This window comes from Bombina bombina, chromosome 2 (assembly GCF_027579735.1).
Source record: "Bombina bombina isolate aBomBom1 chromosome 2, aBomBom1.pri, whole genome shotgun sequence".
In the NCBI taxonomy this organism is placed as follows: domain Eukaryota; kingdom Metazoa; phylum Chordata; class Amphibia; order Anura; family Bombinatoridae; genus Bombina; species Bombina bombina.
This window is the reverse complement of record NC_069500.1, coordinates 529,650,152-529,766,803: the sequence shown is the minus strand read 5'-3', so window position 1 is coordinate 529,766,803 and position 116,652 is coordinate 529,650,152. Positions and strand designations below refer to the sequence as shown.

Below are 116,652 nucleotides of genomic sequence, written 5' to 3'. Positions count from 1 at the left end.
TAAATATAAATATTGCATACATGTGATTTTACATTTTCATCTACTTAACTGCAAAGGTCTCCAATGCACACATAATACATATACACACATGTATACACATATATAGACATTTGTATATACATACATACATATACACAGGGCTTCTTTGTGGGGGTACTCACAGGTACTGAGTACCCCCACCTCTGCCAACTCATAAGAGGTAATATTTGTAATCATCATGTAAATACTCTAGTTTTCACAAGAGGGGGCTGCAAAATACATCAAGCATTGTAAATAATCTTTTCCCTTTGCTTTTATCAAAGTTACTGAGCAGAATATATCAATCAAAAATCAATCACCTTTTTTTGGAGTACCGGCACCTTTTCTCTATGTCAAAGTTCTTGGCCTGCTTTTTTTTCTCTAACACCTGAGGCCTTATATCTTTGAGCCCTTATAACTTTTTTTATGCAATATTTTTTAAATATTTTTTTATTAGATGGTGTTATTATGAGTGTAACTGTACTTTGTAATGTATTTTTGTGTGTAACCAGGACGTCGTAACCAGACGAGAGTTAACTTGAATTTTACTCAAGCGATCGCGCTTACTTTCAATTTGTAATACCAGTTCCACTCGTAATCTGGCCCAATATGTGTGTGTAAAACAGGTTTTAAAGTAGAAACTACCCAAATTATCAAGGCAGACAGTGCCGATTTTGGCTACCCAAGTGAAGATCCATTTCCCACCCTCTTGCAATCCATATAGCATATGCTGTGTCTTGATAAAATGTAATAGAAGGTACCATTGCTAGCTATTTTACTTATGATGTAAAGAACATATTTCCTGTACAAACATTGGGACACTATAAGTGTGTGTGAGTGTGTATATAAAAACACAACCATAGCATGTTATAAAATGTACGAGAACAACTCAACAAGCAAGACCTTTAATTACCCATATTTTAAACTTAGCAGTATCATCATTAGCCACCTTAGTAAGCTCAAGAGTGTATGTTGCAAAAATCTGCCAACCTCTCTTCTCTAAAGGGGACTATTTTACTAAGCAACGTGGGAGCCTGGAAATTTAAAAAAAATGAAGAAAACATTTTTGTGCCCTGTTGCAGTGTAACTTTGCACTCTCCTTGCAGAGACATCCTAAGGTCGGTCTTATGGAACCACCAACCCAGAATGGAGGTACTAGCAATGAAATGGCACCTAGAAAAGATTTGGAAGCCAAAACATAACTGCCCCTAAAGAATCAGGACCGTGGGCAACTAACTAGGGGCTTGTTTCCATTAATCCGTCATTTGGTTTGCACAAGGTTGCAAACTGATAAATTTGCTGTCAGAAGCAATTTCGTGTAATTGACTGCTTTCCGATGGTGCGTTACACCACAATATCGGCAGCTGGGATCTAACTGCCAAAAATACTTTAGAAAGTATTAGGAGTCGTTAAGTGCTAAATTTACACCAAGTTTCCAAGAAAGCGCAAACCGTGAATACATTGTCTGACGCTGTCGATACACTGAACAAAATTACACCCAGCTCAACTAGGTGTAAAAGTGGAAAATTTGCCTTTTGAATTCTAGTTTCCATTGAAATTTTAAAACTTGCAAATAATGCAAGTGTTTCAATGTAGAAAAAAAGCAATATTTATTGTTGTCCCATGTTCTTATGGAAATATCTATATGTATTTACATATAAAAAAATATATGCAAGCACATATCTACAAAATGCAAACTTTAGCTATGCCTAGGGCAGCAATAACTACAAAATGCAAACTAGAGCTATGCCTAGGGCAGCAGTAAATATTACATTTTAATAAAGTAGAAAATGTATTTATAATAAAAATAATTTGCTTATAGTTAAATTTCTATTATAAATAAGTGTAATTTTGTTTTTGATTCTCTTTTGAGGTGATCACAGGTAATGAGCGCAGATGTTATACGTATATTTTAAATGTAAGGTTGGGTTACCAGAGACGGTAGCTTACGTCTCCATTTTGTACGGCTCAATGGAAATGGTCTTCTACATAACCAGTTCTAGCTTCTTAATTTCAAGAAACTTGCTTTTCCTAGCTGTACTGACGCATATACTTGCTACATTGTGTAATATAATAGTACTTTCAGTTATAAATTTCTTGTAGCTGTGATATTTTATCCACATATTTCCAGATATTAGAAACGAATGTTATTTGAATATCCAGATCTCGTTTCAGCAGTCCCTTCATTGCCAAACATTTAGCATAGGAGGGGGAAGCTAAAAATATACTTTATTTTATGTACAGGGGTGGAAAATAAACAAAATATTTTTACCAGTAAGGGTAAAATAGTTAATAATAACAGATATATACTAATCCCTTGGTTTAAACTCTGCGAATTGTTGCTAAATCAGGTTATTAAAAACTGATTCCTACCATGTCAAGGAACTCCCTCATCATACAAATATAATAATGACATGCAAAATAAAATGAAAGGCCTCAGCTTCTGCACATAGTGTAACACGACTGCCAAAGTCTCACAGCTCACTTTTTATCACTGAATTTTAGCACCCTGGTGGGATCACTTTTCTTACTTATATTATAATAATAATTCACTTTTAATCCAGATAGTTTTTATTTTTTTTTCTTCAATAGACAATTGCATTATTAGCATAAGTGTTAATGGGATATGCATCAGCACAATCTTGCTGGTATGTCATTTGTAATTCATATATTTAATTGGTACACAGACTGCCTGTCTTTTGTACTTTTGCTTGTATGCATTATTTGTTTCCCTTTGTGCCACGCTATGCAAAACGACATTAATGTCTGTACAGAGAATATGATAGGTTAAAAATATGACAAATATACTGTAGTACAGACACCATTATATACATGATACATAATAATTATATACAAATATATACAGTCTGTTTCTCACCTTTTGTTTGGCAGCTGGTGTCACAAATACAGTTGCCATGCTGTAAGATAACTCTATAAACAGGAGTCAGTCTGCGTCTCTCCCCTCTCTTTATGTGTCTGCGTTTATATGCTAAAGAGAAACTGAAAGTAAAGTAAAAGGGATTTTCCTAAATATGGAGGGAGGGGAGAGAGAGGAGGAGAGAGAAATCAAGTGGTGAATTAAAACTGCAGAATGAAAATGTTGTTTTGGAAAGATAAGAGGGTAACATTGATGAGGAAGTGTTTAACCCCTTAAGGACCGGGATTTTCAGACTAAAACTTCCCCAAAGACCAGAGCATTTTTGCCATCACTCAATTTAAACAGAAATAGAGCCTTGTTTGTTTTTTATTTACCTATCAAAACATAATATGTATATACATGTAAACATACAGACATAGATGTAAACATACAGACATTCATGTAAACATAGCGATACATATTTTTTTTTTTTCCTAACTACATGCAAACAAAAAAAAAAACTACATGCAAACAAAAAAAAAAAACACAGGCAAAATATAGTTACACACATTTACAAATGCACAAAATTACACACATTCCTATACATATAATAACACAGTCATACAAATTCATACAGTTATAGATACAAATTTACTCATATAGACAGACACATGTAAGTAAACACACATACCAATGAACACACACATTCTTACATGCATGCAAATAAAAAAAAACAACATTTATACACACAGCATTGACTTACTGCACGAACTGTATTGCTGCAGTCAGTTACTTCCTTTCTAAGAAGTTCCCGCCCATCATCACTGATCTCAAACAGATAAAAGGGGCTGGGCTCTGACTTTAGAGCTTGTTCTTTAAAGGGACATTTAACACTTTGATATGGTTATATAAAATGATAAATTGTATATATAAAATAACTCTGCAATATACATTAATTATTTATTTTGTCCACTTTTCCTGTAATTCCATTTTGAAACTGTGAACATTTCAGTTCCTGTTAGAAATGGAAGTGCAGAGCACTGCTATATTCCACACAGCCATTGGCTGCACACTATAGCACTGGTTTTCAAACCTGTCCTCAAGCCTCCCCAACAGGCCAGGTTTTCAGGATTACCTTGGATGAGAGCAGGTAAAATAACCAGGTTTATTAATCAGCTGATTATTATACCTGTATTTCAGTTCAGATATCCTCAAAATGAGGCCTGTTAGGGAGGTCTGAGGGCAGGTTTGAAAACCAGTGCTCTATAGTGATCTATTTATAACTGTCCCTAATTGGCCACATCAAAGAAGGTAACCTAGGTTACAACATGGCAGCTCCAATAGTTTTATAGACACTAAAACTTTACACTTATTTTGTTAATATTTAAACAGCTAATAAAACTTTCAAAAATACATCTACATGTTATTCTCAGACTAATCTTTTCTTTGACTGCATCATTTTATCTAGCGTTTATTTAGTGTTTAATGTCCCTTTAATAATTCAGGTGTCCTTTAGATAATTGTTTCTCAACCGAGGTCCTCAAGTACACCTAACAGGCCGGGTTTTCATTATAGCTGAACCAGTGCACAGGTGAAATAATCAGCTGATGGTTGAGAGCAGGTTAGTTACCATGGTTACTGATCAGCTGATTATTTCACCTGTGCTCTAGTTCAGCTATAATGAAAACCTGGTCTGTTGGGGATGGGCTTAGAAACAGGCAGAGAATTAGTTTTAGACGTTATAAAGTATATTAATAACAGTGTTGCTTGTGTAAAGCTGGGGAGTGGGTAGCAAAGGTGTTATTTCTCTTTTTCAATAATAAAAAAAATCAAGCAGACTAACCTTTTAATGGCAAGGGATTTTTCCCCTTACAGTCAAGCATAATAAGCAGCCACTCATAAGAATACACAACCTGTGCTTGATGTCTCAGTTTTTTAATGCTGATATTCCTCCTCTAGTCACAACTTAAAGGGATATGACACCCACATTTTTCTTTAATGATTCAGATAGCACATGCAATTTTAAGCAGCTTTCTAATTTACTCCTATTATCACATTTTGTCCGTTCTCTTGGTATCTTTATTTGAAAAGGCAGGAATGTAAGTTTAGGAGCCAGACCATTTTTGGTTCAGAACATTGGGTAGTGCTTGCTGAATGGTGGCTACTGTCCCTTTAAGCTTACATTTCAGCTTTTCAAATAAAGATGCCAAGAGTACGAACAAAAAATTATAATAGGAGTAAATTAGAAAGTTGCTTAAAATTGCATGCTCTATGATTTGAGTTTCATATCCCTTTATGCAGTGTCATTTATATTTCTAACAAGAACATTCTTTTCTCTGCCTCACAGCTGCTGCAATAAAGACAAGCAGTTACAGGCAGGGTTAGCAATGGAGCTTCAGCTGGAGTTCTAGGAAGCTTGCTAGGATTGGCTGTTAAAAGAATCTCTCCTATTGGCTGCCTAATTTTTTTTATTAAAGGGAAAGAAAGGTCAAAAGTGAAATGTACATTAAAGGGATAGTAAACACCAAAACTGTAATTGTTTAAAAAGATAGATAATCCCTTTATATACCATTCCCCAGTTTTGCATAGCCAACACTGTATATAAATATACTTTTTACCTCTGTAATTACCTTGTATCTAAGCTTCTGCTGACTGCCTCCTTATCTCAGATCTTTTGACAGACTTGCATTTTAGGCAATTACTGCTGACTCTTGTGCATGAGCACAATGTTATCTATATGAAACACATGAACTAACGCCCTCTAGTTGTGAAAAACTGTCAAATGCATTCAGATTAGAGGTGGCCTTCAAGGGCTTAGAAATTAGCATATGAGCCTACCTAGGTTAACCTAAAATTAGAAAGTTGTTTAAAATTACATGGCCTGGGGGACGGAGCCAGCAGCCATTGAAAAAAGACCTATCTTGCTGGAGCTCCGTACAAAAGTAACTAAAAATTGAGACTAACTTTAACCAAAGTCCTACATCCTGTTCACAATTTCTTACTATTAGAAGTCTACTGCGGATGGCTTAATTTGAGACGCTGGATACACAGAATTAAAGTATTTTAGAATTAGGAGATCGAGGCCTAGGAACCTTTCCGGCAACTGAAGGGTCAGGGCTCCGCTCCAGTGACCGACACCACAATTCCACCGCAATCGGAACTCTGATAAAGGAGAGGCCTCAGAATTGTTCACGACTGCCGGTGGGTCGGGGACCCGCTCCGGTGGCCAAACAAAAAGTTCAGCTGTCGCTGACAATACTACAGGTGGGAGGCCTTAGAATCAATTGTGACTACCGGAGGGTCGGTGCTCTAGTCCGGTGATCGCCAACACAATACAGCAGCAATCTAGGCGGCTCTTGCTTGCGGAGGCCCTCGAAGTCCTCGGACACCACAGCCACAACTTAAGGAGGTGCGATTGCAGATAAGAGGCACACAGTGCATTATACCACAAGCTGTGTAAGTAATCAAAACCCAGCACATTAACATACCGAGGGACAAGGTGGGAATCAGAGAGATCAATCCCAATTGCACAGCACAAATTTAACCTCAGCGAATTAGACGGGGAATAAGTAGCCAATACTCTCTTGAAACAAGGCGGGAAAAGGAGCCATTTTCAGCTGACAATACCGCAACTATGCAGTTAGGATTGACATCCCCAAACTGGACTACTCAGTCTTTAAGATTCAACATATAGACATTATCTCTAGAAACAACGTCTAATTTTCTGGCAATAAATGAGAAATTACAATCCTTCAAAGAAAGCATAATCCAAATACAGCACAAATAAAAATGCTCCTTCAAAAGCTCAACTAATTACATACACAAGTAATTTAACTCTACATAGTTCCTTACAGACTGTCACAAGTACCAACAATAAATCCCCTATCCTGGCAACATAGCTTACAGAGCAGTGGGTCAAGGACCTAATAGGGAGATCATTTGACAAGTCACTTAGTCTTTCGATGAAGGAACAACAGAATATTTACATCAAATAAAAACAGCAACCCACGTTGATTCCCCCCCCCCCCCCCTAACATGGCCTAAAAATACAAGATATGGCATTGTAGGGGTGGAGGATCTGGCAGGCTCAAATAACCTTTTGAACTGACCTGACAACTGAATATTAGAGAGAACATACAAACTCAATCCTATATTACACTCATCTTTACAACAAAAGCCCATAGAGTGCTGGTATTTATATTTATATGAACGTTTTTCACTAAGAATTCTTTATACCAGAGTAGGCTGACCATATTGTCGCTTTAAAGAAGGACACATATTAAAAATACATATGTCAGGGTTCTTATACAAAACATTTCTTTAAACAGCCCTGAAAACAGCCCTGACATATGTATTTTTCATATGTGTCCCTTTTTAATGTGGCAATATGGTCACCCTATACTAGAGGAACTATATAACTGTCAGGGGTACTGTCCCTTTAAGCCAAGAACTGTAACCTTCATTCAAGACTCACTATAAATTCTACCCACGCCCCTTCTCAGGTGCCTAGTAATTTACCGCTGAACGCTTTCAGAGCTTTTACGCTCTGCACCAGTTCCGAACTACAAGCTCAGCTTTCTAAGCTTTTCTCGCTTCCAGGATTGTTCCTGCTCAAGCTACTAATCCTTCCAGTGTGTTTCTATCAAGTTTCTGCAGCTTTCTGCTGTAGCTCATTGCTGCTCGTCTAACCTTCTGGAATACATCATCAGAACTCTGACTGACACTTCCGTGCATCTCCTCTTACTACCAAAATCTTACCTGACTGAATCTTCAGCTGCTAAGAATCCAGAAGCCTGTGTATCACCAGCAGCCGTTCACTTCATCTCTAATGCCACGGCAGTAATTCAGCTCCGGTATCCTAACTTAGTAAGCGAACGCCAGTGTTCCGGTGGCCACGCCCCCTGGCGTGATGTCATACCAAATCTCGGCACTCCTCTTGAAAACTAACTAGAAGTACCTAGAGAAAAATAACTTTGTCTCTAATTACTAAGTTGCTAAATTCTGGTCTGGCATACAAATACAACATTAATACAAGGCATATAAAAGCAACTATATAACTATTTCAGCAACCACAGATAATTAACCTACAGTTGAGATCCACACAAATTCCTATATTGATATTCATATTACATTCAAGCGGAATCATAACATATTACTAGGCCACTGAAAGGAGCGATTTAGCAGAACTTCCTCAAGTGGTTTATGCTCTCTAACAACGGGTGGATCAGCTCTCTCAGGGGGTAAGAGTGCTACAAGTACAAAATGAGAATCTATGTGGGATTATTAAAGACACTATGACAAAGAAAATAACCCCTTCGGATAACACCCCAGAACCACAAGTCTGTATGCCAGAAACATTTTTAGGAGACAGGACCTCTTTCAGACAGTTAAAAAATGCCTGCAATGTATTGTTTTCCCTAAAACCAAAGACCTATTGTACAGAACGAGTTAAGGTACTGACGGTCATATCGTATTTCAGAGGAGAGCCGAGAATTTGGGCTGACTCCTTTTTTGAGCATGATCACCCTATACTCGCTTCTGTAGATTATTTTTTAAGGAGATGGGACTTCTCTACGAAGACACCAATAAGCAGCTCACTGCTGAATCTAATATGAGGTCTCTGAAACAGGGTAAGAGACCTATTGAAAAATATCTTACAGAGTTTAAGCAATATTCAAGGGACACAGAAGTGTCATGGAGTGAAATCGCACTCAGGAACCAGTACCGTCTAGGTCTGTCAGACTCTGTCAAAGATGAACTTGCCCATACTGACCTACCGAAAACTTTAGAAGGACTAATGAATCTGAGTATACAGATTGACTGAAGATTGAGGGAAAGGAAAGGAGAAGCAAGGTTCAGACTCTCCAGGTAGGGGGACTTCATATTACCTCAGATCTACAGCTAATGTGTCTGCAGAACCTATGAACATAGATTTCACAAAAGGACTTCTACAACCAGACGAGAGGAATCATCGCAGAATGAAGAATCTCTGTATGTACTGCGCTTCCCCCAGTCAATCTTTCAAAGACTGCCCGATCCTTCAGAGACAAAAGAAGAGTACATCCTCCTTTAAGCATACTTGTTTAACCACAAAAATAAAGAATGTTGCTTATTGCACTATGTCTCTCTCTTTACAGTGGGACCACCACCAGCACCAAAGTGAAGCCATCATTGACTCAGGGGCATATGCTTGTTTCATCGATTCTGTACTTGTATATAAAAATAAAATTCCAGTTGTTTTGAAGCCTAACCCAGTCTCCATTAGGGTTATTGATGGTTCGTTAATTAACACAGGACCTTTTACCCATGAAACAGTCCACCTGAAGGTAACTACATTATCTGCTCATGTTGAGTATATTTCTTTTGATATTATCTCCTCTCCTCTGTTTCAAATAGTATTAGGTCTCCAGTGGCTACAAACACATCAACCGACGATTCTTTGGGATCAGTTGGAAGTAAAATTCCAATCGAATTACTCCAAAAAGACATGTTTTCCACATCCAAGTGTTTTCCACCTATCAGATTTCAGTTTACCTGCTGACAATAATGACTTCTTGGACGTCTTCAGTAAGACAGAGGCTGAATCCTTACCCCCACACCGAGTCTAGGATTGTCCTATAGAACTAATACCCGGATCACCCATACCATATGGACATATTTATCAGCTCTCCCAACCCGAATTGGATCACCTCAAAACTTATATAGCGCATAACTTACGTAAAGGATTCATAAGACCCTCTACTTTCCCAGCAGGGGCAGGGATCTTTATCGTTAAGAACACAGATAACTCCCTCAGACCTATCATAGACTATAGGGAACTCAACAAAAGAGCAATAAAAAATCGGTACCCACTTCCATTAATTCCAGAACTTATAGATTGTCTCCGTCAAGCTCGTATTTTCACCAAATTAGATTTGAGGGGAGTCTATAACTTAATACGAATCAGAGAGGGGGACAAATGGCTCACAGCTTTTAGGACTCGCTACGGGTTGTATGAGTATACTGTGATGCCATTCGGTCTCTGCAATGCTCCAGCCATATTTCAGTACCTCATTAATGACATCTTTAGACATCTGCATAGTAGTCTATCTCGATTATATTCTTATTTATTCAGATAACTTGGAAGACCACAAGAAACATGTCAGATGGGTTCTGACACGACTACAAAACCATCAATTATATGCGAATGTCTGTTTCATACCACAGAAACATCCTTCCTAGGATATCATATAAGTTCCAAAGGAATTGAGATGGAGAATGTTAAAGTTGAAGCTATCAAGAATTGGCCAGTGCCTACATCTAAAAAAGGAGTTACAAAGGTTCTTCGGTTCTCATCCATCTCAAAACCTCTCACATCTCTCACCAGAAATACCGTACCCTATCAATGGAATCCATTAGCCCAGAAAAGTTTTGACTTTCTGAAGAAAAGTTTAACTGAAGCACACATTTTACAATTCCCTGACCCAGACTCTCAATATTTTCTGGAGGTTGATGCCTCAGACTATGCCTTGGGCTCCATGCTTTTAAAACTCAAAACTCCAGAAGATCCTATACATCCTGTCGCCTACTTTTCCAGAGTAATGACTGCAGAAGAATTAAATTACCCGATTGGGGAAAAGGAACTGTTAGTTATCAAGGCTTTCCTGGAACACTGGCGACATTTACTAGAGGGAACAAAGATCCCTATCCTGATCTTCACTGACCATAAAAATTTAGAATATTTGCAAATAAACAAAACTCTGTCAGCTTGACAAGTCAGATGGAGCTTGTTCTTCTCCAGATTCTTTCATCATATTACCTTCTGACCCAGAAGTAAGAATAGCACAGCAGATGCCCTTTCCAGGAGAGATAAAAGACCTACAACTTTAACCCAACCTACGACCGTTATACCAATGGATCATTTTATAGGATTATCACCTAGTTTCTCTCAAGTCCTATGAGAAAGTCAAAAGGAGGACTCTGAAATCCCAGGCAATATCCTTAGCCTGGAACCTGATGGTCTTTACTACCACAACAAGAAACTTTATATACCTCGTACTCTTCGTCCTTCCATACTTAAGTCACATCACGATTCTCCTATGGCCGGACATTTAGGAATTAATAAAACCGTTGAATTGATCAAAAGGACATTTTGGTGGCCTTCTATTCACCGAACTGTAAAGGACTTAATCCTCTCCTGTCCCATCTGTACTTGTAATAGTCTGTATTTGTAGCAATTTAAACAAGCATTTAATTTTGTTTTATAAATAAGAACCAACAATTGCCTCAAAAGTAGGTTTGTAACATAAAAGAAGCTTGATGAATTCGTTGTCAGTGCTTCATATAATGTATTACTATTTGCCCAATAAGTGACAGTTTATTAACTTCATAAACTGTATTACTTTCAGGGCATTTGATAATGCAAACAGTTCAAATTAAGCAGTAACGTAAAATATAGTATTCCTTAATTAGGCAGGTAAAGTTCATCAAATTAAGTAAGGATAACGATTAATAATAAAATAATTAGGTCTGACCTGAGAACACAGGAATTGTTACTTGTCCGTTTGTTATGAACAGCAGCGTGGTACTCAGAGGGAGAGCGGTTGCGGCTGCAGCTGATGACGTCACCGCTACTTGCTGTGCTGTGTATGAAGCTGCTTGAATCCTGTTACCTTGTAAATGCTTCAGGGTTTGATGTCGAGTTAGTTTGATTTCCTTATAGTATGAAATATCTTCCAGTGTTGAATTGAGTAGAAGAGCTGCTAGATGTAGGAATGAAAAATAAGAGATGTTATCAGTAACTCTTCAAATAAGAATTTATGAGGCTGTTGGAGAGTGAGGAAAACTCTCAGTGTAACGCTTGTGCTGTGAATCCTTTCTCAATTAACCAGCAATGAATGCTGGGGGGAAGTGCTTGATATAGGAGGCTCTTAAAGGGACAGATCATTAGCAAGCAGTAACCCTGACAGAGCCCCCCACAAAAAGAACCACAGCGAGGTTCAAGGCCTAGGACGATCAGGGTTACGTCTATGGAAGAGGGAAATCAGACGTGGAGCAGATATGTTTGAGGCAGGCTCCCAGGAATCATCCTCATGGCCAAAACCTTTCCAATGAACCAAATAGAAAAGATTCCCATGACGTAGTCTAGAATCCAGAATGCTATGAACCTCATACTGGCAATCAAGATTAGCAGAAGGTATTGGGTCTTCTGATGTAATATTTGTTATGGGTAGGTTGCAAGGTTTGATAAGAGACACATGGAAAGTTGGATGTATCTTAAAAGTTGATGGTAGTTGGAGTGTAACTGTTGTTGGACCATTTACCCTGACGATAGGGTAAGGACCCAAAAAGAGTTTACCTAGTTTCCTACAAGGATAAGGTATCTTGAGGTTCTTAGTGGAGAGCCATACTTGTTGTCCTACGGAATATTGAGGACTAGGTCTGTGGCGAAGATCGTAGTACCTGCGTTGTGAAGCCTGTGCCTGAAGAATATGTTCACGAATTGAAGAAAAGTTAGCAGAAATGTCATTAACCAGATCATTCACCTGAGGACATGGGGTGTCAATCTTCGGAAGTAGTGTGAAATTTGGATGTAAACCATAATTTATAAAAATGGTGATGTGCCAGTTGTAGAACTCTTATTATTATTATAGGCAAATTCTGCTAGGGGCAAGTAGGTGGCCCAAGAATCTTGTTGGTGAGAGCAGAAACAACGTAGGTATTGCTCTAGCCACTGGTTCACCCTCTCCGTCTGCCCATTCGTCTGAGGATGGTAAGCAGTGGTGAGTTTTTGTTCTATATGCAGAGCAGCACACAAATTTCTCCAGAACTTAGATGTGAATTGGGTTCCACGGTCACTAAGGATGGTTTTAGGTATTCCATGCAGTCTTACAATGTTTTGAATGAACAATTCACTGGTGAACTTGGAAGTGGGTAGGGAGGTAACCGGTATGAAATGTGCCATCTTTGAGAATAGATCGGTGACAACCATTATAGTGGTATATTTGTTAGAGACAGGTAAGTCCACGATAAAGTCCAGGGATACCGCCTCCCAGGGTACTTGAGGTACAGGTAAAGGCTGTAAAAGACCCACAGGGAGTTGTTTAGAAGGTTTGGAGGTTGCACATATAACACATTTAGAAATATATTCTTTGAGATCGAGGTTAAGAGTAGGCCACCAAAAAGATCTCTTAAGTAAATCCAAAGTTTTATCCCTTCCCATGTGTCCAGCAAGGGGGGACTCATGAACTGTTTTCAAGATTGAAGATCTAAGATTTGGAGGTATGTATAGCTTCCCGTCCTTATAGAGTAAGCCATCAGAATTGTAAGTAAGATCTGTATGAGGTACTGATGGATCAATAGCAGTAGCATCTTTTATCACTGTAGTTAGACTTGTTATAACTCCAATGATAGAGTCCTTAGGAACAACAGTAGTAGGAATGCATGGTATTATAGGTTTAGGACCTTGTCTAGAGAGGGCGTCAGCCTTGCCATTTTTTGTACCAGGCCTGTAGGTAATGATGTAATGGAAACGAGAGAAGTAAAGACTCCAGCGTAATTGTCTGGAGGATAGAGTTCGATTAGACTGAAGATATTGCAGATTTTTGTGGTCAGTATATATGACAGTTGGTTGTGTTGCACCCTCAAGCAAGTGCCTCCAGTGATCGAAGGAACACTTTATTGCAAGTAATTCTTTCTCGCCAACTGGATAATTTAACTCTGCTGGTTGCATCAATCTAGAGAAGAATGCGACCGGATGTAAGGGTTCTTTGAATGATTTCCTTTGAGAGAGGATTGCCCCTATTGCGAACTCAGAAGCGTCAACTTCCAGGATGAATTGCTTTTCTAAATCCGGGTATTGGAGAATGGGTGCTGTAGTGAATTTATTTTTTAAAAGGTCAAATACCTGTTGAGTATGGCTTGTCCACCTGAAAGGATGATTCAATTTGGTGAGTTCAGTAAGAGGTTTGGTAATAGCAGCAAATCCAGGAATGAATTTCCTATAATAATTTGAGAAGCCAAGGAAACGTTGAACATCTTTCTTACATTGAGGAGTTGGCCAATTATGAATGGCCTGAACCTTGTCATCTTGCATCTTGATTCCTTCAGGAGAGATGTTATAACCCAGAAAAGAGATATTATTTGATTCAAATATACATTTTTCTAGTTTAGCGTATAGGTTATTTTTTCGTAACCTAGTGAGAACCTCTCTAACATGCATTCTATGTTGATCTAAATTTTGTGAGTAAACTAGAATATCGTCCAAATAGACAACAACATATACATCCAAAATATCTCTGAAAAGATCATTGATTAAGCATTGGAATGTTGCTGGGGCATTGCACAGACCGAATGGCATCACTGTATATTCGAATAGCCCATATCTAGTCCGAAAAGCAGTGAGCCATTCGTCGCCAGCTCTCATTCGTATAAGATTATAGGCACCTCGAAGATCCAATTTAGTGAAAATTGAGGCCCCCCTTAATCTTTCAATTAATTCAGGGATTAAAGGTAGGGGGTACCTGTTTTTTCTGGTACGCCTGTTCAATTCCCTGTAATCAATAATTGGTCTTAACGTGCCATCTTTATTGGTAACAAAAAATATGCCTGCACCTGCAGGAGAGGTACTAGGTCTTATAAAACCTTTTCGGAGGTTCTCATCGATATAATTTTTAAGGTGTTCTAGTTCTGGTTTAGAAAGGGGGTAGATATGTCCATAGGGAATTGAAACTCCTGGGAGTAAATCAATAGGACAATCGTAATCCCTATGAGGGGGCAAACATTCAGCTTCTTTTTTATTAAAAACATCTGAGAAGTCTGCATATTGTTTGGGTAAAATATTATCCTCAACCTGTAGCATAATTAAATCTGATGATGTCTCACTATTTTGAGTGAGATGAGGAAAAGATAAACTGAGGTCATTCCAGTTTATAGTTGGTTTGTGTTTACAAAACCAATTTATACCAAGGATTACATTAAACATTGGTGAAGATATGACATCGAAAGTGAGTGTTTCTGTGATGTGTGTGCAAGATATTACCTGTAATGGTGTAGTTTGGTGTGTGACAGGACCTGATTTTAAAAAAGAGCCATCAATGACCTTCACAGAGACTGGAGTTTTCTTAGAGACCAGAGGTATTTTATTCTGTTTCACAAAAGAAAAATCAACAAAATTTCTACATGAGCCGGTGTCCAGGATAGCTTCAGTTGTTATCCTGATTTGATCCCACTGTAAAATAATAGGGATAGTTAAATATGATGGTTTAATGGTTTTCATCAACAGGGATTCAGAGATGTTAGGCAACCTACCCTTCTTATTCCTAGCCAGAACTGGGCAGTCCTTTACTTCATGTGTAGGGCAGGCACAATACATGCACAAACTATGCAACTTCCTCCTAGTCTTTTCCTGAGAGGAGAGGGGACCCTTTATAAAGCCTATGTCCATAGGTTGTGGTGATTCCTTAGTTTGATAAACAGGTGTGGAGAGAAAGCTTTTTGTACCGCTAGCCTTTTCAGAGCGGCGTTCCCTAAGCCGTCTATCTATGTTAATAGTGAGAGAAAAGAAATCTTCCAATGAATCTGGAATACCTGTGCGTGAAAGTTCATCCTTTATATCCTCAGACAATCCTAAATGATATTGAGTTTTAAGGGAGACCTCATTCCATCCCGAATCACGGGCAGAAATTTTAAATTGTGTGATGTAAGACTCCACTGGGTTCTTTCTTTGTTTTAAAGATCTAAGTAAGTTTTCAGCTGTGACCTGTTTGAAAGGGTCATCATATAATGCTGACATTTGATCAAAGAATTCATCTAGAGATCCCAGTATTGCATCATCATTTTCAAAAAAAGAGTCAGCCCAAGCCCTAGGTTCCCCCCTCAAATATGATATCACAGTGAGCACTCTTGATCTTTCTGTGGGATAAGTACGTGGCTTTAATTGAAAAAGCAACAAGCAGGAGTTTTTAAACTCTCTGAATCTTGAACGGTCACCAGAGAATTTTTCTGGGGGGGAGACCATAGGTTCAGGGATAGAATCTGCACTTGCAGGTTTAGGTGCCAGAGTCTCTCTTAAGCAGGCCTTCAAAGCCTGATTTTCCACTTGTAATTCATGGAAAGAACCTGATAGAGCTTCTAATCTGTCTGACAGGACTTGAACTTTATCACTTAAAAGATCTTGTTCCATAATTGCTGTTGAAAGTATATGTTTAGTATAGGATAATTCTGTGTACACAAACACTAAATCCTTTCTTCCTTATGGCTGGTTAATTCTGTAATAGTCTGTATTTGTAGCAATTTAAACAAGCATTTAATTTTGTTTTATAAATAAGAACCAACAATTGCCTCAAAAGTAGGTTTGTAACATAAAAGAAGCTTGATGAATTCGTTGTCAGTGCTTCATATAATGTATTACTATTTGCCCAATAAGTGACAGTTTATTAACTTCATAAACTGTATTACTTTCAGGGCATTTGATAATGCAAACAGTTCAAATTAAGCAGTAACGTAAAATATAGTATTCCTTAATTAGGCAGGTAAAGTTCATCAAATTAAGTAAGGATAACGATTAATAATAAAATAATTAGGTCTGACCTGAGAACACAGGAATTGTTACTTGTCCGTTTGTTATGAACAGCAGCGTGGTACCCAGAGGGAGAGCGGTTGCGGCTGCAGCTGATGACGTCACCGCTACTTGCTGTGCTGTGTATGAAGCTGCTTGAATCCTGTTACCTTGTAAATGCTTCAGGGTTTGATGTCGAGTTAGTTTGATTTCCTTATAGTATGAAATATCTTCCAGTGTTGAATTGAGTAGAAGAGCTGCTAGATGTAGGAATGAAAAATAAGAGATGTTATCAGTAACTCTTCAAATAAGAATTTATGAGGCTGTTGGAGAGTGAGGAAAACTCTCAGTGTAACGCTTGTGCTGTGAATCCTTTCTCAATTAACCAGCAATGAATGCTGGGGGGAAGTGCTTGATATAGGAGGCTCTTAAAGGGACAGATCATTAGCAAGCAGTAACCCTGACAGTACTGTATCCAAGGCAGAAAAAAATCGTCCATATGTGTTCTTAGTGCCACTCCTTGTTCCAGATAGGCCTTGGCAAACAATAGGAATGGACTTCATTGTATATCTACCCTGCTTGAACAAACATATTACAATACTTGTAGTAGTGGACCTGTTAACAAAGATGGCACACTTCATACCTTACCATAAGCTACCAACTTCGGCAGAGACAGCTCAACTTTTCCTCACTAACATTGTTAGACTCCATGGATTACCTCAGACAATTATATCCGATAGAGGAACCCAGTTTACCTCCCGTTTCTGGAAACAATTATGTAACAATATGCAGGTTGAACACCGATACAGCACATCTTTCCATCCCCAGACCAATGGTCAAACAGAGAGGGTAAATCAATGGTTGGATCAGTATCTTAGATGCTATTGTTCACACCAGCAAGATCAGTGGATTTCCAGTTTGTCAATGGCAGAGTATGCATACAACAACTCAGAAAATTCCACCACACGTTTTTCTCCATTTTATGCAAATTATGGGTTCCATAACCCACATTCCAACTTATCCCTCAAACTGATACTACCTGTCCCCAAGTTGACAACACTACCAATTCTCTACTGGAACACTTCCAACATCTCAAACAAAACATCAAAGAAGCTCAGACCAACCAGAAGCGGAAATATGACACCAGAAGATGCCCGGCTCCTTCCTATGTTACTGGCGATAAAGTCTGGCCCTCCACGAAACACAACTCAAAACACCATGCAAAAAACTTAGTGGTTTGTTCATCGGACCATTCGAGATTTCTAAGGTCATGAACCAGAATGCCGTAACACTCAAACTCCCATTTTCCTACTTTATACATCCAACGTTCCATGTGTCTCTCTTCAAACCTTACCAACCTACTCATAACCTTTCTGACATTGATCCCCCTGATTTGTTAGATGACGATGACCAAGACTACAAAGTTGAGCGATTCTTGGATCGTCAACGGAGTTTTACAGTATTTAATTCGATGGAAGGGTTATACTCCTGAGGAAGATTCATGGGAACCATCTTCTAACCTTTGTGCCCCTTGGCTTATATTGCTTTTCCAGAGACGGCATCCTGATCGTCCTTGTTTCGCAGCTGTTGGACAGCTGCCTTGAGAGGGGGAGTCTGTCAGGGGTACTGTCCGTTTAAGCCAAGAACTGTAACCTTCATTCAAGACTCACTATAAATTCTACCCACGCCCCTTCTCAGGTGCCTAGTAAATGACTTGAAGCAAATTTTTGGTGGATTTAGAAAATCCGCCCAAAGAAAGAATACACTTATAGCACTCAAGAGCTATCAGTATATCTATAACATCACTTGGGTGAGGAAATAATTATCAGTACTTTACAACAAGTCTTTAATAGGTAATTGTCAGAGGTAGGTAGAAAGGAATGATAAAATATAACTTTTATTTACTTTATTATAATTAAAAGGGGGGAAAAAAACACACACAATTAAAAATACACGCAATCTAGACTCATGCGTAAAGTTACCCAGTATATCTAATATTGTTTGATGAACTAGGAGCCGATATAAGAATCAAAACAGACACTAGTACAGGGAAAAGTAGATATCCAGTTGGATGGATTCATTGGATGTAAGATTTATGGATATACGTACAAAGTTTGTGAATCTATTGATCAAAATTGATCAAAATTCGATATCTACACCATTAGTAAGTTTGGTTAATATCTAGTTGTATACGTATACTGTTAGTATTAATCCGGTACAACCTAACTGAGATCTGACCTATATTGGTTGATTGTATCTGCTACTAACCAATACAGTCTATATGTCAGTTGGTGATATTGAGGTAATACGACTAATATTTACATAATAAATTTGTGTTTTGTAATGTAAGTAGCAGTTTGATGTGATATATTGTTAATTATAGTTTCACCTTTATAGTAGCATACTGTATAGGTGGATTAGTACTGAAATATATTGGACTTGTATTACAAGCTTCAATAGTATCTATATATGTTACTTATTGGTATACACCTATAAGTGAATTTCACTATCAGTATTACTATTTGTGCTCCTTGTCAGCAGTGTTGCAACTATGTGTTTAATAGTTGTACTATTTATGCTCATTATCGGCAGTGTTGCAACTATGTGTTTAATAGTTGTTGTATATTTTATGGTATATATTAGCCACACATAGAAAGTTGAAATATTTTGATCTGTTTTAGTATTTTCCTCACAGTCTTTTGTGGGTTATTATTTTGGTATATAAAGATCTTTCAAAAGTGTTTTAGATCTCGCAATACTTTGCAAATGATTCTATTTGTATATGAAGATCTTACAAGAATATTTAAGATCTCACAACTTTTTAAATTATTGTGTAGGAAAAAAATTCAACTTTAGTGTTAGCTACATAGTTACATTGAAAAGATATACATAGTAACAATGTTATAAAAAATATTTAAGTATATATTCTTTCAACATATGTATTATCTGATGTTATAATTTGAGCTGCAGTTTAATCACCAACAGCAAACCCACACAGTCACAATGCTATGCTAATAGGTTTATCAGGCTATGTTACAGCACATTTCCGGTATTGTGTGGTGTTTACTGTTAATGAATAATTAGTGAGACTGCAGTTCTGACACTGCTAATGGAATATAGACTGCAGTATCTGACACTGCTAATGAAATATACACTACAGTTCCAACACTGCTGGTAACATACAAACTCCCAAGGTTGACGATTTTAGTAATTACTTCAAAGGGTCAATGAATCTTATAGTTACATAAATACTGGGAGATCTACTTCTCCTGTTAATTAGAGTATTGAGGTTCAAGCGCTTTCCTTAACAGTTCTGTCAAGCGTTCAAACACTGCTTTTAGTTAAATAATCACTTGTAAGTTTTGTAAAGCATTTTGAGCAGTTTTGGTAATATTAAGTTAAGTATATCCCTGGTTCAAACGCTGCTCTTATCAAAACTAACAAGCGTTCTGTACAGCTGTTAACTATGTTAAACTAGAGTCTGTTCTTAATATCCGGTTCCTTAGTAAGATATATTTAACATGAGTATAACTGAGTTTTTATAAGTAAACCACGTCACGATTGCGGCACATTTAAAAAAGAGTTCCCCTTAACTCCCCTTAACTCTTAGGTGCCGCAATCGTGACGTGGTTTACTTATAAAAACTCAGTTATACGCATGTTAAATATATCTTACTAAGGAACCGGATATTAAGAACAGACTCTAGTTTAACATAGTTAACAGCTGTACAGAACACTTGTTAGTTTTGATAAGAGCAGCGTTTGAACCAGGGATATACTTAACTTAATATTACCAAAACTGCTCAAAATGCTTTACAAAACTTACAAGTGATTATTTAACTAAAAGCAGTGTTTGAACGCTTGACAGAACTGTTAAGGAAAGCGCTTGAACCTCAATACTCTAATTAACAGGAGAAGTAGATCTCCCAGTATTTATGTAACTATAAGATTCATTGACCCTTTGAAGTAATTACTAAAATCGTCAACCTTGGGAGTTTGTATGTTACCAGCAGTGTTGGAACTGTAGTGTATATTTCATTAGCAGTGTCAGATACTGCAGTCTATATTCCATTAGCAGTGTCAGAACTGCAGTCTCACTAATTATTCATTAACAGTAAACACAACACAATACCGGAAATGTGCTGTAACATAGCCTGATAAACCTATTAGCATAGCATTGTGACTGTGTGGGTTTGCTGTTGGTGATTAAACTGCAGCTCAAATTATAACATCAGATAATACATATGTTGAAAGAATATATACTTAAATATTTTTTTATAACATTGTTACTATGTATATCTTTTCAATGTAACTATGTAGCTAACACTAAAGTTGAATTTTTTCCTACACAATAATTTAAAAAGTTGTGAGATCTTAAATATTCTTGTAAGATCTTCATATACAAATAGAATCATTTGCAAAGTATTGCGAGATCTAAAACACTTTTGAAAGATCTTTATATACCAAAATAATAACCCACAAAAGACTACGTGGAAAATACTAAAACAGATCAAAATATTTCAACTTTCTATGTGTGGCTAATACATACCAAAAAATATACAACAACTATTAAACACATAGTTGCAACACTGCCGATAATGAGCATAAATAGTACAACTATTAAACACATAGTTGCAACACTGCTGACAAGGAGCACAAATAGTAATACTGATAGTGAAATTCACTTATAGGTGTATACCAATAAGTAACATATATAGATACTATTGAAGCTTGTAATACAAGTCCAATATATTTCAGTACTAATCCACCTATACAGTATGCTACTATAAAGGTGAAACTATAATTAACAATATATCACATCAAACTGCTACTTACATTACAAAACACAAATTTATTATGTAAATATTAGTCGTATTACCTCAATATCACCAACTGACATATAGACTGTATTGGTTAGTAGCAGATACAATCAACCAATATAGGTCAGATCTCAGTTAGGTTGTACCGGATTAATACTAACAGTATACGTATACAACTAGATATCAACCAAACTTACTAATGGTGTAGATATCGAATTTTGATCAATTTTGATCAATAGATTCAGAAACTTTGTACGTATATCCATAAATCTTACATCCAATTAATCCATCCAACTGGATATCTACTTTTCCCTGTACTAGTGTCTGTTTTGATTCTTATATCGGCTCCTAGTTCATCAAACAATATTAGATATACTGGGTAACTTTACGCATGAGTCTAGATTGCTTGTATTTTTAATTGTGTGTGTGTTTTTTCCCCCCTTTTTAATATAATAAAGTAAATAAAAGTTATATTTTATCATTCCTTTCTACCTACCTCTGACAATTACCTATGAAAGACTTGTTGTAAAGTACTGATAATTATTTCATCACCCAAGTGATGTTATAGATATACTGATAGCTCTTGAGTGCTATAAGTGTATTCTTTCTTTGGGCGGATTTTCTAAATCCACCAACAATTTGCTTCAAGTTTAGACAAATACACAGCACCACTGACTCATTTACTCTGTATTAACAGAGTTTATAATAACATTATTAAATATTGAAGTTATGAAGAGCTCTTTCTACAAAGTTACATAAGAAGTAGTGCCATTGTTTTTTTGTAAATTGCCTAGTAAATTACCTCTGAACCCTTTTTAGAGCTTTTACGCTCTGCACCATTTCCGAACTACAGGCTCAACTTTCTAAGCTTTCCTCGCTTCCAGGATTGTTCTGCTTAAGCTACTAATCCTTCCAGTGTATTTCTATCAAGTTCCTGCAGCTTTCCACTGTAGCTCATTGCTGCTTGTCTAACCTTCTGGAATACATCATCAGAACTCTGACTGACGCTTCCGCTGCTAAGAATCCAGAAGCCTGTGTATCACCAGCAGCCGTTCACTTCATCTCTAATGCCACGGCAGTAATTCAGCTCCTGTATCCTAACTTAGTAACTGAACCCCAGTGTTGGGGTGGCCACGCACCCTGGTGTGACGTCATACAGAATCTCGGCACTCCTCTTGAAAACTAACTAGAAGTGCCTAGAGAAAAGTAACTTTCGCCTAGATTACGAGTTTTGTCGGTAAAAACTTACAGAGCTAACGCTCCTTTTTTTTCCAGCGCTCCCTTAAGCCAACACTGGTATTACGAGTTTTCTGAATGGCTGCGTTAGCCTCAGAAAAGTGAGCGTTGAGCCAAATTTAACTCCACTTCTACCCTCAATACTAGCGTTGCTTACGGTAGCGGTAAGCTGGAAAAACGTGCTCGTGCACGATTTCCCCATAGGATACAATGGGGCTGAGCTGGCTGAAAAAAAACCTAACACAGCCCCAAAATAATAAAATTCCCTACCCTATACTAAATTACAAAAGTAATCAGCTCTTTTACCAGCCCTTTAAAGGGCTTTTTGCGGGGCATTGCCCCAAAGTAATCAGCTCTTTTACCTGTAAAATAAAATACAAGACCCCCCCCAACATTACAACCCACCACCCACACACCCCTACTCTAAAACCTACCCGATCCACCCTTAAAAAAAACCTAACACTACCCCATTGAAGATCACCCTACCTTGAGCTGTGTTCACCCAGCCGGGCACCGATGGGCCAGAATAGGACATCTGGAGCGGCAGAAGTCTTCATCCGATCGGGGCAGAAGAGGTCCTCCATCCAGCAAAAGTTTTCATCCAAGTGGCATCTTCTATCTTCATCCATCCGGCGCGGAGCGGGTCCATCTTCAAGACATCCGACGTGGAGCATCCTATTCTTCCCGACGACTAACGACGAATGAAAGTTCCTTTAAATGACGTCATCCAAGATGGCGTCCCTCGAATTCCGATTGGATTCTATCAGCCAATCGGAATTAAGATAGGAAAAATCTGATTGTGTTATCAGCCAATCGGATTGAAGTTCAATCCGATTGGCTGATTGGATCAGCCAATAGAATTGACCTCACATTCTATTGGCTGATCCAATCAGCCAATCGGATTGAACTTCAATCCAATTGGCTGATTACATCAACCAATCAGATTTGTCCTACCTTAATTCCGATTGGCTGATAGGATTCTATCAGCCAATCAGAATTTGAGGGACACCACCTTGGATGACGTCATTTAAAGGAACCTTCATTCGTCGTTAGTCGTCGGGAAGAAGAGGATGCTCCGCATTAGATGTCTTGAAGATGGACCCGCTCCGTGCCGGATGGATGAAGATAGAAGATGCCGCTTGGATGAAAACTTCTGCTGGATGGAGGACCTCTTCTGCCCCGATCGGATGAAGACTTCTGCCTCTCTGGATGTCCTATTCTGGCCCATCGGTGCCCGGCTGGGTGAACACGGCTCAAGGTAGGGTGATCTTCAATGAGGTAGTGTTAGGTTTTTTTAAGGGGGGATCGGGTGGGTTTTAGAGTAGGGGTGTGTGGGTGGTGGGTTGTAATGTTGGGGGGTCTTGTATTTTATTTTACAGGTAAAAGAGCTGATTACTTTTGTAATTTAGTATTGGGTAGGGAATTTTATTATTTTGGGGGGCTTTTTTATTTTATTAGGGGGCTTAGATTAGGTGTAATAAGATTAAAATTCTTGTAATTTTTTTTATTTTTTGTAATTTAGTGTTTGTTTTTTTGGTAATATAGTTTAGTTTATTTAATTGTATTTTAGTTTAGATCATTGTAGATAATTTATTTAATTAATTTATTGATAGTGTAGTGTTAGGTATATTTGTAACTTAGGTTAGGATTTATTTTACAGGTAATTTTGTAATTATTTTAACTAGGTAGCTATTAAATAGTTATTAACTATTTAATAGCTATTGCACCTAGTTAAAATAAATACAAAGTTGCCTGTAAAATAAATATAAATCCTAAAATAGCTACAATGTAACTAATAGTTATATTGTAGCTATATTAGGGTTTATTTTATAGGTAAGTATTTATTTTTAAATAGGAATAATTTATTTAATTATAGTAAATTTATTTTTATTTATTATAGTTATATTTAACTTAGGGGGTGTTAGGGTTAGACTTAGGTTTAGGGGTTAATAACTTTATTATAGTAACAGCGACGTTGGGGGGCAGATTAGGGGTTAATAAAATGTATTATAGTGTTTGCGAGGCGGGATTGCGGCGGTTTAGGGGTTAATACATTTATTATAGTGGCGGCGATGTCCGGTCGGCAGATTAGGGGTTAATAAGTGTAGGTAGGTGGCGGCGACATTGGGGGTGGCAGATTAGAGGTTAATAAATATAATATAGGTGTCGGCGATGTTAGGGACAGCAGATTAGGGGTTCATAGCTATAATGTAGGTGGCGGCGGTGTCCGGTCGGCAGATTAGGGGTTAAATAATTTTATTATAGTGTTTGCGATGTGGGGGGCCTCGGTTTAGGGGTTCATAGGTAGTTTATTGGTGTTAGTTTACTTTGTAGCACTTTAGTTAAGAGCTTTATGTTCTGGCTTTAGCCCATACAACTCTTAACTACTGACTTTTAAATGCGGTAGGAGACTTGGAGGTAGAGGCTGTACCGCTCACTTCTTCCAAGACTTGTAATACCGGCGTTAGGCAAATCCCATTAAAAAGATGGGATACGCAATTGACGTAAGGGGATTTGCGGTAGCCAAAAGTCGCGGAAGAAAAGTGAGCGGTACACCTGTACCTGCCATACTCATAATACCAGCGGGCGTTAAAAAGCAGCGTTAGGACCCCTTAACGCTGCTTTTTAAGGCTAACGCAGAACTCAAAATCTAGGCGTTTGTCTCTAATTACTAAGTTGCTAAATTGTGGTCTGGCATACAAATAGAACATTAATACAAGGCATATAAAAGCAACTATAATAACTATTTCAGCAACCACAGATAATTAACCTGCAGTTGAGATCCACACAAATTCCTATATTTATATTCATATTACATTCAAGCGGAATCATAACAATAACACTGCAAGATGAAGAATAAGATGCAATCTGTCAAATATTGTCTGTACAAATCTCAAGCCAAACAAAAAACACAAGATAAGGGCTCACCATCCATCGCGGATAGTTTTTCAGCAAGCCCACCCTCCAACAACCCAGCAAAAGCACCATCCAACAACCCAGAGATACCTAACAAGGAACTGTTATCGCAGATTAAAGTACTTTTCCAAGAGGAATTGAAATCAGCCCTAGTCGAACTAAGACAAGACATCAAAGACATTGGTGGACGGACCACTGAAATCGAGGAAAAAATAGATAATGTTGTTAAGGAAATTCCTATTATACAATCTTCCATTCAGGGCCAATCTGACCAAATAACAAAACTTGAGGCACAAATTGAAGACCTGGAGAACAGATCTCGCAGATCCAATTTAATAATCAGAAATCTCCCTGAAACCTATAAAGATCTACAAGAAACTATCACTAACCTATTTAATCAACTACTACCGGACATTGATACTCCTTTACTGCTAATGGACAGAGTGCATAGAGCTCTGATGAAGCCACAAAAAACCTCTGCTAGAGACATTATCACCAAGCTGCATTATTTCCATATTAAGGAATCAATCCTGAAAGCGCAACAATGAAGGTAGTATGAAGGTCATCAGATACAAATCTTTACAGATTTAGCTCCAATAACCCTTAGAAAATGGAGGGATATGAAACCCATCACTTCAGCGCTTAATAGAGCACAAAACAGATATAGGTGGAACTTCCTTTTCAAGCAGATCTTTACCTACCAAAACAACTCCTTTAGCTGCTTAACATTGGAAGAAAGAAAAGCACTTCTGACAAGACTTCAAATTCAGTTTGAATCTGAACTAACGACTCCAGCCTCCAACCACCAAAAGAAAAATTTCCAAGGAGAATGGACCCTGGTTGGAAAAGATGGAAGAGCCAAAAGATCTAAACCATGGCACAGTACTTTATATATAGCACACTCACCAGATGATGACACGTCCATTACCTGAACTCAAGAGACAGTAAGATTGAGGTTGCCCATCTAGTTTTCCTAAGTAAGGAGGTTCTCAATACCCTTATCTAATGGTTGATGTTTCAATCAATATAATTGATGGTATAGAAGTTCTTTAAATGTTAGTTACCGAGTTCTATACATTATACAGTGATGCCATTCGGTCTTTGCAACGCTCCCGCCATGTTTTAGTGCCTCATTAATGACATCTTTAGAGATTTGCTTGACATCTGCATAGTAGTCTATCTTGATGATATTCTTATTTATTCAGATAACTTGGAGTACCACAAGAAACATGTCAGATGGGTTCTGACATGACTACGAAACCATCAATTATATGCAAATGTCTGTTTCATACCACAGAAACATCCTACCTAGGATATCATATAAGTTCCAAAGGAATTGAGATGGAGAATGTTAAAGTTGAAGCTATCAAGAATTGACCAGTGCCTACATCTATAAAGGAGTTACAAAGGTTCCTCGGTTCTCATCTATCTCAAAACCTCTCACATCTCTCACCAGAAATACCGTACCCTATCAATGGAATCCTGTAGCCCAGGAAAGTTCTGACTTTCTGAAGAAAAGTTTCACTGAAGCACACATTTTACAATTCCCTGACCCAGACTCCCAATATATTCTGGAGGTTGATGCCTCAGACTATGCCTTGGGCTCCGTGCTTTTACAACACAAAACTCCAGAAGATCCTATACATCCTATCACCTACTTTTTCAGAGTAATGACTGCAGCAGAATTAAATTACCCAATTGGGGAAAAGGAACTGTTAGTTATCAAGGCTTCCCTGGAACACTGGCGACATTTACTAGAGGGAACAAAGATCCATATCCTGATCTTCACTGACCATACAAATTTAGAATATTTGCAAACCAATAAAACTCTGTCAGCTCCACAAGTCAGATGGAGCTTGTTCTTCTCCACATTCTTTAATCATATTACCTTCTGACCCGGAAGTAAGAATGGCAAAGCAGATGCCCTTTCCAGGAGAGATAAAAGACCTACAACTTTAACCCAACCTACAACCATTATAGCAATGGAACATTTTATAGGATTATCACCTAGTTTCTCTCAAGTCCTACGAGAAAGTCAATAGGAGGACTCTGAAATCCCAGGCAATATCCTTAGCCTGGAACCTGATGGTCTTTACTACCACAACAAGAAACTTAATATACCTCGTACTCTTCGTCCTTCCATACTTAAGTCACATCACGATTCTCCTATGGCTGGCCGGACATTTAGGAATTAATAAAACCGTTGAATTGATCAAAAGGACATTTTGGTGGTCTTCTACAGTGGGGCAAAAAAGTATTTAGTCAGCCACTAATTGTGCAAGTTCTCCCACTTAAGAAGATGAGAGAGGCCTGTAATTTTCATCATAGGTATATCTCAACTATGAGAGACAAAATGTGGAAACAAATCTAGACAATCACATTGTCTGATTTGGAAAGAATTTATTTGCATATTATGGTGGAAAATAAGTATTTGGTCACCTACAAACAAGCAAGATTTATGGCTCTCACAGACCTGTATCTTCTTCTTTAAGAGGCTCCTCTGTCCTCCACTCATTACCTGTATTAATGGCACCTGTTTGAACTTGTTATCAGTATAAAAGACACCTGTCCACAACCTCAAACAGTCACACTCCAAACTCCACTATGGTGAAGTCCAAAGAGCTGTCGAAGGACACCAGAAAAAAAAATTGTAGATCTGTACCAGGCTGGTAAGACTGAATCTGCAATAGGCAAGCAGCTTGGTGTGAAGAAATCAACTGTGGGAACAATAATTAGAAAATGGAAGACATACAAGACCACTGATAATCTCCCTCAATCTGGGGCTCCACGCAAGATCTCACCCCGTGGGGTCAAAATGATCACAAGAACGGTGAGCAAACATCGCAGAACCACATGGGGGGACCTAGTGAATGACCTGCAGAGAGCTGGGACCAACATAACAAAGGCTACCATCAGTAACACACTACGCCGCCAGGGACTCAGATCCTGCAGTGCCAGACGTGTCCCACTGCTTAAGACAGTACATGTCCAGGCACGTCTGAAGTATGCTAGAGAGCATTTAGATGATACAGAAACGGATTGGGAAAATGTCATATGGTCAGATGAAATTAAAGTCAAACTGTTTGGTAGAAACACAACTCGTCGTGTTTGGAGGAGAGAGAATGCTGAGTTGCAACCAAAGAACACCTTACCTACTGTGAAACATGGGGCTGGCAAAATCATGCTTTGGGGCTGTTTCTCTGCAAAGGGAACAGGACGACTGATCCGTGTACATGAAAGAATGAATGGGGCCATGTATCATGAGATTTTGAGTTCAAACCTCCTTCCATCAGCAAGGGCATTGAAGATGAAACGTGGCTGGGTCTTTCAGTATGACAATGGTCCCAAACACACCGCCCAGGCAATGAAGGAGTGGCTTCGTATGAAGCATTTCAAGGTCCTGGAGTGGCCTAGCCATTCTCCAGATCTCAACCCCATAGAAAACCTTTGGAGGGAGTTGAAAGTCCATGTTGCCCAGTGACAGCCCCAAAACATCACTGCTCTAGAGGAGCTCTGCATGCAGGAATGGGCCAACATACCAGCAACAGTGTGTGACAACCTTGTGAAGTCTTACAGAAAACGTTTGACCTCTGTCATTGCCAACAAAGGATATATAACAAAGTATTGAGATGAACTTTTGATATTGACCAAATACTTATTTTCCACCATAATTTGCAAATAAATTCTTTCCAAATCAGACAATGTGATTGTCTGGATTTGTTTCCACATTTTGTCTCTCATAGTTGAGGTACACCTATGATGAAAATTACAGGCCTCTCTCATCTTCTATATATCATCTTCTATATATATCTTCTATATATAGCAGACTATATATATCTTCTATATATAGCAGACTCACCAGATGATGAGGACTCGTCCATTACCTGAACTCAAGAGACAGTAAGATTGAGGTTGACCATCTAGTTTTCCTAAGTAAGGAGGTTCTCAATACCCTTATCTAATGTTTGATGTTTCAATCAATATAATTGATGGTATAGAAGTTCTTTAAATGTTAGTTACCGAGTTCTATACATTATTTGTTATGTTTAAAGGAAAATATTGTACATTTCATAAGAGTTAATTATGCTCTCCTGGATTAACAACCCCTATCTCCCACCCTCTCTAACTTTACCTAATAACAATAGGTTTATATTAACTAAAATAAGTAATGACCTAGCATGTCGGGTTCCCCCCACATTAATGTTTTTTCCACAGTTTATGTTTTTAGCTATTTTAACATTAGTGAATTTGTTGTCTGCCATTAGTATCTATGTAACTAAGATTTCAGTATCTAGTGCATTTTGGTATCAATCTTGTCATTGTATTCTTGTGTTTACTAACATATTCTATATCTCTCTTAGAATAAAAGGTTCATTATCTGTAAGCGGGCTACAGTCTTTGTTGACAATATGCAAAGGTATGTACATTACACAGTCTTTGGGTCTCGGTTCCCCAACACGGTTCTCAAGCAGGAGCACTTTATGGGGAGAGTTTCTCACTGTACATATCTCTAGTAAGAGTCTATATTTCATAATATGTCCATCAAGATATTATCACATAACGTCAGAGGACTTAACTCTGACATTAAACGCAAGAAAGCCATATCTGAATATAAATCCCGGGGAGCACATATAGTCATGATTCAGGAAACACACTTCACTAAAACCTACACACCCAAGTACTGGGATACACTTTTCCCTATTCAATACCATGCCATTGACAATAAGAAAAAACATGGAGTGACAATACTTCTACATTCTGCCCTGAATTTTAAGGAAGAGGACGTAGTTAGAGACGGAGAATAGAGATTCATTATAGTCAAAGGTTTAATACAAAACAACCCCAGTATTATTAGTTAATGTTAATGCCCCAAATGAACAGGAAGCTCCATTCATTACCAAATTGATTAAACAATTGACTTTATGGAAAATATATAAAACTCTTATTGGAGGAGACTTCAATACGACATAAGACTTGATAGATCACCCCAAGGTATCATCTCAACAAAGACAAATAGACTACTCAAAGAATTTGCAGACGATCAAAACTTGATAGACTGTTGGAGGACAATTGACAGAGGGATGCAATATTATACATATTATTCCCCAATGCATGGTTCTTATTATAGAATTGACATTTTTTCAAGCCAAATGTTAGAACCTCTTATTCTTAATGCTAAAATACTTAGTTGTGCCTGGGCTGACCATTCTATTGTGGCAGTAACATTATCGGGAATGATTAATCCACATAGAATTAGTACATGGACTATTAACCCAGAACTACTTCAAAATTATATTTTTTTACAGAGATTGCAAACTCAAATTACTGACTTTCTCTCTACCAATGAGGGCAGTACCTTTAATCCCATAAGTGTCTGGGGTGCTTTGAAAACCTTTATGCAAGGTATCCTAATAGCAGAATCAAGCAAAATCAACAAACTAAATAAAAATAAAATAGAGCACTTAAAGGCAGAAGTAAACCAATTAAGGACACAGTCAATACTACACCCACGACGCACTATAACAACACAATTGAGAACTAAAAATTAAGAACTAAATCAAATTCTAACGAAAGAAGCGATACGTTCTATCAGACTTATAGACACACAATACTACATTTACGGAAACAAACCTGATAGAATGTTAGCAAATAAACTTAAAGCTATTGTTAGAAAATCCACAGTGCCCCAAATTGAACAAGCAGATGGTAAGACTACGAATGACCCCTCGATTATAGCAAATACTTTCTCAGATTTCTATAACAAACTATACAATCTCCCACATAATAATAATAATAATAAGAAGAAGAATCAGGATAAAATTGCTGAGCTAAATTAATTTCTAAATACCAGTACATTACCAACACTTAATAAGGAAGATATAGACACTTTAAATGCAGCAATTTCCTTAATAGAGGTTAAATTAGCCATCAAACACCTGAAGAGTTCTAAAGCACCCGGCCCGGATGGGTACTCTGGTATATTTTACAAGACCCTCCAAGATGTACAGTACTAGTCCCTCAATTAACAAACTTTTTTAATTTTATTCTACAAGGAAAAGAGATTCCCAAAGATATGCTACTAGCACGTATAGCTGTTATCCCGAAACCTGGGAAAAATACTCAATATTGCCAAAACTATAGGTCTATTTCCTTGATTAATCAGGACATAAATTTATTAACTAAAATTTTAGCAAATCGCTTAAACCCCCTATTAGTCAAGTTAATAATTCACCCTGATCAAGTGGGTTTCATCAAAAACAGAGAAGCTCCCGACAACACACGTAAAATAATAGATTTGATATATATAACACTGGTAAAAAGAATGCCTTCTCTGTTCCTATCGTTGGATGCAGAGAAGGCGTTTGATAGAATTAATTGTGAATACATGCATGCCATCCTTAAATAAAGTGGGAATTCAAGGGGCATTCCACACAGCCCTATACACCCTTTACTCCAACCCCACGGCCTACGCTAAATTATCGGGTCTAAATTATCGGGTTAGCAATCAAAACCTATAAATATACGAAACGGTACTCATCAGGGGTGCCCGCTTTCACCCCTTTTATTTGCGTTATGTATAGAGACTTTGACCATAAAAATTAGGGATAACCCAGATAAAACTGAAATTTTGATCGATGACACTGAATACAAGGTGTCGCTTTTTGCGGACGATGTTATATTATCTTTAACCAAACTCTTATTATCCCTCCCTCCATTGTATTCCTTGATACAAATATTCAGCCATTTATCTAATTTTGAGTGTGAGGCACTCAGCATTCATATACCGGAACATACAAAAAAAACATCTTGAAATAAACTTCTCCTTTGCATGGGTTAAGAGAACGCTCACTTATCACCCAATATACACACCTTATACCAGGTCAATTATGTCCCAATGTTTGCACACATTAGAACCTTAATCTCTAAATGGATGAAACGTAAAATTTCATTATACGGTAGGATCATTACAACTAAAATGACCCTTCTACCCAAAATACTGTACCCTTTTCGATCACTTCCCATTTCGGTCCCTACCTCAGAATTACATAAATTACAAAAAAGATATTCTTCAATTTATTTGGCAGGGTAAAAAGGCTAGAATCAACAAAAAAAAAACAATGTGCCAACTTCGAAATAAAGGAGGAGTAGGACTACCAAACTTAGTCCAATACTACTATTCAGCACAAATGACCCAATCTCTTCAATGGTATAGGAGAGACACTAACACCCAATGGATCCACATTGAATCATCCATGATGAATGTCGATCTGATTTACAGCCTTCTTTGGACATCTAAGTCTGAAGGCCACCCCCTTAGGAACACTTACATAGCGATCAAACACACTATTCGCATTTGGCATACCTTAAAAACCATGTACCCTATAATTCAGGAAAGATCTAGGGTAACACCACTGATAGCTCTAACTTCTTCTATAGACTCCCACATATAAATCAAATGAGCTAACAAGGGACACTATAGGATTGCTTATGTTCTAATAAATGATAAACCTATATATTTTGATAATTATAATGCTCTGAGGACTCCAGAAAATAATACTTGGTATCACTATTAGAGTTGACATCCAGAATAGGGGACATAATAGATACAGAGAATCTCACCCCAAACACTGTCTTCGAATCCCTTTGCTTGACGACAACCCATGTCAAAGGCCAAATTTCCATTTTGTATCCCATATTTAATTCAACAATTAAAGAGACTAAAACTCCAATTATGATAAAATGGGAACAAGAACTCGAAAATACATGGCCCATCACTACCTGGTCAAATAACTTATTACAAGGACTATCCTTATCCCCTAATGCTCTACTTAAAGAAAACTATATTAAAATTTACACCCAACGAGGTCTCTCAGAACTGAGACAGAGAACTCCCAACTATGCTATAGAAGATGTGGTGAAAGAGGAACCTATATGCATATGTGGTGGCATTGGGAAAAAAATTACAAATATATGGGAACAATCCTCTACTATGATTAGTTCTATTTTCCAAAAACAGATAACTCTGATACCAGAACAAGCGTTATTACACTTCCCAATACCATATTCCCAAAATCTATCATAAATTGATAATGACTATATGTACTGTAGTTAGAATATGCATAGCTCATATCTGGAAGGCAAGGGCCTCTAGTTATCAAGCTCCGGACGTACTTGCCTTCGCCGCCCCCAATACGCTCGCCTAAGCTCGCCTAAGCTCGCCTCACATCGCCGCCACAGACCTGAATACATTCCCCAAAGTTATCAAAAAAGCTGTCAAAAAGCCGCGCACCAAGTACGGGGCGATGAGCAGCGGACTGTGATAGTTATCACTCATCCGATCTCGCTGCTCTTCGGCTTTTTCCCAGCTTTATTGATAAGCTGTCACTAAGCACTCACACTATACTGTTCTACCCCCTATACCGGCGCCCCCGGAGTCCCCTCAACTAAATAAAGTTATTAACCCCTAAACCACCGCTCCTAGACCCCGCCGCAACTATAATAAATGTATTAACCCCTAAACCGCCGCTCCCGGACCCCGCCGCCACCTACATAATACTTATTAACCCCTATCCTGCCCCCCTATACCGCCGCCACCTATAATAAAGTTATTAACCCCTATCCTGTGGATCCCGGACCCCACCGCAACAAAATAAATTGTTTAACCCCTAAACAGCCACTCCCGGACCCCGCCGCCACCTATATTAAATTTATTAACCCCTATCCTGCCCCCCTACACCGCCGCAACCTATAATAAAATTATTTACCCCTAAACCTAAGTCTAACACTAACCCTAACACTCCCCCTAACTTAAATATTAATTAAATACATCTAAATAAATATTACTCTTATTAAATTAGTTATTCCTATTTAAAACTAAATATTTACCTATAAAATAAACCCTAATATAGCTACAATATTACTAATAATTATATTGTAGCTATTTTAGGATTTATTTTTATTTTACAGGCAAATTTAAATTTATTTTAACTAGGTATAATAGCTATTAAATAGTTAATAACTATTTAATAGCTACCTAGATAAAATAAAGTCAAATTTACCTGTAAAATAAAAAATAACCTATGTTACAATTACACCTAACACTACACTATCATTAAATAAATTATTCCTATTTAAAACTAAATACTTACCTGTAAAATAAACCCTAAGCTAGCTACAATGTAATTAATAATTACATTGTAGCTATCTTAGGATTTATATTTATTTTACAGGCAACTTTGTATTTATTTTAACTAGGTACAATAGTTATTAAATAGTTATTAACTATTTAATAACTACCTAGCTAAAATAAATACAAAATTACCTGTAAAATAAATCCTAACCTAAGTTACAATTAAACCTAACACTACACTATCATTAAATAAATTAAATTAATTAACTACAAGTAGCTACAATTAAATAAACTAACTAAAGTACAACAAAAACAAACACTAAATTACAGAAAATAAAAAAAGATTACAAGAATTTTAAACTAATTACACCTAATCTAAGCCCCCTAATAAAATTAAAAAAAAAGAAAATAATAAAAGTCCCTACCCTATACTACATTACAAAGTAACCAGCTCTTTTACCAGCCTTTAAAAGGGCTTTTTGCAGGGCATGCCCCAAAGTAATCAGCTCTTTTGCCTGTAAAAAAAAATACAACCCCCCAACATTAAAACGCACCACCCACATACCCCTACTCTAACCCACCCAAACCCCCCTTAAATAAACCTAACACTACCCCCCTGAAGATCTCCCTACCTAGAGTCGTGTTCACCCAGCCGGGCCGAAGTCATCATCCAAGGGGCGCTGAAGATGTCTTCCATCCGATAGAAGTCTTCATCCAAGGGGCGCTGAAGAGGTCTTCCATCCGATAGAAGTCTTCATCCAGGCGGAGTCTTCAATCTTCATCAATCCGGAGCGGAGCCATCTTCAAAGCAGCCGACGCGGAGCCATCCTCTTCCAACGACGCCTACTCGCCGAATGAATATTTCTTTAAGTGACGTCATCCAAGATGGCGTCCCTCGAATTCCGATTGGCTGATAGGATTCTATCAGCCAATCAGAATTAAGGTAGGAAAAATCTGATTGGCTGATTCAATAAGCCAATCAGATTGAAGTTCAATCCGATTGGCTGATCCAATCAGCCAATCAGATTGAGCTCGCATTCTATTGGCTGTTCAGATCAGCCAATAGAATGCAAGCTCAATCTGATTGGCTGATTGGATCAGCCAATCGGATTGAACTTCAGTCCCCTCCCTCACCCCTTTCACCCTTTCAGTCCCCTCCCTCACCCCTCCCTCACCCCTTTCCATAGTGTAGGGAACCCATCCCTCCCTCACTAAACATTTATTTTTCTGTAGTGTAGCGAATCCCAGTTCCTCTCCTTTCTCCCCCTCCCACTATGCACCGCCCTCCTCCCTCATTCCCTCCCACACCACCAATTGCAGCACTGCAAGCTAATGCAAACAGTGACACAGAGCGTCACTGTGTGCTCAGTGATTTACCTTCATATGGTAAAGGGAGCACAATCAGCGCTCTTACCATATGGAAGAAGATGCCTTCTGCCTCTGGCTGCAGTCTTAGCTGTCAAAGATGACAGCCGAGACCGCAGCATGAGGCAGAATGTTGGATGTAGCTACAACATCAACAGGGTACGCAGAGTAAAGTACCCCGTGATGTAGTAGCTACATCTAATAGGCTTAAGGGTTTAATATGCAGTCCTCAATTAATTATCTGTCCCACTAACCATTTAACGTTACTCCTATATCAGTTCCCAATTGCAACACACATAATTCCATCATCTTTCTAAATTGCATATAACTGACCACACCTGCTGAAAAAAAATCCAAGAGTGTGGCAGCACAACAGATTTTTATTTTAAACACACAAGGAAAAACAGCAGAGCAACATTTCGGGAGTGTGTCCCTTTGTCAAGCTGATTTTACACTAATAGTGAGAATTTATACACAGCCCCCACTAGAGGGCTCTAGTGAGTATACATAAAAATTAACTCTATAGTATCCAGATAACAAACAATCACTGTGATGGATCAATATACAAAATTTATCCTAAAACAACATTTACTTTATATATACAAAATTACCAAAAATACAATAGAGTATAATGATACATTTCCTACAAAAAATACAAAATAATAATAATACAAATTATACAATTCCTACACATATTGAAGGCCAGCAGAAATTAATATATTGCTTCAAAAATTACAACATCTTAATGAATTTAACCTCCTAACGAGTAAAATTTACCATTATAAATGTGAATGGTTAATTTATATAAAATATTTTATAAAAGGATTTTACAAAAAGATTTTATAAAATGATGTTATCACAAAAACACAGATAAATCTAACTCTCTATTGAGCCCAGAGGGTTCTAAAGTACCAAGTTTATAGATCCAGAATGCCTCACATTGTTTCAGTAAACATTCTCTGTCACTGCCACGACGTGGCTTCTGAACCCATTCAATAATCTGACACCTAAGTTGGTTTATAGCATGACCCATCTTAAGAAAATGGTGGGCGACAGGAGCAGTGACTTTCTTTGTACGTATGTTACTCTTGTGTTCAATAACTCTGTCACGGATGCAATGGGTGGTCTCACCCACGTAGCTCCGCCCACAAGGACATTTAATTAAAAAAACTGCAAAACTCGAGTGACATGTGTGGTATCCCTTAATATTATACTTATAGCCAGTGGTTGGATGATAAAATACTGAACCTTTTATAAGATTGCCACAACAAGAGCAGTTTAAACATGGAAAACAACCATTGTTTTTGTTAGTAATATAGCTTTGACTGTTCTTTAACTTTTTACTACCAATATCAGCTCTTACCAAATGTTGTTGCAAATTTGGGCTTCTCTTATAAGCCGGCAAAGGGGTGTGTTTAAACTACTACCTCAGGATTACATTTACCCAACATGTCCCAATGTTTCCTAATTATTTTTTGGATGATTTGACTTTGGGCATTATATTCAGATACAAAAAAACATTCTACCATCATTCTTTTTATCTTTAATATTCCCTTTCAATGTCCCAATTTTTGGACGTAACAAAGACTATCTCAGGACACCTGCTGAAAACCACTTAAAAATTTTATTTTATTTTCCTTTGCGCCCCGCCCCCAGGAATGTTTGTGCAGGGTATCTCTGTCTGTTGTTCTCCTCTCCAGAGGGCTCTATTATTGTTTTTATCTAGACGCCTAAATTATAAATGAAAATAGGAGCATATAGTTTTATTTATTATTTAGTGCTTTGTTTATTTGATCAGTTGTGTTCTGGGCCAGATTGGCCTACCAGGACACCGGAAGATTTCCAAGTGGTTTGGAGCAGCTGGAGCCAGCCAGTCACAATTTAAGGGGGCTGTGTGACTATACTCATGATAGGAACTGTGAACTGTGAACAAATCTGTCAAATATTTTATAAATAGGACTGTTTGCTGTAAATGGTGCACTATCCTTCCACGTATATATTAACATTTTAAAGTAAGTTGAAAATGTACAACCCCCCAATAACAGTCTCTGCCTACCTGCATATAGCAGACTGTAATGAGGGCCGACACTTCCAGAAACATTGACTAGGTGGCTGAAGCAGCAGCCAGTATGAGTGTAATATATATATATATATATAAATATACATATATATAAATATATATATATATATATATATATATATATAGAGAGAGAGAGAGAGAGAGAGAGAGAGAGAGAGAGAGAGAGAGAGAGAAAAATTATATTTTTGGCACTGTCTCCTCTGCCCCTCACCTCTCCTGCTCTCTGGGCCATGTGCTGTGTAGATAGACTGTGATAACACTAACCATGGCAGAGGAGGTGAGAGGAGGATCAGGGTATGTCTATTCTTTTACTTTTATTTAAGTTACTATCAGAATTTGCCCCCCAGACTCATTAATGGGTTCTTATGATATAGTCTCCTAACAAAAGCATGTGGGCAGAATGGGGTCACAAAGGGGCAGAGACAGAATGGCAGTAAATTCCTCTTCAGAGGCTGTCAAGAGAAGACAGGGGCGGTTGCCCCAGGCACATAATTCTTAGGGGCGCAAAATTAAAGAGCCATCTTCTTATCATGAGGTACGTTCTCCAGTCTCCACCACCGCTCTCACTGAGTGTCTCACATGCAGCGCCGGGAGGAAGTGATCCTCCTGGTGGCTTGTGCCTGCACTTTTCATTTCTACCTCTAGGTGTCACTGTTCCATTATAGCTCAATGTAAATACTGTAGTTACTGCGTTCCTCTCTAGACTTTTCTCCCCCTTCCTGAGCTCTAGTGCAGTGTGAGACCTAGCAGCAGACCTGATATAGGTGAGCTGTGCAGACTCCCATACTTTATATTGTGCAGACTCCCAAACTTTATATTGTGCAGACTTCCATACTTTATATTATGTAGACTCCCAAACTATATATTGTGCAGACTCCTAAACTCTATATTGTACTGACTCCCAAACTCTATATTGTGCAGACTCCCATACTCTATATTGTGCAGGCTCCCAAACTATATATTATGCAGACTCCAAAACTCTATATTGTGCAGACCCATAAACTCTATATTGTGCAGACTCCCAAACTCTATATTGTGCAGACTTCTAAACTCTATATTGTGAAGACTCCCAAACTCTATATTGTGCAGACAACTAAACTCTATATTGTGCAGACTCCTAAATGCTATATTGTACTGACTCCTAAACTCTATATTGTGCAGATTCCCAAACCTTATATTGTGCAGACTCCCAAACTCTATATTGTATGGACTCCCAAACTCTATATTGTGCAGACTCCCAAACTCTATATTGTGCAGACCCCTAAACTCTATATTGTGCAGACTCCTAAATGCTATATTGTACTGACTCCTAAACTCTATATTGTGCAGACCCCTAAACTCTATATTGTATAGACTCCCAAACTCTATATTGTATAGACTCCTAAAATCTATATTGTGCAGATTTCCAAACTTTATATTGTGCAGACTCCTAAACTCTATATTGTGCAGATTCTCAAACTCTATATTGTACAGACTCCCAAACTCTATATTGTACAAACTCCCAAACTCTATATTGTGCAGACTCCTATACTTTATAGACAATCCCTACTGTACACCACCCCTCTCACTGAGTATCTTACATGCAGAGCCAGGAGGAAGTGATCATCCTGGTGGTTTGTGCCTGCACTTTTCATTTCTACCTCTAGGTGTCACTGCAGTTACTGCATTTCTCTCTAGACTTTTCTCCCCCTTCCTGAGCTCTAGTGCAGTGTGAGGCCTAACAGCAGACCTGATATAGATGAGTTGTGCAGACTCCCATACTTTATATTGTGCAGACTCCCAAACTTTATATCGTGCAGACTTCCATACTTTATATTATGTAGACTCCCAAACTCTATATTGTGCAGACTCCTAAACTCTATATTGTACTGACTCCCAGACTCTATATTGTGCAGACTCCCATACTCTATATTGTGCAGACTCCCAAACTCTATATTGTACAGACTCCCAAACTATATATTATGCAGACTCCCAAACTCTATATTTTGCAGACCCCTAAACTCTATATTGTGCAGACTCCCAAACACTATATTGTGCAGACTCCCAAACTCTATATTTGTGCAGACTCCCAAACTCTATATTGTGCAGAGTCCCAAACTCTATATTGCGCAGAATCCCATAAACTATATATTGTGCAGACTCCCATACACTCTATATTGTGCAGACTCCCATACTTTATTTTGTGCAGACTCCCATACTCTATATTGTGCACTCCCAAACTTTATATTGTGCAGACTCCCAAACTCTATATTATACAGACTCCCAAACTCTATATTGTGCAGACTCCCATACTCTATATTGTGCAGATTCCCATACTCTATATTGTGCAGATTCCCATACTTTATAGCTATAAGATGGTAATATATATTTATACATGCAAGGTTCATCTTGTCTTTTTTTATTTATGTATGTATTTTTTTTCACATACTTTTTGTGATAACATTTTCAACTATTTCATAATCAGAGCACTGAGGAATTCTGAATTGGGGGGCTGGGGGTACAATAGGTGAGGTGGAACAGTGAGGTACTATAGTCAATCCCTACTGTACTGGTGGAAGAGACTCAGTCAGTACTAATGGGTTAGGGGAGACTCAGTCAGTACTAATGGGTTAGGGGAGCAATACTTGCCTTGCCCTGGGCGCTGACAACCCACGCTACGCCACTGCCCATGCAGCAAATTCTTTTTATTTGTGACACTGTGCTAGTGCTAGTGCAGTGTGAAACCTAACAGCAGACCTGATATAGATGAGTTGTGCAGACTCCCATACTTTATATTGTGCAGACTCCCAAACTTTATATTGTGCAGACTTCCATGCTTTATATTATGTAGACTCCCAAACTCTATATTGTGCAGACTCCTAAACTCTATATTGTACTGACTCCCAAACTCTATATTGTGCAGACTCCCATACTCTATATTGTGCAGACTCCCAAACTCTATATTGTACAGACTCCCAAACTATATATTATGCAGACTCCCAAACTCTATATTTTGCAGACCCCTAAACTCTATATTGTGCAGACTCCCAAACTCTATATTGTGCAGACTCCTAAACTCTATATTGTGCAGACTCTCAAACTCTATATTGTGCAGACTCCCAAACTCTATATTGTGCAGACTCCCAAACTCTATATTTGTGCAGACTCCCAAACTATATTGTGTAGAGTCCCAAACTCTATATTGTGCAGAATCTCATAAACTATATATTGTGCAGACTCCCAAACTTTATATTGTGCAGACTCCCAAACTCTATATTATACAGACTCCCAAACTCTATATTGTGCAGACTCCCATACTCTATATTGTGCAGATTCCCATACTCTATATTGTGCAGATTCCCATACTTTATAGTATGCAGACTCCCATACTTTATAGCTATAAGATGGTAATATATATTTATACATGCAAGGTTCATCTTGTCTTTTTTATTTATGTATGTATTTTTTTTCACATACTTTTTGTGATAACATTTTCAACTATTTCATAATCAGAGAACTGAGGAATTCTGAATTGGGGGGCTGGGGGGTACAATAGGTGAGGTGGAACAGTGAGGTACTATAGTCAATCCCTACTGTACTGGTGGAAGAGACTCAGTCAGTACTAATGGGTTAGGGGAGCAATACTTGCCTTGCCCTGGGCGCTGACAACCCACGCTACACCACTGCCCATGCGGCAAATTCTTTTTATTTGTGACACTGTGCTAGTAAGTACTGCTGCTGCAGAAAACCATTATGTAATGGCTTGTGTTATAGTGCACTAATGTCATAAACTGTTTGCTCATGATCCAAGGAAACAAGCTTATAGGTCATCTGGAAAATAATATAGGCAAAATGTTATGAAAATGTCTGTTGGAGATGTGCCGCTTGATCAGTAACTAAGTAGTTAAGTGTGGGTTTATGGGGGCCCTGGCCCCACAGTGGGGCCCTTGTGCCTGGATGTGGGGTTTGTTGCTCAGGGGCCCTAGAGTGTGTCCTGTTGTGGTCTGTCGCTTTGAGGTGGTCCTGGCCAGTAGCAGACCTACCCAACAGAGGGCCTCGGTGCAAGATTTTTTGGGGCCCTCCCAAAGGTAACTCATTAGAAAGCAAAATATTAATGCACATTCTGCACTGTATAATGATTTTGAGGATAACTAGATAGATGGACCTACAACCTGCACTAATAAAAGGCTTCCCTGCATTAGGATTGTACACATTCTGTTCTGCACATGCCTTTGTATAGACTGACTGTTATGGGCCCCCTCCAGCTCTTGGTCCCTGGTGCGACTGCACCTGCTGCACCGATAGTAGTTTCCTCTCCTGGTCCTGGCACTGGAGGTTGAGGGTCCTGGTGGGGGCAGAGCAGGAAGGCTACTGTGTTCATTTGCATACATTTGGGTCATTGTGAGCCAGTGAGGGCCCTTCCCGAATATTTGCCCGGGGGCCCTGATTGGCCTCAGTCCGGCCCTGCCTCACACAGATGCTGGTTGATGCATCTCTACACTGGGGCCACCATCTTGGAGCTTAAGTATTTCTGCACCCTGTGGCGGAAACAGTGACAGATTAGTGTGTTTTTTTTTTTAATTCATCTGTGAAATGCTGTTTGGATTAGTGTGCACATATACAGATATATAATAAATATTATAGAGCAGTGCAGCAGCTGCAGTATATACACCTCCTACTTATTATTATGCACACTAACCTGGTACACAAGATGCACCTAGGGATGCCACCTCAGCCATGTTTTCCAGGACACTTATGAATTACACATGCTGCAGGGTGTGCAGGGAGGAGCATGTATTGTGTTTCTGGACAGCACCATTCATATTCCTCCCTGCACACCCTGCAGCATGTGTAACTTATAAGTGTTCTGTATTTTAAGGGACAGGTGGCAACCCTCATGCACCTGTCAAAATGACAGCAATGTCACGGACCTGAGAATGCAAAACACTTCTGTGACAGGGTGCAAAAATACCCAAGTTTCAAGGTGGTGACACCTTGTATGAAGATGTGGAGCTTAACCAACCAGCCCCTGTAAGGGGTTAAAATGAAAGAATGAATAGAAGATAGATACAGACACAGGAGAAAAATATAGCATGGTGAGTAGTGAATATGCTATTGTTGTAATGTCCACCAGTATAATGCCCAACTGAATTCAGAAAAGTCCAAAAATCATGTAAAGAAGATGCTGGAAAAGTATTTTCTGATGGAATTGAATGAATATCATTGTCAAATTGTTCACCTGCAAAAGGTTATAGAGGGTTAGGTTATAAGGCCATGAATGCATTTAAAGTGCTTGTAATAAATGTATAGTCACTATTTTATTTTCAAATGGATTCAATTGTCTTTTAATGTAAATAAAAGCCATACAAAGCTTAGGAATTCTGAAAGATTGAGATCAGTGTATTTTATTTCTACTCATTTCTGCAAAGTGGCAAGAATAAATTGTATCTTTGGATGTCAGTATAGTGACTGACCAAGTATGCACATTTACCACTGCTGTATTCCCCATTGGACATCAAAGTGACACAGGACTTGTATAATACAGTGGGGCAAAAAAGTATTTAGTCAGCCAACAATTGTGCAAGTTCTCCCACTTAAGAAGATGAGAGAGGCCTGTAATTTTCATCATAGGTATACCTCAACTATGAGAGACAAAATGTGGAAACAAATCCAGATAATCACATTGTCTGATTTGGAAAGAATTTATTGCAAATTATGGTGGAAAATAAGTATTTGGTCACCTACAAACAAGCAAGATTTCTGTCTCTCACAGACCTGTATCTTCTTCTTTAAGAGGCTCCTCTGTCCTCCATTCATTACCTGTATTAATGGCCCCTGTTTGAACTTGTTATCAGTATAAAAGACACCTGTCCACAAACTCAAACAGTCACACTCCAAACTCCACTATGGTGAAGACCAAAGAGCTGTCGAAGGACACCAGAAACAAAATTGTAGACCTGCACCAGGCTGGGAAGACTGAATCTGCAATAGGCAAGCAGCTTGGTGTGAAGAAATCAACTGTGGGAGCAATAATTAAATGGAAGACATACAAGAACCCTAATAATCTCCCTCGATCTGGGCTCCATGCAAGATCTCACCCCGTGGGGTCAAAATGATCACAAGAATGGTGAGCAAACATCCCAGAACCACACGGGGGGACCTAGTGAATGACCTGCAGAGAGCTAGGACCAATGTAACAAAGGCTACCATCAGTAACACACTACGCCGCAAGGGACTCAGATCCTGCAGTGCCAGACGTGTCCCCCTGCTTAAGCCAGTACATGTCCGGGCCCGTCTGAAGTATGCTAGAGAGCATTTGGATGATCCAGAAGCGGATTGGGAAAATGTCATATGGTCAGATGAAACCAAAGTCAAACTGTTTGGTAGAAACACAACTCGTCGTGTTTGGAGGAGAGAGAATGCTGAGTTGCAACCAAAGAACACCATACCTACTGTGAAGCATGGGGCTGGCAAAATCATGCTTTGGGGCTGTTTCTCTGCAAAGGGAACAGGACGACTGATCCGTGTACATGAAAGAATGAATGGGGCCATGTATCGTGAGATTTTGAGTGCAAACCTCCTTCCATCAGCAAGGGCATTGAAGATGAAACATGGCTGGGTCTTTCAGCATGACAATGATCCCAAACACACCGCCTGGGCAACGAAGGAGTGGCTTGGTAAGAAGCATTTCAAGATCCTGGAGTGGCCTAGCCATTCTCCAGATCTCAACCCCATTGAAAACCTTTGGAGGGAGTTGAAAGTCTGTGTTGCCCAGCGACAGTCCCAAAACATCACTGCTCTAGAGGAGATCTGCATGCAGGAATGGGCCAACATACCAACAGTGTGTGACAACCTTGTGAAGACTTACAGAAAACGTTTGACCTCTGTCATTGCCAACAAAGGATATATAACAAAGTATTGAGATGAACTTTTGATATTGACCAAATACTTATTTCCCACCATAATTTGCAAATAAATTCTTTCCAAATCAGATGTGATTGTCTGGATTTGTTTCCACATTTTGTCTCTCATAGTTGAGGTATACCTATGTTGAAAATTACAGGCCTCTCTCATCTTCTTAAGTGGGAGAACTTGCACAATTGGTGGCTGACTAAATACTTTTTTGCCCCACTGTATATCATATAAAACTTTTATTAAAACAAGTTAAAAATAACTGGGAATTAAAAGCACAAAAAAAAGTCTTAAAGTGATGGTAAACTCTGTGTATATAGTTCTGTAATTGCCATTGTTTCCTTATTTTAATAATAACAACAACAACAACGTCTAAGCAAGTATATAAATAAATACATAGAATCTATACTTGATTTGTATATGATCCCCCTCCAGCCCCCTTCAGTCGCATATTTAGTCTGTTTTTACATTATCTAATCAGTAAGCGTTTCATTAGACAGGCTTACTTCGGCCACGTTCGGGCAGCGCTCAGGAGCTAGTGGAGGCCCTTCACTTCCAGCGATGATGTGGCACTAGGTGACATCACAAGCAAGGGAGCTTAGAAAAAACGTTCACATGCACAAAGAGATCTGCTGCACAATAATGGACTTTGCGCATGCAAACGTTTTTACTAAGCTCCCTTATAACATTGTTACACAACACCGTTGTTATGCCGAGAATGGTTTCCCCAGTGTCTCTGGTTTCCCCTGCCTCTCGGCAAACATTGGAACTCTGACCCACCTCCATTTAGCTGCTCTCAGCTCAGCCCCTGTAGCTTATCCTGCCTCATTCAGCTAATAATAAATAAAGATATAAGGGGTGCAGCTCCCATCACTCACATGGAGCAGGTTAAGCTACAGGGGCTGAGCTGAGAGCAACTTAATAGAGGTGGGTCAGAGTTCCGATGTTTGCAGAGAGGCAGGGGAAACCAGAGACACTGGGGAAACCATTCTCGGCGTAACAACGGTGCTCTAATAATTAAACCCAGAAGTTTAATTGCCAAAGGGGGTTATTGTGTCTGTTGTCAACATCTGCTTGTACATTACATTGCACAAAATGCATTAGAAAGGGCAGCGCTAATGTATAATTGTGATCAAAATGGCACATTTAATGTCGTCTGTTTTCTACACATAGTCACTAAGGAAACCATTCTCGGCATAACACCGGATAAGTCAGACAGCAGCATTTAGTACAGGGCAAAGTGGGGATAGGTTAAGTATTCTATCTCCAGGTTAAGTAGCCTATCTCCACTTTGCCCTGTACTAAATGCTGCTGTCAGGCTTATCCGCCTCACCTGTCCCTCCTTCGCTGCTTATAAAAACATGGCAGCCTCCACAACAACACGTGTGTAGAGGCTGCCATGTTGCCAAGCGCCTGAGCTTACTCTGAAAAGTCCCAGCTTTTCCAGCACGCTGGAAGCGCTGGGACTTACGTTAGCAGAGCGCTCAAAAAATGCCCAGCCTCTCGCTTACAAGTGTGCAGAAAACGCTCCAAGCAAGTCCCAGTTCGCTTGGGGCGCTGCCCGAACACGGTCTTCAATGTAAACGCTATACGCATGCAATATAGCGGTCTACTGTAAACACGCTCCTCCAACCATGAGAGTTTCCATTCTGTTCAGATATTGTGCGCACTTGTGTTTTTCATGCACTTTGACGTGTACAGCGGGTGGGACCGCAATACACGTCACATAGATTTTAGTATAGATGTTAGAGGGGCGGATCTAAGAGGCTTTAAAACGGAATTACAATATGATAAAAATATTCAAAAAAGTAAGTATAAAAATATTTAGTTTTTTATGTGGTTTGCTTACTGCAATATTGAAGGAACATAATATTATATTTAACCACAATGGAGTTTACCATCACTTTAATGGTCTGAAGACTCGCCAGAAACACGGGCCCACAAGCTCCGTACGGAGCTTGATAAATGGGCCCCTATGACTGCAAAGCAATAGGCAAGAATTCAATTAAATAAATTATCAGTATAAACTTCATCAGCACTGATGTTAACGGTTAACTGATATTGGCAATGTAATATAGAGGGTTAACAGTCAAATTTTCCTAACGCTCTCACGATTTAATGCTCTTTGTGCTAGTTCACAAAAATTCCATAATGTGGCCCAGTCTAATCATACTGCGCCAGTTAGTTTGTGATGAGGTGTGTGGCGGTTTAGGGGTTAATAGTGTAGTGGGGTAGTTTGCAATGGGGGTGTGGTGGTTTAGGGGTTCATAGTGTAGTGGGGTAGTTTGTCATTGGGGTGGCGGTTTAGGGGTTAATAGTATAGTGCAGACATCCTCAAACTTGGCCCTCCAGAGGTTTTGGAACTACATTTCCCATGATGCTCAGCCAGCATATCAGTTGGCTGAGCATAATCGGAAATGTAGTTCCAAAACCTCTGGAGGGCCAAGTTTGAGGATGTCTGGTATAGTGTATTGCAACCTTTTCCTCCGCCCAAACTCTACGCAAACTTTCAAGTTGAAGTTGAGTAAAAAGTTTGTGCGTAAAATGCAATTGCGTTTGAGCGATTGCATTTACTTTCAACCTGTAATATGAGCACACTTTTGCGCTCGATGGGGCCCATTGAAAGTATAGGGAACGTAAATTATCGCAAATTTGCACAAACAAACATGTTGTAATTAAAACAATGCTCCACTCGTAATATGTAGTCGAGTGCAAAAAACATTGCAATCTTGTGACCGCGTATGAGCGTATGAAACCACTGCTATATTTTCCTATGCAAAAATGTTGTATTGATTTAGTTTTGAGACATGGAGGATTTTAATCTCAGACTTTTATCTCCACCATAATTTTAATGAATTTTGATTTAACCCTAAAATTAGCTTTACCTAAGCAGCAGTTATAGCAGTGGTTTCTGTATTGCTGCAATAATCCTATTAAGGGATCACTGTGTTAAAACAGTATTTGAAGCAAAACATCTGAGATTTTGCATATCTAATTTGCATATCTTACCCTAAATACTCTTGTGCATTGGTAATAGTGTACATGGAGTTTTACTGGGGGAAAAGCAAGCAGGGAACTTGTCTAGATGTGCTAATTTCCTATGCAAAATGTTGTATTGATATATATATATATATATATATATATATATATATATATATATATATATCACTCATATAAAACGTACAAAATAATTTGCATGAGAAATTGTAAGCTAAAACTCTGTAAATTGAAAGAAACAGAGAGAGGATTTTTTTAAACATAAATCACTGTTTGACAATGATAATCACAACTGTGTTGGTGAACAGATACAAGAGCCACAAACTTAAACACAAAATATATTTTATTCAGTATTGCAACACCCTTTAAAAACAACAAAAAACAAAACTGTAATAATGCAAAATGTCCCTTTTCAGAAAAAAAGGAAAACAGTGATTTTAATGTCTCTTTAGTTGAAATAATTTTTATTATTATTATTACATCGTAAACAACAGGTACAGATCACATTGTTCATATAGTACAATCTATATCAACTCCACTGACCCCTTGACAAGAGCTCAAGTCCAGTATTCAATACTCCTTTGTGAATTTGATACCCTAAAAGACCGTTAACATACAAAAATGAACGTATATAACATCTATGGCATAATCCATCAGTCCTGTATTGTTGCATAACTAACTGTGATTTCAAAATTATGGGAGCATGGTATAGGGAATGTCAAAAGGTAACATATCAAACCGTTTATCACTGCTCCCTTCTCCCTGCTCGTCATGTTTACTTAGTGTGTATTCCCCCCCCCCCCCAAACAACTTAATAACAAAAATAAACCAACATAAGATTAAACTACGTTCAACTTGCCTGTCGCTTCACTCCTCTTGCAGCAGATCCAGGAAAGGGGCCCCCATCAATTATTGAATTCAATCCAAGTTGTTTTCAGGTCACTATAGCTTAATACCCGTTGTGAGTCGCCCCATAGACCCTGACAAAAGTCCTCTTCTCCCATTGCTAGAATGAGCACCCCCCCACCTCTAGTCTTACTAGTGTCCCGTCAGAAGCCAATAGTACCAAATTTTGGAGAATTGATCATAATTATTTTTAATATGGGCTGCCGTTTCTGACATTCTATATGTAACTTGGATCTTATCCATCACTTCCCCCCAAGAGGGTTTAATGTCTCTTTAAAGGGACATGAAACCCAGATTTGTTATGTCATGATTTAGATAGAAAGTACAATTGCATACCTCCCAACATTTCAAAATTCAAAAGAGGGACACCCCCCCCCCCCCCGCGGCAAAAATTTGAAATGTGGTGGGCAGAAGCGGGGGCGGGGCTTAAAAAAATCATAAGACCAAAGTAATATAAATAAAATTCTAAATAAAGTCACACACACTACATAGCATACACTTATACATACAGATACACACACTACATAGCATACACTTATACATACAGATACACACACTTACAGATACAGATACACACACACACTACATAGTATACACTAACACATGCAGATACACACACACTACATAGTATACACTTATACATGCAGACACACACACTACATAGCATACACTTATACATGCAGATATACACACACACACTTATACATACAGATATATTTACACACACTACACAGCTTACACTTATACATGCAGATACACACACACTTATACATACAGATACACACACACTACACAGCATACACTTATACATACAGATACACACACACTACACAGCTTACACTTATACATGCAGATACACACACACACACACACACTTATACATACAAATAGACACACACACTACATCATATATGGGTATCTGTAACTCATTGTATGGGGTCCTGGGGTTGGCAAGCACATTAGCTGGCAGTCTGAGGCTGCCACTGTTCGTTACCCTGGTGTTAGCACTGCTCATCGTATAAAACTAAAGGCATGCTAGTATTATCACCAGGGGTTAGACGTCATCACTACCAGGGGTTAGAGGTCACCATTACCTGAGGTCAGAGGGTATACAACATTCCTACTCCTGCTTAACCCACACACCATTACTTTTCCACAAGGAATCTAACAGGTATATAACCCTGGGAGAGAAAAGACAGCTGCTTCTGAGTATGGGACAATGCGGGACTGTCCCGCAAAAATCGGGACAGTTGGGGGGTATGCAATTGTAAACAATTTTCCAATGTATTTCTATTAAAAACATTTCCTTAACTCTCTTGTGATCCTTGAAGGAGTAGCAAGGCACTACTGGGAGCTAGCTGAACACATTGGGTAAGTCAATGACAAGAGGCATATATGTGCAGCCACCAATTAACAGCTACCTCCCAGTAGGGCATTTCTGCTCCTAAGCCTACCTTTCAACAAATGATACAAAGAAAACAAGCAAATTAGAAAACTAAAGTAAATTGGAAAGTTGTTTAAAGTGACAAGCTCTGTCTGGATCATGAAAGTTTAATTTTAACTTTACTGTCCCTTTTATAACATTTTACCACCAGGTACAATTAAACTAGTAAAGATTCCATCAACAGTGTCTAGGTCATCATAACTTAACAAGGACAGGAAAGATCCCTCTGTCCAAGAACGTTTTGACAGGCAGTGCAAAAGGCAGCTATACTCCACGAGAGTCATAGATCAAGGGACTAGAGGAAACCTATGCAGGATAGATGCGTTGATCTCATAATTAAACCGTGGACCTTTGTGTGACTACTTGGTAGAGTTTTATAAAATTACATCACATGTGGTGGTTTTTCCTTCACTCATCCAATAGCCAGCAGTCTCTACTTACCAGTTACTCATGTACTAATGAAGGGAGCTTTAGGGCACAGATATTTTTCCCTTGTGTGACCTAGTACAGGTGTGGTATATTGGTCTATTCACTAAAGTAAGGTCATGCCAGTAGTTTATGAGAGCTAGTGTATATTATTATTTTTATAAATGTAGGGACTTGTGAATACTAGTGCATAAGATAAGATTACATCAGCCAACCAGCTTTTATCTGCAGTCTGATAAGAACAAATTATTATTATGATTTCCTATTCCAAATAATAAGAGTATGTGGTGCAGAAACCATGCAGCAGGTGAATGTGTTTTTTTTAAGCCATTCCAATCCATCTGTGTAGCCCATGCCTAAATTAGTTAAAGGGCCATTACAGTGATAAAATGAAATGCTCTAATTTGTTAGTGCATGTCACTTTATCCCTAGCAACATGTATAATGTATATGTTTAACCCCCGCCAAGGGATTAAATACATAGTTAAAGTATCGCTCTGGATCCTCAGAACGTTGCGGATCCCTAGCGTAAATTGCTGCTGATCCAATCAGCAGCACAAGTTGAACAACCCAGCTGTGTAACTAGCATTGCTGATTGGATCAGCAGCAATTTCCGCTCAGGACCAGCAGTAATAGGCAGATCCCAATTGGTACTTTAACTGTGTGTCACACCCCTTTGCAGATGTTAAACACATAGCTTTGCTGTGACAATAGGGATAAAATTACATGATCTAACAAATTACAGTGTTTAATGTATCACTATAATGGCCTTTTAAGCTCTCAAGTTAAATTTGATTATATAAACTGGAAAATGTAGTTAAACACTTGACAAGCCCGAAGAAGCAGGCATTTGATATGGTTTCTTACGAAACGATCACAGTACACAATATATGCAGCTAACGTCAATATCAATAATAACTGCAGATGCAAGTTTAATCACTTAAACATTAAACTCATCAGGTGAGCAATTTACAATTTCATTTTGACTAAATTAGCAATTTTCAGTACCCATGCACTTAATTGCAAACAGTAATGAATATACATATACTTTAATTGTATATATTTTTTGGTGATTTGAGCTACATTATGTTTAAAACGTTTTTTGTTTTTTTTTGTTTAAGCCAGAAAATTATTGTTTATTAATATGTCAACCAATCATGTACAAAAGCTCAGTCTTCAATGGATATAAAAGTCCAAATTAAATATTCATGATTCAGAAAGCGCAAGTAATATTAACCCACTTTCCAATTTATTTCTATTAGAAATTGTACTTTATTCTCTTGATATCCTTTATTTAAATATATGTCTAAATAAGCTAAGGAGCGTTCATGTATGTACACTGAGCACTTTTTGACAATATTTTGTAAACATGTTATATAATTTTGAGCAGTAGAGGGCAGCAGTATTTGTAACTAAAAATACAATTTAGATAAACAAAGTGTAACAGGTTGACAAACACTGCTTCAAACACCTTTCTTTCATATTTAGTATTCTTTAAGTAATAAAGTGACCTTTTAGGTGCATGAGTTTGGGAATGTGGTGCTTTCTCCTCATATTATCATTGTACACATTGGTGCCATATATTGCTCAACACATGGGCACACTCCTATTTAGGTATGCTCTTCAGTAAAGGATACCAACAGATCAAACTACAATTGACAATAGTAATAAAATAGAGGTGTTTTTTTAATTACATATTGCATCTAAATCATGAGAATTTCCCCCCCTGTGCTGAGCTGTTTTGGAGTTTTAGATGTTGCTCACATTTAAGGCATACTATAGGCCATTGTCAGTGAGAAACCTACACATATTATATACTGTTTTTTCAGCAGATTCACACTATACCATTATTGTATGTATATATCATGACGTGAGAAAATGTGTGAAAATATATATATATATATATATATATATATATTACATTTTAATAATCAATGATGTAAACAATTGTGTATGTGTGTGTATAGTCAATAAAAGAAGGAGTTATCCTTATATAAGTTATGGCCTTTGAGTATAACTTTGATGCTCACATAGGTGCTATATTCAATTAAATGGACATTCATTCATGCCAGGTGATTACCTGGCTATTAAAACTTATATTGAGACTATTTTACTATTGTCTTTATAATATTTTGGATTATCTGGGCCTTTTTGATGGTGTCCCATTATATATATATATACTGTATATGTATAAAATCAATGTAAATATTTGCATAGGCAAAAATCCCCGCTCGCTCTTTCCCCAGAAATAACTCATATACAATGTTACCAATGCACAAAAGAATTCTGGGTAAGGTATGCAAATTCTCAGTTTTTTTGCTTCAAAAACACTGTTTTAACACAGCTATCCTTTTAACAGGATTATAGCAGCAAATCAGAAATCACTCCTAGACAGCCTGTTTCGTTCTATTTGGAACTCATCAGTAGGAGATAGATTTCTGGTTGCTGCATTGATAAAGCTATTTTCAAGGTTAAACCAAAATTCATTAAAATTATGGGGGGAGATAAAAAACTGAAATTAAAATCCTCCATGTCTCAAAATGAAATCAATGTAAATATTTGCATAGGAAATTAGCACACCTAGGCAAGAATCCCCACTCGCTTTTTCCCCAGAAATAACTCATATACAATGTTACCAATGCACAAGAGAATTCTGGGTAAGGTATGCAAATTCTCAGTTTTTTCTAATTTCCTATGCAAATATTTACATTGATTTAATTTTGAGACATGGAGGATTTTAATTTCAGTTTTTTATCTCCCCCCATAATTTTAATGAATTTTGATTTAACCTTGAAAATAGCTTTATCAAGCATACCTTACCCAGAATTCTCTTGTGCATTGGTAACATTGTATATGAGTTATTTCTGGGGAAAAAGCGAGCGGGATTCTTGCCTAGGTGTGCTAATTTCCTATGCAAATATTTACATTGATTTCATTTTGAGACATGGAGGATTTTAATTTCAGTTTTTTATCTCCCCCCATAATTTTAATGAATTTCTGTATATATATATATATATATATATATATATATATATATATATATATATATATATATATATATATATATATATAGGAACAACAAAGAAACAAGGACTAGCTGGATCGTTTGCAACCAAGTGGGTTTATTCAGGCATAAGTGATAGAACACTCAGTGGTGAACAAGGTAAGGTGTTATTGATCTGACGCGTTTCGCGCATGTGCAATGCGCTTCATCAGAGATGTGTGTGTGTGTGTGTGTAAAATTGTTATGCAATGTTTATTGTTTGGTTTAAATTGTGCTTGTGCTTATACTTCAAGCCCCAAAGAGCTTCCTTAAAGGGACAGTCTACACCAAAATTATTGTTGTTTAAAAAGATAGATAACACCTTTACTACCCATTCCCTAGATTTGCACAACCAAAACTGTTATATTAATATACTTTATAACATTTAAACCTCTAAATTTCTGCCTGTTTCTAATCCACTACAGAGAACCTCTTATCACATGTTTTTGTATTTGCTTTTCACAACAGGAGACTGCTAGTTCATGTGTGCCATATAGATAACATTGCGCTCACTCCCATGGAGTTGTGCAGGACACAGCACTAATTTGCTAAAATGCAAGTCAATAGATAATAAATAAATACATAATTAGCCATGTGATCAGGGGGCTGTCAGAAGAGGCTTAGGTACAAGGTAATCACAGAGGTAAAAAGTATAATACTATAACCATGTTGGCCGTGCAAAACTGGGGAATGGGTAATAAAAGGGATTATCTATCTTTTTAAACAACAAGAGTTTTGGAGTAGTCTGTCCCTTTAAGCTCTGTGATACAGCCTGAGACTTCTGGGAATCCAGGGCTGCAGCTCTAAAAGCAGCCCCTACCCCCCTTGGATGATGACACAGGGTTGTCATCTGCTCTAAAAGCATTGTGCAAATATGCAGTAAAGGGGTTTGTTTTCCCTTTTATGTCCCTTTAAAACATGTGGTTGACCAAGTTGCCATTTAAATGGGGCTATTTAACAACAGAAGGTTGTTAAATTAGTACACAAATCCTGATTATTTTTTTTTACATATTTTCTTATTTCAAAATGTAGCAGTAACATTTATTTAAAAATAAGGATAATATTACAGAGCAAATATATCCATAATCACTCAATTAGAAGATATAAAATAATCGTTTATTGGTGCCTATCACTACATTTATTGTAAAGTTTTAAAGTAGAAACGACAGAGGTCACAGTCAGGGCACAGGAGAGGTAGAACAAGAAAAAGAGTAGCATGTAAGGTAAGGGAGAATACAATCAGTTTAATGAGAAGAGAAACAATGAGGGGAGACAGGCATGTAAAGTGAGTATGCAGTATATAGGCAGAAATAATGGAAGACAGACAGAAATCGTGTATATAGGCAGAGCAAGGTAAAAAGTCAGCACCTAGAACAGGGAAGAAATAGGTCAGCAGAGAAAAGAGATGGGAAAAAAACATAATTTAGGCTTACCTGATAAATTCCTTTCTTTCATGTTGGTGAGAGTCCACGATCCATTACTCATGGGAATTACTCTTCTCTACCACTAGAAGGAGTCAAAAATTCCCAAACCCCAAGAGCCCTATAAAACCCCTCCTACCTCACACACACCTCAATCTAACACCAAGCAAGTGAGGTAAGAAAAGGAATAAGAGACAAAAAAAGAGCAGGGAAAAAAGATGTGCTCAAAAAAATGTAACCCCGCAAAAAAACAAAGGGTTGGGTCTTGTGGACTCTCATCACCATGAAATAAATGAATTAATCACATTTGCATAAATTATGTTTTCTTTCATACAGGTGGTGAGAGTTCACGATCCATTACTGATGGAAACTAATACCCAAGCTGTGGAGTCCACGAGTAATAACAATAAAGGGAGGGATTTAAAAACATCTTTCTCACTGAGAAAATAAATCCACAACCCCAAAGATGTTTTTGATTTTTTTATAATGCATTTAAAAACAGGCATAACCATCAAACTGAGACAAGTGGCAACTGACCAAGTAGAATGAGCAGTAATCTGCAGAAGTGGAGGCTGACCTACCTCCAAATAAGCTCTGTGAATCAAAAGTTTTAACCAAGAGGCTAAAGAAATAGCAAAGGCCTTTTGACCTTTCCTAGGCCCAGAAATAAGAATAAACAAACTAGAAGTTTGTCTAAAATTCTTAGTAGCATCAACAAATTATTTCAATGCTCTACCAACATCCAGAGAATGCAAAGATCTTTCAGAAGCATTCTTAGGATTAGGATAAAAGGAAGGAACAACAATCTCTCTACCAATGTTCTCTGAAGAAACAACCATAGGCAAAAATTAAATGAGAGGGGTAAAACAGCCTTATCCTGTTGAAAAATCAGATAAGGATGCTCTCAAAAAAGAGCAGTAAATTCTAAAACTCTTCTAGCAGAAGATATAGCCAATATAAATAACACTTTCCAAGAAAGTAGTTTAAAGTCCAAGTTATGCATAGGTTCAAAAGGAGGAACCTGCAAAACCCTTAACACTAGGATAAAATTCCATGGAGGAGAAATAGCAACAGAGCTGGGTCCATGCTGCTTTATACACGGTGCTGCTGCTGAGTTTTACCTTCCCCACCGGCACTTCTTCTGACAACAAGTACAGCCCAGGAGTAGAAGAGAGGCTTCAAGCTGCTAGGTTGCATTAGGGAAAATGTGAGTACATCTGGGGCAGGCAAATGTTTGCTTGGTGGTATAGTGGCCCTGCTGCCCATCATCTTCCTCTCAGGACAGCTGCACTGCACGGTCTGCACTTACTCTGCTTCAAGTGCACTCCCTTTCCCTTCTGGCCGAGCACGGCACTGACAGCCTCTCAATTGAGGCAGAACACTGAGCAGCATAACAGAAAAGTTTTGAGCTAAGATGGCAGAGGGCTGCTGACCTAAGTAGTGTCTGGCTATTGTTAATGGCATATTTATTTTATGTGTGCTGCTGTCTGGCCTGGGCAAAGTGCTCACAATCTCCGTCCCTGAAGCTCACAGCAAGAACAGTTTATTTAACCCATTTGCTCTTATTATACCAAAATTACGAGTTGCTCATCAGTCTATGCATTAAATGTAAAGTAATGTGTTTGTGTGCTCTTTTAACACATAAAGAAGTATGTGCTGTATTCATGTTTGCAATGACAGGAGAGGAAACAAATCTCATTGTGTCCTTTATTCTCTTTCATTTTCTGCTCACTCTTCCCTCTCTCTACTATACACTCTATCATGCTGTCTCCCTCTGCCTCTCCCTCCCCTTTATCTGCCTCTCCCCCTCTCTCACATGTTCCCTTTCCCCTTCTTACACCCCTTTGTCTAACTTCCCCTTCTCTCTACTCTCTTTCTCTCTCTCCCCCTTTCCTCTCTCCTCTCTCCCCTCTATGCCCATTCTCTTCTCTCTCTCCTCTCTTTGCATTTCCCCCCATCATTATCTCTCTACTCTCTCTAATTTATTTATCTCTATTTACATGATCCCTTCTCTCTCTTCTCTCTCCCCCTTCCTCCCACTTCTCTCTCCCTCCACTCTGTCCCTTTTCTGACCTTAGTTTCTCCTCTCTCTCTTCACTATCCCTTTCTCTTGTCTGTCTCTTCCACATTTAAAAATTACAATTCTCAACTTCCTTCTCATGGGCAGTTTTGTCAGTCAGGGAGTGAGAGACAGCATGAGTCACGCAGGTAAAGCAGCAGATCATTTTAGCAATGGCCTTCTTTATTCGTGGCTTTATTAGCGGTTGGTATTCTATGTGACTACTTTCTTCATTCAGCCCTGCCCCTAATTGCTAGATTACTTGCGTGTGTAATATATTTTATATATATACAGGGCTTTTTTGTGGAGTTAATCACCGGTACTGAGTACCCCCAGCTCTACCAACTCATAAAAGGGAATATTTGTAATCATCATGTAAATACTCTAGTTTACATGAGGGGGCTGTTTCGTACTCAATATCTTAATAGTCTTGATAAAGGTCCCTGTGAGGATCGAAACGTTGACTGAACATTTATTGATGAATCACTAATAATAAAAATAATGTTCATTAAGTCCTGTGAGTGCCTCTTCTTTCTTTGAAGTTTATATATATATATATATATATATATATATATATATACAAACACTCTGCTAATCCGCATCTCCAGACCATATGAAAAAGAAAAGAGTATATGTCAAATTGTTAAAAGTTGAAAAATACAGCTTTATTTGGTACAAAAAATCTTAAAATCAGTTGCATGTAAAAACATGAAAGAAAAAAAACAAAAGGGAAAATCAGCTACAGTCCTGTAACTGACATAGAGCAACAGAAGAGGATCGAAACTTTGACTGAACATTTATTGATGAATCACTAATAATAAAAATAATGTTCATTAAGTCCTGTGAGTGCCTCTTCTTTCTTTGAAGTTTATATATATATATATATATATATATATATATATATATATATATATATATATATATATATATATATATATATAGTCCCAAGTGGATCCAGCATTTACATGACATTTCAACAACCTCCGGGGTGCACTTAAACCTCTCACAAAAATAGGCACTCTCCGTTTGTAATAAGTAAAAGTATTTACTGTAGTTAACGTTTTCGGAGTTTCCCCCGTCCTCAGACTTACATACACATACAAAAAACAGACTTTATGTGTTACCTTATCCGAAGTGTAATCCAGACTGTGTAGCGTTCCCCCTGCGCTGAGTTCCCCCTGCTGCTGAGTCCGTACGGCAGCCCTGGAAGTTCATTATTAAAAGTAAACCCCAAAGGACGGCACAACTGTCAAAGACTATTTACAACCTGAACCAACACATGTGTAGCTAGTGTCATCGTAGAAGTTAGTCAGCCAATGTGTGCCACATTCTTTGTGCAATCTTCAGTTCGTAGGGTATCTAATTAGATGTCAGTTGCTGCAGGGAATTACCCAAAGAGATATAAGAATACTGAATCAAGCTTTTTAATGTGTCCATACCAGACTTAATAAAACTATATATATGGCTTGCAAGCTCAATTAAAGACCCCAAATCCTACTTGTATTAAGTAGCTCAGTTATTAACAAAACGATAACTCAAGTAAGGGGTATCAAGCCCATTCTAGCATCATAGTATGCACAATAATGAATATCTCATAAACGCTCATATTAATATGTTATTAACCATTACAAAAAGATAAAAGACACAACTGTTAAAACATGCTGATCTAATTGAGTCACACTTAAGTGATTATAAACCACCATACACTATTCTAACCTTAAATGACACCTCCTGCTGGAACAAAAGACATAGATATACAGAGAGTGAAAGGAGCTATATGTTATTCTAACCTATAACACAGTAAAGCACAGTGGAAGATGAGTAATATAATGGAAATATCAGATATAAAGAGCTAATATCACTGCTCAAAGATATATTTACATATTTACATTGATTATCACTTTATCAGCATCTGGTATCAAATTACACCAAATACTATTCCAACCCTATGGGGGTGCTATCAACATTGATAAGTGAATTAAAAATCAAAAGTCCAATCAGTATCAATGGACATCAGAAACTCACTTACTCAATCATTTACAGAAAGCACTGCATATCAAGATGCACATTTAGCCATTTAGGTACCAAAGTTTCCACTCTATAAATCCACTGAATTTCCCTCTGCAGCAACAGCCTGCCCCTGTCACCCCCCCTCCAAAGAGAGGGATTTGGTCAATAATAATGAACCTAAGGACAGTAACATTGTGTTGTCCTTGGACAAAATGTCTGGCCACAGGTTGGTCTGATTTGCCACAATTTATGGCTGCTTGAATCGCCGACCTGTGGTTAGCCATTCTACTGCGGGCATCATCCTGGGTTTTACCCACATAAAATTTCCCACATGGACAGTGGAGCATATAAACCACATATTTGGTCGTGCAAGTGACCCTATGTTTAATCTCAAATTTTCTATTTTTCCAGGGATGTGTAAAAAATTTGCTCTGGGTCATCCCACTGAATGTGGTGCATCCACTGCAACAAAAGCACCCATTTTTTGTGGTATTTAACCACGTTTTAGTGGTATAGCTGGGTTTATTATCGGGCGCATCAGATAGTCACGTAAGGAGGCCACCCTCCTGTAACCAACCATAGTCTTTGACAGTTGTGCCGTCCTTTGGGGTTTGAGTTTTTGATTTTGAACTTCCAGGGCTGCCGTACAGACTCTTGCGCATGTGCAGGGGGAACGCTACACAGTCTGGATTACACTTGGGATAAGGTAACACATAAAAGTCTTTTTGAATGTGTATGTAAGTCTGAGGACGGGGGAAGCCCTGAAAACATTAACTACAGTAAATACTTTTACTTATTACAAATGGTAATAGTGCCTTTTTGTGAGAGGTTTATATATAAAAGTTGACCTTGACACCCGAGGATTCCAAACCCCCTGTGCTGTCAGAGACCCCCAAACAACTCCCAAACCTGAGAAACTTGCATCTGTAATGATCACAGTCTAGGTAGGATGAGCAAAAAAGCCCTCTGAATAATAAACTGATGATCCAGCCACCAAGTTAGAGACTCACTTGTACTGGGATCCAAAAATATATTTTGAGACAGCTGAGTATAATCCCTGCACCATTGGCGCAGAATACAAAGCTGAAGAGGCCGCATGTGAAATCGAGCAAATATGACTGCATCTGAAGCTGCAATCTTGAGACTTAATACTTCCATACACAGAGTCACTGAAGGAAACGAAAGAGACTGAAGGTTCAGACAAGCTGACACTACCAATCTTAACCGTCTCTACTCTGTTAAAGAAAGACTCATGGACACTGAGTCTATTAGGAAAGTAACCTTTGTCTAAGGAACAAAAGAAATCTTTGGAAAACTGATCCTCCAACCATGCTTTTGAAGAAACAACAAGAGTTGGTCGGTGTGAAATTTTGCTAAAGGAAAGGACGGAGCTTGAACCAAGATATTGTCCAGTTATGGAAACACTGCAATACCCTGAGCTCTGATTACAAACAAAAGGGCACCAAGAACTTTGGAAAATATTCTTGGAGCTGTAGCCAGACTAAATGAAAGAGAAGCAAACTGAAAGTGCTTGTTCAGAAAAGCAAACCTCAGGAACTGGTAATGTTCTCTGTGAACTGGAACATGAAGGTAAGTATCCTTTAAATCTATTGTGGACATAAACTGACCTTGCTGAAAAAAAAGGCTGAATAGTCCTGATAGTTCTGCAAGATGGAATTCTTCAAATTTGTTCAGTTTTAGATCCAAAATTGGTCTGACAATGCCTTTCCTCTTTGGAACAATGAAGAGATTTGAATAAAATCCAATCCCTTACCAATAGACACTTCTCAACTAGCAATCAAGTAACAGACAGCCAAACCAGCAATGAAACATATCAGCAGAAGTTATGTAATAGGAGTATATTGTAGATCCATAAAGGGAGGCAGAAGACACATCCCTGTGACTAATCACAGAGGGTTTAAGAAAGATTTCCCATGAGGTGAAACCATAGAATCATAAACCATACTCCAAATAGCATTGTACTCTGAGGGGAACTGGGCCTCAACATAGGCTAAAAACCCCTTTCTCCGAAGATCACATGCACATCTTCATTCTTCAAGCACTACCAGTGAAGGCAAAGTAAAGACTGAGGTATGTGTGAAGTGGGAGGGGTTTTATATAATTCTTGGGGTTTGGGAATCTTTGCCTCCTCCTAGTGGTAGAGAAGAGTAATTGCCATGAGTAATGGATAATGGACTCTCACTAACTATATGAAAGAAATCAAGATTAAATATAAGATAGGTAGACACAAAAAAGGATAAAAATGCCATCTAAACCAAATTAGAGGGAAACAGTAAAATCATAGTAACCACCCCAAGGAAAAAAACAAATAGGCAGGAAAAGGCAAAGGTGACATGCAAGGCAAGCACTAAAGAAAGAAGGGAGGTAAGCATACTAATGGACTGATAGTCAAAGTGATAGGGAGGGCTATTTTAGGATGATTACATTATCTCAGTCACCTTAGAAGTGCTTCTGCAAAGGCCTGATAATTATCGTCACTTCATGTTCCAAATTTTGATTGGGCATTTAAATAAAAAAAAATATCTAGCTGACATGCTAAAGATTCGATTAGAAAACTGCTGTTTGCAGAGCTTTATTCACAAACTGCCTCATATTACCGCGATTCCAGCTAAAGCCCATTTGTCTTACCAGAAGTCCTTATATTAAAGTACTAAGATGTACATATACAAAATTAACACATTTACCAGGCAAAGTCATAAAGAAGGGTGGTTAAATAGTTTCTTAACACAGAATCATAGAAAGAGTCTCATGACTTGTCACATAGTTCTGTAGCATTGTGGTTAAGCACTTTTTTTGCCATAGAGATCAAAAGGACATTATTAACTAAGATGTATCACAAAGACTTGAAGAGCTGTGATTAGACGCTAAATAATGTATCATTTACCAATCCCTGCTGTAAATGCACATGCATTTTGATACGTTTAATACATGATGCCTTTCTAGATATGCACATGTGGGCAATATATTGAATTACTTGCAAGAACAAGAGAAAAGTAACATGGTATTAAACACCAATGTGTTGAATAGAAAATTTAAAATGAAGGCCACATGACATTGAAATTCAGTATTGCTTCTTTTTTTTTACAATATGTTTGTACATCATAAGCTGTTAGTATAGTCTTATTCTAGTATTCTAGGGACTTTCTTAAACATATTTTTGAATGCATTTTTTTTAGATATATTTAGAATTGTCCGGTCATCCATTATCAGCCTCACCTGGCGCATTCCCTCTTCCATGTTAGGACCATTGTACCTTAGCAATTTACCTCTCAACTGTCCCTATTTGAGAGGGACAGTCCCTGATTTCAAGCTCTGTCCCTCTAAGACAGCCAAATGTCTCTATTTACAGATTTTCCCTTAGCCCCACCCAGGAACACTCACAAACTGCCCTGACATACCCACAGACCACCCAAAAAACACCCACAATCCTGCCCACTAACCACCCATCATCCCTGCCCTCCCAACATGGCTCCACCCACAAAATGGTGGCAGGCTCCTATCAATCTCCTGTGTCCCTCATTCATCAGCCACAAATGTTGGGAGGTATGCCTTAGCTTGTCCCCACTGCACAACATTTTACCTCCTCTTACTGAATATCACATCCAACAAAAGAGTTGAGACCCTCAGAAGTGCACCTAATTTTAGTCTTTGGAATAGGTGTCAAGTTCTACACTGAACAGATCAAACAAATACCTCTTATTGCTCACTGGCAAGGAATAGGCCAGGTGTGATCTATTGAAATTACATTGCAGCATTGCAGAACACCAGATCATAGATATTTCAGTGTGATGAAGTGGATATCATGTAAAATTTTAAATGGGCAGATTATGTATTTTTATGTCCATGAGAACTCTGCCTTCAGTTCAGTTTGGATTTGATTCCTCCAGTTTTAGGAAAAATTCCATGTCCAGGTGGTCCAGGGGAGTAGCGGGTGCGGTACCAGCAACGGTAAGTAAGATACCAGCACAGAGTGCCTGCTGCCGCTCCTATCACACTTTGGGTATAGCTGGGTGCATAGAGAGCATTGCATAATATCAGCATGTTGTATAGTCCAAGAAGACTGGCATTAAGTAGGAAGACCAGGCGTAGGGGTGTGCCAGCTGGATATCCTCTCCGCAAGTAGCGTACAAAGACTGCCAGCTCTTCTGCTAGTGTCAGGCTGCACAATGTTAGGGAGAAGGTTTGAGGTGACACACGATAACCTTGCCAATGATGACCCTCTGCCTGGCAACTGTTTCTGTCTTCCAATTTCAGAAGGAGCAATGTCCCCGGTGGCACAGGCTGTTCACAGGAACCAGTCAGATCTTCAAGAAGCCGAAAGAGGTGGGGCATTCCCTGGCACATTGCTGTACCCACTACCAACCTGGTTAAGTGCAATAGCGAGAGGAGAGGACGACCTGTAGGTACTAATGTCACCAGAAGAACAAAACCAGATAGGAGCAGAAAGGTCCATCCACAGGAACAGTGCACAAACTTCCTGTAAAGGGAAGAGGGTTATAATGAAAGATCTTAAGGTAATAAAGGTGGGTATAATACAACCTTATACTACAGTAGTAGTTAGTATTGTTTTAGTTACAGGTAAAGATATTAGGGAATAAAGAGACTGAACAGAACTATAATAGTAGCTTGTGTTTGTTAGACTGGATTATGGAAATTTATGGCTAAGGAGGACTATCTAAAAAATTTGATATTAATTTGGATATCTGTAAATCAGGATTGCTGTATGAGCTGCTGGAACAGTGAGGGAATTGGTGTAAATTTTGGGATATGTGCTCGTAAAAAAGGTCTGTTTAGAACAAAAGAGAGGCCATAAGCAATTTTGAGGAGATGGTCTGAACATGTACGGGTAAGCTACTGGACAAGGTATAGTCAATTAAAAATGTATAATCTAATTTCTGGTAGTTTAGAGGTTTTAGTAATGAAGTAATATACAATACAGTCTCCAGAAAAGGAAACAATTTCAGGAATATGTATCCAGGGCTATTAAGGAAATATCCATGGAACATCATGCAGGAGAAAAATGTGGTGTGTTTTGTGATTTCACAATCTAAGCTAACTGGGGGAAATTAAATTAAATGGAGTCACTCTCAATGACTTAAGTTTACATATACAAAAGGCTTAAAGGGACATGAAACCCACATTTTTTCTTTCGTGATTTAGAAAGAGAATGCATTTTTAAACATCTTTCTAATTTACTTCTATTATCTAATTTGTTTTATTCTCTTGATATTCTTTGCTGAAAAGCATATCTAGATATGCTCAGTAGCTGCTGATTGATAGCTGTACATATAAGCCTCATGTGATTGGCTCACCCATGTGCATTGCTTTTTCTTCAACTAAGGATATCTAAAAAATGAAGCAAAATAAATAATAGAAGTAAATTGTAATGTTGTTTAAATTAGTATGTTCTATCTGAATCATGAAAGAAAGATTTTGAGTTTAGTGGCCCTTTAACTATTCTCCAAATGCATCTCCCTGCTGGAAAATGGCCAATAATTTGACATTTATATTGCGAGTTTGTATGCCCTGCAGAAATAAAATCAGTGGCTACTGGTGCAATATGATCTTAACATCTCATACTGGATTTACTGTATGTTGTTTAATGGATCCTCTAGCTGTTTGTGTCATCTTGCCTGTACACATAATACCACATGTACATTTAATCATAAAAAACATAATTTATGCTTACCAGATAAACTAATTTACTTCATGATGGTGAGAGTTTACAATCCATTACTCCTGGAAATTACTCTTCTCTAACACTAGGAGGAGGCAAAGATTCCCAAATTCTAAGAGCCCTATAAATCCTCTCCCACCTCACACACACCTCAGTCTAATACATAGCCAAACTATCGCCTAGATTTAGAGTTCTGCGTTAGCCGTCAAAAGCAGCGTTAAGGGGTCCTAACGCTGCTTTTGGCCGCCCGCTGGTATTTAGAGTCGGCCAGGTAAAGGTGTACCGCTCACTTTCAAGCCGCGACTTTTCCATACTGCAGATCCCCTTACGCCAATTGCGTATCCTATCTTTTCAATGGGATCTTCCTAACACCGGTATTTAGAGTCTTGGCTGAAGTGAGCGGTAGACCCTCTACTGACAAGACTCCTAACGCCCATGGAAAGGCTGTAGTTAAGAGCTTTATCGGCTAACGCCGGTATATAAAGCTCTTAACTACAGTGCTCTAAAGTACACTCAAACTAATAGAAAAGTATATCAAAGCGCCAACAATGGAGGCAGGGTCTTAAGCTTAAATTAAATTTCTTTAACAATATTTATTACAATAATGGTTAAAAATCCATTTCTGGAAGATATTAAAACAATTTGAATTAACAATTTTCACAGTAAACTTTACTATTCAGTCTAAAAATGACTATTTTCCACGTAGATCTTACTCAAAGTCCTTACAAAGAATAAGATTTATGTATTTATATAAAAAACACCTTGGATTGATGTCTCCAATTACGTACAATTGTGGAGTAAAAAATCAATAAAAAGTCCTTATATATTCCTCATGGATCCATGTTAACAATCTAAAATACTGACAATCTTAACAATTTTTTTATAGTCAGGTTAAGCCAATTCTTTGGTTAGTAAAGATTTAGACGCCCACCTACTACTTAGGTATGATGGGATTCTGATTCCCCTTTAGGCTTATGTAATTCTATTCCGTGCCTATTTCAACAACACTAATTTGGGCTGTGACTTACCACAACATAAGCTCATCTGGTAGATATGGTTACACAATGATTCTTATAATTTGGGCTGTGACTTACCACAACATAAGCTCATCTGGTAGATATGGTTACACAATGATTCTTATAATATCAACCACTTTTGTTTTCTGCGCGGGTAACCGCTATGGTTCAGCAGGTTACCGCTATTTAAATTGCTTGTCAAAAAAATTTGAAGCGATCTCTATTACAAGACTGTTACAACATAAGCTTGTCTGGTAAAGCCTGTTGCACAATAATTCCTATATTAGATAAACACTTTTATTTTCTGAGCGGGTTACCGCTATTGTTCAGCGTGTGGCCGCTATTTCGATCACCATTTAAAGAGGATGGGTTTACTGTGTGACTAGTGCAATCAAATAAACCGTGTGCAAAATATTCCACCAAATAAAAAACTGAAAAGGAGCATTGGCAACCACACTGGTCCTGGGAACATATTACCATCTGGGGACTTACCCACACCATTAAGGACTAAGGTTCAGAATTTTTTCAAACCAGTCGTTTATAGTAATCTTGTAAATTGACATTTATTATTGACATTCATACTGGATTATGGAAAGCCGCACAACATTCTAGTGTCACTATTATTTTAGATTGAATATTTTCACGGCATACAAGTTCAATATCACGCTAGCATTTAAGGAAAGCACATTGAACTGAGTCTTGCCAGATTTGTTTTTGTCTTTGAAAAATTTATTTGAAAGTTAAGCACATAGTTGAATTTGAGTTTGTTTTACATTATTTCAAGATTTCACTCACAGTTGAATATTTTATACAGTGGATTAATTTGTACACGTTTTATTAATTTATTTTTTCCAGTGGAATATTTTGCACACGGTTTATTTGATTGCACTAGTCACACAGTAAACCCATCCTCTTTAAATGGTGATCGAAATAGCGGCCACACGCTGAACAATAGCGGTAACCCGTTCAGAAAATAAAAGTGTTTATCTATTATAGGAATTATTGTGCAACAGGCTTTACCAGACAAGCTTATGTTGTAACAGTGTTGTAATAGAGATCGCTTCAAATTTTTTTGACAAGCAATTTAAATAGCGGTAACCTGCTGAACCATAGCGGTTACCCGCGCAGAAAACAAAAGTGGTTGATATTATAAGAATCATTGTGTAACCATATCTACCAGATGAGCTTATGTTGTGGTAAGTCACAGCCCAAATTATAAGAATCATTGTGTAACCATATCTACCAGATGAGCTTATGTTGTGGTAAGTCACAGACCAAATTAGTGTTGTTGAAATAGGCACGGAATACAATTACATAAGCCTAAAGGGGAATCAGAATCCCATCATACCTAAGTAGTAGGTGGGCGTCTAAATCTTTAATAACCAAAGAATTGGCTTAACCTGACTATAAAAAGATTGTTAATATTGTCAGTATTTTAGATTGTTAACATGGATCCATGAGGAATATATAAGGACTTTTTATTGATTTTTTACTCCACAATTGTACGTAATTGGAGACATCAATCCAAGGTGTTTTTTATATAAATACATAAATCTTATTCTTTGTAAGGACTTTGAGTAAGATCTACGTGGAAAATAGTCATTTTTAGACTGAATAGTAAAGTTTACTGTGAAAATTGTTAATTCAAATTGTTTTAATATCTTCCAGAAATGGATTTTTAACCATTATTGTAATAATTATTGTTAAAGAAATTTAATTTAAGCTTAAGACCCTGCCTCCATTGTTGGCGCTTTGATATACTTTTCTATTAGTTTGATTGTTTGTCTATTGACCACTAGGGGTCAATTTATCTCAGCCAAGGGTCAATATCAACAGGCGCTGGGTGATTTTTCTCTTAGTGCTCTAAAGTACACTAACACCCATAAACTACCTATGTACCCCTAAACCGAGGTCCCCCCACATCGCCGCCACTATAATAAATATTTTTAACCTCTAATCTGCCGACCGCACATCGCCGCCATCTACATTATCCCTATGAACCCCTAATCTGCTGCCCCTAACATCGCTGACACCTACATAATATTTATTAACCCCTAATCTGCCCCCCCCCCAACGTCGCCACCACCTACCTACACTTATTAACCTCTAATCTGCCAACCGGACCTCGCCGCTACTCTAATAAAGTTATTAACCCCTAAACCGCCGCACTCCCGCCTCGCAAACCCTATAATAAATAGTATTAACCCCTAATCTGCCCCCCCAACGTCACCGCCACCTAACTACAAGTATTAACCCCTAATCTGCCGACCGGACCTCGCCGCTACTCTAATAAATGTATTAACCCCTAAAGCTAAGTCTAACCCTAACACCCCCCTAAGTTAAATATAATTTTAATCTAACGAAATAAATTAAATCTTATTAACTAAAGTATTCCTATTTAAAACTAAATACTTACCTGTAAAATAAACCCTAATATAGCTACAATATAACTAATAATTATATTGTAGCTATTTTAGGATTTATATTTATTTTACAGGCAACTTTGTATTTATTTTAACTAGGTACAATAGCTATTAAATAGTTATTTACTATTTAATAGCTACCAAGTTAAAATAATTACAAAATTACCTGTAAAATAAATCCTAACCTAAGTTACAATTAAACCTAACACTACACTATCAATAAATTACCTACAATTACATACAATTAAATAAACTAAACTAAATTACAAAAAAAACAAAACACTAAATTACAAAAAATAAAAAAAGATTACAAGAATATTAGGCTAATTACACCTACTCTAAGCCCCCTAATAAAATAAAAAAGCCCTCCAAAATAATAAAGGTCCCTACCCTATTCTAAATTAAAAAGTAATCAGCTCTTTTACAGCCATTAAAAGGGCTTTTTGCGGGGCATGCCCCAAAGTAATCAGCTCTTTTGCCTGTAAAAAAATAATACAACCCCCCAACATTAAAACCCACCACCCACATACCCCTACTCTAACCCACCCAAACCCCCCTTAAATAAACCTAACACTACCCCCCTGAAGATCTCCCTACCTTGAGTCGTCTCCACCCAGCCGGGCCAAAGTCTTCATCCGATGGGGCAGAAGAGGACATCCAGACCGGCGGCAGAAGTCTTCATCCTATCCGGGCAGAAGAGGACATCCGGACCGGCAGACATCTTCATCCAAGCGGCATCTTCTATCTTCATCCATCCGGAGCAGAGCGGAGCCATCTTCTTCCCAGCTGACGCGGATCCATCCTCTTCAACCAACGCCTACTCGCCGAATGAAGGTTCCTTTAAATGATGTCATCCAAGATGGTGTCCCTCAAATTCTGATTGGCTGGATGACATCATTTAAAGGAACCTTCATTCGGCGAGTAGGCGTCGGTTGAAGAGGATGGATCCGCGTCGGCTGGGAAGAAGATGGCTCCGCTCCGGATGGATGAAGATAGAAGATGCCGCTTGGATGAAGATGTCTGCCGGTCCGGATGTCCTCTTCTGCCCGGATAGGATGAAGACTTCTGCCGCCGGTCTGGATGTCCTCTTCTGCCCCATTGGATGAAGACTTCGGCCCGGCTGGGTGAAGACGACTCAAGGTAGGGAGATCTTCAGGGGGGTAGTGTTAGGTTTATTTAAGGGGGGTTTGGGTGGGTTAGAGTAGGGGTATGTGGGTGGTGGGTTTTAATGTTGGGGGGGTTGTATTTTTTTTTACAGGCAAAAGAGCTGATTACTTTGGGGCATGCCCCGCAAAAAGCCCTTTTAATGGCTGGTAAAAGAGCTGATTACTTTTTAATTTCGAATAGGGTAGGGACCTTTATTATTTTGGGGGGCTTTTTTATTTTATTAGGGGGCTTAGAGTAGGTGTAATTAGCCTAATATTCTTGTAATCTTTTTTTATTTTTTGTAATTTAGTGTTTGTTTATTTTTGTAATTTAGTTTAGTTTATTTAATTGTATGTAATTGTAGGTAATTTATTTAATTAATTAATTTATTGATAGTGTAGTGTTAGGTTTAATTGTAACTTAGGTTAGGATTTATTTTACAGGTAATTTTGTAATTATTTTAACTAGGTAGCTATTAAATAGTAAATAACTATTTAATAGCTATTGTACCTAGTTGAAATAAATACAAAGTTGCCTGTAAAATAAATATAAATCCTAAAATAGCTACAATATAATTATTTGTTATATTGTAGCTAGTTTAGGGTTTATTTTACAGGTAAGTATTTAGTTTTAAATAGGAATACTTTAGTTAATAAGATTTAATTTATTTCGTTAGATTAAAATTATATTTAACTTAGGGGGGGTGTTAGGGTTAGACTTAGCTTTAGGGGTTAATAACTTTATTAGAGTAGCGGCGAGGTCCGGTCGGCAGATTAGGGGTTAATACTTGTAGTTAGGTGGCGGCGACGTTGGAGGGGCAGATTAGGGGTTAATAAATATTATGTAGGTGTCGGCGATGTTGGGGGCAGCAGATTAGGAGTTCATAGGGATAATGTAGGTGGCGGCGGTGTCCGGAGCGGCAGATTAGGGGTTAATAAGTATAAGGTTAGGGGTGTTTAGACTCGGGGTTCATGTTAGGGTGTTAGGTGCAGACTTAGAAAGTGTTTCCCCATAGGAAACAATGGGGCTGCGTTAGGAGCTGAACGCTGTTTTTTTGCAGGTGTTAGGTTTTTTTCAACCCAAACTGCCCCATTGCTTCCTATGGGGGAATCGTGCATGAGCACGTTTTGCCAGCTTACCGCTACCGTAAGCAACCCTGGTATTGAGGGTTGAAGTGGCGGTAAATTTGGCTCAACGCTCCCTTTTTGGAGCCTAACGCAGCCCTTCAGACAACTCTAAATACCAGCATTGTTTGGAAGCAGCGGTAGGAAAAAAAGCTGCTTTAGCTACGCGGGTCTTTACCGACAAAACTCTAAATCTAGCCGAAAGTGAGGTAAGAAAAAGGAATACGAGACATAAAAGGAGCAGGAAAAAAAGATGTGCTAAAGAAAAAATTAACCCTAAAAACATAAGGGTGGGGTGTCATGGACTCTCACCACCATGAAAGAAATTAATTTATCAGGTTAGCATAAATTATGTTTTCTTTCATACAAGTTGTGAGAGTCTACAATCCATTTGCTCCAGGGAAATAATTCCCAAGCTGTGGAGTCTACGAGTAATAACATAAAGGGAGGGATATAAAAACTTATTTTTTTCACTGAGACATATATATATATATATTTGTAATGCACTTAAAAGAAATCAAACAGGCAAAAAAAATTATAACTTAGAAAACAGCCTAAAGAACCTACCTACCAAAGGCTGCTTTGGTAGAATCTTTTAAAAGAATGCAAAGAAAACCAAGTAGCTGCCTTGCAAATCTGGTCAACTGAAGCCTCATTCTTGAAGGCCCAAGAAGTGGCAACTAACCTAGAAAAATTAGCAGTAATCTGCTGCGGTGGAGGCTGGACTGCCTGCAAGTAAGCCTTGTGAATCAAAAATTTCAACCAAGAGGCCAAAAGAAACAGCAGAAACTTTTGCGCCCAAGTAAGCCTTGTGAATCAAAAGTTTAAACCAAGAGGCCAAAAGAAACAGCAGAAACTTTCTGACCTTTCCTAGGACCAGAAAAGTTAATGAACAAACTAGAAGTTTGTCTAAAGTCTTTAGTAGCATCATGTAATATTTCAACAATCTTTCTTGGGATTAGGACACAAAGAAGGAACAACAATCTCTCTCTGCTAATCTTCTCTAAAGAAACAACCTTAGGCAACAAGTGAAAAGAAGTCTGTAAAAGTGCCTTATCCTGAATAAAAATCAGATAAGGAAGATTACAAGAAAGAGCAGATAATTCAGAAACTCTTCTAGCAGAAGAGATCGCCAAAAGAAATAACATTTTATAGGAAACTAATTTTAGATTCACCTTATGCATAAGTTCAAAAGGAGGAGCCTGCAAAACCCTTAACACCAAGTTAAAATTCCAAGAAGGAGAGATTGGCTTGATTACAGGTTTAATACGGACCAAAGCCTGAACAAAACCATGAATATCAGGAAGATTAGCAATCTTTCTATGGAACAAAACTGAAAGAGCAGAAATCTGCTTTTCAGAGAATTGGCACATAGGCCCTTATCCAGATCATCTTGTAAGAACTGCAAAATCCTAGGAATTCTGAAAAGATGTCAGGAAAAACCATGATCTACACACCAAGAAGACCTTCCAGATCTTATGATAGATTCTCCTAGTTACAGGGTTACAAGTCTGAATTAAGATTTCACTCTAAAGACTGAATGTTCAATTTCCATGACATCAAGTTAAGAGACTTGAGATCCGGATGGAAAAATGGACCTTGGAGACAGAGGGTCTGACCGCAGAGGCAAATGTCAAGGAAGACAGCTGGACATTTGAAAGAGATCTGCATACCAAATCCTGTGAGGCCAAACTGGGGCAATCAGAATAAGTGAAGATTTCTCTAGGCTTATTCTGGAAACCACAATCTGATTAAACACATCCTGGTGAAGAAACCATTGCCCTGGATGTAGAGATTGACGACTGAGAAAGTTCACTTCCCAGTTGTCCACCCCTGGAACATGAATTACAGAAACTAGACAAGAATTGATTTGTGTCCATGAGAGAATTTGAGACATCTCCCTCATGGCTAGGGAACTATGAGTTCCCCCTGATGGTTGACATAAGCCACTGCTGTTACATTGTCTGCCTGGAAATGAAGATGACATTCTCTTTTCAACAGAGGCCAAGCTTGAAGAGACCTGAAAAGAGTTCTAGAACATTTATAGGTAACCTCGCCTCCCGCGGATCCCAAACTCCCTGTGCTCTCAAAGACCCCCAAACAGCTCCCCAACCTGAAAGACTTGCATCTGTGGTGATCACAGTCCAGGTAAGACGAGCAAAAGAATCCCACTGAATAATAAACTGATGATCCAGTCATCAAGTTAGAGACTGACTTGTTTTGGGATTAAAAAATATCTTTTGAGACAGCTGAGTATAATCTCTGCACCATTGACAAAGCATACAAAGCTGAAGAGGTCTCATGTGAAAATGAGCAAATGGAATTGCATCTGAAGCGGAAATTATCAGACCTAGAACTTCCATACAAAGAGCAACCAAGGGGAAAGAAAGAGAATGAAAGTTCAGACAGGCTAACACCAATCTTAACCTTCTCTGATCTGTTAGAGAAAGACTCATGGAGACAGAATCTATTTTAAAACCCCAAAAAACAGAATTTATGCTTACCTGATAAATTACTTTCTCCAACGGTGTGTCCGGTCCACGGCGTCATCCATTACTTGTGGGAAATGTTCTCCCCCACAGGGAAAGGCAAGGAGAGCACACAGCAAGAGCTGTCCATATAGCTCCCCCTCTGGCTCCGCCCCCCAGTCATTCGACCGACGGTTAGGAGAAAAAGGAGAAACTATAGGGTGCCGTGGTGACTGTAGTGTATAAAGAAACATTTTTTCAACCTGATTAAAAAAACCAGGGCGGGCCGTGGACCGGACACACCGTTGGAGAAAGTAATTTATCAGGTAAGCATAAAACATAATTTATGTAAGAACTTACCTGATAAATTCATTTCTTTCATATTAGCAAGAGTCCATGAGCTAGTGACGTATGGGATATACATTCCTACCAGGAGGGGCAAAGTTTCCCAAACCTCAAAATGCCTATAAATACACCCCTCACCACACCCACAATTCAGTTTAACGAATAGCCAAGAAGTGGGGTGATAAAAAAGTGCGAAAGCATATAAAATAAGGAATTGGAATAATTGTGCTTTATACAAAATCATAACCACCACAAAAAAAGGGCGGGCCTCATGGACTCTTGCTAATATGAAAGAAATGAATTTATCAGGTAAGTTCTTACATAAATTATGTTTTCTTTCATGTAATTAGCAAGAGTCCATGAGCTAGTGACGTATGGGATAATGACTACCCAAGATGTGGATCTTTCCACACAAGAGTCACTAGAGAGGGAGGGACAAAATAAAGACAGCCAATTCCTGCTGAAAATAATCCACACCCAAAATAAAGTTTAATGAAAAACATAAGCAGAAGATTCAAACTGAAACCGCTGCCTGAAGTACTTTTCTACCAAAAACTGCTTCAGAAGAAGAAAATACATCAAAATGGTAGAATTTAGTAAAAGTATGCAAAGAGGACCAAGTTGCTGCTTTGCAAATCTGATCAACCGAAGCTTCATTCCTAAAAGCCCAGGAGGTAGAAACTGACCTAGTAGAATGAGCTGTAATTTTCTGAGGCGGAGTTTTACCCGACTCAACATAGGCAAGATGAATTAAAGATTTCAACCAAGATGCCAAAGAAATGGCAGAAGCTTTCTGGCCTTTTCTAGAACCGGAAAAGATAACAAATAGACTAGAAGTCTTTCGGAAAGATTTAGTAGCTTCAACATAATATTTCAAAGCTCTAACAACATTCAAAGAATGCAACGATTTCTCCTTAGAATTCTTAGGATTAGGACATAATGAAGGAACCACAATTTCTCTACTAATGTTGTTGGAATTCACAACTTTAGGTAAAAATTCAAAAGAAGTTCGCAACACCGCCTTATCCTGATGAAAAATCAGAAAAGGAGACTCACAAGAAAGAGCAGATAATTCAGAAACTCTTCTGGCAGAAGAGATGGCCAAAAGGAACAAAACTTTCCAAGAAAGTAATTTAATGTCCAATGAATGCATAGGTTCAAATGGAGGAGCTTGAAGAGCCCCCAGAACCAAATTCAAACTCCAAGGAGGAGAAATTGACTTAATGACAGGTTTTATACGAACCAAAGCTTGTACAAAACAATGAATATCAGGAAGAATAGCAATCTTTCTGTGAAAAAGAACAGAAATAGCAGAGATTTGTCCTTTCAAGGAACTTGCAGACAAACCCTTATCTAAACCATCCTGAAGAAACTGTAATACTCTCGGTATTCTAAAAGAATGCCAAGAAAAATGATGAGAAAGACACCAAGAAATATAAGTCTTCCAGACTCTATAATATATCTCTCTAGATACAGATTTACGAGCCTGTAACATAGTATTAATCACAGAGTCAGAGAAACCTCTGTGACCAAGAATCAAGCGTTCAATCTCCATACCTTTAAATTTAAGGATTTCAGATCCTGATGGAAAAAAGGACCTTGAGACAGAAGGTCTGGTCTTAACGGAAGAGTCCACGGTTGGCAAGAGGCCATCCGGACAAGATCCGCATACCAAAACCTGTGAGGCCATGCTGGAGCTACCAGCAGAACAAACGAGCATTCCTTCAGAATCTTGGAGATTACTCTTGGAAGAAGAACTAGAGGCGGAAAGATATAGGCAGGATGATACTTCCAAGGAAGTGATAATGCATCCACTGCCTCCGCCTCAGGATCCCGGGATCTGGACAGATACCTGGGAAGTTTCTTGTTTAGATGAGACGCCATCAGATCTATTTCTGGAAGTTCCCACATTTGAACAATCTGAAGAAATACCTCTGGGTGAAGAGACCATTCGCCCGGATGCAACGTTTGGCGACTGAGATAATCCGCTTCCCAATTGTCTATACCTGGGATATGAACCGCAGAGATTAGACAGGAGCTGGATTCCGACCAAACCAAAATTCGAGATACTTCTTTCATAGCTAGAGGACTGTGAGTCCCTCCTTGATGATTGATGTATGCCACAGTTGTGACATTGTCTGTCTGAAAACAAATGAACGATTCTCTCTTCAGAAGAGGCCAAAACTGAAGGGCTCTGAAAATTGCACGGAGTTCCAAAATATTGATCGGTAATCTCACCTCCTGAGATTCCCAAACTCCTTGTGCCGTCAGAGATCCCCACACAGCTCCCCAACCTGTGAGACTTGCATCTGTTGAAATTACAGTCCAGGTCGGAAGCACAAAAGAAGCCCCCTGAATTAAACGATGGTGATCTGTCCACTACGTTAGAGAGTGTCGAACAATCGGTTTTAAAGATATTAATTGAGATATCTTTGTGTAATCCTTGCACCATTGATTCAACATACAGAGCTGAAGAGGTCGCATGTGAAAACGAGCAAAGGGGATCGCGTCCGATGCAGCAGTCATAAGACCTAGAATTTCCATGCATAATGCTACCGAAGGGAATGATTGTGACTGAAGGTTTCGACAAGCTGTAATTAATTTTAGACGTCTCTTGTCTGTTAAAGACAGAGTCATGGACACTGAATCCATCTGGAAACCCAGAAAGGTTACCCTTGTCTGAGGAATCAATGAACTTTTTGGTAAATTGATCCTCCAACCATGATCTTGAAGAAACAACACAAGTCGATTCGTATGAGATTCTGCTAAATGTAAAGACTGAGCAAGTACCAAGATATCGTCCAAATAAGGAAATACCACAATACCCTGTTCTCTGATTACAGACAGAAGGGCACCGAGAACCTTTGTAAAAATTCTTGGAGCTGTAGCTAGGCCAAACGGCAGAGCCACAAACTGGTAATGCTTGTCCAGAAAAGAGAATCTCAGGAACTGATAATGATCTGGATGAATCGGAATATGCAGATATGCATCCTGTAAATCTATTGTGGACATATAATTCCCTTGCTGAACAAAAGGCAAGATAGTCCTTACAGTTACCATCTTGAACGTTGGTATCCTTACATAACGATTCAATATTTTTAGATCCAGAACTGGTCTGAAGGAATTCTCCTTCTTTGGTACAATGAAGAGATTTGAATAAAACCCCATCCCCTGTTCCGGAACTGGAACTGGCATAATTACTCCAGTCAACTCTAGATCTGAAACACAATTCAGAAATGCTTGAGCTTTTACTGGATTTACTGGGACACGGGAAAGAAAAAATCTCTTTGCAAGAGGTCTCATCTTGAAACCAATTCTGTACCCTTCTGAAACAATGTTCTGAATCCAAAGATTGTGAACAGAACTGATCCAAATTTCCTTGAAAAAAATGTAACCTGCCCCCTACCAGCTGAGCTGGAATGAGGGCCGCACCTTCATGTGGACTTAGAAGCAGGCTTTGCCTTTCTAGCTGGCTTGGATTTATTCCAGACTGGAGATGGTTTCCAAACTGAAACTGCTCCTGAGGATGAAGGATCAGGCTTTTGTTCTTTGTTGAAACGAAAGGAACGAAAACGATTATTAGCCCTGTTTTTACCTTTAGATTTTTTATCCTGTGGTAAAAAAGTTCCTTTCCCACCAGTAACAGTTGAAATAATAGAATCCAACTGAGAACCAAATAATTTGTTACCCTGGAAAGAAATAGAAAGTAGAGTTGATTTAGAAGCCATATCAGCATTCCAAGTTTTAAGCCATAAAGCTCTTCTAGCTAAAATAGCTAGAGACATAAACCTGACATCAACTCTGATAATATCAAAAATGGCATCACAGATAAAATTATTAGCATGCTGAAGAAGAATAATAATATCATGAGAATCATGATGTGTTACTTGTTGCGCTAAAGTTTCCAACCAAAAAGTTGAAGCTGCAGCAACATCAGCCAAAGATATAGCAGGTCTAAGAAGATTACCTGAACACAGATAAGCTTTTCTTAGAAAGGATTCAATTTTCCTATCTAAAGGATCCTTAAACGAAGTACCATCTGACGTAGGAATAGTAGTACGTTTAGCAAGGGTAGAAATAGCCCCATCAACTTTAGGGATTTTGTCCCAAAATTCTAATCTGTCAGACGGCACAGGATATAATTGCTTAAAACGTTTAGAAGGAGTAAATGAATTACCCAATTTATCCCATTCTTTGGAAATTACTGCAGAAATAGCATTAGGAACAGGAAAAACTTCTGGAATAACCACAGGAGCTTTAAATACCTTATCCAAACATTTAGAATTAGTATCAAGAGGACCAGAATCCTCTATTTCTAAAGCAATTAGTACTTCTTTAAGTAAAGAACGAATAAATTCCATTTTAAATAAATATGAAGATTTATCAGCATCAACCTCTGAGACAGAATCCTCTGAACCAGAAGAGTCATCAGAATCAGAATGATGATGTTCATTTAAAAATTCATCTGTAGGGAGAGAAGTTTTAAAAGATTTTTTACGTTTACTAGAAGGAGAAATAACAGACATAGCCTTCTTTATGGATTCAGAAACAAAATCTCTTATGTTATCAGGAACATTCTGCACCTTAGATGTTGAAGGAACTGCAACAGGCAATGGTACTTTACTAAAGGAAATATTATCTGCATTAACAAGTTTGTCATGACAATCAATACAAACAACAGCCGGAGGAATAGCTACCAAAAATTTACAGCAGATACACTTAGCTTTGGTAGATCCAGCACTAGACAGCGATTTTCCTGTAGTATCTTCTGACTCAGATGCAACGTGAGACATCTTGCAATATGTAAGAGAAAAAACAACATATAAAGCAAAATTGAACAAATTCCTTAAATGACAGTTTCAGGAATGGGAAAGAATGCCAAGAACAAGCTTCTAGCAACCAGAAGCAATAAAAAATGAGACTTAAATAATGTGGAGATAAAAGCGACGCCCATATTTTTTAGCGCCAAATCAGACGCCCACATTATTTGGCGCCTAAATGCTTTTGGCGCCAAAATGACGCCACATCCGGAACGCCGACATCTTTGGCGCAAAATAACGTCAAAAAAATGACGCAACTTCCGGCGACACGTATGAAGCCGGAAACGGAAAAGAATTTTTGCGCCAAAATGTCCGCGCCAAGAATGACGCAATAAAATGAAGCATTTTCAGCCCCCGCGAGCCTAACAACCCACAGGGAAAAAAGTGTCAAATTTTTGAAGGTAAGAAAAAAATGATTAATTCAAATGCATTATCCCAAATATGAAACTGACTGTCTGAAAAATAAGGAAAGTTGAACATTCTGAGTCAAGGCAAATAAATGTTTGAATACATATATTTAGAACTTTATAAACAAAGTGCCCAACCATAGCTTAGAGTGTCACAGAAAATAAGATTTACTTACCCCAGGACACTCATCTACATGTAGTAGAAAGCCAAACCAGTACTGAAACGAGAATCAGTAGAGGTAATGGTATATATAAGAGTATATCGTCGATCTGAAAAGGGAGGTAAGAGATGAATCTCTACGACCGATAACAGAGAACCTATGAAATAGACCCCGTAGAAGGAGATCACTGCATTCAAATAGGCAATACTCTCTTCACATCCCTCTGACATTCACTGCACGCTGAGAGGAAAACCGGGCTCCAACTTGCTGCGGAGCGCATATCAACGTAGAATCTAGCACAAACTTACTTCACCACCTCCATCGGAGGCAAAGTTTGTAAAACTGAATTGTGGGTGTGGTGAGGGGTGTATTTATAGGCATTTTGAGGTTTGGGAAACTTTGCCCCTCCTGGTAGGAATGTATATCCCATACGTCACTAGCTCATGGACTCTTGCTAATTACATGAAAGAAATTCTGTTTTCTCCAACATTGGTGTGTCCGGTCCACGGCGTCATCCATTACTTGTGGGAACCAATACCAAAGCTTTAGGACACGGATGAAGGGAGGGAGCAAATCAGGTTACCTAAACAGAAGGCACCACGACTTGCAAAACCTTTCTCCCAAAAACAGCCTCCGAAGAAGCAAAAATATAAAATTTGTAGAATTTGGCAAAAGTGTGCAGAGAAGACCAAGTCGCTGCCTTACATATCTGGTCAACAGAAGCCTCGTTCTTATAGGCCCATGTGGAAGCCACAGCCCTAGTAGAGTGAGCTGTGATACGGTCAGGAGGCTGCCGTCCGGCAGTCTCATAAGCCAAGCGGATAATGCTTTTCAGCCAGAAAGAGAGAGAGGTAGCAGTAGCTTTTTGACCTCTCCTCTTACCAGAGTAAACGACAAACAAGGATGAGGTTTGTCTAAAATCTTTTGATGCTTCTAAATAGAACTTTAAAGCACGAACAACATCTAAATTGTGTAATAAACGTTCCTTCTTTGAAACTGGATTCGGACACAAAGAAGGAACAACTATTTCCTGGTTGATGTTCTCGTTGGAAACAACTTTTGGAAGAAAACCAGGCTTAGTACGCAAAACAACCTTATCTGAATGGAACACCAGATAGGGTGGATCACACTGCAAAGCAGATAATTCAGAAACTCTTCTAGCAGAAGAAATAGCAACCAAAAACAGAACTTTCCATGATAGTAACTTAATATCTATGGAATGTAAAGGTTCAAACGGAACCCCTTGAAGAACTGAAAGAACTAAATTTAGACTCCAAGGAGGAGTCATGGGTCTGTAAACAGGCTTGATTCTAACCAAAGCCTGAACAAAAGCTTGTACATCTGGCAAAGCTGCCAGTCGTTTGTGCAACAAGACGGATAATGCAGAAATCTGTCCTTTTAGAGAACTAGCTGACAATCCTTTATCCAAACCTTCTTGGAGAAAGGAGAGAATCTTTGGAATTTTAATCTTACTGCAGGAGAATCCTTTGGATTCACACCAACAGATATATTTTTTCCATATTTTATGGTAAATCCTTCTAGTCACAGGTTTTCTGGCTTGGACCAGAGTATCAATCACAGAATTTGAAAACCCACGCTTGGATAAAATCAAGCGTTCAATTTCCAAGCAGTCAGCTGCAGAGAAACTAGATTGGGATGTTCGAATGGACCTTGTACTAGAAGGTCCTGTCTCAAAGGTAGCTTCCATGGTGGAGCCGATGACATATTCACCAGGTCTGCATACCAAGTCCTGCGTGGCCACGCAGGAGCTATCAGAATCACCGAGGCCTTCTCCTGTTTGATCCTGGCTATGAGCCTGGGGAGGAGAGGAAACGGTGGAAACACATATGCTAGGTTGAACGACCAAGGCGCCACTAATGCATCCACTAGAGTCGCCTTGGGATCCCTTGATCTGGACCCGTAGCAAGGAATCTTGAAGTTCTGACGGGACGCCATTAGATCCATGTCTGGAATGCCCAATAATTGGGTTAACTGAGCAAAGACCTCCGGATGGAATTCCCACTCCCCCGGATGGAAAGTCTGATGACTCAAATAGTCCGCCTCCCAGTTGTCTACTCCTGGGATGTGAATAGCAGATAGATGGCAGGAGTGATTCTCTGCCCATTGGATTATCTTGGTTACTTCCTTCATCGCTAGGGAACTCTTTGTTCCCCCCTGATGATTGATGTACGCAACAGTCGTTATGTTGTCCGACTGAAATCTTATGAACCTGGCTTCCGCTAGCTGAGGCCAAGCCAGGAGAGCATTGAATATAGCTCTTAGTTCCAAAATGTTTATCGGGAGAAGCGACTCTTCCCGCGACCATAGGCCCTGAGCTTTCAGAGAGTCCCAGACCGCGCCCCACCCCAAGAGGCTGGCGTCGGTTGTGACGATGACCCACTCCGGTCTGCGGAAACTCATTCCCTGAGACAGGTGATCCTGGGTCAACCACCAGAGAAGTGAGTCCCTGGTTACCTGGTCTACTTGAATTTGGGGAGACAAGTCTGTATAGTCCCCATTCCACTGATTGAGCATGCACAGCTGTAATGGTCTTAGATGAATTCGAGCAAAAGGAACCACATCCATTGCTGCAACCATTAGTCCTATTACTTCCATGCATTGAGCTATGGAGGGTTGAGGAATAGAGTGAAGAACTTGACAAGCTTTTAGAAGCTTTGTCTTTCTGACGTCTGTGAGAAAGATCTTCATTTCTACAGAATCTATTATTGTTCCCAGAAAAGGAACCCTTGTGGACGGTGACAGTGAACTTTTTTCTATGTTCACTTTCCACCCGTGAGATCTGAGAAAAGCCAACACAATGTCTGTATGAGCCCTCGCTTTGGAAAGAGACGACGCTTGGATTAGGATGTCGTCTAGATAAGGTGCTACAGCGATGCCCCTCGGTCTTAGGACCGCTAGAAGGGACCCTAGCACCTTTGTGAAAATTCTGGGAGTGGTGGCTAAACCGAATGGAAGAGCTACAAACTGGTAATGTTTGTCCAGAAAGGCGAACCTCCGGAACTGATGATGAGATTTGTGGATTGGGATATGCAGATACGCATCCTTCAGATCCACGGTAGTCAAAAATTGACCCTGCTGGATTGTTGGTAAGATTGTCCGAATGGTTTCCATCTTGAAGGATGGAACTCTGAGGAACTTGTTTAATATCTTTAAATCCAGAATTGGCCTGAAAGTTCCCTCTTTTTTGGGAACCACAAACAGGTTTGAGTAAAACCCTAGACCTTGTTCTCCGGAGGGGACTGGGTTTATCACTCCCATCTTTGATAGGTCTCTTACACAATGTAAGAATGCCTGTTTCTTTATCTGGTCTGAAGATAAGCGAGACAGGTGGAACCTTCCCTTTGGAGGAAGTCCCTTGAATTCTAACAGGTATCCCTTGGAAACTATCTCTAGTGCCCAGGGATCCAGAACATCTCTTGCCCAAGCCTGAGCGAAGAGAGATAGTCTGCCCCCTACCAGATCCGGTCCCGGATCGGGGGCTACCCCTTCATGCTGTCTTGGTAGCAGCAGCAGGTTTCTTGGTTTGTTTACCCTTGTTCCAGCCTTGCATGGGCTTCCAAGCGGGTTTGGGCTGGGCTGCGTTACCTTCTTGTCTAGCGGCAGTGGAGTTATTAGCCGGTCCGTTCCTGAAATTGCGAAAGGAACGAAAATTAGACTTGTTCTTAGCCTTAAAAGGCCTATCCTGTGGGAGGGCATGGCCCTTACCCCCAGTGATGTCTGAAATAATTTCCTTCAATTCCGGCCCAAAAAGGGTCTTACCCTTGAAAGGAATATTCAGTAACTTAGTCTTGGACGACACGTCTGCCGACCAGGATTTTAGCCAAAGCGCCCTCCGCGCTACTATAGCAAAACCTGAGTTTTCGCCGCCAATTTCGTTATTTGAAAGGCGGCATCCAATATAAAGGAATTAGCTAACTTTAATGCGTGAATTCTGTCCATGACTTCTTCATAGGAAGTCTCTTTCTGGAGCGACCTTTCTAGTTCTTCGAACCAAAAGGACGCCGCTGAAGTGACAGTAATAACACACGTAGCTGGTTGAAGGATGAACCCTTGCTGAACAAAAATCTTTTTAAGCAATCCTTCCAATTTTTTATCCATAGGATCTTTGAAAGCGCAGCTGTCCTCTATAGGAATAGTTGTGCGCTTCGCTAGTGTTGAAACAGCTCCCTCAACCTTCGGGACCGTTTGCCATGCGTCCCTTCTAGGGTCTACTATGGGAAACATTTTCTTAAATATAGGAGGTGGGGCAAAGGGTACACCTGGCTTCTCCCACTCCTTTTCCACTATGTTCGCTACCCTCTTAGGTATTGGAAAAGCGTCGTCGTGCACTGGGACCTCTAAAAATTTGTCCAATTTGCGCAACTTCTCTGGTACTACCATGGAATCACAGTCATCCAGAGTAGCTAATACCTCCTTAAGCAAAGCGCGGAGATGTTCTAGCTTAAACTTAAATGCCACTAGATCAGGTTCTGCCTGTTGAGAAATTTTTCCTGAGTCTGAAATTTCACCCTCAGACAGCCCTTCCCTCACAGCCAATTCCGATTGATGTGAGGGTAAAATAGATAAGGCATCGTCAGCGTCTGATTGTTCATCCTTTTTATCTGTATTTAAAACTGAACAATAACGCTTTCTCTGAAAAACTGGCAGTTTGGATAAAAGATTTGCTATAGAATTATCCACTACTGCTGATAATTGTTGCATAGAAATAAGCACTGGCGCGCTAGGTGTCGCCTGCGCGGGCAAAGCTGGTGTAGACACAGAAGGAGAGGATGTAGAGCTATCCCCACTACCTTCATTAGATAAATCATCTTGGGCAACATTATGAAAAATAACAGAGCTGTCCTGATTTTGTTTGGACGCTATGGCGCAATTATCACAAACACTCGAAGGGGGAACCACATTTGTCTCTATACACACAGAACATAGGTTATCTGATGGAACAGACATGTTAAACAAATTTAGGCAGGCAAACAATGCAATAAAAACGATTTTAAACAAAAACGTTACTGTCTCTTTAAATAATAAAATGACACATTTATTTCTGACTGTTCAAAAAACTATGAAGGCAATATCCGATTTTTCTGAAATTTGGACCCCTGTGTCTTAATGCTTAGAAAGTATTGCACAGCAAATATGGAGACTCTAGCTCTTAAAACAAACAAACCGGAGCTAATTGTTGGATTTAACCATTTTTACACACCACAATCCCAGCTACAGCCTTGCTGCAGCTTTTTACCTTCCTTAGGGGTCACCATTCACAGAAAAAAAGCCTTTTGGAGTAACTTTCTGAACCACAGGACCCTCTCACATGAATCTGCATGCACTGCCTTGAAATTCAACTGCACAGCTGAAGTGCCAAAATGAGGCTTCCTCCCTCAGCACACTAGAGTGAAGGGGTCTTCCTGACTAGATTTAGGTGTCTAAAACAAGCCAGATCAATAAAAAACGTTCCCAAGTGTATGTGAGCTTATAAAATATTTCAAATGGTATAATATTGTAATAAAAACCAATCGATTTAGCCCCTAACAGTGTCTACCAGCATAAAAAACAAAAAGGGGAAGCCTGTTATCTTTTTTTGCTGAGGTGAAAGAAAAATGGCTTACCGTTTCCCCTGAGGGGAAAAATGACTGTCATCTAGCATTAGCCTGTGTTGTTAGAAGGAGACTAGTCATACCTGAAGCAGATGAGTCTGCAAACTGTTACCCCCAACTGAAGTTCTCTTGTTTCAACAGTCCTGCGTGGTAACAGTAATGGATTTTAGTTACTTGTGCTAAAATCATAGCCCTCTTAAACAGAAATCTTCATCACTTTTCTGTTATAGAGTAAATAGTACAAGCCAGCACTATTTTAAAATAACAAACTCTTGATAGAAGAATAAAAAACTACAACTAACACCACAAACTCCTCGCCATCCCCGTGGTAGATGCTACTTGTTCAGAGCGGCAAGGAGAATGACTGGGGGCGGAGCCAGAGGGGGAGCTATATGGACAGCTCTTGCTGTGTGCTCTCCTTGCCTTTCCCTGTGGGGGAGAACATTTCCCACAAGTAATGGATGACGCCGTGGACCGGACACACCAATGTTGGAGAAAGTTACCTTTTTTTGAGGAAGAACTTTTTGGAAAATTGATCCTCCAACCATGAGTCGGTTAGTGTGAGATTCTGCTAAAGGTAAAGATGGAGCTTGAACCAAGATGTCATCTAGGAATGGAAACACTGCAATACCTAGAGTTCTGATCACAGACAAAAGGGCACCAGAAACAAATGGTAGAGCAACAGTCCTCAGGGAGATTAACAACAGTCTTAAAAACTGAATTTAAACGATTACAAGGCTTATTATCAGAAACTTTAGGATCTTTAACCCCTTAAGTAATTAAAGGGACACTGAACCCAATGTTTTTCTTTCATGATTCAGATAGAGCATGTAATTTTAAGCAACTTTCTAATTTACTCCTATTATCAAATTCTTTTCATTCTCTTGGTATTTTTATTTGAAATGCAAGAATGTAAGTTTAGATGCCGGCCCATTTTTGGTGAACACACTGTGTAGTTCTTGCTGATTGGTGGGTAAATTCACCTTCCAATAAACAAGTGCTTTCCATGATTCTGAACCAAAAAATAGCTTAGATGCCTTCCTTTTCAAATAAAGAAAGCAAGAGAACGAAGAAAAATTGATAATAGGAGTAAATTAGAAAGTTGTTTAAAATGTCATGCTCTATCTGAATAAGGAAAGAAAAAAATTGGGTTCAGTGTCCCTTTAAGACCTCTTTTAAAAGCGAACAAACATGTTCAACTTAAAACAAAAAAATAGTAAATATTAGGTTCAACGTCAGTTGAAGATTCCTCAACATCAGAGGAAACTTCACAATCTGAAGACATAATAGTATGCCTGGTTTCAGGGCACATAGAACTTTTAGAAGATAAAATCTGAACTGACCTTTAAGCTTGTTTGAAAGCAGAGCAGCCAGCGTCTCAAATACTACAGCCTTTATTTTTCACAGTAGGTAAAACATTATTAATATCTCCTGTAATAAACAAACAGAAGGTGTGTTAATACCCAAAGAAACAGCATTAGGTTGGTCTGATTGCATTAATAATTCTAAACATGAGTCACATAAATGAGCTGGAGAAGGCACCTCAGCTTCCTTACAATAAGCACACCTAGAAATGTTAGAAAGGTGTTCAGGGGACTCAGTTTCTCGGGTACAGATTCAGACTGCTCCATTATAGCATATGCAATAAACACTATAACCACCTTTAAATAAACTCACAGGTACAATGTGCTCTAAGCCGAACTGCAAAACAAAGCAGGAGACATTAACAATGTATCTGAAGGGCATATAACACTCATCAGAATGAGAAAAACGCACACAAAAAACGGCGTGTGCTTATCCGTGCTAAGGACAAACGTGTGCTAATCCGACGTCCATAAACCAGCCGAAGCGCACAAAAGTAACTATAATAAAACTAAAGGGACATGAGCTAACCCAACGTGCGCAACCCCAATGGACCCAAAGACCAAAGCGCAAAATGCATACTAAGAGCGCCAAAAGAGCCGACAAGCGCAAAACAGCAAAGGGAATAATGTAAAGAATTCTGTCCCAGGGCCATATATATTAGCAAATATATAAACTTAAAAAGTGCCCACAGCTATAGAGTTTTTAAATATTAATAAATGATACTTAGCAATAGACATTCATCTACCAGCAAGCAACCAATAGACAGCCAAACCAGTACTAAAACATATCAGCAGAGGCTATGGAATAGAAGTATATTGTAGATCCATAAAGGGAGGCAAAAACAAGTCCCTGTGGCCAATCATTGAAGGTTTATGAAAAATTTCCCATAAGGTGAAAATAGAATCACAAACCAAAACCATACCCCATATACATCCCTCTGGCGAGCAATGTACTCAAATAGGCCCATTTATCAAGCTCCAGATGGAGCTTGAGGGCCCGTGTTTCTGGCGAGTCTTCAGACTCGCCAGAAACAGCAGTTATGAAGCAGCGGTCCAAAGACTCTGAGCAGGCGGACAGAGATAGCCGGAATTCAACCCGATAGAGTATGATCGGGATAATTGACACCCCCCTGCTGGCCGCGAGTCTGCAGGGGGCGGTGTTGCACCAGCAGCTCACAAGAGCTGCTGGTGCAATGCTGAATACGGAGAGCGTATTGCTCTCCACATTCAGCGAGGTACGTCGGACCTGATCCGCACTGTCGGATCAGGTCCGACATACCTTTGATAAATATCCCCCTTAGGGTAAAACGGGCCGCAATGTAGACTGAAAACCCCTCTCTCTGAAGAATCAAATGCACATCTTCATTCTTCAACCACTTCCAGCAGAGGCAAAATAAAAGCTGAGATATGTGTAAGGTGGGAGGGGTTTATAGGGCACTTGGGGTTTGGGAATATTTACCTCCTCCTAGTGGTAGAGAAGAGTAAGTCCCAGGAGTAATGGATTGTGGACTCTTACCACCTGTATGAAAGAAACTAAAAACATGGTATTACATATATAATATCCCAGAAAATTAGATTTTCTAACTGTTCTTGGGTGTACAAAACATTCTCATTTTATCATGCTTTTGCAATTAAAACACCCTAAACAGGGAAAGCAATCTTTGCTTTTAGGTGTTATAGCTCATATTCTACATGCAGGGAAGGGATATCACAAGTTACAAGTTGATAGAAGGGATATTACGTGTGGGCATCTGCAGGGAGGGGCAAGGGGGAGCAGATATCCCCCTGGAATTTTGCCCCTTACTATATCAAGCATAAGCAACCACCAATGTTACCACTTGCTGCTTATGCCCGCGCACACCTTATATGGGGCCAGCTCAAAGCTTGATTTGTAATGAATCAGGAAACCTGGCTGCCATTACATGAAATAAAATATGTGAGTAGTAAAGTGAGCACACAGTGCACCTGTGCGAGCCCCACACAGCCCCTCTCAGCATCCAGTCTCCTCTTGTTACTCGTAGAAACTGCCTGCGCGCTATCCATCCATAACAGAGCTATGATGTTGTGTTCTGCTGTTTATTAGTGGAGTCAAAGCAGGTACAGTGCTTGTGCCTGGGGGCAACAACAATGAGAAAAATAAAAACGGTGACAGAAGTACTGGAGCACAGTACACAGGGCAGGGGCGCCCGCAGAGGTTTTTCCATTGGGGCAAATAAAAAATAATAATTTCCCAATAAATAAAAATATCAGTTGAAACGTGCGCAACAGGAGAGAGCTGCCTTTTGTACACATGAGCTACAAAACACACAGTGGCTCATTGGTATCAAAATAACGACTTGGTGGGTGCATAGGCAGAATGTGGCATTAATGTTTTTATTTACTTAAAGGCCGGTGCTGTCAGTTATTTGCAATTTAGAAAGATGGTGAAATTATCTGTGCTGTAATTGAGGACTGATAGAGGAGTAATGTAAAATGGGTTGGGGGATCAGGTAAGTCATTATACACTGCATTTTGGGCACTGAGCTCTAGGTTGGTCACTTCAGCCATTGATAGATTTGCATGATGCTGCAGATACACACCAAGCCCAGGGATAAAACAGATTTAAAAATGTAATTTCCCATAAAATTATGATTAGTTAAACAACATTGCAATATAGCGTCATTTTTAATTTTTCTGCTGTTCCTGTAATTTAATATTAGGTTAATATAATGTTATATTAGTGTTTCCACTACCCTCACAGAGGTGGGAGATTATTCTGTGGAATGCAGCACCTTAAACTCCTACATAATGCGCAGCGATTGATTGATGAAACAACACCCCCCCCAACAAACACACATGAAACAGCACAAACACAAACAACACACACACACACCCCTTCATACACACATGAAACAACACACCCCTGCATACCCACAAGAAACAGCACACACACGCCTGCATACACTGCATACACACAAGAAACAGCACACACACCCCTGCATACACACAAGAAACAGCACACACACGCCTACATACACACATGAAACAACACACACACCACTGCATACACACATGAAACAGCACACACACAAGAAACAACACACACACGCCTACATACACACATGAAACAACACACACACCACTGCATACACACATGAAACAGCACACCCCATACACACATGAAACAAGATACCTCATACACACATGAAATAACACCCCCCCCTGCATACACACATGAAACAGCACACCCCATACACACATGAAACAACATACCTCATACACACATGAAATAACACACACACCCCTGCATACACACATGAAACAGCACACCCCATACACACATGAAACACACACCCCTACACACACACCCCTTCATACACACATGAAACAACACACCCCTGCATACAGAAACAAAACAACACACACACGCCTGCATACACACATGAAACAACACACACACCACTGCATACACACATGAAACAACACACACACCACTGCATACACACATGAAACAACACACACACACGCCTGCATACACATGAAACAACACACACACCACTGCATACACACATGAAACAACACACACACCACTGCATACACACATGAAACAACACACACACACGCCTGCATACACATGAAACAACACACACACCACTGCATACACACATGAAACAACACACACACCACTGCATACACACATGAAACAACACACACACACGCCTGCATACACATGAAACAACACACACACACCACTGCATACACACATGAAACATCACACACACCACTGCATACACACATGAAACAACACACACACCACTGCATACACACATGAAACAACACACACACCACTGCATACACACATGAAACAACACACACACCACTGCATACACACATGAAACAACACACACACACGCCTGCATACACATGAAAAAACACACACACCACTACATACACACATGAAACAACACACACACCACTGCATACACACATGAAACAACACACACACACGCCTGCATACACATGAAACAACACACACACCACTGCATACACACATGAAACATCACACACACCACTGCATACACACATGAAACAGCACACCCCATACACACATGAAACAACACACCTCATACACACATGAAGCAACACACACCCCTGCATACACACATGAAACAACACACACCCCTGCATACTCAAATTAAACAACACACACATGCCTGCTTACACACATGAAACAACACACACATACAAGTGCTACATTCTGCTTAATCATTAGAAGAGAAAAAATATTACTAAAATATAAAAATGTTGGCTTACTGTACTTCTATTCCATACCTGATATTTGATGCTTCCTCTCTTTGCCCTTATGATCACTTCTATATTCTCTTCTAACCTTTATCTTACAGAATATGGAAGTTGTAAAAAACTAAGATTGATGCTTACCTGATAAATTATTTTCTTTCGGAATGATGATGGTCCACAGTCCTCCATAACATATGGGATAAATTTCCCGCCACTAGAAGGAGTTCAAGAACCCATATCAGAGCTTAAAATCCCTCCCACCTCTCATTTCTCTCTCAGTTTAACGTATAGCCGAGTAAAGAATAGGAAACATTAAGTAGGAAAGACAAAGAAGGGTCTGTAGAGGTGTCATTAGAACTGTCTCCCAAAAACTTAAACGGGTGGGGTCTGTGGACCATCATAATTCCGAAAGAAAATAATTTATCAGGTAAGCATAAATGTTGTTTTCTTTTCTAAAATGATGGTGGTTCACAGTCCTCAATAACATACGGGATCAATACCCAAGCAGATGCTCTATGTTATGGAAAGGGTGGGACAATTTTTCTGGCAGTTCTTATTTAGCCAACACTGCGGCCTGCAGGACTTTCCTGTCAAAAGCTGCTTGTAAAAAAAAGAAAAACCTCAAAGCAATGAGGCCTGTTCTGAGTGGAACCTGTCCTGTGAAACCGCTGTATGGTCTTGCCCAACGTGCTGCAGCTCAGTTTCAGGGTCTTGGCAATTTTCTTATAGCCTAGGCCATCTTTATGTAGAGCAACAATTTTTTTTTCAAATCCTTAGAGTTCTTTGCCATGAGGTGCCATGTTGAACTTTCAGTGACCAGTAAGAGAGAGTGTGAGAGCAATAACACCAAATTTAACACACCTGCTCCCCATTCACACCTGAGACCTTGTAACACTAACGAGTCACATGACACGGGGGAGGAAAAATGGCTAATTGGGCCCAATTTGGACATTTCCACTTAGGGGTTTACTCACTTTTGTTGCCAATGGTTTAGACATTAATGGCTGTGTGTTGAGTTATTTTGAGGGGACAGCAAATTTACACTTTTATACAGGCTGTACACTCACTACTGTCATTTCTTCAGTGTTGTCACATGAAAAGATATAATAAAATATTTATAGAAATATGAGGAGTATACAATTCTCATAGATTTGAGGAGCCTGGGATACTGGAACATATTTACAAAATAAACATGTATATGGAGACAGAGGGATATAAAAAAATGACTCCTATTATAGAGATATCAGTGGGGACAGATTTTGTTCCAGTTTCCACTTATAATAAAGTATGCAATGAGTATTAGTACAGACAATACCTGGTAGAGAGCCCTCTATACTACGTTTACACTCCCTCAGACACCTCAATTATCTCTCAGTGTAGTAACCACTACAGTTCTTATTAACCCTTAAAGTGATGGTAAAGTTATGTTGTTATCAATCACATATACTCATCTATGAAAATCAATATAACTTTAATTCATCGTTTTTTAAATTTAATTCTCTAAAAAAAGTTTTATGCTTTAAAAAGTCTTTTTTCCCCCGTAATTTATTCAACCCGTTTTTTTGTTTTTATTTTACACTCCGGTCACGTTTTGTTGTCATCCAGTTAAAAATTAGGCCGTTAGGCGTCCGTGACTTCCATTCATCCGCCCACTGAGTCAAAAGCCCATGCACAATTTTATTTTTCAGCACCTTCAACACCATGCGCGCTCCCGTTTAACGCATGAGTGTTACTCTGAATAGGGAAATCCCTTAATACGCAATATAGAACGATGTGCTTGTCCGTAGCAGACGCAAAGTAAGTACCAATGTGATATGTATGTTTTATAAATCATACATGCGCAAAAGTGAACTCACGGGAGCGAGATTTTATTTGTGACGTAGGGAGCAGGTGGGACCGCTCTCTAGTCTAAAGCGATATCGGACCAGGAAGTCGGAGATGGGAGGAGCGAGGGATGCTAAGAGAGATTTTTTAAAACATTGATATCTCTTACTAATACGAATGTTGGGGATAAAAAAAACTTAACGACTAAGCTGTAATACAGATAGGCTTGCTATAAAGTGTAAGTAAAGTGCTTAACTTTACCTTCACTTTAAGTACCCTCTGGCAACTACTGTATGGGTATTTACCCCTTCCTGGGACTGCCAGGCACTGATATTAAATATGCATCTGGCCCACAATGCAAAAAAATACCCAGGAACAGTAAGGAGGTTGAGTTACCGCCGGTGCTTCAGGCAAGTAAAAAATATCAATTTTGGTTCTTTTAATAAAATTTAGTGCACTAAGCAGATGGTGGTTTTCTTAAAGGGCCATACACCTAATTTTGAAAAGTGCCCCGAAAAGTATCCCCAGAGGTGCCAGAGGGCTGAAAAGGGTGACAGGCCTCCTAGACTACATCCCCGAGCATGATAGAACAGGTAGGGACCTGAAAAGAAGAAAAAAAATGTGTCATGAGGACAGCAGGTTAAAGGGACTTTATACACTAGATTTTTCTTTGCATAAATGTTTTGTAGATGATCCATTTATATAGCCCATAGTTTTTTTTTTTTAAATGGATAGTTTCTCTTTTTTTTAAAATAACATTGCTCTGATTTTCAGACTCCTAACCAAGCCCCAAAGTTTTAGGAGAATACCGACGTATACCTACTCCAGCTTGCTTCTGTTTGTGTAAAGTGTCTTTTCAAATACAGAGCAAGGGGGGAGACACATAGGTTTGAGCTCCCAATTTGTAATCGATAAGCAAGTAGCTGGAACAGCTTCTATTCTCAACCATGTCCTACGAGGCCAAGAACAAAACTAAGAGAGCGATGGTAGGTGGGAGGGATTTTAAGCTCTGATATGGGTTCTTGACCTCCTCTTAGTAGAGGGAAATATATCCCAAATGTTAAGGAGGACTGTGGACCATCATCATTTTATGAAAGAAAGAAGTCCTGCAAACGACCCAAATACAGTTAATATGGGATGGAACTGAAAGTGAGAAGAAAAAGGGATAGAAAAGTGACTATACATGACCTTTTCTAATCTCTTGTTGATTACTTGGCTAACAATGGCTACTGACTGCATGAGCATCACTAGCTTAAACAAAACAGAATAAGAAGATAGTAGCCTCCATGAAAAGCACCATAAGAAGATTATGCCACATAGCAAATGTGAACAGTATAGTGCAAGCTTAAAGGGACATTGTACACTAGATTTTTCTTTGCATAAATGTTTGGTAGATGATCCATTTATATAGCCCTTACATGTTTTTTTTTTTTTAAATCTATAGTTTTGTTTATTTTTTAAATAACATTGTGCTGATTTTCAGACTCCTAACCAAGCCCCTCAGTTTTAGAAGTATACTGTTGTCTAACTACTCCAGCTTGCTCCTGTTTGAGTAAAGGGTCTTTTTTTCATATGTAGGGGAGGGGGGTCTGCTCTTTGCTTTCCAGCACATTTTGGTTGGTGTCCCAGGCTAACCCTTTCAACAGTGCTAAACTGGGAGCTTCTAAGTAAGTTTTAAAAAGGTTTTATACTGGATTTTTAGATCTGTGCATATTATTCTTTACAGTAGTTTCTATTACATGCAGTTATATTAAAATTGGTGTATACTGTCCCTTTAAAGGGACATGATACCCAGTAACCCAAATGTTGAAACATGTGATTACAATTTCAATCTATAAAAAGACTGAATATAAAGGTTGCGCCAAATCCAAAGATGTGAACAATATTAGTGCAATATAACAAAACAGATCGGGATGATTAGTGATAAAGTGTAAAATAATAATCTCTATTATCTGGAAAAAAAAGTCCCAAGACAAACACAACCCACAAGTGTCCGACCATTAATGGTCAAAAAAGTAAACAATAATAAAAGTGACTTTGTGGTTTCTTCGTTTTTGTGGCTTTTGTTGCTTGATGAATTAGCAGATGTATCAAATAGCAACTGTTAGGCATCTCTCTTTGTGGGGTAGAATATCGGCAAACAGGATCCTGCATGAAAGGAAAGAAAGAGTCGCCTGATGATGTAATAACAAAAGCACAATCGATAGAACAAAACAAAATTTATGCTTACCTGTTAAATGTCTTTCTTTCTTGACAGGATGAGTCCACGCATAATCTAATTACTATTGAGAATATCACTCCTGCCCAGCAGGATGTGGCAAAGAACACCACAGCAAATTTGTTAAATATCACCTTCCTTCCCTCTAACCCCAGTCATTCGACCGAAGTAAAAGAGAAAAAGGAAGCAACAAGGTGCAGAGGTGTCTGAAGTTTATAACATACTAACAACCTGTCTTACGAACAGGGCGGGCAGTGGACTCATCGTGTTAAGAAATAAATAAATTTATCAGGTAAGCATAAATTTTGTTTTCTTTCTAATGACAAGATGGGTCCATGGATCATCTAATTACTATTGGGAATCAATACCCAAGCTAGAGTACACAGATGATGAGGGACAAGACAAGAAACCTAAACGGAAGGCACCACTGCTTGAAGAACCTTTCTCCCAAAAGAGGCCTCAGCCGAGGCAAAAATGTCAAATTTATAGAATTTTTAAAAAGTGTGAAGAGAGGACCAAGTTGCAGCCTTGCAAATCTGTTCCACAGAAGCTTCATTTTTGAATGCCCAGGAAGAGGAAAACAGCCCTCGTAGAATGAGCTATAACTCTCTCAGGAGGCTGTTGTCCAGCAATTTCATAGGCAAAGCGAATGATACTCTTCAGCCACAAAGAAAGAGAAGTAGCCGTAGCTTTCTGTCCCTTACGTATCCCAGAGGAAACCACAAATAGAGCAGAAGACTGACAGAAATCCTTAGTCGCCTGAAAAAAGAATTTTAATGCATGTACCACGTCTAGATGGTGCAGAACCCGTTCCTTCTCAGAAGATGGATTAGGACACAAGGAAGGAACAACAATCTCCTGATTAATGTTCTGGTCTGAAACTACTTTAGGGAGAAACCCTAATTTAGTACATAAAACCACCTTATCCGAATTAAAAATAAGGTAAGGAGACTCATACTGAAATGCCGAGAGCTCTGACATTCTACGAGCAGATGAAATAGCAACAGGAAACAAAACTTTCCAAGATAACAACTTAATATCTAAGGAATGCATTGGCTCAAACGGAGCCTCTTAAAGAACTTTATTAAGACTCCAGGGAGGAGTAACTGGTTTGAATACAAGCCTGATCCTGACCAAGGCCTGACAAAACGATTGTACGTCTGGGATGTCCGCCAGACGTTTATGAAACAAAACAGACAAGGCAGATATTTGACCCTTTAGGGAACTTTCTAATAAACCCTTCTCCAAACCTTTTTGGAGAAAGGACAGAATTCTAGGAATCCGAACTCTACTCCAAGATTCACACCAATTTAGATATTTACGCCATATCTTATGGTAACTCTTTCTAGTCACAGGTTCACGAGCCTGAATCATGGTCTTAATGACCGATTCCGAAAATCCATGCTTGGATAAAATTAAGCATTCAATCTCTAAGCAGTCAGCTTCAGAGAAACTAGATTTGGATGAAGGGTCCTTGAAGTAGAAGGTCCTTCCTCAACGGAAGACTCCAAGGTGAAAGAGATGACATGTCCACCAGGTCTGCATACCAAATCCTGCAAGGCCACACCGGTGCAATGAGGATCACCGACGCCCTCTCCTGCTTGAATTGAGCAATGACTCGATTCAAATGGAGGAAATAAGTATGCAAGACTGAAATTCCAAGGTACCGCCAGAGCGTCTATCAGTACAGCCTGAGGGTCCCTTGACCTCGACCTGTACCTCGGAAGCTTGGCATTCTGCTGAGATGCCATGAGATCCAATTCCGGCTGACCCCATTTGAGAATCAGGCTGGAGAACACTTCCGGATGGAGTTCCCACTCCCTAACTTTACCACTTCCTTGCTCTAACGTAGGCAAAGAGAATGACTGGGGTTAGAGGGAAGGGAGGTGATATTTAACAGCTTTGCTGTGGTGCTCTTTGCCGCATATTCCCAATAGTAATTAGATGATCCGTGGACTCAATGTGTCATTAGAAATAAATAGTGAGTGCAACTATATACTCACAAGCCAAGGTGGACATCCAGTGCAATAATCAGCAGATCGAGGCTTCAGAGCCACTCGGCTGACTCAATCTACTCTGATAGACAGCTGGGATAGGTACAGAGGGCGTCCTCCAAATCGCCACCCGAGCCAATACGCCAAACAATCATCTATAGGAAAAACCTACAAGTGTGCTGTTGCGACTCAAGAGTTAATTTCTGATATCCAGGAACAAGAGCAAGGAGCGGGTAAAAAGTGTTTTTATTTTAAAAACAATTAAAATCCAACAGGAGCACAGCAACGCGTTTCTCAGCAAATGTGCCGTTTCATCAGGCTGTATCGCTCATACCACACCTTGCTCTAATTATACCAAAAAATCACCAATCGTGTATGTGGGTGCCCTCTGTATGTGGCCCAGCTGTCTATCAGAGTGGATTGAGTCAGCCGAGCGGCTCTGAAGCCTCGGTCTGCTGATTATTGCACTGGATGTGCACCTTGGCTTGTGAGTATATAGTTGCACTCACTATTTGTTCTATCGATTGTGCTTTCGTTATTACACCATTAGGCGCCTCTTTCTTTCCTTTCACTCAGGATCCTATTTTAAAGTGATGCAGCATAGCTGTAAAATGCTGACTTGAAAATATCACCTGAACATCTCTATGTAAAAAGGAAGATATTTTACCTCAAAAACTCCTCTAAGTATTCACACCCCACTGTAAAGAGACTTTAAGCAGCCAGTCGGGATACTTGCAAGGGTGTGTACATCTGGCATGTGCAGGTACAGTCATGTTATTTTCCTATTCAGTTTAAGTAAGTTCTATGAAATCTCATGAGATCAAAGCGAAGGGAAAATATTACCTTAGCACTGCTGATACTGATTTTATTTCCCTTCAAACTTGTAGCTGAAGTATAACTGTTTACACAGCACTTACTGTGGTGAGCTGAAGAAATGTTGAGGTTAAATATGTTTCTTTTTTACATAGAGATGCTCAGGTGATATTTTCTTATCTTTTTAGAGTTTTGCTGCATTACTTTCAAGTGATTTAGTATGAGTATTATGCATGCAAATCAGCCAGACTGACTTACTAAAGGGGGTAGGGCTAGGCTCCATGAAAACAGTAAATGTATAAAGTGTCAAGATCAAAAAGAGGTGAGCACTAAGATAAAGGACAAGATATGCTGGAACCAGGATAAAGAACAGGCATCAGTATAAACAGCAAGCATATACTGGGCACTGCAGCAAAGGCCAGAATGCTGGATGTAAGGCCTGAATAGAAAGGACTCATTACAAAAAACAAACAAAACATATCTGCTTGCTGCTAGGAAAATAAATAATACCTTGCTGGGCACCAGGAAAAATATATGAGTGATCAGTAGTGGACCTACTCAACAGAGGGCCATGGTGCAAAAATTGTTTGGGCCCCCTAAAGGTAACTTAGTAATGAGCAATAATAATAATAATAAACGTGATGTTCTATATTATGATTTTAATGATAGATAGAACCTGCACTAATAAAATGCATTAGTATTAGGAAAGTACACTTTTTGCACATTCGTATGTGTAGCATCACTGCTATGGGCCCCCTCCAGCACTTGGGCCCCGGTGCCACTGCACCTGCTGCACTAATGGTAGATCCGCCCATGTGAGTGATCCAGAATATGGGTTGTAGCCTAAAGGGCAGTAAGAGATAAACTTAAAAATCTAAGATACTTTATTTCAAGAAAAAACATAATTTGTGCTTACCTGATACATTTATTTCTCTTGTGATGTATCGAGTCCACGGATTCATCCTTACTTGTGGGATATTCTCCTTCCCTACAGGAAGTGGCAAAGAGAGCACCCACAGCACAGCTGTCTATATAGCTCCTCCCTTAGCTCCAGCCCCCAGTCATTAGCCCGAAGGCTAGGAAGAAAAAGGAGAAACTATAGGGTGCAGTGGTGACTGAAAGTTTTAAAATAAAAATATATATGCCTAAAAAATACAACAGGCTTTTTGAGTATAGATGTTTATTATAAAATGCATCCGCAGATGGAAGGAAAAAATAAATAAATAAATAAAAACAAAACGCAGCTGCCTGTACTACTAAAATGATACCGTTTTGTTAACATTTGTTTATATTCATACAATATGTTTTTGTAAAGTTTTATTTCCGCTGTATGCTTAACGTGTATATATAAATACTCAATAAAGCTTGTTTTTAAAATTAAAAAATATATATATATATGCCTGTCTTAAAAAACAAGGCAGGCCGTGGACTCGATACATCACAAGAGAAATAAATTTATCAGGTAAACATAAATTATGTTTTCTCTTGTAAGATGTATCGAGTCCACGGATTCATCCTTACTTGTGGGATACCAATACCAAAGCTTTAGGACACGGATGAAGGGAGGGACAAGACAGGGACCTTAAACGGAAGGCACCACTGCTTGTAGAACCTTTCTCCCAAAAATAGCCTCAGAAGAAGCAAAAGTATTGAATTTGTAAAATTTGGAAAAAGTATGAAGCGAAGACCAAGTCGCCGCCTTACAAATCTGTTCAACAGAAGCATTTTTAAAAGCCCATGTGGAAGCCACAGCTCTAGTAGAATGAGCAGTAATTCTTTCAGGAGGCTGCTGTCCAGCAGTCTCATAGGCCAAACAGATTATGCTTTTCAGCCAAAAGGAAAGAGAGGTAGCTGTAGCCCTTTGACCTCTCCGTTTACCAGAATAAACAACAAACAATGAAGATGTTTGACGGAAATCTTTAGTTGCTTGTAAGTAGAACTTTAAAGCACGAACCACATCAAGATTGTGTAACAGACGTTCCTTCTTTGATGAAGGATTAGGACACAGAGAAGGAACAACAATCTCTTGATTGATATTCTTATTAGAAACAACCTTAGGAAGAAACACAGGTTTGGTACGCAAAACCACCTTATCTGCATGGAAAACAAGGTAAGGGGAATCACATTGTAAAGCAGATAGCTCAGAAACTCTTCGAGCCGAAGAGATAGCTACTAAAAACAAAACTTTCCAAGATAGAAGCTTAATATCTATGGAATGCATAGGTTCAAACGGAACCCCTTGAAGAACTTTAAGGACAAAGTTTAGGCTCCAAGGCGGAGCAACAGGCTTAAATACAGGCTTAATTCTGACCAAAGCCTGACTAAATGCTTGAACGTCTGGGACATCTGCCAGACGTTTGTGTAGTAGAATAGACAAAGCAGATATTTGCCCTTTTAGGGAACTAGCTGATAATCCCTTCTCCAAACCTTCTTGGAGAAAAGACAATATTCTAGGAATCCTAATCTTACTCCACGAGTAACCTTTGGATTCACACCAATAAAGATATTTGCGCCAAATCTTATGATAGATCTTCCAGGTGACAGGCTTTCTAGCCTGAATCAGGGTATCAATGACCGACTCAGAGAAACCACGCTTTGATAGAATCAGGTGTTCAATCTCCAAGCAGTCAGACACAGAGAAATTAGATTTGGATGCGTTAACAGACCTTGGATTAGAAGGTCCCGTCTCATTGGCAGAGTCCACAGTGGAACTGAGGACATGTCCACTAGGTCTGCATACCAAGTCCTGCGTGGCCACGCAGGTGCTATCAGAATCACCGAAGCTCTCCCCTGCTTGATTCTGGCAACCAGACATGGACGGAGAGGAAACGGTGGAAATACATAGGCCAGATTGAAGGACCAAGGCACTGCTAGAACATCTATCAGTATCGCCTTGGGATCCCGGGACCTGGACCCGTAACGAGGAAGTTTGGCATTCTGACGGGACGCCATCAGATCCAATTCTGGTGTGCCCCATAGCTGAATCAGCTGGGCAAATACCTCCGGATGGAGTTCCCACTCCCCCGGATGAAAAGTCTGACGACTTAGGAAATCCGCCTCCCAGTTCTCTACTCCTGGGATGTGGATTGCTGAGAGATGGCAAGAGTGATCCTCTGCCCATCGGATTATTTTGGTTACCTCCATCATCGCTAGAGAACTCCTTGTTCCTCCTTGATGATTGATATAAGCTACAGTCGTGATGTTGGCCGACTGAAACCTGATGAATTTGGCCACAGCAAGCTGAGGCCACGCCTGAAGCGCATTGAATATCGCTCTCAGTTCTAGAATGTTTATCGCAGGAAGAGATTCCTCCCGAGACCATAAGCCCTGTGCTGTCAGGGAGTTCCAGACTGCACCCCAGCCTAGCAGGCTGGCATCTGTCATTACAATGAGCCACTCTGGCCTGCGGAAGTACATTCCCTGAGAAAGGTGGTCCTGAGACAACCACCAGAGAAGAGAATCTCTGGTCTCATGGTCCAGATGCAGTTGAGGAGATAAATCTGCATAATCCCCATTCCACTGTTGAGCATGCATAGTTGCAGTGGTCTGAGGTGTAGGCGGGCAAAAGGAACTATGTCCATTGCCGCTACCATGAGTCCGATTACCTCCATACACTGAGCCACTGATGGCCGAGGAATGGAATGAAGAGCTCAGCAAGTGGTTAAGAGTTTTGATTTTCTGACCTCCGTCAGAAATATTTTCATTTCTACCGAATCTATCAGAGTCCCTAGAAAGGAAACTCTTGTAAGAGGGAAGAGAGAACTCTTTTTTATGTTCACCTTCCACCCGTGAGATCTCAGAAAAGCCAACACGATGTCCGTGTGAGACTTTGCTAGCTGGAAAGTCGACGCCTGAATTAAGATGTCGTCTAGATAAGGCGCCACTGCTATGCCCCGTGGTCGTAGAACCACCAGAAGGGACCATAGCACCTTTGTGAAAATTCTGGGAGCCGTGTCCAACCCGAAGGGAAGGGCCACAAACTGGTAATGCCTGTTTAGAAAGGCGAATCTGAGAAATTGATGATGATTTCTGTGAATAGGGATGTGTAGATACGCATCTTTAAGTCCACGGTAGTTTTATATTGACCCTCCTGGATCAGAGGTAGAATAGTCCAAATAGTCTCCATCTTGAATGATGGAACTTTGAGGAACTTGTTTAGAATTTTGAGATCCAAGATTGGTCTGAAAGTTCCCTCTTTTTTGGGAACCACAAACAGGTTTGAGTAAAACCCTAGCCCCTGTTCCTCTTTTGGGACTGGGCGGATCACCCCCATGGTATGTAGGTCTTCTACACAGCGTAAGAACGCCTCTCTCTTTGTCTGGTTTACAGACAATTGAGAAATGTGAAATCTCCCCCTTGGAAGGGAGTTTTTGAATTCCAGAAGATATCCCTGGGACACAATTTCTAAAGCCCAGAGATTGTGAACATCTCTTGCCCAAGCCTGAGCGAAGAGAGAGAGTCTGCCCCCTACTAGATCCGGTCCTGGATCGGAGGCTACCCCTTCATGCTGTCTTAGAGGCAGCAGCAGGCTTCTTGGCCTGTTTACCCTTGTTCCAAGCCTGGTTAGGTCTCCAGACTGACTTGGATTGGGCAAAATTCCCCTCTTGCTTTGCAGTAGAGGAAGCTGAAGCGGGACCACTCTTAAAGTTCCAAAAGGAACGAAAATTATTTTGTTTGTCCTCATCTTATTTGATCTATCCTGAGGGAGGGCATGACCTTTCCCTCCAGTGATGTCTGAAATAATTTCTTTCAGTTCAGGCCCGAATAGGGTCTTTCCTTTGAAAGGGATGTTCAAAAGTTTAGATTTAGATGACACATCAGCAGACCAGGACTTAAGCCATAACACCCTGCGTGCTAAAATGGCAAAACCTGAATTATTTGCCGCTAATTTAGCCAGTTGAAATGCGGCATCTGTAATAAAAGAATTAGCCAACTTAAGGGCCTTAATTCTGTCCATAATCTCCACTAATGGAGTCTCCATCTGAAGAGCCTCTTCTAGAGCCTCAAACCAGAAAGCAGCTGCAGTAGTTACAGGAACAATGCACACAATAGGTTGGAGAGAAAAACCCTGATGAACAAAAAATTTCTTCAGGAGACCCTCTAATTTTTTATCCATAGGATCTTTGAAAGCACAACTGTCTTCAATAGGTATAGTTATACGCTTAGACAGAGTAGAAATAGCTCCCTCCACCTTAGGAACTGTCTGCCACAAGTCCCGCATGGTGTCAGATATGGGAAACATTTTCTTAAAAACAGGAGGGGGAGTGAACGGAATACCTGGTCTATCCCACTCCTTAATAATAATATTCACAATCCTCTTAGGGACTGGAAAAACATCAGTGTAAACAGGAACATCTAAGTATTTATCCATTTTACACAATTTCTCTGGAACCACTATAGGGTCACAATCATCTAGAGTCGCTAATACGTCCCTGAACAATAAGCGGAGGTGTTCAAGCTTAAATTTAAAGGCCGTCATATCAGAATCTGTCTGAGGAAGCGTCTTTCCTGAATCAGAAATTTCTTCCTCAGATAACAAATCCCTCACCCCTACTTCAGAGCATTGTGAGGGCATATCAGATACGGCGTCAGACGGCTCAGCATTTTTCCTAAACCCAGAGCTGTCCCGCTTTCCTTGTAAACCAGGCAGTTTAGATAAAAACTCTGTGAGGGTTGTATTCATAACTGTGGCCATGTCTTGTAAAGTAAAAGAATTTGACGCACTAGAGGTACTTGGCGTCACTTGAGCGGGCGTTACTGGTTGTGACACTTGGGGAGAGCTAGATGGCGAACCCTCATTTACTTCTGACTGAGAATCATCTATTGCTCTATTTTTAAGTGCTAATATATGTTCTTTATAGTTTATAGACATATCAGTACAATTGGGACACATTCTAAGAGGGGGTTCCACAATAGCTTCCAAACATATTGAACATTATTCCTTGGTGTCAGACATGTTAAACAGGCTAGTAATGTAACAAGCAAGCTTGGAAAACACTGTAATCAAAGTAAATAACACTTAGAATTAAAATGGTACTGTGCCTTTAAGAGAAAAACATAATTTATGCTTACCTGATAAATTTATTTCTCTTGTAGTGTATTCAGTCCACGGGTCATCCATTACTTATGGGATATTCTCCTTCCCAACAGGAAGTTGCAAGAGGATCACCCAAGCAGAGCTGCTATATAGCTCCTCCCCTCACATGTCATATCCAGTCATTCGACCGAAACAAGACAAGAAAGGAGAAACCATAGGGTGCAGTGGTGACTGGAGTTTTAATAAAAATTTAGATCTGCCTCAAAAAAGACAGGGCGGGCCGTGGACTGAATACACTACAAGAGAAATAAATTTATCAGGTAAGCATAAATTATGTTTTCTCTTGTTAAGTGTATTCAGTCCACGGGTCATCCATTACTTATGGGATACCAATACCAAAGCTAAAGTACACGGATGATGGGAGGGACAAGGCAGGAACTTTAAACGGAAGGAAACACTGCCTGTAGAACCTTTCTCCCAAAAACAGCCTCCGAAGAAGCAAAAGTGTCAAATTTGTAAAATTTTGAAAAGGTATGAAGCGAAGACCAAGTCGCAGCCTTGCAAATCTGTTCAACAGAGGCCTCATTCTTAAAGGCCCAGGTGGAAGCCACAGCTCTAGTGGAATGAGCTGTAATTCTTTCAGGAGGCTGCTGTCCAGCAGTCTCATAGGCTAAACGTATTATGCTACGAAGCCAAAAGGAGAGAGAGGTAGCCGAAGCTTTTTGACCTCTCCTCTGACCAGAGTAAACGACAAACAGGGAAGAAGTTTGACGAAAATCTTTAGTTGCCTGTAAATAGAACTTCAGGGCACGGACTACGTCCAGATTATGCAAAAGTCGTTCTTTCTTTGAAGAAGGGTTAGGACATAATGATGGAACAACAATCTCTTGATTGATATTCCTGTTAGAAACTACCTTAGGTAAGAACCCAGGTTTAGTACGCAGAAGTGCCTTGTCTGAATGGAAAATCAGATAAGGAGAATCACAATGTAAGGCAGATAACTCAGAGACTCTTCGAGCCGAGGAAATAGCCATCAAAAACAGAACTTTCCAAGATAACAGCTTAATATCAATGGAATGAAGGGGTTCAAACGGAACACCTTGAAGAACTTTAAGAACTAAGTTTAAGCTCCACGGCGGAGCAACAGTCTTAAACACAGGCTTAATCCTAGCCAAAGCCTGACAAAAAGCCTGAACGTCTGGAACTTCCGCCAGACGTTTGTGTAAAAGAATAGACAGAGCAGAAATCTGTCCCTTTAACGAACTAGCAGATAAGCCCTTTTCTAAACCCTCTTGTAGAAAAGACAATATCCTAGGAATCCTAACCTTACTCCATGAGTAACTCTTGGATTCACACCAATATAAATATTTACGCCATATCTTATGGTAAATTTTTCTGGTAACAGGTTTCCGAGCCTGTATTAAGGTATCAATAACCATCCGATTTGGATGGTTGAAAGGACCCTGAATTAGAAGGTCCTGCCTCAGAGGTAGAGACCATGGTGGACAGGACGACATGTCCACTAGGTCTGCATACCAGGTCCTGCGTGGCCACGCAGGCGCTATCAGAATCACCGATGCTCTCTCCTGTTTGATCTTGGCAATCAGTCGAGGTAGCAGCGGAAATGGTGGAAACACATAAGCCATGTTGAAAACCCAAGGGGCTGCTAGAGCATCTATCAGCGCCGCTCCCGGGTCCCTGGACCTGGATCCGTAACAAGGAAGTTTGGCGTTCTGGCGAGACGCCATGAGATCCAGTTCTGGTTTGCCCCAACGATGAATCAGTTGAGCGAAGACCTCCGGATGAAGTTCCCACTCCCCCGGATGAAAAGTCTGGCGACTTAGAAAGTCCGCCTCCCAGTTCTCCACGCCTGGGATATAGATCGCTGACAGGTGGCAAGAGTGAGACTGTGCCCAGCGAATTATCTTTGAGACTTCCAGCATCGCTAGGGAACTCCTGGTTCCCCCTTGATGGTTGATGTAAGCCACAGTCGTGATGTTGTCCGACTGAAATCTGATGAACCTCAGTGTTGCTAACTGAGGCCAAGCTAGAAGAGCATTGAATATTGCTATTAACTACAGAATATTTATTGGGAGTAGTTTCTCCTCTTGAGTCCACGATCCCTGAGCCTTCAGGGAGTTCCAGACTGCGCCCCAACCTAGAAGGCTGGCATCTGTTGTTACAATCGTCCAATCTGGCCTGCGAAAGGTCATCCCTTTGGACAGATGGAGCCGAGAAAGCCACCAGAGAAGAGAATCCCTGGTCTCTTGATCCAGATTTAGTAGAGGGGACAAATCTGAGTAATCCCCATTCCACTGACTTAGCATGCATAATTGCAGCAGTCTGAGATGCAGGCGCGCAAATGGTACTATGTCCATTGCTGCTACCATTAAGCCGATTACTTCCATGCACTGAGCTACTGACGGGTGTGGAATGGAATGAAGGGCACGGCAAGCATTTAGAAGTTTTGATAACCTGGACTCCGTCAGGTAAATTTTCATCTCTATAGAATCTATAAGAGTCTCTAGGAAGGGAACCCTTGTGAGTGGTAATAGAGAACTCTTTTCCACGTTCACCTTCCACCCATGCGACCTCAGAAATGCCAGAACTATCTCTGTATGAGACTTGGCAATTTGAAAACTTGACGCTTGTATCAGAATGTCGTCTAGGTACGGAGCCACCGCTATGCCTTGCGGTCTTAGCACCGCCAGAAGTGAGCCCAGAACCTTTGTAAAAATTCTCGGGGCCGTAGCTAACCCGAAGGGAAGAGCTACAAACTGGTAATGCCTGTCTAGAAAGGCAAATCTTAGGTACCGATAATGATCTTTGTGAATCGGTATGTGAAGGTAGGCATCCTTTAAGTCCACTGTGGTCATATACTGACCCTCTTGGATCATGGGTAGGATGGTTCGAATAGTTTCCATTTTGAATGATGGAACTCTTAGGAATTTGTTTAAGATTTTTAGGTCCAAGATTGGTCTGAAGGTTCCCTCTTTCTTGGGAACCACAAACAGATTTGAGTAAAATCCTTGCCCTTGTTCCGTCCGCGGAACTGGGTGGATCACCCCCATTAGTAAGAGGTCTTGTACACAGCATAGAAACGCCTCTTTCTTTATTTGGTTTGCTGATAACCTTGAAAGATGAAATCTCCCTTGTGGAGGAGAAGCTTTGAAGTCCAGAAGATATCCCTGAGATATGATCTCCAACGCCCAAGGATCCTGGACATCTCTTGCCCAAGCCTGGGCGAAGAGAGAAAGTCTGCCCCCCACTAGATCCGTTTCCGGATAGGGGGCCCTGTCTTCATACTGTCTTAGGGGCGGAAGTAGGCTTTCTGGCCTGCTTGCCCTTGTTCCAGGACTGGTTGCCTTTCCAACCCTGTCTGTAACGAGCAGTAGTTCCTTCCTGTTTTGGAGCGGAGGAAGTTGATGCTGCTCCTGCCTTGAAATTACGAAAGGCACGAAAATTAGACTGTTTGGCCTTTGATTTGGCCCTGTCCTGAGGAAGGGTGTGGCCCTTACCCCCAGTAATGTCAGCAATAATTTCCTTCAAGCCGGGCCCTAATAAGGTCTGCCCTTTGAAAGGAATATTCAGAAGTTTAGATTTAGAAGTCACATCTGCTGACCAGGATTTAAGCCATAACGCTCTGCGCGCCTGGATGGCGAATCCGGAATTCTTAGCCGTAAGTTTTGTTAAATGCACTACGGCATCCGAAACAAACGCATTAGCTAGCTTAAGCGTTCTAAGCCTGCTCAAAGTCTCATCCAATGGTGCTGTGCGAATCGCCTCTTCCAGAGACTCAAACCAGAATGCCGCTGCAGCAGTGACAGGCGCAATGCATGCAAGGGGCTGTAATATGAAACCTTGTTGAACAAACATTTTCTTAAGGTAACCCTCTAATTTTTTATCCATTGGATCTGAGAAAGCACAACTATCCTCCACCGGGATAGTGGTATGCTTGGCTAAAGTAGAAACTGCTCCCTCCACCTTAGGGACCGTCTGCCATAAGTCTTGTGTGGCTGCGTCTATAGGGAACATTTTTCTAAATATCGGAGGAGGGGAAAAGGGCACACCAGGTCTATCCCACTCCTTGCTAATTATCTCTGTAAGCCTTTTCGGTATAGGAAAAACGTCAGTACACACCGGTACCGCATAGTATCTATCCAGCCTACATAATTTCTCTTGGATTGCCACCGTGTCACAATCATTCAGAGCCGCTAACACCTCCCCTAGCAACACGCGGAGGTTCTCAAGCTTAAATTTAAAATTTGAAATTTCTGAATCCGGTCTCCCCGAATCAGAACCGTCACCCACAGAATGAAGCTCTCCGTCCTCATGTTCTGCAAATTGTGACGCAGTATCAGACATGGCTCTCGTGTCATCGGCGCGCTCTGTCCTTAACCCAGAGCTATCGCGCTTGCCTCTTAACTCGGGCAGATTAGATAATACTTCTTTCATAACATTAGCCATATCATGTAAAGTGATTTGTAAGGGCCTTGATGTACTTGGCGCCACAATCTCACGCACCCCCTGAGCAGGAGGCGAAGGTACTGACACGTGAGGAGAGTTAGACGGCATAACTTCCCCCTCGTTGTCTGGTGATAATTTCTTTACCGGTAAAGACTGACTTTTATTTAAACTAACATCAATACAATTGGTACACATATTTCTATTGGGCTCCACATCGGCTTTTAAACATAATGAACAAGCAGATTCCTCTGTATCAAACATGTTTAAACAGACTAGCAATGAAGCTAGCAAGCTTGGAAATTACTTTCAATAAGTTTACAAGCAATATAAAAAAACGCTGCAGCGCTTTTAAAAAACACAGTTGAATAACAATGAACTAATTCAGTTATAGCAAACAATTTTTAATAGTAAATGTATTAAATTAGCAGAGGATTGCACCCATTAGCAAAAGGATGATTAACCCCTCAATACCCAAAACGGATAATCAATTTAAGATTTAACGCTTTAATCACAGTCAAACACACTGTCACAGGTCTGCTGTGACTGATTACCTCCCTCAAAAATGAATTTTGAAGACCCCTGAGCTCTCTAGAGACGTCCTGGATCAAGGAGGAAGAAAGCAGGAAGACTGTGCTGGAATTTTAACTGCGCAACAAGGCGCTAAAAAGGCCCCTCCCACTCATTATTACAACAGTGGGAGACCTGATATAACGGTTTCTATGCAGAAATATACGTTAGCCATATGGAAAAAAATCATGCCCAAAAAGATTTATCACCAAAATACCTCACAAAACGAATAACATGCCAGTAAACGTTTTAAAAACCAAACTTTTACAATGTCATGCAAAGTTATTTCTAAGCCTGCTACCAGTCGCTTCTACTGCAGTTAAGGCTTATACATTATTTCAGTATTAACAGTATTTTCTCAGTCAAATTCTAGTCCCTAGAAAATAACTCAACTGCGCATACATTTATCAGCCTGATACCAGTCGCTACTACTGCATTTAAGGCTGTACTTACATCATATGGGTAACAGCAGTGTTTTCTTAGTCAATTCCATTCCCAGAAAATATTGTACTGCACATACCTCATTTGCGGGGGACCCCGCATGCTATTCCCATTATCTGAAGCTACCCCACTCCTCAGAATGTGCGAGAACAGCCAGTGGATCTTAGTTACGTCTGCTAAGATCATAGAAAACGCAGGCAGATTCTTCTTCTAATACTGCCTGAGAAACAAAACAGCACACTCCGGTGCCATTTAAAATAACAAACTTTTGATTGAAGAAATAAACTAAGTTTAAAAACACCACAGACCTCTCACAACGACCTATCTTTAGTTAGGTTGCAAGAGAATGACTGGATATGACATGTGAGGGGAGGAGCTATATAGCAGCTCTGCTTGGGTGATCCTCTTGCAACTTCCTGTTGGGAAGGAGAATATCCCATAAGTAATGGATGACCCGTGGACTGAATACACTTAACAAGAGAAAAAAGCTGCACAAATTCTGCAAAACAGTGTAAAAAAGCAGTAAACTTAACAAAAGTTTTACAGTAGCATCATAATTCCTTAGTAACTTTGCACAGCTATGCAAATAAACAATTAACCCCTTAATGGCAAAACCGGATTGAAAAAACGTCAAAACCGGTAAAAAGGACTTTCAGCACATTGCCACAGCTCTGCTGTGGCGCCTACCTGCCCTTCAGAACGATTTGTGGGGGAAAAAACTTCTTTTACAGCCCTCAAACACAGCAGGAACCTCTGGAGAAGCAGTTAGATGTCTCTGAGGAAAAGAAACTGCGCAACTGAGGCGCGAAAATAGGCCCCTCCCACCTCACTCGATGTTTTGAGGCCTATCAGAGTGTCTCTTAATTAACCATGTGGGTTAAAAAACCCAAAAAACAAGCCACAATGACCCCTCTAGTCCCTTCAAAAAAACGTTATAATTGCATCATTTACTGAATAAACAAAAACGTTTTTTCCTAACAGTGTCACCAGTAACTAATGAGCCCTTCATGCAAGCTGAAATTCCTATCCAAGTGTCTGAATACAGCTTACCCTTCCCTAATGGGAATATTGCCAGCCTTTTCTAGAATTAACACAGTCTGTCTAGAAAAATATAGACTGAACATACCTCATATGCAGCTTAGCATGCAAACCGTTCCCCCAACTAAAGTTTTCCTGTACTTTTCAGCCCTTGTGAGAACAGCAGTGGATCTTAGTTACAAAGTGCTAAGATCATCATCCTTCTTGCAGAAATCTTCATCCCTTTTCTGCCAGAGAGTAAATAGTACACACCGGTACCATTTAAAATAACAAACTTTTGCTTGAGAAATAAAAAACTAACATTTTTGTCACCACACTCGCTCTGCCCTTCCTAGTATTTAGAGTAGGCAAAGAGAATGACTGGGGGGTGGAGCTAAGGGAGGAGCTATATAGACAGCTCTGCTGTGGGTGCTCTCTTTGCCACTTCCTGTAGGGAAGGAGAATATCCCACAAGTAAGGATGAATCCGTGGACTCGATACATCTTACAAGAGAAATGTGTATACTGGGCACCAAAGTAAGATACACACATATACTGCAAAACAGGATAAAGAGCAGATATAAACTGGGCACCAAAATAAACAGCAGAAGTACAATGGGCACTAGAGTAAGGATTATAGTAATTTTACATTTGGATTGCAGCTTGCGGAGCTGCGCTCTAGATAGATTCCAAAGTATTTGGTTTCAAGAAATAAAAACAGAATGTATATACTGGCTTAGAAGAGGTATATAGGAGCGCCGAGGGCTAAGGTATACGAACAGGTTACTTGGTAATTGAGGTAATATTGGAGGTAATATTTCAAATGTCCCAATTAAACTATACGTTTGGGACTAATGGAATAGAGAATATTAGACAATAAAAATAATGAATAAAGAACAATAGTAAGCTTGATTATAAAATAGTATATATTCTAATATTTAATGAGCAGAAGTTAATTAACATATAAAAATATTTAATGAGCAGAAGTTAATTAACATATAAAAATATAAAAACAATTAGACAACAACAAAATTGATATTAAAAATCACTGTATAGGATTTATGACTAGATTAAGTCCAAATGGGAGGAATCAGTTTGAGACCAATACGTTATCGGTGTCAATGAAAACCCAAAGAGGTACCTTAAAAACTCTCTGAGTGACTCTTAAAAAGTGATGAGTGAATGTCCCCAAAAAGGGGGAATCAAATAGATACCGGTATGATTAAAAATAGTGCATAATATTTAATAAGGTGTAAAAAATAAGGTACAAAAAATGACAGCTATAAAAATCAATGTGGCAACAGTGTAAAAACAAAAATCAAATACCAAAATGGTGAGTGCATATAAAAAGCAATCCCTTAAGTCTCTTAAGGTCTCTGTCTCGACATCGGATTGGGACACAGGACCGGATATTATGCACATTTAGGATTATTGTTTTTAACCCAGGATTTAGTTTGAATCCGACCACCGGAACTCTTCCACTATTTGGGATTATAATTTGACATTTATTTCCATTGTACAGTGTGGGTTTTAGATCCTATTGGATCACCACTGGATTTCCTATTATCATTGTTATTTATTTCGCAAACTAACACTGTTATTAAGCACTGTTAATTTAATCAGCATTGATAGATTTTTAACTATTTATTCGCTTTGAATTTGAATTGAACACTTAAGGGATTGATTTTTATATGCACTCACCATTTTGGTATTTGATTTTTGTTTTTACACTGTTGCCACATTGATTTTTATAGCTTTCATTTTTTGTACCTTATTTTTTACACCTTATTATATATTATGCACTATTTTTAATGATACCGGTATCGATTTGATTTCCCCTTTTTGGGGACATTCACTCATCACTTTTTACTTTATAATCATCTATTTTTAAGAGTCACTCAGAGAGTTTTTAAGGTACCTCTTTGGGTTTTCATTGACACCGATAACGTATTGGTCTCAAACTGATTCCTCCCATTTGGACTTAATCTAGTTATAAGTCCTATACAGTGATTTTTAACATCAATTTTGTTGTTGTCTAATTGTTTTTATATTTTTATATGTTAATTAAAGGGACACTGTACCCAAAAATTTAATTTTGTGATTCAGATTGAGCATGAAATTTTAAGCAAATTTAGAATTTACTCCTATTATCAAATTTTCTTCATTCTCTTGGTATCTTTATTTGAAATGCAAGAATGTAAGTTTAGATGCCGGCCCATTTTTGGTGAACAACCTGGGTTGTCCTTGCTGATTGGTGGATAAATTCATCCACCAATAAAAAAGTGCTGTCCAGAGTACTGAAACCAAAAAAAAGCTTAGATGCCTTCTTTTTCAAATAATGATAGCAAGAGAACGAAGAAAAATTAATAATAGGAGTAAATTGGAAAGTTGCTTAAAATTGCATGCTCTTTCTGAATTACAAATGAAAAAATTTGGGTTCAGTGTCCCTTTAACTTCTGCTCATTAAATATTTTTATATGTTAATTAACTTCTGCTCATTAAAAATTTTAAAAAATATACTATTTTATAATCAAGCTTACTATTGTTCTTTATTCATTATTTTTATTGTCTAATATTCTCTATACCATTAGTCCCGAACGTATAGTTTAATTGGGACATTTGAAATATTACCTCCAATATTACCTAAATTACCAAGTAACCTGTTCGTATACCTTAGCCCTCGGCGCTCCTATATACCTCTTCTATTGCATTCACTCGAGGACCTAATTAGGGGGTCTATTTATAGTGTAGCAGGCATACTTATATAGGCGCTAGTTGCTTAGCTCTAACATTGTATGTATATACTGGCTACCTTGATTAACTACATATTATAGAATATTCATGAGTAAATGTCAGGTGTAACAAGCAGCCCTTTATTACCGATTCCCAAGTTTTGCATAACCAACATTATATTAATACACATTTTACCTTTGCAGATTGCGCCCTTATCTCAGTTCTTTTGACAGACTTGAATTTTAGCCAATCAGTGCTGATTTATAAATAACTCCACGGTAGTGAGCACAGTTATCTATATGACACACATGAACTAGCACTGTCTAACTGTGAAAGACAGTCAAAATGAACTGAGATAAGAGGTGGCCTTCAATGGCTTATAAATCAGTTTATGAGCCTACCTAGGTTTACCAATGAATACCAAAAGAACAAAGCAAATTTGATAATAACAGTAAATTGGAAAGTTGCTTAAAAGTGCATGCCCTATCTGAATCACAAAAGTTTAAATTTGACTGTCTGTCTGTAAATTAGTCTGTCCTATTACTATTTTTACCTGCCTGTAAGTCACCATCTTCTCTGCCTGTGTCTGTTTTTATATGTTCTAAAATGCATATTTATTTAAAACAACAATTATTATATTGTACTATCTTCCTGTGGGTATACATAAGATAAAACTACCTTAAAGGGACACTAAACCCAAATTTTTCTTTAATAATTCAGATAGAGTCTGTGATTTTAAGCAACTTTCTAATTTACTCCGATTATCAAATTTTCTTTGTTCTCTTGTTATCTTTATTTAAAAAGCAGGAATGTACAGCTTAAGAGCCGGCCCATTTCTGAGAAAAACAATTAGTGGGCAGAAATAAATGAGCACGGATCAACCAATTAATATAGCATGTAGGAAACAGCGTTCTGTATTCCAGAGAATGTACTCCAGCATTAATGGGGCCAGTGATTTTTTTTTTTTTTACTTTGTTGTGTTTTAAATTACAAGAAAGCAGCAACATAACTTAAACTACAACAGTTTCCCCACTATTAACATTTTATGATGGATTATTTTTTGAGATTTACTCAGTAGGTGTTATGGTGTAACGGCCAGGATACAGTTTGAGGTGATTGTTAGCTGCCAAAATACGAATGAATGGAATAGGCCAGGACATAGTCATGCATATGCTGTGCATCAGCATTCAGAATGTAGTGCTGGACAAATGTCACAGACACAGTAGGAAAGCTAAGCACCAGAAAAGGGAGCCAGTGGGTAGACAGTGCTAGGATATACTATATATAGAATAAGAGGGGGAAGTATAAAGGTCCAACGTAAACGCATGCACTTTGCTCAATGCAATGATTCAGACTAATGTGTAAAATGAATGGAAGTATAAGATATCATGAGCACACTGCCATACAAGAAAACAAAGCAACTAGATGATGCTGTATGCCAAGATACGTAAACTGGTGCTTAAATACACCAAGATACTGAAAAACACAGGGCAATAGGAATTCAAAGGCACTGAATAAGCAATACTCATTTGAGTTATGGTGGAGATAAAAGCATGAAATTAAAATCCTTCATTTCATAAAAATAATAAATCATAGAATTATTGTATAGAGAATATGCAAATCTAGGCAAGATCCCGCTTGCTTTTTACCACTAGATTTGAAAATGTTCTATACAATTGGATTTTAATCTCATGCTTTTATCTCCACCATAACTCAAATGAGTATTGCTATTTCTCTGGAAATAAGCTTCACCAAACGGCAAATCAAACCTATCTTCTGCTGATGAAAGTTAATAAACTCAAAACAGAGGTCCAGAAGTGGTTTGTTTTTTACTGCACCCACCCCATAAAGGGGAATTGCTGTGGTTGAACACAGTCACAGTATTGGAAGCCAAAAATATGAGATATTGTATATCTAATCTGCATATCTTACCAAGAGTTCTCTGGTAACAATGTAAATAGAGCACTTCTAAGGATAAGCAAGCAGGGATACTTGCCTAGATTTGCAATTTCTCTATAAAATAATTCTATTACTCTTGATTGTACACTGAATGAAAGTATAGAGGTGTTCTGAGGATCCTGCTGAATGCTATGTTACAGCCTGGTACAAGTGCCAACTTTCTAAGTCAATTTATTTTAAAATATATTTGCTTGGACAAAGAGTTAGTGGTATGCTAGGTGTGATGCTTGCTACATTAGCTGGTACTGCAGTCCTGGGGACCTCAACTCTGGGTCCCTGAACACAGAATCAAATCTGTATCAAATCAAAAGACAATGTTACTGGATGACAGATAGGAAAACAAGTACCACATGTGCCATAATATAATCATAGGTAGACAAAATACTGGGCACAGTTAAGATCCTGTTGATTGCAAGAAGGCTGACACAAGAATATGCTACATCTAAACTGTGACATTCCATGCACGAAGCATATAGATTGCTAAACCATATACACTTTAGCAGTATCCCCTCAATGCACACCCTATGTGATTATTTAGTGTTATTCTGTGACTGCTGTTCCCTATATAAAACATAATCTGTGCCTGATTCTCTAATGCCCACTGCTCTCAAGCATTTGTGTCCCTGTACACATAATATACTCACACATTGAAGAAGTTGTTGCTGTTTGAGAAGATGCTCCTTGGGTTACTCAGACCCTGCAAGAAAGGGGTAAGGCTGACCAGTGCTGCCAGCCATAGGTGGTATCCCCGTCTCACACACACACTGCTCACCAGACGGGCGCACAGCTCTGAGCACACACCCACTAGTGCACAAGCATAACTACTGAGGGTAGCCATTAACAGGGGTAAAACAGAGAAAGCCAGGATAGAATAAAAAAATAATAATTAAAGAAACTAAGAAAATACTGCAGGAAACAAAGTGCAGTGTGGAGAACTGCAGGATAGTTTGTTAGCAGATTGCAAGGAAGGGGATAACAGAGAGGCTAAGGTTGGAGAGAAGCAAATCAGAAGTACTGTACAATAAATTTAAAAATATTCAGAGGGCAGAAGTGATTGTCAAAGGGTTTAGTTCTGAGAGATTCACACAGCCTCCACAACAGCTGCCATCCTGCCCTTCACCCCCAAGAAGGACGGCTGCACTCCCCTCCCCCTATCAGCTGTTAAATGTCTCACACATGACACAAGGACCCCATGCTTTTAACACAGGCACTGCCACTCCCAGCAAGTGCCCGTCACATAGATACTGTGTCACTCATTGGAAGACCTCATCACACATTAGCAGGTCACTATAACAAACTGTACCTTTATTCCTGTGACAGTAACACTTTATCCCTGTCACATACATGCTGCATCCCCATCTTGTACAGTAAATAAGAATACAGTAAAAGGACATCTCTCCAATGCCTCAGGGAGTTGCTTTGCACTTTACACTAGATAAATGCTAGATATAGCGATGTTTTCAAAGCAATGATTTGAGAATAATATACAAACTTTGTAAAATTATATAAACTGCTTGAATATTTAAGAAACTAGATTAAAGTTCTAGTCTCAACAAATTAATGGGCGCTGCCATGTTGTAAGTCAATTTTCCCTAGGCTTACAAGCCTATCACATTATCTTATCTCTTCTGCTGCGGCCAGTTAGAGACCGTTATAAATGAGTTTATAAAGTAACAAATTGCACAGGGTCTAATATTCAATTAAAGTGATATAATAGTGCAAAAGTAAAATGCTCTAATACCCTAAAACATGTTAATATTGTGCTACTAAATACCTCTGCTTATCCCCTGTAAAGTTATTAAACACATAGACAAAGTGTGCTCCACTAAGGCAATACACTTCTCCTCCTCCCAGGCTAGTGATTGCTGGCTAGACACATACTGTATATTGCTCCTAATTGGTTCTCCTGCCATGTCAACTTAGGGGAGGAAACACTTGCCACTCTGGAGTGGACTTTAACTATTTATTTAAATCGTTCGCATGGCTCAAACAAATCCCAGTAGAGCAATAATGCTCAAGAATATTAGAGCATGTTTCGGTTGCACTATTATATACATTTTAATAGAATAAAAACAAAATTTATGCTTACCTGATAAATGTATTTCTTTCTTTCCGGGAATGGAGAGTCCACGACTTCCTTCCAATTACTAGTTGGATATTCAACTCCTGGCCAGCAAGAGGAAGCAAAGAGCACCCCAGCAAAGCTGTTAAGTGTAACTTCCCTTACCCATAATGCCCAGTCATTCAGCTGAAGGAAAATGGAAAAAGAAGAAACACAAGGGTATAGAGGTGCCTGACGTTTATACAAAAAAACTGCTGAATTAAACTTAAATAAGGGCGTGGTCGTGGACTCTCCATGCCCGGAAATAAATAAATTTATCAGGTAAGCATCAATTTTGTTTTCTTTCCTATGGCATGGAGAGTCCACAACTTCATTTCAATTACTAGTGGGAACGAATACCCAAGCTAGAGGACACAGAATGAAAGGGAGGGAGAACAAGGCAGGTTGACCTAAACAGAAGGCACCACTGCTTGAAGAACCTTTCTCCCAAAAGAAGCCTTGGCCG

At 39.2% G+C, this 116,652-nt stretch overlaps 2 protein-coding genes across 2 annotated transcripts in view; both read right to left on the bottom strand.

The window, feature by feature from the left end:
• LOC128649217 (proteasome activator complex subunit 1) overlaps window positions 1–3,689 on the bottom strand; it is a 102,158-nt gene extending 98,469 nt beyond the window's left edge. Inside the window, exons 1-2 of the mRNA XM_053702354.1 lie at window positions 3,639–3,689; window positions 2,897–3,018 (exon numbers count right to left, since the gene is read on the bottom strand). Coding sequence (XP_053558329.1) covers window positions 2,897–2,935 — 39 coding nt within the window. The 5' untranslated portion in view covers window positions 2,936–3,018; window positions 3,639–3,689. The remainder of the gene's footprint in view (window positions 1–2,896; window positions 3,019–3,638) is intronic.
• A 51,069-nt stretch (window positions 3,690–54,758) lies between these two features.
• LOC128649214 (fat storage-inducing transmembrane protein 1-like) lies at window positions 54,759–115,230 on the bottom strand. The gene is made up of 2 exons (XM_053702351.1): window positions 114,730–115,230; window positions 54,759–63,652 (listed from the first exon to the last, which is right to left on the bottom strand). The coding sequence occupies exons 1-2, from the start codon at window positions 114,921–114,923 to the stop codon at window positions 63,034–63,036; spliced, it is 813 nt and encodes a 270-aa protein (XP_053558326.1). The 5' UTR covers window positions 114,924–115,230; the 3' UTR covers window positions 54,759–63,033.
• Between the last annotated feature and the right edge of the window lie 1,422 nt (window positions 115,231–116,652).

Coding starts and splice junctions, on each gene's coding strand:
- LOC128649214 (XM_053702351.1), bottom strand. CDS start 114,923: ATGGCTACCCTCAGTAGTTATGCTTGTGCACTAGTGGGTGTGTGCTCA. Junction 63,653..114,729: donor AGCAACAACTTCTTCAATGT/GTGAGTATATTA, acceptor TTCCCTTTACAG/GAAGTTTGTGCACTGTTCCT.